The following is a 121589-nucleotide window of genomic DNA, read 5'->3' as shown; positions in this document are numbered from 1 at the left end:
ACAGCAGATTTAACAGCAAGATGAAGGGTCATGAGGGAAAGTGGGCCTTGAAGGAGCGTACCGCTTAACCTTGACCTTGGGACTGCATTTCTCTAAATGTTTGTGTGTCCAGCTACAGCTGCTCTGCTCGCCACTTCAGAGAATGTTTACATTTCAGGAGAGGTCTTTATCTCCCCCCAGGCCTAGAGTCCCTATATGTGAGTTTACACAGTTAGGACACGCACACACACATGCACATGCCCACACGACATGACTCAGAGCAATAGTCCCATGCCCTGAGTTAGGGCTGAGTGCTGTCTTATACTCACCTATCAAAGCTACAATGTGGGTTTGTTGCTTAAAACACTATAGAAGCACATCCTATCTGAATGGGAATAAGATAAAATGGAATAAAAGATTTTAAGTACACCATAAATGAAAATTATGGATATTTTATATGTGATCAAATGTGCTGGGATTATTTATCTTGTTCAGAATATCTTTTGTGCACATGCACAGCATAATTGTTATAAGGAGCTTAATTACAACAGCTTTACTGTCTCTATATAGGCCAGATCAGGATAGTGTCGATGATGTAACCTTATGGGAGAAAATCTATACATATACATACATATATATATATAATGTCCACTCAACTTCATAGAGATTGCATAGTTGATTTCTTGTGAAACCCCCCCCCACCCAAAACACATAAGTGCTTGTGAGTGTCTGTCATGTAATTTCTCTGGAAACCAATCAATCGAGGACATCATCTCCATTTGTAGGGCAATTGAAAAAAATGCCCTATTAATCTCAGTACCAGGCAGAGGCGCCTGCTACCACAGGGGTTGCCCACTCTCCTTAGAATGGACATGCAAATAAATAGAGGAGTCATTAGAAAAAATAAAGTTAAAGGAACAGTTCTGAAATGCTCATGTTCTACTAAATCAGATGATACACTGTGTAAACAACAATATTTAGAAATTGCCTTTACATGGAAAATGGTTTTCATTGACTTTTTTAGGTTGACTAAACAACATTGGCAAACAGGTGGGAATTTTATTGCTGCACCAGTCATATGTGAAGAAAGAAGAAGCAAATACTACAAATAGAAAGTATGTTTTCGAATTTTATTTATTTACCTTATGTGTCATGTATAGTCTTTCAAGTATTAGGTCTGTTGGTTTCTGTGTGAGAGAAATGGCTGAGCATTATTCCGATCCGTCAAATAAGCGGACATCACTGATTCATTTTACAAAAATACCTTAAGTGAGTTGTTTTTATTTCCCTTTTTACAATAAGAAAATGTGAAAATGGTTTTAAAACTCTTTACCCCAGCAGATGTCTGTCTGTTGTCCCAGTAGTGAGGGTAGCTATTTATTGTCTCCTAGACACATCCATCTTGATAGGACATTCTGCTAAGATATGGATCCACAGGGTGTCTTCCATGCCGTTCCTGTTTGCTGTCAAGAGTTCGAGTGAGAGAGTCAACTCTTCACCAGTGCTCCCAACATGCACATGATATCTACACAGTGGGAGGTGTTTCAAACAGTAATGTGCCTTGTTCAAATAGCACCAATTCACAACAAATGTCATCTCAAGTAAGGTCAAATTCATATCCAGTTTAATAGCATCCAAGTTGATTCTGTTCAATACAGTTCATTTCAGTATAAGCCAGACATATTTTCAGATTTTGATCCAGATACACATAGAATGTGACTTAGATTAACTTAGATTTTTATTTTATTTTATGTTTAAATCTGTTTTGATGTATTTCATCTTGATGAGATTTGAGGTGCATTTTGCCAAAAGCTGCTTTTTAAATAAAGTTACCTCACCTTGCTTTAAGTCCAGACTTAATACAGCACAGTCAAATTCAGTTAATCAAATAAAAATTAGTTGACTGCATTGACCAATTGCTTTTGCAGCAATACTTCCTCCCGAGTAAGGATGTGCCAACAGTATTCTGTATAAAACATGGTATTCTGCAGGATTAAAAGTAATATTACATCCTAAAAAGACTAATGATTATAAAACTGTTAGTCATCTTGACACTTTTTACCTTAGGATATTATCTCACAAATCAAATATTTATCTCGCTGATGAGCCAGTTTGTTATTCAAGTGTGAGATAGAAAAAAGACCACCAACATGCATTTGTTTTCACAGATACACTTACAAATCTGGGACTCTTTTCACACACACACACACACACGCACACGCACGCACACATGCAAAGATACAAAGTTGTAACAAAAGCCAAGCAACCTGTCAGTGATAAGATAAAAACACAGCAGCTAATTCTCAGACAAAAAACAACTTAGCTAATTGTGAGTTGTAATCTTTTCCCTGCATTTTACTTTTACACTTAGTTTGATAGAAGTGGTCTTCCCCACACTATAAACAAGGGTCATAATGGTGCAGATTTGTTTTAATCAGTACACAAGTAGAATGCTTAAGTCATTAAGGGTTATTCCCCATACATCGTGTACTGGTTTTGGCTTAGACTCAATTTGTGATGTAGCTGTTCTTTGTCTGATGCTCAAATATCCTGCAGACGCAAATGCATCACAGTGGAAAGGCGCACACCGCCTTGATTAGGCTGATGAGCTTCACCTGTGGGCGTGTCCTGCAAAACAATGACAGAGAATTGAGGAAACCAAGTAGAGAAAAATAAAGAAACATTTAATTTAATAGATAAACTACAGGAAGATTCAGAAGCTAAAAATATAAAAATTTTAATTAGGTTTTTTAGGAAAACAAAATTGATTTACAAAATATAATTACCAATAATACATCTAAAAAATAAGACATTTTATTTAATAGACAATCACACCAGTAGGTGAGGGTAATGCATACTGTACATTTCTTGCCAACTGACAAAGTAATCAAGAAGAAGAGGAAGAAGAAGGAGAACACAGTTTGATGTAGAACCAAAGGTTTTACCCTGACGGAAACCCATAAAAATAGAACAGAAAACTTTGGACTGGACTTGGCTGAGCTGCTGGGGCAACCAGATGTGAAACTGCTTCCTGGAGGACTGAGTCAAAGGAGGTCCAGGTAAGCTAACCATACAATTGTTCTCATGCCTCCCACACAGAAGAGATTGGGATAAGTGTAATGTTTAAGTCTATTGGTGTTTCTCTGCTCTTACTGGCCCTTAACAAATTGTAAAACAATTATTAGAATATTTGGTAAATTGTTAAGGGCATGCATGCTCAACCAGACAAATATTTTTACATGAGTGTTGGGATTGTAGCTAAATCAACCAGCTCTGATTGGATTAGTGTTTTAATCCAATATAATACTTACAGGTAAGTCTTAGCATCTTGTTGTCTTCAATAAGCTTGTGCCATTTTATTAACATCATTCAATTTGCATTTAAATACAAAGGAACGATTTAAGTTCACATACTCCAGAATTTCACAATCCGTTTCTATTCAATCCAGCTGGAAACTGATTCTGTTCCTTTATGGACAGAATTTTGAAAATTTCATCTTGATTTGACTGATCACTGGGACTTATTTGACATCTTCAAGATTTAATATTAAATACAAAATATAGCATTAAATGCTTACCAAAATATCCTCAACTCAAGTTCAGCAATACACCTTTTTGATTTGTCTGGTTTCTCAGGACTTTTTTCTTACTTTTCGCTGCACTAAATAGCCTTGCATGTTCTGCTCCTCTCATTTTTCAAAAGATATTTTAATATTTCTATTGTATATGTTTGCTCGTTTTAAGGTATTTATTCACAATTTGTCCAAATGTGGAACAAAAAAGTTCTTTTGGCTTTAGTGGCCTATAGAATAGTATAAAGACAGGAAATAGGGATGAGAAGGAAGGCGAAGACTTGCAGCAAATTGCCAGAGACTAGGAATCAAACCCAGGACATCTACATAGTGGACTACAGCCTCAGGTGCTAAACAACTGAATCACCCAATGGCCCAGAACAAAATTATTTTATTTTTTTTACAACGGTAACAACTCCCTCAGATTTTTGACGATACTTTTAAATATTAACTATAAAAAACCTTCTCTAAGTCAATGTAATGACAATAAGAGATGTCATCTTTGAAGACCGTGGGTGGACGGATAAATCTGTTAGAAATAGTACAGTGCTTTTTCACGTGGCATAAATGCAACTTGCAGTCGGTCTGCCATAAAACATCAGAAGAAGAATATTTATGTGGGGAGTCGAGGTGCAACTACAAGTTTTGCTGTGACACTTTAGTGGGGCAGGTACAAAATAAAATGACTGAACATGCTGGCTCCTGACACTTTCTGTTGTTCTATTGCTGCACAATGTTGTTCATGAGAAACGCGAGACTGAAATGAACTCAAGATGTTTCTCACAATTTTCCCCTACATTTTCAACATTTTAGCTCTGTGATTACTATGTAACTTCCACTGACCCGTAACAAACTGTAAACAAATACCGAAAACCCTCTTGCTTACGTTCCTCCTGGTATTGCATTGAATATCTAAAGTTTTTGTTCCATTTAACTTTTTTTCATGACCTTCATTCACTGGCCTTTCAACTGACTAACCCAGAATCCTGAAGATGTGAAGTAAAAAGATAAAAAAGAAAAAAACAAAACAACAACCCACAAACATAAACCAGTATGGATCCAAAAAACATCAACTGGTGAGATATTGAGTGTTTTTCCTCCTCGAGGGCATGCCTCGATCAAAGTGATTCATCGCAAAGGGCCAGTACTAACTGTGCGGGACGCGACGGAGGTCCATCTCAGACGATGGTTTTATTGATGGCATCAAGTCACACGTTGGCCTCTGTGGAGGTGCTACGCTGGCTGCTTCACCACGGTGCCTGGACACAGAAACCAATGGAGTAAAAGATGACGGAGGGGGAGGTGGGAGTATACCGGCTCACAGAAAGGCTAGTGTTTTTCCAAAAACAACATGCAGACACCTGCATTTAGGGAGATCAATACCTTGCCACAAGCAGCAGAGAGAGCCTTCGGAGAATAGCCTTTATTGATTTATGGTTGTTGTTAATAGAAAGGCAGTTGTTTCTGGTATTTTTCCCTGAAGTTGGTTCTTGTTTGTGTTTCGAAGACAAATTGTAGCAATCCAATAAGTGGTCATAACCTTTTCTGTCGCACTATAGTCTATATACAAGGTGACATATCACAGTTTTCTTCTTTCAGTAAGGCTAAAATGGGTAAAAAAAAAATATGCTTAGGAAATTCAAAGCATAAACTATTGTAATCTAAAACCTTTGAGAACATGCTTACATGTAATTAAGGCAATTGCCCTGTATCTTCTTTTTTTTTCTTTGCGGCCATAACACGCATGAGAAGTCAGCTTGCTGTCCCAAAATGTGATGGCCCCATACTGCTGCCTCTAGACATATTGACCTGCTGTGATGACACACTGTCTCTGAAGGCAGAGAGGGGTCAGGAGGAGCTGTTCCCTCACTACCCTGAGGTTCAGTTATCCGATGGACTCGGTTATTGATCTCCCAGCAGTTACAGAGCTCCCTGCTGAATATTCCTATACTGTAGAAGAGCAGCGAAAGTCTCAGGCTTCCCACTGCTCATATGTGCTGTACAGTAAGGTTTATCTACCAGGGTATCCTGCACACTTGTCGCAGTGATGCTCAGTCGACATTTTAATATGATCACGTTATTTGTTTCCAGCTGTTAATAGATTACGTGTGATGACTGATCAGAAATTTTGTTTAGACAAGGCCTTCCAGTGCCTTCGGTTTTTTGCATAAGTCTTCCTTAGATTTAATCTGTGACATTCTCTTCTAAACTATGTCTTAGAGGTAGTGTAGATTACACATTAGATCTTGTGGCCTAAGGTTGGACTAGGAGCACACTTCTACGCCAAAGCCATTTTCTGAAATAATCAAAAACATGACTAAAGATAGTCGGCTGAACGACATCTTTATGGAAAGTGTGTGCCAAAAGCTAGAGGCATGTGTTGAAATGGCAATGTATAGATGTAGTCTACTCTAGAAGGCTATAAGAGACAGCCAGTATTGACACTGAAATTATACTTTCTTCCATGATTCTCCCCAGACATGTTTGAAATAAACTCCTCCTTTGGTCCAATAAGTCTGCCCTCGCTTTTCTCTGGAACATTTTTACATACACAACTTCAAAGTTGACCAAACCTCCATTAATACATGTTGGTTCTGCTACAATGCCTTGCAAAAAGTATTCTTATTGTTTGAACTCAATCACATTTTGTCATATTACGACCACAAGCTTCAGTGTTTTCAATTTGGTTTTTATATGATTGTGAAAAACAAAATATTTCATGAATGAAAGATGGAAGAAAGATTATGCAAATTAGAATTTTAATGTTTGGGATCCATCAGTATTCAGGTTCCCTCAGTCAATACGTAAATACTTGCATGTAGAACCGTAACTGCAAGAAAAGCAAAAGTTTGTCCTTATATCTATCAGATTTGCACATTTAGAGACTGACATTTTTGTCTATTTTTTATTTGCAAATTAGCTCATGACTATAATCAATTCTCAATTGAATTTATGTCTGTAGCATTAGTCTTCTGCATTGAAATTGTGTTTTGCACTCAGTTAAAAATTTTTCAACTTTATTTTTTGTCTCTTCTGACCACAATACCTTCACACATTTACTGTGTCCCCTGCTGAGTTGGAAACTGCTTCATGTGGCCTTCTCTCAACAATGGCATTCTACTTTCTGATTGTCTACATAAAATGTGAGCACAGAAGTTATTGTTATAACATAAAAAAATGTAAAACATAAAGGTCAAATAATTGGGCTTGTTCTAGCACAAGTATGTTTGTATTTAAAGGTACGCTGTTAACTGTATAACTATTGCAATGTCTTTACACTGTACCTCATGTTAAAGCATAAATAAATTTTGGGGAAAAAAAATATAAAGGTCAAGAATACCTTTGCAAAGCACATTAGTAGTCTACTTTTATTCAGAAAAGAACTGGGAGCTGATAAGCTGGTTAGCAGTGGTAAGAGAATTATAATTTCTAGTCATGACAGAGAAGTTTAAATTCTTGTCATGGCAAAGTTGATACAAATGCTCCAATTAATACAGAAGGTTATGACCAAGATTTTGAAGAATGGGATTGTCTAAATTTGTTCCACATGCAGGAACTTTAATAAGACTTTTCTTCCTGCCTTCCTGCAGCCTGTACCTGAAATTCCCACAGACAGGAGCAAGAACAAAAAAGAGAGACTGGTGTCTTATCAGGTCCACTGATGAGATAACTGGAGGTCATTTTTCAGAGACCTAGCTTTCATACTACAGCAGACCATGATGCACTCTGCCTTGTGTCCCAAAGGCAGGGTTGAAACGTTTTCTTTATTAGTCACATCATATAAACTCTGTTGGACTGCTTTATAGTGGAAATGCTATAATTTCCCCTGGTCTTGATTAACTTTTGTACAGAACTCAAGCTGAAACAATTGTACTTTTAGATGACATTGAATCCTTTGACACAGATGTGAATACATTGTTAAAATTAAATCCTGATTAGTGTGGGTTGTGATTAAAGATCTTCAACCAAGATGTCATTGTATCTTTGAGAAACTGTGTTTTCAATAAACCAAGAGGGATGATTGCTTTGGATAATCATTTCTCTCAAGTGTCCTGGCCTTTGGGCTAAAAATTGCTGGAAGTCATAAATTTACATGTCACAAAAAATCCCCACAACTTACAGTAACATAATCTGGTACAGATTCATGTTGGGTTTCTAAACACAACTATTTATCTACATGTTCTGTAACTTTGTGGTTCATTAGGATTCTTGCCTTCTCTTTCTCTTTGTCATGCTATGGTCTAAATTATACAGTCAGTTTACTTTCGATTTTTAATTTTCTTCCACAAATAGCCCATTGTTAAAAACATAGCCATAGCTATAAACATCTTCACAACACTTTTATAAGGTACAGTTTAAAAATAATGGCATTTTATTGCCAAAATGAAGCTCAGAAGTTACTGTTTAGGTCAACTTTTAGTACAAAACTCTTTGTAGTTCTTTGTGTAATAACACCAAATGACTCGTCTTTTTTTCTTAGGAGGAAATTGTGGGATGTTTGAAGAAAAACGTGATAATGATATTTGCACTGCTGTGAACACTATATGAGGTTTATTTGAGGAAGAAAACAAACATTCATAGTTGTTTATGTATAATATGGAAACCGCTCGAATGGAAATGTTTATTTTTTTATCCAAAGACAAAGAAATAGCGAAGAAGAAAGAAGTGTTTGCTCCAGAATTGACCCCACCCAGCTCGACTGAAATGTGCATCTAGCCAATAGGAAAATGCTAAAAATCTTCTGGAGAGCAAAATGTAACTAGAGAAAAATGACTAGATTATTTAGGCAAAATGGAAAGAGGTACAGGACATTTAGAAAATAACTTTTGGATGATACTTTTTAGACAGCAATTATTTACGTAAATACTGAGGCTTCACACGTATACATGATTTTCTCGGATTATCTTACAAGTTGGACTCAAACAGGAAAGATTGCAAACAATGGACACAACATAAAAACAAGATTTATAGACTTTGAGTCAGACTTATACAACCACTGGACAGTTTTCATCTAACATAACTATGTAGCTTGAGAAAACTTGTATACGGAATAGTATATTCTATTAGTCTGTGCAATCTTTTTTGTCCCATGAATAATTTCAGTTAAGCAAAAATCAAAACGTGTCCACGGGAGCTACAACCTAAAGATCAGGTAAAGTTCTTTGTATTGAGCTTTCTTTGCAGGGAAGTTCATACTTTAAGTGTTTTACCCACAGAATTAAGAAAAACTACATCTTGGAGGCAGGTCTCTAAATTCATAAAATATTAGTTATTAATCAAACAAATCTGTCATCATATGTAATTTAGAGATTGCTGCATATTTTACTTGTCACATTTTTGTTCATTATTTTGTAATTTAACAAATTATACAATATAAAGTTTTGTCTTGTTTTCATACCATTACTTTCCAGAGACTGCAGATGGAAGTCAAGCAATGGTTAAATTAGGCACATGGGAATAAATGCTCATGTTAACTGATGTGTGCTATGTTTTTTAAATTATTACAAAAGATTTCAGCCAACTCTGAAATAGTTTTGCAGTACGCCCTGGTGGTTCCTTCCTGGTGTCCAAAACTGCACAGCAAGCATTTTTACTTCATATGTTGACATGAATACAGCTCACTGGGTTCTGCTCTGCTCTTTGAGACATGCCGGTTCTCACCCTTTCAACACTGCCCCATCCCTGTCTGCCTCCCCCAGAGGACGCTCAGTGGCCTCCCGTTCTCCTCCCACTCTTCCCTCAGGATTCTGGCCAGAAATGGTGCTGAAAGACTGAATGGTCTGCTCTCCCATGTCAGGCTTTTTTTTTTTTTCCTTTTTTTGTTGTTGTCATGGCTGGAGGTGAAAGCGGCTGCCGTGCGCAGATACATATTTCACATCACTGTGACGCATGTCTTTGTTGATATGCTGGACATCTTTACACGAACCAGAAAATGTGTTATCTGATGAAAGACTCTGCTAGCTCCATACTGACCAGCACAAGAAGCCTCAGGCCAGGTATAAACATCACCCCTGGGAATGTGCTGGTAAAAGTGTAATACTTTATTTTAGTCTTCCGGCTAAAACAATATTAGCATTTGGCTTCTTAAGTCGATTTCTCAGATGAACTGCCGATTGAAGCCCACATTCTCATTTATTTTTTGTAGCATATACTGATTTTTGTAGACATAGTATCTTAGCAGGCTGCCCGAGGAGTTTCAAAAGGGGGGTTCATGTCACTAATGAAAGACAAAAGATGCAAAAGTTTGACTTTTCAAGCAGATGTTTGCGACTTCTGCACAAGATGGATTTGATTCTCTGAAAACCCTCTTTGTGCAAGGCGCTCATCCATCTGTGGTGATCTGTGTTTCAGTACATCTTAATAAAGATACCGTCCTCCCTCGTTTTTCTACCCCGAGGAATGCTCTTGTTCTTGCTCTTTTCTCCTTCGTCATACGGGGCAGCCAGACTGTGATTTGTTTAGGTTTAAGCTTTAAGGTTGGCTGAGGCCATGACTCATCATTACTCTGAGATGGCTTGTTTTCAATTTGCTTTCAATGAGAGTAAAAAAAAAAAAGAAAAAAAAAAGTTGAGTCACCAGATATGAGATAAACACTGGTTTATTTGTAAAGACTGGTTTATTTCTGCATTTGTGGATAAAAGACTTGATTTTTATTTATTTTTTTATGTTCTATCAGTTCTGGAATGGCAAAATGTATACACTCATAATCCAAATAAATGGAATGTTTCATTCATTATCCAGGCCTTTTTGGTCATTAAGCGTTCATTTATTTTCTTTCTGACACATCACCAGACGATCCATTGCTGACCATGATAACTGAAGCAGTGGCCAAAGGTTCCAGCTCCTCCCTTTGAAAGGCTGACCCGTTCTTAAAATGTTTAAAGAGCCTGTTGCATCATCGGTTCTCGTCCACACATGCATGTTTGGGTGAATCTTAGGGGGACAAAAAAGGGGGCGGGCTGCGATGCATCATGTGTTTAAGCAGTGGATGGTTACACAGGGTTAATGGCTGGTCCTCTCTGTGGGCTGTACTGGCTCTCAAAGAGAGGATAAGGCTGGTGGTGTGGGGGCATCTGCAGAGCAGGGGTCACATCACTCACATCAAAGCAGGCAGGGAGTCTGGGTCATCGTGTTTGGCCATGGGGCGGTGGAGAGAGCGGAGGGGCGCACGGAGGGGTTGGGGGCAGGATCACAGGGAGGATCAGAGATGAAGAGGCAGAGACAGAGAAATAGAAGTGCAAAAACAAAGGAATGGGGAGGATAACATGGAGGGATGGCACAAAATTGAGCTGTTTTCAAGGTTCATGTAAACATTTTAACTTCATGTGTGACCTTTTGTTCAATTCTTCATGTCTAAAGCCTTCTGTATTAACATGTCTGTACTATTCCAGTGTGATGTTTAAATACATGGAGGACCAATTTATATGGAGTTTTGGTCCTCCGTATAAATACACTATATTATGATGTATTTGTTTTTTCCATTAACAAGTTTCACACAGTAAGGTTATGAAGAATGGATTTCCTCTACAGAATCTGGCAAAATAAAAATGTTTTATTTGAAAAGCATGTTAAGGGAGGGAAACAAAAAGTTAATTTTTCTTTGATTGGGACAATGACATCACAACAGGCTTGAGAATTTTAATGATCAGCTGGTGTTGAGGATAGATTTCTGCAGCATTCGAGCATGTTAAGTGTTGTGAGCTGGAGCCAGTGTTTGACTCCAGTGACCCTTGCATCATGACAGATACTGTCTGGTTTCTGTGCATACTTACAATTCTTAAAGTACGTGCATGCTTGTCACACATTAAATATTCAGTTACAGCTCTTTTTTTTAGGTCCTAAAAGGTCATCTTACATGATTGCCCTCCATTTAGCTCTATCCTTCCTTCCATCAACTCTAACCAGCTTTCCTGTCAATGCTGAAGGCAAGCATCCCCAAACAGCCAGCACAATGTTTCATGGTTGGGCTGGAGTGTGGGGTTCACATAGTATTTTGAATATAAGCCAAAAAGTTACATTTTGGGCTCATATGGCTATTATTTTTTTTTTACTGTTTTTTTCCCAATGATTTTCACCTGTTGCTCTGATTAGTTTTGCGTCAATTGATTTATAAGCGCTGTTATCACAGCAGATCAAATCAGAATAATTCTATGCTACCTCTTGTTGTTATCGTTTATGGGACCACTATAACCACATTTCCTTACAGTAAGATAAAGGCAGATTCTGGAAAATACCTCGATGGACATCCCCAAACAAATCCTCAGTAAAAAATATACCAGGTGACTTAATGCCTGTGTATAGCTGCAGACATCAGATTTACATATTACATATTCAACAGGCTAAACATATCTAGCTTATTATCCAAATTTGTTGGAGATATTTAATTTGTAGTATAAAACAAGTAAACAATTTCTTAATTCTTCAATAAAATGTTGTGTATCACTTGAGAGGTTTCCCCTTTCAATAAAACGACTATAGAAAGCAGTAGAGTAAAATAAAAATAAAACTCCTCCAAAGTGCTTTAAATTTTTACATTTATTGCAGGTATTTTGCTATTTACATGCTTATTTACAAAGTTAGGCATGTCCTCATTTGTTCAGTCTTGGGTACTTCTTGACAGCTGTATAGTAAAGTCCTATGATCTATATGAGTATGATTAGAAAATTCTGTACAATCATAAAAACTGGACTATAAAAAAATAAACTGGGCCAACCATCTTTAAACCTGGCAAAGAAGGCAGATTTGCAGAGTTACAAAAATAAATACTATTGACAGAAAATGCTATTAACTACAAGCACTTGAGATTTAGCCTTCCCCCAAATGACAAAAAGAAAAAAACCCAAAAACTCTCAAACATACTCATCACAAATATGAAACAGATTTTTGCTGTATGTCAAGGTCAGGTTCAACTTCTATTTTTCATCTTTGACTGTCTAAAGAAAATTTCCTGATGTTGGATGTGAAATATTTCAGAAAACACAATTACCTGGTACAACATGGGTCTGTATAAACACACAATATCCAGTCAGAGAATCAGAAATCTTAATGTTATCCACACTATGTTGTTGTTGGCCATCACATACAAAAAAGAAGATAAATGCTAATCTAAATGCATGTGTAGCTGCTGGCATTTGATTTAAAATATTTCAACAGTATTATGTCCTGAAATCAAAGCAAATTTTTAATGGAAAGCTCTAAGGAACTAAACTGCCTTTGAAGAAGAGCTTATAGTATTAAGATTTTTTTTTTTTAATTCGATAGGATTTATCCTTGTAAAATTTAATCTTAATCCAAATGGGATTCTAAAAACTTTTTTTAATTTTTCATAAAATTAGTTGGGGTACTGGATTTTCCAAAGCTAGCATATTTAGAGGCTACTATTGTTTTCATAATGGGCAAAACTGACTTCATGCTACATTTGCAAGTGAGCGGTCACTGTCAATGAAAATGATGGAATTAATGTTTTGCTTCTTATATTGGGAATCAATGTCTTTAGCACAATTAGCATTACAAAGACAGCAGTTTCCTTGAATACGCCTAAGAAAATTTCAACCCATTTGTTTTAATCCATTCAGCTTTTCTGTTATCTACTGAAAGTCTTGTTGTTTTCCATCCTGAAAAAATAATCAAATATTTTCTTAGATGTTTTTGCTTTTTCTGATGTAATCTTTAAACTCCTCACCGATGCAAAATGTTGCATATCAAGTTTATGCCTTCTTCATACAGTAACGGCTTCATTGTGTGCATCATTGCATCTCAACATAAGGGCCATCTTATCAACTGACTCATAGCTATTTATTATTAAGAGCGGCAATTTGTTGTGATACAAGCCATCATTCAGAAACAAATCTGGTGTTTCAAAATGTGAGAAGTCTAAACCCTTCATTCATTTAATAAAAATGTATTGTTTAAAATTTTTTAAAGGGCTAGTTCAAAAGTTTTATCGTGGCGGTGAAAGGTTGATATAGTATGCATAGAATGCATATCGTTTACATATTTACTGCACTGGACAGTTTGACACAATCATATAAAAATCATACTCCACTAACGCTGCAATGGCAGTCCTAAGATTGAAGTAGCTCAATGATACCTAGGAAAAGAAAATGGCTGAATATTGGGATAATTACTGGAGCAAAAAATAAACTAAAAAGAAACCCTAATTTAATCTAATTTCATGCACAAAAAATAGGTGCCTCGATATAGCTTTTTCTGGAATTTGTTGGGAGAGAGTTGGCATGATATTGACATGCCTATCAAATCTTGAATGCACTCAGCAGCAATAGGTGCGGTAAAGGCCTCTGCGATGAACTTTTTTTCATTGCAGAAACAGCTACTGGTTATTTCATTGGGATTTTCCGAATAAAAAAAGTTGTGCATAATTGTGAACAGGAAAAGATACATGGCATCATTTAAAAATTCAACTTCTATAAATTACATGGACAGATGGAAGAAAACCCTTAACATGCCTGTCAGGTTTCAAGCAGGGTTGTGATAAGCAATGTCCCCAGATTTAAAAAAACGTCTGGAACGTTGTTCAATTTATCATCAAAACTATGGCACAACTGCAAACTCACAAAGGCATGTCCGTCAAACTAAATCAACAGGCCTGACAGGGAGATCAAGGGATACAGGATGGCTAAAGGGAGTTGACTATCCCTTTAACCAACTCAAGGACAGCTAATGAGGCCCACGGTTTAGCTTTGAGAATCTGACATGTGGATTCTTCAAATATGGCCCTTATGGAAGAGTTGCAAGAAAGTCATTGGTGAAAGAAAACCACAAGAAGTCCTGATGGCGTGTTCCTGTTTGCACAAGACATGTAGGAGATACATGTGAGGTGCACACATACACATAGGTGAGGTGGAAAACTGATCACCCTAACATCAGTTCATGGGGGCCGGGGGAAACTGTTAGCCTGGAAATCGTTAACCTACAAAAAACCAACAATGTATCCCATTGTTGATCCTTAAATTAAAGATCACACTACTAGAAATCTGACCACTTCAAGTATTCCATGTTTATTTCAAAACATGTAAAATCAAATAATGAAACTACATTTGGCTTTTCTTTTTTTAATAAAAAAATATGATGCCTTCTCCTTGAAGATCGAATTTAATTGATTAAGCTGTTTAGTCAATTAGATTTAGTCTGAGTGTTCATGTGTCAGATTTATATATGTAAAGCATTTTGAAAGCCATGCATCATTTTTATGACACTTTCACACTTATGCACTACTTTTCGCTGGGCTATTTCATAAAATCCCAATAAATACACTGAAGTGAATTGTGAAAATATTTAAGAGGTATGTATATGTTTTCAAGCTATTGTCTCATAAACCTAATAAAATTGATTTGAGGTATTTGACTTGAATGTAAATAAATGAATCTACCTATAAGCAAATAAAACCAACTTTCTGATTTAAGGAAAAACCACATTGACCAAAGAGCCACAACAAAACTGACAATAAGCCCTGTCTGTAGTTTTCCTTTTTTTACAACATAAATTTGCTACAAAAATGTCATAGACACTATCTGGTCAGGAAAATGTGAGAAAGGACAAACATTCAGGAAATACAACAGCTTTCTGCTGTCATTCAAAACAAAACGCTGCAGAAAAACACCTTTAACCTGGAGCATCCTGTTCAAGCATCTGAAGCATTTCTGCTCTGTTCAGTGTCAGCTTCCTCTGCACTTGAGCAGGCTTCATGAGTGTCCTGGTCCAGCACAATGTTTTTGTGTTCATGTTGCTTCTTTATAAGTGCAGATTCTGCTAAAAAGACCTACTTGATAAGATACCCACTTATCTCAATGTAAATCACCCAACGAATATCAACTTTCCTCAATGAAGAAAGAATGTTCCTTTTAAGATTAACTGCAACAAGTCCTTGGAAATATAAATATAACTGACCCAATGTTGCTTTATTTGGTCCATTTTCTTTTGTTTCCTCTTCAATGTATGCAATTGTTCGATTCTTAGCTGTTCTCACTCCACTCTGGCATGATGCTTACACTATGTACAGAGTGATACTGGTGTGGCGATAGAGTGCGTGGTATGCCGTGTGCATAGAGGTACTCGTTTCCCTGTAAGCCAGCTGTCGGTGACTGGATCCCAGCTCCAGGACTGCACTGGCGGCCCAGAGTCTGGTGGGCCATGGAGCTCTGGTACATCGCTGCATGGTGGCCCTCACCCAGCTGTGGAGAGCCGTGTCCACCCACCCCTCCTAGTCTGGACACCAGAGACCCTGAGGTGAAGTGAGCGGAAAAATGCTGATAGGGGAGCCTCTCCATCGGCTGCATGGTGGTGACAGAACAACTGCCATAAGGAGAGACGCTGGCCCACGTGTTGCAGCTGATGTCCTCCAAACTGGGAACAGGTTCTGCACCTTGTGTGGAGCTGGCATACATACAGGCCTGCCGCTGGCTGGACTCGCTGCGGTAGGCCCCGCTGGCAAGACTGAGGCTCTGGTGGTAGCCAACGGGACGATAGTAGTGGTCCTCCTCGCTGGAAGAACTTTCCAGGTATGGCTTCTTATAGCCGTGTTCGCCTGAATGACAGTCATCATCCCCTGCTGGTGAAATTAAAGAAGCAAACAACTTTGTTATTCAAGAAGGGCCTTCCACAGAAACAAAATATCTTCCTTAATGTTGAATAATAAACACTGACCTTAATTGAGGCTTAAGCAAGACACTCCAGGCTTTTAATTTCTTTCTTTCTTTCTCTCTTTCTCTCTCTCTCTCTCTCTCTCTCTCTCTCTTTCTTTCTGTGAACTCCTGGATGAGCCTTATGCATGCTCTTTCAGTAAGGTAGGCTGATCACTACTGGGAAGGCTCACCACTGTTCCATGTCTTCTCCATTTATGGATTATTACTCTCACTGTGGCATACTCAGTGATTACAAAGATTTTTTTTTTTAACCCTTTCCAGTTTGATGGATGCCATTGTGTTTCTTATAGTGGGAGAATGATTACTTTGTGGTTTGGTTTGCAGATAGAGCACCAGGTTAATTTGCAGTTATATAATTACCGGTAACTAAGAGGTTTTTTTAGAAAATCAAATGTTAGAAATGACACCTTGAAGTTTGTGACAATGTGCAAAAAGTTCATGGGGTATGCAGGCTTTTAGGAGGTTTTGAATACTTCTGAATTGACTTAAGATAGGCTGTTTAATTGTCAGGGCTTTTAAAGATACCTGGAACTGTAACAATTGGATATCTCCTTTATGTATCCTGGTGTAGCACAATAGATAAAACCCCTGAATGTTTTAGTGTAATCCCTGCATGGCTCATATCACCGCACAGTCTCATACCTTTTCTCTTGATGCAGTAATCTTGTCCGTGCTCATGTGGAAGTGGGTAGGAGCCAGACTGAGGCAGCAAGTCCTGGGAGGTGCTTGTGACCCCGTTTTCACACTGGGAGTACTGGGAGCTCAGGGTGCTGGGCGTGGCCATGCCCTGGACGTCCCCGCTGAACGGACTGTGGCTGGAGCCGACCCTCTGTCGCACCGTGCTACGAGGCACAACTGGGTACTCTTTGGTGCTGGGTGTGTGTGCACAGAAAATTTATTAGTAATTATCTGTATGTGCCAAACAGGCTCAGTAAAACACTTCAACTGAAAGGTTAAATCCACTAGATGATTAGTTTGAAAATGACACTCTAGAAACACAGAGCTGCTTCTGTGAGGGGAAAAAAAAAACCCTTCTAATAATACATGATTTTTATCAGAATAATTCACAGAATTCATTGTTGCATCATTGCGCTGCTTTTTGGTTCTTTGATTTTTGGTGTAGCATTGATTGAAAAAGTGACCTGGTTTTTCAATAAGCTCTCTTTAGAGTAACCAGAAGCAGACGTGCAATGCTTACAGCAGACAAAGGCTGAGCAAATTCATGTAAGACTGATAATGGCTGACATTCTTATCACTTTTTGGATTTGCAGTTATTGCACACTTACTTAAAGTAACATATTTTCACATAAAAATACAAAGATTTTTTTTATTATTCTCCCTTTTTTCTTCTTGCTTATATTGAGCTAAAATCTATCTCAGTGTGCCATAACTCAATAAAGCATTCATGGCGACGGAGGTGGGATTACAACACCTTCTGGAAAAAGACAAACAACTTTCCAAGTTTTGTCTGATTTGGGACTTCTCCACTTGGAAAACCCTTCAGTTTCTCCCCAAAACCAGGGTGATGGGGGTTTCTCAAAACCAGATTTTCCCCTTTGAAAAAGTGTTTCTCCGCACAGCACGGACTCCAGCTCCATCCCTCATCTGGACTGAATAATAGAGAGCAAAGTGGCCGCGTATACCGCCTTGGCTGCCTGACCGAGCGATATTCACCAGTACAACACACAAACACACACGCCTACACACACACAGACACAAAAGCAGTTCAGTTAAAAGAACAAAAAAAAAAAATCTCTGTGGAAGAGGGATGTTACAGTCTTGTTTCAGAGGTTCTGCCAGATCAGTCATAAAGGTCTTCACCATGAAAGCTGGCTAATGATCAAGAACTACACTTACATCACTGAAAATAACACTCACTGAAAGTTACACTTATTACTGGCTTGGAAGTCGGTGACTGAAGGATTAAAGTGGGGCTTGTTAAGTGACATTCTGATTCCGGCTGAACTAAAGTCACATTTATCTGTTCATTTGACATCATTCTGCATGTGTAAGAATTTCCAAATATTAAAGATCAAGGATTTTCAAGGGAACTTCTTTTTAAATCGAACAAAATAGCATCCCGGCTGCAGCTACCTTTGCATTCTGGTCATCCGGTGTAATTCCATGTCATCGCTTCCACGAAAGCCTTTTGCAAACGGGTTGTTCTCAATCTTTAGTTGTGTGATCTGAAACCGCAAACAGATTTTGCATTAATAATAAAAATAATAAAATAAGAGTCTCAGGTCTCATTATAGAAGTCAAAGCCGAATTTATAACAAATTGACGTGATTTTTAGAAATGCAACTTTGCAGTAGATTCCAGACTTCAACTTGAGCTGTAAATTTGCAATTTAGCTTTGCTCCTTTAAATTCTCCTCCTATTGTTGCACCAAGTTCATCTCATCGTCCCCTGTGTGGCTTGTGAATTTCTCCCAAAAAATTGTTTTTCTAATGCTATACTCTTGAAGGCCAGATTTATGAGTTGTTGGGCCGCTGACAGATTTTCCCGTCAGAACTTTGGATCTCTGCAGAGTTACTGTTTCTCTGGTCCTCTTTTTGCCCAGCTTGTCTAATGGACAGCCATGTCTTGGTAAAGTTTTGCAGTTGTGGTCTGTCTGGTGTTTTTTGTACCGGAGTTTAAATTATGTTCAGCACAACTGTGTTCTATAACTAGGTGACTTCTGGGTTGGATTGTCTTTATTTTTTGGGTATAATCATAATTAAAAACCAGGTTTTTCTTTCACAAATTTGTTATAATGTGAAAAAAATCTGAAATGGTTTAAGAGATTTAAATTCTTGGTGGATGTTACTAACATTTCAGAAGCAATCAAGGAGAGATAAACGGCAGTTTCAGAAAGATGGTCTGGAGGTCCTATAAGCCTTTAGTTCAATATAGCTATATCTCAACAGGTCATATTTTAATTGCATGACTTAATCCATAATGCCGAACATTGTTTTGAAAAAGCTTTAGAAATCCAAATATTTAAAATACCTTCTAGCAGGAATGTCTTGCTCGGTAACCAAAAAAGATGCAAACTTATTTTAAAATATAAATCAAAACTCTGCAGGCTTAAAGCAGAATGTCGGGATATCCCTGTCATGGTTTCTTGCAGGTAATGAGTTGGTGGTTCTGGTGTATTTCCAGCTTTCTGACAGGACTGGAGGTTTGTATGCATGTTGGCCAACACCTACTCTGAACCTTGTAAAATCCGTCATGTGACACTTTACTAGCTGGTTGTTAATTAATGCAGGCAGACAGGCAGATGATTTATGTATTCTTTTATGATTTTCAAACTAAAGAGTAAAAAGTTTGCAATTTCCTTTGCTTTCCTCTTGATTAATGCAGATAAACTCACCGTGACAATATTATTTTATTAGAAAAATTTTCAATATTTTCGATAAATTTTAACCCTATGCAGAGGACTAGAAAAAAATCTAATTAAACTCAAGATAATCATACATGGTAAAGTTAAAAAAAATGTAGTTTTATAGCATAAATTTCTAAGCTTTGCTTATTAAAACAGTCGTTGCTTTATGTCAGATGCTAATTTAGCCAAAAACGGTAATAAAATGTCTGCAACAGCTGCAATAAATTCTTCTATGCATGAACAAAAAATATTACCTAAGAAAACTGTTTGGAAAAATGGTTTAATTGCAGAAAAGTCTAGAAATTGGACATTGTTTTATTAACTAAATGTCCAACAGGTGAATTGGAGACGCGCCTGCAGCGCTTAATGCTGCTGCAGATGTTTAAACGTTTGATTAGACCGTTGTGGTAAAACACGCGGAAATCAAAAATGCTTGTTTTTTTTTTTTTTTTTTCTCTCTGCATGTCTGGAAAGAGCCTCAATAATTAGCCCCGGGGTTACGATCCCAGCTCTCCCAATAACGTGCTTAAAAATAATGAATGGTTTCTACAGAGAGCTGGTCATTTTGGGCTTCCTGTTCCCAGAGGCGCAGAGGCTCCTGATTGGCTGCAGGGACGCTATGCGTGTTCTCTCCCTTTCGCCATTATTCCCCAAACAAGAACCATATAGAGGCCCTCATGGCTAAAATGATGCTTACCAGACGTTGTTTACAGATATTTACACCGCAAAGACTTTCTTTCCCCCCAGAAAATCTGGACAAAGTAGACGTTCAGCTTTACATTCTGGCCTGAAAAGAAATGTATTTATTTATGCCTAGTGTGTCACCATTTAGCCATATTTTTCCAAATAGTTGATATAAGGAAAACAATAGATTGTTCCAGTTTTTCTTTAGTTTATAAACCCTGAAATAAGTGCACAACTAGAGGTCTATTTACAAATTAAACAGAGGTTCAGGAAAGCAACCAAGAAAACTACAACGTTAAATGTTTTTGAAGTTGTAATTTTAGAAATAAAATAGAAGCGAGATATAAAGCCTAAAAGATCTACAATGCATTTTTTTTATTTTGTCGGACAATTAATTCTGCTTCACAATTTTACTTATTTTCTTTTAGTTTGAAGCAAGTTTTTCTAGACATGTATCATGTATCTTCTATAGGAGCCAACTTTTCCTCGCTAATGTGGAAGAGAAACTCATAATCTGAAAACATAAAAAAAATGTTTTGGGCTTCAAACGCCGAATAAACTGAAAAAAAGAGAAAAAAAACAAACATACCCAAATTATTGAAATAAAATGAAATCAAGCAAAATGACAAACAATCAAAATGAATGTAATCTTGAGTGGCGCATATTAAACAAATATAAAAAAAATATTGCATGTATACTATAATAACCCGCTAGAATATACAGAAAATAATGACAAACTTCACACAGCCTATTGAAAGTAATAATAATAATTAATAAAAGGCTGGCAGCAGGGAAATCTGTTTGAGATTTGTCCAGATCTTTTGCTGCTCGTCTTTCTCCACAAAGAGCTGCAACTTTTCTAAAAGTTGCTTGAGGTCATTTATCCTCCGATCGGCTTTCTGAAGTTCTTTCGTCGTCCGTCAGTGACTCGTTGTGATATCAGCAACTTTTTAGCTGGCGGTGAAACTTTCATTTTCTCTCTCTATCTGTGCGCAAACTCTGCGCGGCATGCTGCTAAGAATTTAGTCTAAACCTTTGCTGTTTGAAAACGCACGTTTTTAAAATCTCACGCTGATGAGAATCCTGCACATAACTTTGCACTCAAATCTGGGGTTTATTTTAATAATAATAATAATAATAATAATAATAATAATAATAATAATAATAATAATAATAATAATAAACAACTCTGCCGTTTGAAACACGTAAAAAAACATGAAGCAACTAAAAAGAGCTGTTTACTATATGAGAAACTGCAAATAAAGACGACACGAAAATATCCAAAAGGAGCACCTCTACCTTGTGGTTCTGGTAAGACGTGACCGCAATGAATGCTGTCTCCGGGAAAACGTGAGTACAGAAGGCCGTGTTTTTGGAGCCAAAGCCGTTATTTTCATCCGCTTTCACAATGTGAATCCTCGGCTGGTACTTGTGCATCGAGTTGAGAATGATCTGGAATAAAGAGAGGGTTGTATTTTACATTTTGCGTGACAACGTCTGGCTGTAGAACATCAATACTACTAAATAGTAAACAAGACTTGTTAACATGACGTCGGCCTTTTGCAAAGAAAAACGGATTTAAGTGATGGCTTAGTCAAAATGTTGGTGAAATTAAAAGTAGATGTAGGACAATCGTTACTAAAATCCCGTTCGTCACACTATCTTGGCTGAAATTGCCTTGATTACTCTTATTTTGTTGGTGTAATAGTTAACTTATTGCCTATGCAAGCCTTATGAACTGCACTTTGTTTTCTTGTCTGTAATTTAAAAACGTAACTTGTTGCAATGAATGAATACCTTTCTGGACCACAAATTCACAGAATAAAAATCTTTTTTTTTTTTTTTTTTTTGGTTTAAAATGGATAAAATAAATGAAAAGAACTAAAAAACTAAATGTAAATATAAAGCTTTTGTGGACAAATTGAATTGATAGGATGTAATACACACGAAACCGTTATCTTCTTTCAACAAGGACGTAACTAATTAATTTTATTCACACAGAATTTGAAATATAGCACGGATTAATGAATCGCTTTATCTTTAATAATAGTAGCAATAATAACGTGTCTTTATTGAAGTAGATAGGTTATTCTCAAGGATTCTATAACAGCATCTTCTCTCTTGTTCTAACCCAGTTAGTGCCCTGAAATGAGTCCGTTAGGATGGAGCTCATTTGAACTTGAGCATTGAACTTTTCCTTCAACACATCACTATTCAGTGGACCCCAAGCCAGACTTCTTTAACTAATCAGCGAGTCATGGTTATGAGTCCAGGAGAAAAGCTAATACTTCATAATCTGATCAAATTCCCTCAGATTTAAAAAGAAACTAGGGCATCCTCCTCCTTTCTCCACTCTTTCTGTATCTACAACGCTCCCCACCTTCCTGTGACCTGCAGGCATGTCGCCCAATTTCTTATCTTAAGGAATGTTTTTGTACCTGCCTTTCACAGCCAGCATGAGGGGAGACGAGGGCCTGCCCTGGCCTCCAGTAACAGTGGAAGCATCCTGCAGCATTCCACAAAGAAAATCCCCTCTGAGACAGACATGAGTCAGCTCAAAGGGGCTTTCACTGTGGATATTTGTCCATTGCAGAGTCCAATCTGATCTCGTTTCAGGGTGAAACATGCTATCTAGCGGGAAATGGTCAAACTCCTTCAAGTGACACCTGTGAGAGTAATTGCTTTGATCCTGCTCGCTTTCAGCTGAAGGAGTCATTAAATCTTCTTTACAGGGACAAAAACTGCACAAGACCTTCTGAGCACATATTTAAAAAAAAAAATAATAATAATTACGGGAAACAATTTCTGAATTTAATACTTATTTCTTCTCTTATCCATTCAGTCAATAGTTTAAAAAAAATCACTCCTGTTAAGATATTACAAGTCGCATCTCCTTTCCTGTGGAAAGAGCTGTGGTGTATTTGTGGACCACCCACTGGGACCCCAGCTCACGCCTCATCTCTGTGGCCTTCACTCACTGCACTGGTCCCTGTATCTTCACCCGCCCCCCCAGCCCCTCAGCCTCTGGATGATACTATTTAATGATAGTGAGGGATCACTTTAGGTCTCGTGCGTCTGCCCTTCGCTTTCAAGTACCTCGACATCAGAGAGTCCCCCCCACCCCACTCCCATCCCCACCCAAGCCTTGGGATCAGTGGACTTCGTGCACCAGCATCTATTGCTCATCACACACTGCCATTCAAACGTAAACAGTGCGGTCCTCACACTCCACCCGGCCGGCCCAAACATGTGTGGGAAGGCAGTGAGGCGAGCGCTGGAGATTAATAACCCCGAGAGGTATTCTGGGAGCCGAGAGGGAGATCAAAGGGGAAACGAGTCCAGCTTGGTATGAAACTTGAGACAAAAAAAAAAAAAAATGATATTTAGGAATTCAAACACTGAAATAGCATCATAGGAAAATTACTTGTGTGCAGTGAAACTGGAGAGCAGTGGTTTAAAAACTCTAACCCTACAGGGAAAGAGCTACTTCAAACTATGATTACTCCTGAAGAACACTGGTTCCATCAGTAAATCGCAGGTAACAGAGCAAGAAGAAGCATTTCTAATAAAATGCCTTCAGGCATTATGCAAAAGAACAGTTTCATTATTTAATGAAGCAGCATTTTGACATTGCAAACCCTGAATGTAATAACTTTATGCAGATCTTTGTGACATCTTTTATAAGACAATCGTAGTTGTGAAAAATCTCACAGGAATGAACATTTTAAGTAACATTTGTGCACTTCTTTGCATAGCTTTAATATTATTAAGAATATAATTTTGTGAAAAAAGGCATGCATACATTTTCATGACTGGAAACATCGTGGAAATATTATGTTGAGATTATGAAACTTTTGTTTTTCAACCTGCAATATTAAAAAGGATCTAAAAAAAATTTTATATAACTCTTATTTTAAAAAAACATAACATTTCCATCACTCTAAACATTTAAGGTTTTCTGGAAACAAAGACTTAAAATTGATGCAGTTCAGTTAATTTCTCTTCAAAGACGTCCTGTTGAGAGAAACAGCAATAACTACATTCAAACCATTTAGCATCATCAGACCCGGGCCTTCCTTGTTTTCCAAACAATGAGCTCAGCTCTGATCAGTCCACTGATAGTTATCTAATTTAAGAAACATTTCCAGAAAGAGAGAGGAAAACCCCCCTCAGCTTTAAGTCTGAACAGGTCTGTCCTGATCTATACATCAGGAATATGTTTTGGCTTCATGTGTCCCTGTAAGTAACTATAAAACATCTCTAAGCTATTTCCACCAGCTGGACCAACAATCTGACAGAGTGTGCGTTTTCTGGCAAGCCACCAGCATTTCAATGATGGATCCCATGGTGCTGAGAAAGCGGGCGAGTCAGGAACCACTGTGACCAATCAAGAAACACACTTTAACCCCCAAAAATGTTCGACACAACTCAATGAGCTCCAGTCTATGTTCTCCAGCTGGGTTTTGGCAGGGCAACAACATCTATAGAAACCACGTGGACAGACTCTGGCTTGTGGAAATATGATTTGTTTTGGTAACTGAAGGACTAAAAACAGTTTCGACTTAAAAACAGGTCTGAATGTTGGAAAACAGTGCCGTATGTGCGGTCAAATTCTATTATAGCACTAGAACGTGTTGTTGCATTTCAGTCATTATTTGCATCCGTTAATGGAACATTTAGAGAACAGCAGACGCAATGCAGAGCCTCTCACTTATGATTGGAACTACTTGAGAATTTTAATAAGTTTATTTAGTCTTCTGTTCTTTTTAATAGCAGCGATGCATCTTTTTACAGCCGTTCTTAGCACAGCCTGTTCCTGACAAAAATGTCCATAATTGAGTGACTACCAACAAGAGAGGTAATTAGGCCTCAGTCTACCCATCAACTCAACATTTCATGAAAATGTGCTGCCAGCTGCACACTTTGTTCATGAAGTAAAAGATGTTATTTTTGCTTTTATTGTAAGGGTAGGAGTGAATAAATTTCAAAGCCAGATGCAAGCAGTGAGGAAACATGGTACTCATTGTTTAGAGAAATTCTGGTTTAGTTATTGTTTTGTTCTTCTTGCTCTGAAAGTGCAAAGATATGCTTTAAAATTTCTAAATGTGAGAAGTCCTTGAATGAACTTGAAAAGGTCAAAAAATAATTTTCATACATTTTCTCTGTTTTTGCAATTAAATGGCACATACAACAACTTAAAAAAAAAGATTTGTTTTAAGACTAATGTAACTATAAAATGAAAACTTAGTATTTTAGGTCAAATTTAATTATAAATATACATAAAACTTTAAAATATTTTTACTTGTTTGGTAGTCACAAATAATAATCATAACTTTTGGTTTTATCTAGATAAAAATAAAATTAGATGACTTTTACTAAAAGTAAAATGAATTCTTTAAGTGCATTTATACGTATTTTCTTAAACATAAAAGATCCATAGAATTGCAGAAAAGGCAAGAGAATGCGAGAATTATAAAATGGCAAAAAAGTGTAATTACTTCAAGAAAGATACTCTTCTAAAAATAGAGGATTTATAGAAGTTTTTTTGGTATAAAAATAAAATAGGATCAAGTAAAATTTGCATCGGTGTGGTCTAATAGCAAAATTAATCTTCGTTGGTCGATCTATTTTTGAAAATAATTAACCAATAATCAACCTAATATCATTATCATACATGTTGAATAAATAAAATGAAAGATTCTTTTTTTTCTTTCTTTTTACTTGGAATGGAAAATACCAAACGCAATAATAATACATTTATCATCAAATTTTGTACAAAACAATTACAGTCTTTTGGATTCCAAAACCCATATTCTGTCAGCTGCAGCAGCAGTGAAAACCTTCCGGTGACAAAACGACAATGCATTTGGATGAGTGCAACAACACCGCGACGCAAAAGCCCCATCCACAGAGGGCACATCCCTCTGCGCGTCTCCGCACACAGCTTTAGCAGAATGATATGGGCCCAGGCACCTACGTGTCCGAACGGGTCCAAGTGGTTGTTGGTCAGCTTCAGCTTCTGGAAGGAGACCAGCTGCCTCATCCAGTGCGCCCCCGTGGCCGGGGAGTCCGGATGAACGTAGAGCCTCCCGGGCATAGCGGGCTCTGCCTTCCCGGTCACAGACCTGACGCACAGGGACATCAACACATGCGCAACTGGTTAAGCAAGCGTGCAAGCAGTAGATGGGCAGCTGATGGACTGGAAAAGGTGATGCATGATTTGCATATTCTACAGACTGCCATCTGAAGTCAAAGCTTTTCATAAATTTAATTTAGAATTTTAAAATAAAGACCTAAAAATGGCGCGTTTAACATTTTTGAACAATTTCCGCATCTGTGCGCGCAACTTGGCTCAGCATTTTGCACTTTTCATTGTTAAATACTGCAAACATAAATTAAACGACCCCCGATATTCTGCAATGCATGGACATGTGCAGCAATTATTTCCACACTGTGTTTTGCTCAGCTCATTATCTACTGGCATGTGATTATCCTCTCAGAGTCTCGCCTCTTTTTTTTTTCTTTTTTTTTTTTTTTTAAAGGCATTGACCCAAACAAGGCGCTCCTGCCTTTAAGGTCGGAGATCACAAAGGGTAAAAACTAAACAGAACTTATCCAAAGGACCACTGCAACTGTAGGAAAAGTCACCAGTATGAACCTCTCTCAAAAGGGGTAAAAAAATAAATAAAATAAAATCAGCTCCAACTGAAACACGTCAGTCATGTTGACTGTAATTCTTGGCAACCATTAGAAAACAGGCAGGTCATAATTCTGCAGGAAATTATACGTTCGCTTCCGATTCTCGTCCATCAGGACAACATAAAAATTTCCTGCTGAAGTCCACTCCAGATAATGGGTCATGGGAGAAAAACGGTTCCCCCCCCCTAAAAGTTTCATGTGCATCCAGTTTACTTTCCTTATTTTGTTACCCACCATTTATTGTCGGCAAATTTGTATCGATGATCATCCGCAGGAACCACGTCCATCAGGAGAATGTACTTCGTTTTGGGGTTTAATCCAGTCACCTTAACCTTGAAGCTGGGGAACATTCTCCTGCGAAGAACAAACATCGACTTTTCTATGATTCTGGGCAAAACTGTGTCCCAAATGTGCACAAATAGTTAAGGCGGAAAAACAAATCTCTTTAAGTCAGTTTTGCCTTAATTAAGCCGCAAAAGTTTACGATGCAACTTTGAACGGTTAACCTTCTTTATGAGCGCATTTACAATTATGACGCACACTACCTCGCATGGAAGCAGATGAATTATATGAATGCTTTTATTTAGTTTGGAGAAGAAAGATGTGTTTTTTATTTTATTTTTATTTTTTATTTTTATTTTTTATTTGTTATTTTTTTTTTATTTAGGCATCTGGACGTTGTGTCTGAAGGAAACCACTTCACTGTACATGCATTTATTTGTTCTTTTTTAGTGAATTGTGGGATAGGCTGGGAGCTGCAATGCTGAAAGAGCGGACATCCTATGAACCATATATTTGCCTTTCTAGACTGAAATAAACCAACCGTTCGAGTTAAAGCAATATAATTTACGTAATAACGTTTGTACATTTGGATAGGTTTTAAACATTATTTTCACGTTTCTGAAATTATGTGTGTTTTGGCTAACAGACACCTAAATGACGTTAAAATAAACAGAAGGTCAACATGAAGTTAGAGATATTTTTTTTACATTGTTCTTTAGCTCTGTAATGAATAATCTGTTTAAAATTAATGTTTACAGAATTCTAGTCCTTTGTATTTAAATTAAAACATGTATATTTAGCTAAGCAGAAAAAAATAGCCAGTACTCCATGCTGAAATGAAACAGGTTAGGAGGAATATTTTTCATTGATTCTCATGAATGAGGCCAAAAATGCATTTTTCTTGCAATAAATGAACAATACAGCAAGAACGATGTGATAAATTTGTAAATTTATTAATTTGTACTGAAATCTGTCAACTGTAGATTCATAAATTACTTTACTAGATTTTGTCCAGCAGAATGTGATTTTCATAGCAAAGATTTTACAACGCAGCTAAATATTCCTGTTAGTATTGAATCAAACTGGTTAAACAATTCAATTCTGTTTTTAGGATAATTTTACTTAAACTAACAACTAGATTACTGAAACCTCTGAGGTTTTAACTGCTCTATTTTATATTACACTTTAGACACAACTAAGGTTCAGCTTGAAGTGAATCTTCATAATCAGCTGTTTGTAAATATTGTATTACAAATTTCTTCATTTTTGAATCTTTTTTCCATCATTTACATTGGAAACCTGCTTCACAACTGCAGTCATTAGGTGCCCAAAAACAAGTAATGGATGCAGAGGTTCCCCAACACAACAGATCTCTGCTGGGTCCTGGCTAGAGAGTCATAGCTGTTTTCAAAAAGATTGAGTTGTAAAACCTCTGTGAAACTTTAACATATTAATCTTATTTAAAGTCTTGCAAGGTGGCATGCAGAGCTAGCCCAAGTTATAAGGAAAACCATCAAGAGGCTCTCTAAATGCTTAAATTTTAAACCAGACCATAGATCTAAAATTTTAATGTTTGTTTATTAAGAATGTGAATAGCATTGAATTTGATTTGAGGGTTTCCAGTTAAATGACTTCAAATAGCTTAAAAGCTTAAATTTACTATTTAAAAGAATTGTCAGGGTTCTTTGTAAAAGTACAAATAACTTTCATTGTTGTTTTGACAAAGCCACAGTCTAGTGATACAAGTTTAATCTTTTCTTTGTGTTTGAACTCAGTTTGCTCACAAATCAGGAATTAATAAGCAACTAATAAACAGCAGTCTCTGACTGCTTTTAAGCTCAGCCAGTTAAACTCTGCCCTCTCTCTGATTCTACCAAGCCTGTTTTAAAACGCGGTTTGTTGGTAAAATCAAATCCTGCTGAAGGCCCTTTATAGCCTCAGGCCAGCCCTGGTGGCATGTAAGCATTTTCTCAACATGCACCTTGGAGTTAAATAGCTCAGTTTACTAGCAAATTGGATGCTAGTTGAAATTGGATTTAAACTAACTAAAACTCTTCTATTAATGTGCTTTGTAACGCTTTATCTCTGTTAACCAATACCTATAATGTGCCGGTCTTTGGGAACGGCTTCCTCAGAATTGAACAGCTGAGCCTTTATAGCAAGTTTGACGTTAGCATTAGCATTCATGCTAAAGCTAGGTTTCAACTTCTTAAGTCTCGTTTTATAAGGTGACATAGTGAATTTAATTTCCTAAAAACCATCACTAAGATGCACCACAAATCCCTCAAAGTAAACAGCTGGGCTTGTTTACTAATTTGACTTTAGCATTAGCACTAAAGTAAACTAGTTAAAGCCAGATGTGAACTTAAAGTCTTGCACACAAAACTACAAATCATATATAGTTTTTCAGCTTCGGTAAAATATGATTTACAACAAACATTGTAAATGTCTGCATGCAAACATTATACACTGCGAAAGAGTAAAGATTCACCATCTTAAAAATAACATGAAAAGTTAAATTTTAATCAATCTGTTTTAATTTTAATCTATTTAAGTTATGATTTGATAAGTTGCTTGAATAGTCTGAATTTAAAAACGATTGACCACTACATTTACACCTTGATTTTAATCCTTATCTTCATTTTCCTAGAGCAATACTTTTTACTGCATAGTTTAGCTTTGTATTTTATTCTAGCGTTGACTTTTTTGCTTGTTTGTTTTACAATGCTAAATCATTCTTAAACAACAGCTTACCGTTCATGTAAATATGGAATGACAATAAAGCAAACTGTTATGGTTGAATAAATTATAATTTTCATTGGTAGCATTTAAAAGCCATTTATTAGACATTATTTTTCACAAACTTGATTAAAAGTGCAATACTATAAAGGCTAAAATGTAATGCAGTTCAAAATTATTTTTGTAGCACAAGTCAAGAACAAAGCTGTGGACAAGGAGGAATTTAGACTTTCTTTTTAACAAAAGCAAACGTCAGATGCCAGACGGGGATGTATGAGGGATTTTTTTTTCTGCAGCTCTGATGGGAAAACGGTGATGTGACTTGGCTGTGGTGTAATGCAGTTACAATGAATTATTTATTTTAATCATTTGCAGAACACGTGTGAACCGTATGCCGCAGGGGAGGACACCAGTGGTCGGCAATCATATATGAATGTTCACACCACGCTTTGCGAGCTGTTTTGACTCGGATGCACTCCGGGCTTGACAGCGGTACACACTCATGCACAATGTGCCCCCCCTTCCACCACCCCTGCTTCATGTCATGCTGCAGCTCAAGAGCCGGGACACAGAAAAGTGTCTGCATGCAATTACAGCAGAGCTTGAAAAACAACATAACTTCCTTAAAACAGATCTTTATTCAAAAGAAAAAGAAAAAAGAAAACATTTTGCACCAGAGTTCAGTTTCTGAAGGATCTGTGTCTGGTGGTATTGCATTTCACAAAACAAAAAGGCCACCCAAGGTAAAAGTGTTTGATTATAGAGTGGTTTTTGCGAAACACTGACGCGTCAGCCAGATGTGCTGTTTTTTTTTTTTTTCCTATTTTCTCATGACTAAAAATACGATTTAAACACCTTAAAACTATCAATGACAGAAAAGCAGAACAAAACTACATTTGTAAGAGCTTTCAGATAGATGATCTTACCGTCCAGCTTTGGTTATGATCATCTCCGTGCCCACCTCGTGAAACTTGATCCACAGTTCCCTTTCGTGCAGGTAGACCTTTATGCCTTCCATTCCCTTTAAAATAAATACAATACTGCTTTTAAGCGTCTTCGATTGTTAACACACACTTCCCGCACAAAACGTTGAAGAGACCAAACATCGTGAAAATATGGTTGAATATTGACAACAAATAAGTAAACATGAATAGGTGCATGTGCATGTCTGAACGTGGATCAACCAAGCCTGACTTTTACCACTTTTGTTCAGGTTTAATTTGGTGGAGAATGTGTGAGCTGAGAACTTCTAACAGTACAATATTTTTAGGCTACATAAAAAACGTCTCATGTTGGCGGGATCACTTCTGGCACATTATGCGCACCATCCATGCGCATTTAAAGCTTAATGTGCAGGCAAAGGGTTTACTTTGGAAATCCTTGTCTGACAGGAGACTACTGACACGGAAAAAAGAAAAGTGTTTTATTGGCAGGCTTTGGACACAAGACATCCAATGTCGGTTTGTTTTGAAAATAGAATTTGTCTGCTGCAGAAGAGTAAAGTAAATACATCAGAGAGACAGATTTGCTCTCCAAATAATTCTTCATGCGTCTATTTCGAAAGTCCTATTTTTCAGTAAAAATTTAATTTTTATCGAATAGATTTCCGGTGAAATTTGACCACCTCAAATAGCCTTCCAACCACTGTTAGGCCTAAAAACCCCCCCCACAGTTACCTTTAATTTTAAAAACATTTTTGAAAGGGGCTATAACAGCGCACATAATAATTCATAAATATGGCAATATTGCATGCCAATTAATTGAAAAAAAATAATTTCTGCATTTTTTAATCATAATATCTGTACATATCAGGTTTCATCTATAAATAGGATTTCAGTTTTTACCTCTTAATGTCTATAGTCTTCAATATGTCACAAATTAAATCAGGTGAATGGTATTGAGAATTTATCGTTAATAACAACAACAACAAAAAAAAAACCAAAAAAAAAAAAAAATATTGGCAACAATTGCCCGCAAATCCAGCATTTTAATTTTACTATAAAATCAATGCGAATCTATCATACAGTACGGCACCAACACTCCTATAACATCTATAATACTGCAACAAATGAATGCAAATCTTGTTACATTTGCTTAGATTTTCCAGAAAGGAATCGGAATCATGGTGCAAATAGAACTGATCAGAAAGCTTTGAAAGAAAAAAAAAATCTGTCTCTACAACGAGACGCTGTCCTTCACCACGAAAAAACTGCTAAAAGAACGACGTTCACAACGTAGCTACTTTTATAAACGTGTATAATCTGTGTTTCAAATGTCGCATAACAACAAAGTACAACAAATTATTTGTCAGCGACTGGTTTGATGTAGCTATAAACTATAAACTCGTGTTTTTACTTATGCAGTTTGAAAGAATTAAATTGCAAAAAAAAAAACCCCAGCGAATCAAAAGTTCCCCTGATTGCATTGCTGAAAAAAGATAGAAAATTACGATAAATCTTACGATAATCTAAAACTCGATCACTTTGAGTAGCAAAGTGATCGAGCTCGATAGCAACCAAATGAGCTCAACGCTATATTTATTAATCGAATATAAGGTGTCAATCTTTAAAAACCCAAGTGTGAAGGGTCTGTAGCAATAAGACTGAGGCCAAAAAAATTTATAATAATAATAAAAAAAAAAAAAAAAAAAAAACAAACAAAAAAAAAACACACAAAAACGAGACGTACACTGACCTGCTGGATGTAAGTTGTCTGCGATGATGGGGATTTCCCCGAAGTCCCGTTCTGTTTCTCGGGTTTATTATCGTTCTGTAATTCCCTTGAATCCGAACCTCCCGGAGAGTTCTGGACGGCAAACGTCTCCTCCTGGTCCGCCATGACCGGAGCCCCGAAAAACTACACAGACCCAGCTGGAAGACCGATGGGAGACATGTAAGAGCGGAAGGACGCAGAGTGTTTCTCTCTTTATTAACAGATGTAAATAAAGACGCGTAACTGAATGTTAAAACAATTATTGTTAAATATATTTGTTGCTTTTGTAGTTTTTACCTATTCAGACGAATAGGTAAAAAGAGAACCTTTGGTTTTACGCAAACCATAAACATACTTTATTTAAATCACAGGATTTGCACTGAATGGCCCAGTCGGTCAAAATGCTACGTTTTATTTTGGAGAGCATGATGTACATTATTCATATTGTCCCCCAAAATCAGTGCACATAATTGATCGATTTACTCGTTTCACAGCCGGCAGCAAGATGCAAAATGAAATGCATGGGTTGATAGCTATACCTCTGCAACTATACGCTTGTATGCAACTAAGATGACAAAGCTGCCTGCCCAATCCGATCAGAGCAGAGTCTGCTTACCTAAAGGCAAAAATAAAAAACAAGCCAAAACAAAAATATAAAAAAACACGCTTTGGTCTGCGACCTGGGCAGACCACTCTAAAAACGTCCAAATGCTCCAGTCAGACAGTCCGGGCGTTTTGCGCGACGAGTCTCCCCATGAGTGCTCCCTTTTTTCGGTGATGTGTTTATTTCATCCAAGCGGAGCCTTGACGGAAGAGGACCAAACTACGAGACGCCGCTCACAGCCATGTAGAGGAATTTGCAGCCCCGTCCCGCTTTTGTGAGCTGAACCCGCCGATAACACTGAGCGCCGAGCTGCAGCCGAATCCCAGTGGAGCAGGTCCGACACCTCCTTCTTCTCCCTTCCTCTCTCCTCTCGCTCTCCTTTCTGCGCGATCGCTCTGAAACTCTCCACTGCGCATCAGTGACCAAACATTGTGAAGCGGAAATCTAGTCCGAGACGTGCAAGCAGCACTGAGGGGAGGAGGAAGAGGACGAGGAGGGGTATATGGAGGAGGAGGAGAGAGGTGATGTTCACTGAGCAGGAGTAGCTTTAGCTTGTATGACCAAAATAATGATTCTTTCAAGTTTTTCAGCCCAGGTCTTATTATTTTTTTCAATCTAATCCTCTAATTCATATTCAGAGATCATGTGTTGTTCTGGACAACAATCCTCACCAAATCTCCAAATACTGCTTACCAGCACAATCAGTCCAAATTTACGAGTGCAACGGTAAACATGAAGTTAATTTCAAGGAGGTGGGTTTTGTATTAATGAATGCATAAATATTGGGGTCATTTATGCGATTAAAAAAGACACAAAGATGATTGTTTTTCTACTGTCTGGGAATAAAAAGCGAGACGCAGTGAAGTGTAAATACTCAAGTAAAAAAAAAAAAAAAAAAAAAAAAAGCTAGGTGTATCTTCATGGGGGTCTGAGTTAAACATGAGATAGGATGTTAAACTGTAATTTACTCCCAACTAGGAGAAATGTTCCTTCCAAGAGATAATTTCATGGATAGAAAAAAAAATAAAATAAAATAAACCAACTACAGTGAACAGGAGCGGAGAATTTGGAACAATTAACCTGACATGCAGCAGAACTTCAGGTTAGTGTGGTGAGCCACAGAAGTTGTATTTGTTTTGCACTGCGGATCCCTATGAGAGCCACAGGTTTAAGCGTACACTGCATACCTTCTTGTGCTTAAAAAAAAAAATAAAAAAAAATAAAATAAAAAATCTAATCATTTTTTAATGACTAACTCCCGCAGGTTTTATTGTAGATAATTTAACTTAAAATGGTTGTCATCACGTGTTTCTTAATAAGTTTGCTCAATTGTTTGTTTTCGATGAACAGTCATCCTGTCAGGAACAGTAATAACCCGTCACATCTGGTGGAGCATTACGATATTCTGAAAAGCATAAATAAGAAAAAAAGTTTTAGAAACATTAAATGGAGATTAATTAATTATATTTGAACATTTATTTACTTGTAAATAAATAATATTTATTTATTTAGATTTTTCATTTTCACAAAATGCTAAATTTTATCCAGTCTTTGTTTAAAAGAATAAATGTTTTTGGCTGACAAGATTTTCTCCAACTTTTGGACACACGCACAACAAAAACCTAAACACACGTTTAAGAGCTCAAAAGTGTGTAGAACAGCATATTGTCCAACAACCTTAACCCATAGATACGTCAATAATACGCTCATCGGTAGAAGAAATTGTGCGTCATTACGCACTGTACCTGTGCGCTAACATCTCCTACACTGAGCCAGGAAAGAACAATAACTGGATAGTTTGAAAGCTGGACACATTTGCTGGATTCATGATTGAAGAAAAGAAAAAAAAATACTAGAAAAGAGAAAAACAAGTGTCTATTGGTCACAAATGAATATGTGCAACAATTATTTAAAGAATGGAACTGAGAGGTCACATTTGGAAAAAGTCAGATAAAGTTTAAGTAAGAAACGTCCCTCTAGGTTTGAACTAAAATAATCATTTATCTACTTTATCAGGTGTTCTGATATTGCGTCACTTAAATGATAGATTTGTATCTGCAATAACTAACTACATAAACAAACAAATAGCGAAATTCATTATGAAGATGCAGTATCTTGTCAGAAATATAGTCAGTTCTCAATGCAGCTTAGTGCTTTAAAAGCTAAAAAAAAAAGTTTCAAAAAAAAAAAATAAATAAATAAAAATTTAGACATCCACAAACACCAAACAGTAAAATTAAGACAAACAGCCACAACTCATACTAAAAGATGCAATGTGATGTTGGCGGGCTGCAGTGAGCATTGGGCTTTTTATTGAGAAACAAACGAACAGGAACTCACTCACACACACGCTCACACACACCACAAATAAAACAAACAGAAATGAATACACGTGTTTGCATTACAAGCCGTCAACCCACGTTTAGATTTCCATTACCGCGTCTTCACTGTGACTCGCATCCCTTCAAACTGTTACTGTAACAAGCTGGTTTTATGTCACAGGGTGAGCGTAAAAAGCAAGATTTTATTGAAATTTTGAACTGAGCATTTAATCTCGTAATCTGGGGAGAATAAAATGAAGTTTTACTGCAACGATCTATGAGATTTGGGAAACAAAGGTAATAAAGAAAATAAAAAAATTAGCCAAATTAAGATTTTTAAAAACATAAAACGGACATATTTTCTAAATTGTTTGTATTTTACTTTACCCCAGCGAAGAATATTGTAAAATCTGCCTGAGACAGTTGGTCAAGCAGCATTCTCTGCATGCATTGATGCCTGTTCCGCTCCGCTTTTGTGCAAATGTATAAATCTGCTATGTTTAACAATAGACACGTCTTTGAAATTCTGCTGATCACGCTCAATATGAGCTTCACTTAAAAAAAATCTTAGTTTTCAAGAAGAAAAACTAAAACAGCAACAACAAACACTAGCATGCAAGAACAATGCATGAGCCCTAAATGCCAGGTTGTATTGTTCTGTTGCTGACACCTATAATCCAGGATCATTTTAAACACCTCTCCTACCTCCTGGATTGAGTGTATGATCTGATGCTTCCTTTGGAAGTGTGGATCTGAGCTGACCGGTAGGTGAAGCGGGCTGGTGCGGCTAACCACCAGCGCAGCCAGGACCTCTGAATGAGGAGGAGGCTGCATCCACAGACCAAATTGTGAGACTTGTGGAGGAAGAAAAAAAAAAAGAAAAAAGATCTGCAGCCGCAGTTTGGCTCTCAGGGGCTGCGCCAGGAGGTGAGAGGAGAAAGACAGCAAATGTTGCATTGGGAACGTTTGGAAAGGGTAACAAATTAGATTTAAAGCGTACTTTATCATGATGTAACTCAGATGATGGCGATCTCACATAAATGTTTAGGATGTATTTAAAAGCATAAGGAAGAAAAGTTTGCGATGTGTGTTTACGTAAAACTTTCATGTCGGGATGTTTTCTGTAGCTAAAACGCTAGAGTCAAATAATGTGAGAAATATGAATTATAGAAGTCAATTTTAACATGCTGCAACTGGAAAGTATCTTTCTTTGATGCTAAAAACTCGCTGGGAAATATTTGAACAAAGCAGAATTTGACTTATAACTTTGTCTGCAGCAAAAACATGAGCGCCCGATGCGCAAAAGTTTGCGCACAAGCAAATCAACAACATAAATTGCTGTTTTTATATGTAAAACTGCAAAGTGATGCTGCTTTCACTAGTTTTGGTGATCGTTTAGGTTAGGCGCAAAGTCAGCCTCCAAAATCCGCTTTTCCTAAAATCCTCCTCCTGTTTTTTTTTTTTTTTTTTTTTTTTTTTTTACTGTCTTGGATTGTTGAAGCTCTTGCTAATCCACCCTGGTTTCACCCTCCATGGCCACACATGGGCCTGTGGTCTGACACCCGCCTCTTCTCCTTTTGGCCGTCTCATTATCCTCCAGGCTCCCTCCTCCATCCCCACTCCCGACCTCGTGAATGAGTTTACCCTTGTTCCACTAGTGGCCACCACGATAACATATCTTGGCCTTCCATGGCAACCCAATTAGACGGCGAGGGGTATCTGTGCTTCGTGCAAATGCGTGTGCACCAGTGCGCATATTCTTCTCAAGAGCTCCCACTTTTGCCGAGGAGGGCCGGAGGCTGAGAGCAGAGGTGACGGTGGGATGGTGGCGGTGAGCTTGGGGCTGACACATTTCTGCTAACAATCACATCACACACAGGGAGCCACATTCCGACTTCCTGGTTCCGCTATGCCTCCCTCCAATCCGCAGGTCCTGTCTCAGACTGCGCAGATGTCAGAGAAAACATTTTTTTGGCAAAAATAAATAAATAAATAAATAAATAAATAAATAAAATAACACGCATGGCAGGCTTTATTTGGCTCGAGCATAATTTTCCAAGTTTATAACAGCTGTTCATAATTTCATCCATAATTGGAAGAAGTGTTGATTAAGGGGCGATCGAAACTTCTCTTACACATCTGGATGTGGTTCACTTTGACATGTCGGCAAAGAAATGAGGCGTGAACTTAACTCCACTGCCATGTCGCGTAGTCTGCTGCCCTCTAGTGACGATTTAAATACCTCGCAATAAACATGTCGCAAATTCATGTCGAAACTTCTTAAAAAATCAACACGAATAAATACATAAAAACATTTCAGCAAAAATATATATAAATTTTTCTGCTTTCTGGCGCTCTACAAACTAAACATAAACACGACTTCACGGCTGTGTTATCAAAAGCTGCCACACTTAAATGAAACAAACAACAAAAATCAAACAAACAAACAAAAATCCCAGCAAACAAGCAAAAAAGACATTGAACAATTAAAACCTGTCAATTCATTGTAAACCTTTATAGCTGGAGTTCTTCATAACATTCTTAAAGCTACAGTCTTCCATAGCTACTGTCTTTTTTTTATTATACTTCCATGTGTATTTTGTAGTTGTCTTATCTGAGCTGCAGTTTGCTGTATGTATTTTACTCCATCAATTCTGCTGGCAGACCTGCATGTCTATTTAAACTAATCATATTTAAAATTTGACTTTGTGTCTCATGGAAAGAGTTATTTGTCCTTTTAAAGGATAAAAATACATCTGTTAAATTATTCAGATAAGGAAATGACAGTAAAATATGTTGTGAAAACTTTAGCAAACTTCTCTGTAATTGTAAAAAGGGATTAATGTAGCAGATGATTAATCTTTAAATTCAGTTTATTTTGCTTAGAAGGTTCCAATTCACAAGAAGGATTATCTGAACACATTTTTCAAGCCATTTGGTTTCAACTGTAACCTAATAACACAGAATACATTTTGGTTCGAATCAGACTAAATTCAGTCCAGTCAGTAGTCACTTTCTGATCCAATTAAACAAGTTCATTAATAAGTTTCAACCAAAACATCAGCAGATGTCCCAGATAAAAGAAAAAATTATGTCAAAAATTTATTAAACATGAAAACAAACTTGGTAAAACATTCTAAATCTTTGTAACTGAATGAAAACATTGATTATATTTTTAGATGTTTGAACTTGAACAGAAATCAGAATATAAGTAAATATAGAGCATCAAAATTACAATAACACTTAAAAACATATTTTGTTTTAAGTGAGAAAGATAGATTAAAAACTATCCACACTGTAATGCATCATTTAATAAAATTACAGGAAATACAAAATGTCGATTATGACATACTTTCAAAGTATTATCATTGTCTTTGCCTCATTGTTACAAATATCTTGTTTCATAACTTTTTCCATGCTAAAAATTGATTGGTTTTAAATGAAGAAATACAAAGAATGGTAAAACAATAATAATAAAAGAAAATTATGTGGATGAGACCAATATCTTACCAACACACACATATCGTTTGGATTTGTCTGTCCTGTTAAATCTTATGATATTTTTGTTGCACTCATATTCAAATATCAGTATTCTAGAAATGATTTCAGAATATAAGCACATGTTGAAGTTAAGTGAACGCACTCAAGGTCAAACAAAGATCTTGGTGCAATCAAAAGCAAAGTTTAAGCCACTCAATCACCTACGGAGCTGAGCCAGTGAGTCTGAGATCGCATGGTGTGGTCTGCTGTGACCACCGCCTCAGTGACAGACCTCCAGGGCCTGGTGGCCATCACGTCTCACCTCACCAAGGTCAACGCACCTACAACTCTGACATGTTCAAATTCACAAATTATGACCCTGAGCTTGGGGGTGGGGGGAAGTGATTTTTGTTTCTTTTGTTTCATTTGTCCCCACTGGTATGTTCTAAAGCGAGTTTGGACTCTGGAAATTGATCAAGTTCATAAAAAAGGTAAAAAATGTGAATAAATTTTCCTCCCAACCCCCAGTTAACAAGTCGCGCGGATAAAATACACAATGATCTTTAACTGTTTTCAGTTTTTGTTAATTTTGCAGCAGTTTTGTCCTATGCAGGATCCTTTGCAATGAACAAATAAGCGTACATGCAAGCCGCAAATGAAAATTGAGACTCTCTCCTGAAGAAGTGACGGTTCGGATCTTTCCACCAAAAGAGAAAAGAAAATGACTATATAGATAATTTGCTACAATAAACGGGTAAACGGCAAGGTTCCCAAAATTATATCATGGAAAAAGTGTAGAATGAAGCACATAAAAGTAGAATCATAGTTGCCTGCACATTAATTTAAAGACAGAAACAGCGGGATTGATTAAGTTTGAGAAGATCCTTTCTCATAAACTCACTTGTAGTTGCGAAATTGTGTTGTTCAAATGAAACAAGAGTCCAATTTAGAACAGTACTCAAAGATCTTTCAGTGAGATGTTGGAATGCATTTTTTTCTAATTATTTCAGGAACTACATACAGAAAAAAAAATCATATTTCTTTAAGCATAACTTACTCTAAAACAAAAAACAAAACCTTTTATTTAGTTTTACAGTAAGATAAAACAACATGCAGTGCTAGTATAGCACAGACATTTTAAAGTGTGTGGAAGGAAAAATAAAAATACTTCTAGATTCAAATTGTTGGCAGAAATGCTTATTGAAAGAGGATCTAACTAAAATTATTTCTTAAAAAAACTGAGTTGACCAAACCCAAAGGAAATAAATAATAAAAAAATCAAATAAAATCCGTCAACACTTGAAGTTGTTCACTTGTCATCTAGTTGAGCATCTGGAGGATACCATAAAATTCAGAAGGATTTATTCAGCTAACATTTTGCTGCTGCAGAGCGGTGTTGTAGAAATTAATAACTCCTTTGTCAGCATGTTAGCCTTGATCATTCCCATATTATACCTGACAGGTTTATTGAAAAACCTGTTGAAAAGTTTAAAGCATATTCAAAAGTGCTGCAGCTCAATTTATAAATAAGTCATTTTTTTATAAAATGTATGATTTATTTTTTTTCTAGTTTGAACATCTATTTTATCTGTTGTCAAATTATATTTGGGGATTTTTCTTGGCTGAATAAAATAACCTCAGTGACAAGAAATAATCAATTCAGAGAGGAACCATTTTCTGCAATTGCTTCATTGAGCAACTACAGAAAAAAAACATATATTTATAAACACAAACATAACCATTTTTAATACTTACTAAACCTTTTAAGTCGTAGGTAAATTAGATTTACCTTAATTTAATAATCTTTCTCCTTAATTCAGAGAACAATAAGGGGAGGAATTATTAGAACATTTTGTTGCTTTCTGCATATCTTGTATTTACATAAAATTCATATTTATTACATAAACATAATTTAAAGATTTATGTACTTTAGTAACTCTGTTCAGTGAGACATTCAAGTGAGACACTATATAGATTAACTACACACAGGTTGATCTTTTCTAGGCTTTATTTCTATTAAAAATGATTGTCTTCTCATGAAAGGGTGATGAAAACATGAGACTTAAGACTAAAATATTAAATTGGACCAATAACAAACATTGCAGTGAGTATTGGCTTGATGAAAACTATGCTTAATATTTGCTTAAATGTTATCAAAAGCTCTAACGTTCTAATTTTCTAGATATTGAGTGTATATAAACTTCAGTATTTCTTCAGTATTCAGCAACAACTTTAAAAATGTCTCTTGGGTTGTTTAAAAAATAAAAATAAATCAGGCCAGCAGCTCATTTTAGTTTTAATTTGTGTAAAGATCAAAATATACAGTGTTTATTGGCTAACAGAGATCTTTTCAAGTCTTCAAATAGTCAGCAGTGACCCTGGTAGTCATCATCCAGGGCATTAAAAGTTCCCCACTGCCAGCTTAGTGGCTATCAAAACTGACCTTAATAAGTAGCTTTAGTTTGCACCCTTGGATTTATCCATATTGGATATGTTTGAAGAAGGATGTGGTAAAAGCAAATGTGCTCTATATCCATTTGGATTCTGCCATTTTTACCATAACCCACTGATTTCTATTCTGAAAGGTGCAAAAGAAATGTTTCTTTGGCTTTAGACTGGATGGCAAGTTGCCTTAAATATGTTTACATGCAGATTTCTGTATGGTTTTGTTTACAGTACAAAAATTTTTGATTACATGTCAGTTTATGTACAATGAAATAAGTACTTAAGATACAGTTGAAAAACATTGGGATCTAAAAAATGTGGGTTTTATTTGTTTCACGTGAATCCTGATATATTTGATATCAGAGATGAGTGGCAACTCTGTTTTATGAGTCACATTTGTTCCAACTAAGCAAATTTCTCCAGAAACTGTATAAAAATAAGAACAACAGTTTCTTCAAACTGCTCAACATCAAATTAGACCAATAAAGTCTATTCTTCCAAAAGAGACAGAAAAGCAAGATTACAGTTTGCAAACGCATTCAGCGAGGCAAAAACATACAAGTCATGTGGTCTGATGAAACTAAAATTGAAGTGTTTACCCATAAGGACCTTCAATACAGATTAATTTAAAAAAAGGGGGAATCTTGCAAACCTGTGAAGTACAGAGGTGGTAGCATCATGCTGTGTGGGTGTCTTGCTGCATAATGGACTATAGCAGGAGTTTTTGAAGTGTGGGAGAGCAAATAGACAACTGTGCTGCCTACCAACTACATTACTGCTTTCATTTCTGTAAACTTTAATCAGTTTCAATTTGTTGTTGCCATACTTTATGCTTCATTCATACATGCTTCACTGATGTTGTAGGGTTTATCTGCTTTAGCTTTGTGTAGGACCACATGATGCGATTCATGAGTTGCCTTGTCATTAACAAAGCTAAAATTGTGAACTACTTTCTGCTGTGACCACAGTTAATTTAGTCTTCTGTAAAGCAAAACCTCCCGGGGCTTTGCAGACAAAACTGTGGCAGTGGAGCATCTTCAGATCCAATCCATGAAAATCCCAAATTTAAATAATGGTGATATATATATGTATGTATATACCCACACTGTACAATATAAGTAAAACTGTTTTATATCTAATATACCCCTTCACACCTCTACCTATGAATTTAATCTCCTTTTATCATAAATCTTTTTACTTGCCTCTTGCAGAACAGCAGACCTGTATTGTTGGCTTCACAGCTAGGTTTATTATAGAGTAATGTTGGTGCAATCTGTTAGACTCAGTAAAATTAATCAAAACGGCTCATTTTACTTGCCCCGTTTGATTTTAGAACATGCATGCAAGGTGAGACGGCTAAGTTTGTCACATGATGCTGATCCAGCTGAGCTGCATTCCTCATGTTGAATACCAGGCTGAATGTGGAGGAACACTGCAACAAGCAAGAACATGGTGGAGTGACACCTGGTAAAACAAAGAAAAATAAGTGCCAGAGGGATGTAACTAGAAGCAAGTTTGGAAGGGCAGGGCTCCTCTGCTCAAGTAAAACCTAAAAAAAAAAACCTAAAAGCAAATCACAGGTTGTCTTTACACCTGGTTGCAGATGGTGGTTATCAGCTTTCTTTGCTACATGCTTTGTGCAAACCTCGGGGAAGGACTGCAAAAGACAGTTTTTATGCATCACTTAGTGCTGTGCCTGCACAAAATATGTAGTTTTTAATATTTGCTTTTCAACGGACAGGGATTTTTAAGTCATATTTGTTTGCAATATGGAGCAATAATGTGCAGCAAACCTGAAAATGTTTTTGACAGGTTCTATGATCTAGTCCAACAGACAGCAGAGTTCTAAAACGTATTTATAGTTTATATTTTTAATTTTTACATAGAAAAGTATTAGATCAAAGAAGCTGTTTTGTGGAGGCATCTTTAACCTAAAATATAACTTGGTAACTTTTGTATGTCTTGACACTCCTTTATTACCCATTCCTTGCTGCGAAATACCTCAAGCTTAGTCAAAGTAGAGCAAACATCCCTGAAGATCACTTTCAGGGTTCGCCACACATTCTTGATTCTATTTAGGTCTGGAATTTGACTGGGCCAATCCAACATGTATATACTTTGATATAAACCATTTTGTTGGAGCTCTGACTGAATATTTAGGCTCATGTACTGTTGAACTGTGTCCTGTAAATCTTCCTCCCCAGAAACGTCATATTCTAGAGGGGTTTTTTCCACACTTGCTGTCTCCATAACATGGTTTGCAGCAAACTGAAAAAGGGATTCTTACGTCATTTTAAACAGAGACTTTCTTTTTACCATTCCTTTGAAAGTCCAGATTTAAAAGTTTATTGGGTGTTTTCCTAAAATATTTTCCCACCTAAACATGTGGATCTTTGCAGCTCCTCCAGAGTTACCATGTCACAGATTAATGATCTTATTGGCTGGCTAGTGAGTGTAGGATGGCTAAGTTTGCAGTTGTCTTTCCATTTATAGATTTTGGATTGAAAGTTGCTGAATGAATCCTTTGCCTTAAAACTACTCCACAACTTTATTTCTGACTCGTAATTGTTCACACTGCATTTGATTTAAGGGTATCAGAGTGAAAGAGGTGCAATACAAACGCATTTCACACTTGTTAAATGTTTTTAGAAAATAAACTGAAAAAACCCTGAAAACCATGTTTCTTTTTTCTTTCCATTTAAAAATTATGAACTATTTAGTGAAAATGTTTCACCTAAAATTTCTACTAAATTCAGTGAAGTTGGAGGCAAAATGTGGAAAAGTTCAGAGGTATGAATACTTCTGTAAGGCAGACGAACAGCTTATAATTAATCTGTGTCTTAAATATGTTTTCTAAAGATTTCACCTGTTTTTGCTCATTGAGAGATTGTAGAGTAAGAAATTCCTGGTTGCTATAAGATTAATTTGGCAAAATCTGAGCTGTAGTTTTTCTCTCCCTGAATTTTATACAATCTCTTCACTGGTTTGTGGTGACATAAAGAGGAGGACTCCCAGGGCTCTATTCATATAATAACATTACGTTGCCAAATACGTGTAGCTACCTTGTCTGCCCTCTGGTAAAGGATATAATTAATTGCAAATGAGTCTAATTTAAGAACTAGTTTCTTTAGTGAAGTTTTAAACCATTCTGGTTAAGGCTCAGAATTTTTGTAAAACAGTTCAAGGTGTGAAGATGGTGCATAATACAAGTTAAATGGTGTGTTCATTTGTAAGACTGATCAGTTAGTTTTATGCTAAAGGTCTGCCAGTTGTGAAAGATGCAACCATTTTTTTTTTTTTTTATGTCTGCTGTGATGCAAAAGTAGAGACGAATCCAACAAATTCTTCAATGGGGACAATAATGCACATTTTATTTATTCCATAAAAAGAGAAAAGATATTTTTTGAGTCATCAAATGCCTGAATGAAACTAAAAGTTTTCTACATTTGTTTTTGCTGCACCTTCTGATGGTCTTAGGAAAGACCCATCTTCATTCAGCACAACATAACTTCATGCCTATCATTGAGGGTGGGCTGCCGTGTCACTCATTAGAGAGTCAACATGTTCAGATGTATTTCTATGGGTCATAATTGGTGGATTTATTCAGTAAATGTCTGACTACGTGTGCCCTGAATTCACTTGCATGTTTACTGGTGTGTGTCTGTCTGTGCTTGTGGCGAGTCCTCCTTCTAATCTGCCAGGCGGTGGTTGTATATGACGTGCTGCTGATGTTTGAGACTATTAGGTCTGTGTGGGGAGAGTTGGCTGTCCTCTTCTGTTCCGCGCAGCTCATTTAAATCTCCATCTTACCGTGGAGATTAAACATCCTCTCTTTGAGAAGGATTCTGTGGCTCCACTTGGGCTTCTATTTACGAATCCAGAATGAGTGAAAGGCATGTAAAGAACCCATTTAGTAGAAGAAAACAAAGCCACATTGGGTTTGCATGTGCAAAATATGCATCAGGCCTCACACGGCACACAGTACCACACATGTGGTCTGTTTCCCTCCATCCATCTGGTAATCTGCTTTTAGAGTTTTACAGATGACAGGTATGCACATTGATGAAAAATAGTCTCTTAAGTAATCACAATCACTGAAAGATTTTTTTTTTTTAAAGCTATAATAGTAAAGTAATAATTCAATTGTGGTCTTGACTTTAATTTAGTGGAGTTTATTGGAAGCATGCAATTTGAGATTGTATTTGGATTTACTGGTGGTTTTTAAGTTTTTTTTTGTAAACATCCTGTGAACCTTGTTCAAAGAAATGTCCAAAAATGAAGACATGTCAGAAACCAGAAGCATTGGATTTGAGGTTTAGTAAGCCCAAAGTGACACACAATTTCATTCAAACAAAACCTGTTTCCTGAAAAAGTATTTCCTTAATTTATTTTCTTTTTTTTTTGTCTTTCATTTTTCAGATCAAAGAACAAATTTGAACATCAGACAAAAATAACCCAAGTAAATATAGGCAGTCATTTCCCACGATCTATGTGGAATTTCTTTTTCAATATTATTCAATATCTGCTGTCCAATTTAGATAAATTAAATATTATCTATTGTTTCTAACTATCTAATGGTGATGGTGAGGCTAATTCTGATTTTTTTTTTCTCAAAAGAGTTATGCACTTTAAAAAAATGAAGAAATTTAGCATTTTCAATAATGGTACAAAGAATAAATTATTTCACATGTTTAAAATTTTGATTTTGAAACAGCCCTTCAAGCTCCAATCAACAAGATCAAACATTCAAGCAAGCAAGCAAACAGAAAAGCTCCAAACGACTTAATGAGAGACAAAAAACTAAGGAGATGCAACTTTTCTACATTAAACACATTTGTTAAAACAAAAAAATATCCTTCTGGGAGGTGTGAGTATTATGTGGGTGTGTTAAAATGAGATGAATAAAAAAACAAAACAACAAACAAACAAAAAAAAGTTTTATCTGTCAAAAAGAAGAACTAAAAATCCCATCCACTTCTGAATTATGTTCTTACATTAGGTGAACCTCTGATGAAGGATAAGTGGGTCTTGGAGTTTAAGAGGTTGTCACATTAGGCCAAGTGGAAAAAAGATTTGGTTTTTACGCCAGACTTCATTTCAGAGCTGGAACTTCGAGCACTAAATGTGTCCAAAAGAATCATTGCATTGCACATATGTGGAAAAAAAAACAACCCAGTTCACCTAAAATGAATGAACTTTTTAACAAACAGCAAACAAGCAGCTGATGAGAACATGGGATTTGGTGGCTAAGTGATGACAGATATCTCCTCAATAAACAAAAATGACTTATATTGTGAAATAAATGTATGAACCCATAAAAGTGCTCTGGAGCTCTAAAATATTCTGGCCCCCTCATTTAAAATAGTTCTGAGGAGGTAATTCAACAACACAGCAAAAGAACTGCAGAGTACAGTCTGTAACATGCTGAAAAGAAATTTGACCACAAACTCTTGCACTTTTATGTTGTGTAGCAAGCCGTAACACACCCCAGCAGCTCCAGGGCAGCACAGTGTGACAGGCTGACGCTGACAGAACTGAAGACTTTCACTGAGAGAGGTGGATGATGGTGAGCTACAAAAGCCTCAGAGCAATGTAACTCTATCTTCTGAGGTGATGTCTTGATCTAGTTCTCTTCAACTTCAAGCCATGCTTGTTTGTTCTCTTACAGTAAACATTAATGCCTGTAAAAGTCACAGTTTCATTCCAGAACTTCAATGTTTCAATGTTTCAACTGTGATGTTTTTTCTTCTAAATATTACCGTCCAAATTATAAATTTGTTCAACTCTTTTAAGTTACCCACTGATTCCAAATTTTCCTAAATCATTGTGGGCAATGAGTGTACACATGATGAATTACCAACTTTTTAACTACTTTTTAAAATTGCTGTGCAAAATAGAATTGCAAAACCTCCTGTCTCTGTATGCAAGGAGTGACAGACTCCTTAAAGATTTGTTGCTGTGTCTGCATTGACAGCTGGTTCTGCAAATTATTAAAATAAAAAGATGGAGTACAAATACTTTTTCACAGCAGTATATCTTCAAGCAGGAAATGGAAGTGATCAAAGCCTCAGGGTTGTTAGTGGTCATGGGCATTCAGAACTCTCTGCTCTATGAAAATGAGGTCTATAAATAAAATGCAGCACAGTACAATCTTATTTTAAAAAAGTAAGATACTGTGTATAACCCTCCAGCTCCATGGTTTCTGGTAGAAGCTCAAAGCTTGTGAGGTGAGCGCTGACTCTACACTTCAAGCACATTTTCTTTTAAAAGCACAAATAAGTATTTCGTATTCAAAACCCAAAACAAGCTGTTTGATCTATTGATCTCGACCAGGCTAGGGTGAAAATGCCTTCATAACATCAGTCTTTTGTAAAAGGAATAGTCGACACTATTTGGAAGCTAGATTCTGTTCAACATTTTATTTTGTAGTTCACTTGGATAGTAAAGCTATCTATTTTCATTTACTTCCAATTAACCAGGAAGAATATTTAGCTTTCTGTAGGTAATCATCTCAGCACATTTGGCACAGTTTGATAACCAACTTAAACAAAAAGCTACTAGTTTTTGGACATGTCATTTCATTAGATACTGAGAACTCGTACAATATGTGCCATACAGTACGCTAAACTGCTATAGAAATTATGTGTTGTGAAACTAAAGCAGCAATTACCAAAAAGTGGAGGAATTTCACATTAAGCTATGCAGTCACAGTTTTTGCTATGATAGAGTTAAGTCCGTAGATGTCAAATGGTCAGAGTGATTCCATCTTCCTTCTGATGAGTTCAGTTAATTATTTGAGCAGATTTGACAATTTCTAGTATTAAAAACTTAAAACAAGATGCAGATTTCATATTCTACCTGTACGTGGCTTCCAGGATCTGCTGTTGAGAAGCATCCCTATATCATGATGCTGCCATAGTATTGATTCTCAATGAGAATGGTGTGTTTGTGGTGATGTGTAGTGCTTGGTGTTGTACCACACATAGCATCCTGTCTGATGGCCACAATGCTCCAATTTGGTCTCATCAGACCAAAGAACTTTCTTCCATTTGGTCATGAAGTCTCTCATGTGCCTTTTGACAGATGCTAATCAAGCCTTGATGTGAGTTTTTATTTCAACAGTGGTGGTTTCGTCATTGCCGCTCTCCCATGAAGGCTTGAGTGGTGAAGAACCTGCCCAACAGTTGTTCTGTGCAGAGTTTCTTCTGAATTCACTGAAGCTTTTTTGCTCCTTCATAGGCATCCTGGTGTCCTCTCTCACTTGTCTCCTTCTTGTTTGGTCCCTCAGTTTGTGAGGAAGGGTTTATTTTTCTATTTTTCTTCCATTTCTTGATGATGAATTGAAATTAACTCTGAGCCCTCGAGAGTATTTATCCATCCCCTGACTTTCAGCTTTCAGTAATTTTTTTTTTTCTCTGATTTGCTCTAATTTTATTCAGGAATACTCAACCAGACCTGCCAGACACAGGTGTCTTTTTACCACAATCACTTGAGACACCCACCAATTGGCTGGATCTGTTGGATTACGTCAATCACTTTAAAGGAGGTGAATATTTACAGTACTTATTTACTTACTACTACCGTAATTACATATTTTTTATTCAGTTGACACCCTTTTTTTTGTTTTTTTCTTTGACATAAAAGATTTTTCTTTTTTGTCCAAAAGCCCAAATTATGTTGATCATGATTTGCAAAAGCAATAAAAAGGATAAAACATCAATGGAGCTGAATACTTTTTACAGACACTGATAATTAGTTTTCATCTGCAAGCAAAAAGTTATTTGGTTTGGCAAACTTGCACTTAAAATTATTTTCATTCAATCAAGATATTTTGATCTTATAGAAAGACAGATATCTCTCAAAGGTTAATTAAACACTGTAAAGTTGCATCATTTTTGTGAAAGAAATTATCTGTTTTATTTTTATTTATACCCTCTTAAATATTAGTATTTATTGGATCCATAACAATCTATCTCTTCCTATTGATGACCAGCTTTAATCTTTTTTTTCCTGGTATTTTGAAGATCTTTGGTTATGCGCTGATTGAACTCCTTGCCATTATGATAATCTTTTGCTTTTGCCATAGATTTCCTATCAATTGCAAGTCAGAACTTTGGCTGGGCTACTCCACAATGTCAATACTATTGTCCTACAACTTTACTGCAGTCAGAAGAAACTTTTGTTAGTAAATTAAATAACTTGAAACCTAACTCTAAAAAGGGTTATAAGTATTTTTATTTTATTTAACTGTAAATGCTTTTGAACAAAAGCTGACATCTATATGTTTTACCCTGGTGGTCCTTTGCTCTGAAAAGTGCAGGAATTGTTTACATTTTCAGCAGAAGCAAATTAAATATGACCTAAACAAATTCAAATTTAACCTGATAGCAAACTATTAAGTTAGAGATTTTACATGTGCATGATGCCACCATATTCAACATGTCCTGAATTTTTTTCTTTCCTGTATTGGATGCTTCAAGTAAAGCTTTATCCGTTTATTATTTTATCAAAAAATGTATTCATGAATCCAAGTCCTCATATCATAATTCAGATCCACACACACGTACATACACACGCACACACCCTTCTGCACCCAAAAATCAATCAATTTCTTTGAGCACTTTGAGTTATGTCTTGTTTTGGTTTAGTTTTTAAATGAAACTAAATCATTGTCATTTTAATTGGATGGTGTACTCAAACTTTAACTCCTTTTGTAATAATGTTTATTGGACACTAGAGTGCACTACATGCAAGTGAAAGGGTCCACTGGCATGCAGAGTTGGAAACAGAACTTCCATACAAAAAAGCAAAAGCTCTGAAGCACCAACATGTAAGAAATCCTGAATCATATTTGTGCTGTTTATTTCTTTTATTTAATTTTTTTTTATTTGCTCCATGAGCCAGGTCTCTTAGCTCCTCCACTCTATTATCTTTATTGTGATTCTGCAAAACACATATTGAGTTCATGATTTACATTTCATCTCTGGTTTGAAAGTGTCCATTCCAGACCCCTTTGAAATCAAAATGGAAACTTGGGGTGTTTATAGACAAGCAAAATAAGAATAATCTTTAAAATTAAAATTGTTCAGTGTACTTAATGTTCCTAAAAGTTAAACACATTTTGAATGTGTAACTGGAAGAGTGCCCATCCTGTGTTACATATATTCTCCAGACATTGTATGACATATTTGTCCAAAATAAAAGATTTGTTTAAGCTCACAACCAATACCTTATAGCCTTGCAAAGCTTTTTAAAAAAACATATTTTCATGAGCGTGTGAGAACTCCTTCCCAGGCGGTGTCGGCATAAATTGAAGCTAACACCTTTTCTTTGTTGTGCTTTGCATGGTGAAAATTGCCCTCCGGTTTTATAAACTTACCTTTCCTGTTGGATGACAGATGAACACAGGGGCAGATCATTCCAAAGTGGCAGCTGAAAAAACATAATTCAAGAACTTGAAACCAAATGCATATTTAAAACTGAGCTCTTGTTACACTTGGTTACTTTTTTTTTTTACCTTGTAACTATAGCAATACTAGTCAAACAAAGTCTTGCAATAAGCATAAATTCATTCTAAACAACTCTGATGAATAAAACTTTACCAGAAAAAAAATCACTACTCAAAAGAACAATAAATATGAGTTTGCACAACAACTGTCGCAATGTTTAGGACATCAGCAACTCAACATCTATGAGGGGGGAAAAAATGCATTTTTAAGAGATTTCGAAGGATCAATAGTCAGTGTAATCTTTATGTTGAAAGTCAGGTTATTCCAGATGCTAAATGCCACAAAAAAGACTGTCAGTAGGCACCATTATGTCTGAATAACATGAGGAAACATATTGTAGTATTTTTCTTGAATAATGTGATAATGCTATATACTGTACATGTTTCAGCCTCTTGTTCTCCAAGTTGTTTGTCAGGGGATGACATCCAGGACAGGTGAAGTTCATCCAAAGGGTTGAAGTTTATAGAGACTTGATTTGTTATTTTTATATTGATAACATCAAACGGACTGAAAATAAAGTTTCATGTCAATTCTAGTATTTTAAAGACAAAATAGGAAAAATACAAATATATGCACTGCAATAGGTAATGTATGTATTTGTTGTAACAGCATATAGTATTTCTATGACAATGTATGGTATTACTGGAACACTAGTTTCTGCTATAAATGACAGTAAATGTCAGAAGTATAACAAACCTTGTGCTAAAGCAAAAGTGTCACTTTAACATAGACTGTAGGTTTGTTTCTGCATCTGCAAAATTTATGGTTAAAATAAAATGTTTGTTCTTCATTCAGTGAAGAATACCCAGAAATTGCATTCAAGTAGTGTTATTCACAATAAAATTACTCAATTAGAAATAAAAAGTATGGAGTTGTAAAAGTACTCCCGAAGTAATTTTCCCCAAAAAGTTACTCAGGTAAGTGTAACAGGTCTCTACTCACCTCTGCTGTTTGTTTACTTCCTTCCCCAAACCATTAGGATAAGTTAAAAAAGTTGCCAATTAGTTCAGAAGCCTTGATCAGCATCAGGTTTGCATGCATTTTTCTACTTACAATAACTTACTGTAAATTGATTAAATATGCACTTACAAAATAAAATAACTAAAGTGTTGGATAGTACAGCTTTGGTAAAGCGTTTCTTTTCCATTCGTCTGTTCTTTTACACTGCAGCAGTTTTGGAAGGCTTGTTTAATTTAGAGAGCGTCATCTCATTAATATCTGATAGATATTCAACTAATAAATATCTACCAAAATATTAACATTTTTTTGACTGATGAAATGCCCTGCTGCTGAAATGTGCTATACAAATAAAATTTGATTTGATTTTATAGAATAGTCTCTTCTTGAGCACAACGGTCTTTCTTGCAGATATAAACATTTACTTAAGAGATTACAAGAGACAATTTTAGGAATTAAGTTATAGCTTTGGATTTAAAGGTACGCCAACATTATTGTTCTACTTTTGTTACACCTTAATGACAACAAATCCCAGATAAGTTAAGTAGATGACTACATTTAAGTAACCTGAGCCATTATTACATAAATCTGCTGGAAAAAATGTAAAGTAGAGGTGTCCAAAGTTCAGTCTGTACACCATTTTTGGCTTCTGGAGAGATTTTGTGCACACACTGACCCCTATTTAAGGGAGAGCCTACGAGCGAATTCTTGTGCCAAAGCAAAATTGTTACTGGTCTATTAAATTCATACAGTATAAAAGGCAAGGAAACATAATAAAGTATTCATCTTTTAATAGCCATGCGTTTTCCTTTTGCTTTAATTTCATAGGCACAATATCAACCAAGTATCTGTGAGAAGCAGGCCTGGCTTCATCCATTCTGCACGCGGATTTGTATTCATTGCACCCCTGCTGCTAGCTATAGTAAATGTTTCCAAGACAGAATAACAAAAATTCTGTTATTACATTTAGTAACAGAGATGATACCACACAAAAAGGCTCAACACAATTTTTCAACAAAAACCCTTGCATTTTGTGGCTCTACAATGATTTACAAAGCTCTTTTCTGAGATAAAAAAAAAAAATGGATTTGCTTCACTAAAGTATAGTATTACTAAAGTAATTTTTTGTTGAGCAGTTTTAAAATAATACTACTAATCTTTAAAAATTTTAACTTAAAAATCCTATTTTAAGGGAGCTTGACAATTTTGGCCCATGTGGCAAAAGGTTTGGACACCGATGACATGACGTATCATCTACAAATGTTATTAGGCTCACTTTTAATCTTACAAAAATTGACAACATTGGGCTCATGCTGCGAGGAGGGGCAGGGACTTGCAACGGGAGGTCATGGAGCCGCAGGCCCACCCTGGCTGGAGATGAACTCTTGGATTGCATGGGAACCCTGAAAAGAGAAGTGATTTTCTTTTACTGCCACTAGATGACGCCGCTGCACAAAAAGCAACGTTATCGAAAAGATTTTAACTTCAACAAATAAATAAATAAAAGAAAAATGGAGCCATGTTCTTCACAGCAGAAGTTGTCATAATTTCCGGATGCAAAATAACATAAGAAAAAAATAATTCAATACATATCCAGCTTTAAAATGCAATGCATAACAGATTTCGTCTATTTATTAATGTACACAGAAGAAAAGGGATATGCTTCAATAATTTATATTCGTTTTCTTTATTGCAATAAAGAAAACGAAAAAGAAAAAAATCCTCGTTTTATAGCATAACTCCTTGCAGTGATGATTGCGATACAAAATGTGTGATTAGGCTGTTATACTACTTGATAAGCAGCTAAATTAACTTTATTCCAGTGTGTTTGTAGGCTGTTTCAGACTCATTCAGGATTTCTTTATTAGTCATTAGCAAACATAATAGAGGTTGCAATAGACCTGTGACCGAGTCAAATATCCTTATCACCCGATCCTTGCCTCCTCAGTGAGCTCTCATCCAGGTTTGTCCTTTGGTCTGTTGGTTAATAAAAGTTCCTTCAGCCGCAGCCACCTCTAGGGGGCGTCGCCATTTACAGACGCATTGTCGCCTTCCGTGCAATAAAATGGAAGATACGCTCATGCAAGGCGCCAGGTGAGCAATAAGACGGACCAATTCAGACGGTTCGTATCGCGTTTACACCTATCCACCCGCGCCAGCCCTGCTACACATTAACCAGGCGATACACAAATGAAGATATGATGTTGATAAACTCCTGACTTTAAGGTGCAATAGAGGAGCAGTAATCAGGGAGAGCCGCTTTTTTTGTGTTTTACTGCCGTCAGAAAGTAATAGCTTCTTCAGTATGAGATGACACCTTGTCAGCGAGGCTTGTCGTGCTGTTGCTGTTCAGCAAAGTGCATTGATTTTGTTTTATTCAATTTTAGGAGAGGGGAAAAAAGGACCCATTTTATTTTTGCATAACTTCCCGCCTCCTCTCCCCCATTTTTCCCTACAGTGAAATTGACTTCCATCGTTAATTTCCATATCCTGATCTATGGATAGATCCCTGTAGCAGTAGACTAATAAACGCTCTGGCGATCCCCAGGTACTCATCTCTGGAATGATTTTTTATTTTTTATTTTGGGCGCATCTCAACTTGATTCTTCGCACGCAACTTAATGTTACTTTTAAATTAGCTCACGCTTTCTCCATCAAGATTTCATAATTTAAATAAGGCAAGATTTTAAATAAAAAGCTGCGACTTTTCTCCCAAAGGCGAGGCGCACACACTGCAAAAACAGCATTTCAATATTTTTTTATTGAAACTTTCAAGAACACAATGTCGATGATGTAAACTAGACATAACCTCAATACAACGTAACCCACAGACAACTTAAGGAACACACACACAAAAGAAAAAAAAACACAGAGAGAAAACCTTCATATTTTCGATTATGCGGCACTTTTTTTGAAAAAAAGAGACATTTTTCTTAAAAAAAATAAACAAGAGAGAAATAAATTCACTTTTGTCACACTTCAACGAGACTTCTTAAAGACAAAAAAAGAAGAAAAAAAGTGTTTTATTTTCAAGCCATTGGTGCAGTGCGTTGTCGCTTTTCCATTCGCTTTAAACAGTAGCACTTCACACACAAGGACAGCTGAAAATACAATGGCACATTAGTGTGAATAACTATCTCTCTGTGAGGATGTTTTTTTAAGGGGTTGGAATATGAAGTCCGTGTTTTAAAGGGAAATATAAATGCAGATAGGGTAATAGTCCACAAACTGTCTTTACACAGGTATATCAACAATAAATTAAGAACAGATCCCTAGAAACAAACTACTCCGTTGTATTTACACGCAATAACAATATCAAATAATTACATAAATATTTTATATATCCCTATTTACATCAATGATCAATACTACCATTCATTTTTTTCTTCCTCAATATTTACTTAAAATTTCTGCTTCTTAGTGAAAGTGAGCGCAGCATGCTCTTCTTTCAGTAGACCTTTCCCAGCTGAAATAATTAGAAGAAACTCATTTTAAATTCCTAATCTAATTAAAGAAGAAGAAAAAGTAAGGGAAATTATTTCATTTAAAAAAAATCGGATTTTAATTTTCGAGGGCATGCATCAATCGCTCAATCTATGAATTCATAGCGTACGAGAAAATACAGCAGTCTTTTTATATATTAAAAAAAAGTAGGTCAAAACGGTCGTGAATAAGTCAATTCAATTCAGAGTGCATATATATTTTTTAAAGACTTACAGGAGACAGGACACAGCAGCAACTTCTCCGTAATCTGTATAATTCACACCCATGCCAGCGTTTCAGTTTCAATACTTGTACGGTATTCAAATGACAGAAAATAGGAAAAATAAGAGTAGCTTAAATTAACGAAAACTGGAAAAAAAAAGCCGAATAGATAGAAATATACATTTTAGATGTGTAATAAACAAAGTGCATTTCAGAAACTAAAAGCTTTTAGTTTTTGTTGTTTTTTTTTTCTTTCTTTTTCTATTAAAAACCTGCATGAGTCTTCATCACCGTCATGACGGTTCAAGTTTCCTGACAGCAACCAAAGGAGCAGCAGGTGGGCTGTGGGTGTGGGTGGGTTAAGGGGATCCGCTCCTGGGCCTGTCCTGACTGGACTCCAGTCCGCTCACCAGGCGCTGGATGCTTTGCAGCTCGTTGGCAGCGTCCTTCCCCGCGCAGGCCTTCGGTGACGCGGAAGGTATCCCAGAGGAGTGGCTGGTCACCTCCGAGGTGGAGTCCAGGGTGACCGCGGGGCTGGCCGGAACCAGCCCGTCCGCTTTCAGCTCGGGCCCACCACCGCCTCCTGCGCCGGTAGGCATGGGGGGCACGGCGGTGGTGAGCAGCGTGCTGTCCGGCACCGTCATGGGGAGGGAGTAAGGGCTGTACCTGAGGCGGGGGCGCACCGCGTTCAGAAACGGGTGTCGGTGCACCGAGGACGAATGTGACCGGCTTCACTGTCGCTGCTGACAAAAAATACATGCAGACATGGCGAGGCCCTGTGGATAAACCGAGGAACTTTGTGTCAAACAAGAAAGCTATAGAAGAGATGGATCCAAAGAAAATATGTGCCAATTATTCTTCTTATTTGCTGAAAACCGTCTAGTTTTCTTAAATCCTCTCCATGCGAAACAACATCCTGCAGCAAATACCTGCTTTTAGCTTCCACGTAAACAGATTTTTCCTTGTTTGCGTTACGCATTTGTAATGCACATAATAATAATAAAAAATCTCAGCCCATTCTCCGGGATTCCATAAGCTGAAGCTATCGCGATTGTTTGACAAGGAATGGGAGAAAGACGCATTTATTGCCCTTTAAACGATGATATTTCCTTTTCCCAACTGATGAGTCATTTTAATGCACTATTTCCCAGCTCCAATGCCGAGAATTAATAAGCATATACATGCATATGTCTTCCATAGTCTAATAAAAAAAGAAAAGAAAATCAAAAATAAAAGCTCTGACCAAAATATGCCAACAAAAAGTTTTCTAAGTCAGTCCTTTCAAGCAGAGAAAAAGGCTAAAACTTTCCTGAAGTTACACATCCAACAAAAAATTGCTGTCAGATTCTTTCCTTGCAGTTTAGGCAAACAGGAGGCGGGTACGGTCGCCATGCAGTGTGATTGGAAAATTTGCTGTCCTAGGCCATGAGATATTTCACCTGTTGCACAGCTGATCTGATTGAAATTAATAAGTGGCTGATAAATCATTTTTAATAGAATTTTTGTAATGAATACATAGAATTATTGGTTAGAATTTGTGGAACAAACATAACATAAAATGTTAATAATAATAATAATAATAATAATAATAATAATAATAATAATAATAATAATAATAATAATAATAATAATATGTGAAAGACTAAATAGAATCACTGCACTCATGGATCAAACAGTATCAAATGTAATCTGATATGTTTTAGCTGCTGCAAAAATCCTCGAGTTAAACTAGAAGTGTTAAACTGTCTAACACGCCACTATTGGCCTCCATGGATGACGGTCTGCTGAACTGCAGGGGAAAAACGTCCCAAGTTCCCAATCAAAGAAAATATGTTTTACCTGTGATGCCAGGACATGCTGCTGCAGGTGAAAGGGCAGGCCCGGTGCCCCTGTCAAGCTCTGTGGAGGGGATGCCATACTGGTTGTGTCCATGGTGCTCACCCCTCCCGAAGACACCGCTGCTAGTAACGGTCCCATTCCAGCAGCCATGTTCGAGAACGCGCCCCCCATGTTGAACTGACCGGGGTGCAAGAGGAACGGATGTGCGCTCCCTAGATGATTGAAAAACTGTTGTCCTGTCAGGCCCGGCGGAAATCCAAAGTTATGCAAGTGGTTGTGGCCCATGTGCGCGCTGTCAGTTTGAACAGTCAAAGGCATGAAGCTGTCTTTGCTTATCGACCTACATTCGTCTGTTTTGGACTGGTCCAGACTCGGACTCTTGAGTTCTTCCCCAGAACGCGTGGTGCTGGAGATGACGGTGATGGGACTCTGCCGAGAGTCCGCCTGACTTTTTTCAGTTCTCCTGCCTGTGGAGTCGCTGCTACTGAAGGGATGTCCCTTAGCCGGGCTGGCCTCGTGATCCTTTCCGTCCCCCGTGGTGGTGGAGATCTTATTGGAGTCCGGACCGTCTTTATGGTTGCCATCCTTGCTCTCATCGTCACTGTCCTCCTCGCTGTCACAGAAATCTGCAGGAGAATGAGCAGATTGTTACGTTACTGCTGACTCAGCAAAGGGCAATGGGGCACTTCCACAAAGTTTGTGATGGACAACCACCTGAAGCTCAGTGCTAATCGTTGGAGCAGCACACCAACACCAAAAGCCAGAACACAATTTCAGGAGTTTTATTTGGTATGCTATGCTGTCCTGTAGCAAAAAGTGGAAGCTTAGATACAATAATCATGAAAAAGCTTGATCAAGTTTTTTAGGAAAAAAAGACTTAGTTTAACTTTACTTGTTATTGCTGTCATGAACTGTTAGACCATGTTTTTTTTTTTATTATTTCTGATGATTTAGTACATATTTTTGAAATGCTAACTAGATTTAACATTCCTAATTTTAAAATACAAACACAGTCTGTTTTTTTTTATTTATTTATATGTATAATCATTTAATTATGTTCATATTTAACTTAGGTTATTTTAAACAACCAGACTTGCTTAGTTATGAAACAGTTTTTAAAATTATTTTTGCTAAGATACTGTGTATCTTAATAATATCCATCACTATATAAACTAGTGATGGATATTAAAACATGAACTGAAGGGCAAAACTAAAATGACCATAAATAAATAAATAAATAAATAAATCAGGCCAATACTAATTCCTGGTTTCCTTTAAGATCAGTCCTACTGATTCTGATGTTAACTCCAAAGAACCATAACACACACACACACACAAAAAAAATCTTCTTTGATAAAAGTAAATTCTGAATCAAAAAATTAAATGGCAACAAGAATTTTCCCTTTTAACCATCAAAGTACCTCAATCTTTACCTGGTTTTGTTAATAAAGTAAAAGAAACATTACTGCTTTCGAAGTTGTTGTAAAATGAAAATGGTGGAACTTATTAGATTTGATACATTTTTAAGGGAATGGGATTGGTCAAATTATTAAGTATTTGATATGAAAAGTCGATCAGAATTATAAGTGGATAATTATCTCTGGGCTGGTTCATTTCTAGTAGCAAATTATTGTTCCTCTCTTTATTTCATAATTATAAAAATATGCTTTACACTTAGAGCTGTCTGTCCCCCACCACAAGGAAAAGAATATTTATCAGTGAACACACCATTATGCACTGAATATAAAGCTATTTGTAATGAGGTTAAATAAGTTTTTTAAATGGAATTTTGCAGAATAGCCTAAAGTCAATTGAAACACGTCATTTGATATAATTTATTTATTTTTTCTGATGATCATTATACATTTCCAATAAACAGATAAAAACTTATCTGTTGCAAGCACAAACCAACTTAATTATAATCAGCTCATGGTCACTAATTAAGACAAGGCAATAGTAAACAGTATAAATCTTTCTATATTGCTAATTTTATGGCTTGTGACGAGAGCTGTGAGTAGCGGTGGGGCCTACCTTTCAGGTGTGGGGGGCCCACTGTGGACACGGCGGGGGATGAGGCCTGGCCGAAACACTTAAAGGAAGCCTGCTCGCCGGAGGAGTCATCCGAAGCACCGTTTTCCTTTTTCTGCTGCTCCTCGTAGGATCGCATAGACTGCAGAGCCAGCTGTTTCCTGCGCACAAGTGTCCAGGTTATTACAGGTGGCGCCGGTCACACGGCTCTCACTCAGAAGCAGCTTCAGGATAAACCCCACAGATCCAGAGGAAACTTGTTTGGGCAAATATTACTTTCCCGGTGTTACAAAGGTTAAGACGTTCAGAATTAGCGTTTAAAATGAAAGTGAGACAAGACGGGGACTCCCCGGGGGGTTAATATGGAAGCTTAGACGCATGGTTTAATCCACCATGATCCCCCTCTCTCTTTCAGTGTAAGGCGTCTTTGCCCCCCCCCCCCTTCCCCTCCCCCTCTCTTTTTGATTAATGTATATTTCCCCTCCTGGCTTACCTTTTTTCCCGCCTCCCATTGCCGGTGTCACGGAATCCTTTGGCAAATGGGTTATGGTCGATTTTCAACTGGGTTATCTGAAAGAAGCAAAGCCGTGGTTAACATAGAAAACAAAGCGACCCCTTTAATAAATCAACACCAGACAGAATACACGATTGGCCGAAGGCATAAGCGTACTTTGGGACTGCTTACAGTTCCCCTTCTTACCTGGGGGGGAGGGGGTGCAGGAGAAACTGAATTTACACCTGATTAGCATTTGTTAAGGGAAACCTTTGTGGTTTAAAAGTTATATGAAAGGACCAATCATTTACATTCATTTAGCGATAATTTAATAGGTTTTGCTGCTTGTGTCTGAGCTTGGATTTTTTTTTTTTTTATGCACACCGTAAGTGTTTGTAAATAGATCAGCTGCTAAAACCGCGTTGTTCAAACTTCTATGCAGTGGAATGTAGAATTCAATAAATAAATAAATAAATAACAAAAAAAAAGTAGTACTTAGGACGACATAAAACCTTGGCGGCTTTTGCAGGAAAAAAAGGAAAGGAAACGTATATATAAGGACATGCGGGCGTAAAAGCGCACAAAATGCACGGTCTGGCCCTCTTTCCCCCTTCTCCGTGTGTTTGTAGCTTTTATGAAAAATTATTCCCCCGCAGCTATTGGTTAAAGGAGGTCACAGATGCGGTGCCAAAAGGTTTTCCAACAATTCACAAGACTGCTGAGATGATATGCTGGTTGGTTTTGCGCTGCGTGTTTTTTTGAGAATAAAATGTTACCAGTGCAGCACGGTCTGTCAAAAGTGCCTCTCCCTTTTCTTCTCCCCCACTGAAGTCCCCCCTTTCTTCTTTTTCGTCATTTCCAACCCCCTGCTCTGTTAGCTCTGCACACACACACACACACACACACACACGCACACAAGCACGCACGCGCGCGCACACACACGCACACACACTCGCTTAAATACGCTAACAGAGCGAGAAAAAGGCTGAGCCACAGCCAAATCCTTTCCACGTGATTAAATAAATGAAAGGTAACCTGTATATAACATTCCTCAGAATTATTACTTTCCTGCCACAAACTGCACCCCTCCACGCTACATTTTCCCCCCACCCACCACACACACACGCACACACATATGCGCACAACTTCAGTCACGGCTCTCTGCATCAAACAAATCTGTCGTCTTCCATATTTTATGACAACAAAGCGAGAAAGAAAGCTCGTCTGACAAGCACTGGATAATCGGAAGACACACTTTAATAATCTGATCGGGACTGTACAACGATAACTGAATAACAAAATAAAAAAAATAAAAAATTAAGAAAACCTGCTGATCTGACCTTGTCATTTTGGTAAGCAGTCACGGCGATGAAGTCCGTTTCGGGGAACACGTAGGTCCTGAAAGTGCTATACGGGAGCTTGAGGATGTCGTTGGCCCTCACGATGTGGAAACGAGGCTGATATTTGTGCATGGAATTAAGTATGGTCTGCAAAAACAAAAATAACACACACAGGCACGCACGCGCACACACACATACACACACGCACAGACACACAAGCACACACATAGTGAGGAGAATCTGTGCATGAGAAGTCCAATGTAAATTGAGCAAAATCTCAGTTTTGCGGAAATAAAAAGAATGAGCGCACTCCGTGAAAATAAGGACTTGAAAAGTGATTCCTTTCGAAGCCCGACATATTCAGTGAAATTCTATTTTTAAAAAAATACAAATTAATAAAATATTAACATAAAATATTACAAATCATGAAAATGTTAAGGCATGTAAAAAAAAAGTTAGCATGTTTTTTTATGCATTCTAAAACTCGCGCAATTTTTTAAAAAAGAGTATTTTGATAAATAGTAAAAATTGACATACATTAGTTGAACTTACAAATCCATGCTTGTCGGAGATGTTGTTTGTCAGCTTGAGCTTGTGGAAGTTCACCACTTTCGACATCCACTGTTCACCCGTGGCGGGGCTGTCCGGGTGGATGTACATCCTCTTTGGCATCTCGGGGTCGGCCTTCCCGGCCACCATCCAGCGGGAGTTGTGGAACTTGTACCTGCAGTCGTCAGCTGCGACGATGTCCATCAAGAGGATATACTTGGCCTTCTTGTCCAGACCAGTGCATCTCACTTTGAACGGAGGAAACATCCGTCTGGAAATAAATAAATATATTAGAAATATATATATGTATGTATATATAGGCCTATATCTAATCACAGACACTAGATTTCATTTTTGCACGTAGCTTTCTTTAAATTTTGCAAGTCTAACCCAAATCTATCAGCGCAAAAAAGTCCTGTGCTGTCATAACTCTTAATGAATTCATCCTTTCTCAAAGCAAAACAGAATTTTAAATACTGAAAGAATGTTGCTTTGATTTTTATTGTCTCTTCAGGCCTACACACACGTAGAAACACAAAGCTTTTGCACGACGACGAAGAAAATTCTGCTGGAGTTTGACTCACAAAAAAACATAAGCATTCAAATGAAGAGTTGTGCAAGATATTGTGCAGACAGAATGCAGTTTTTTATAAATTAAACTGAAAATGATTGCACATAAATTCTATCGGAGTCCCGTGCATGTATATATTTTTAATACATATTTGCTATTATGAATAAAGTTTTTAGTGAGCAAACTAAAAATCTCCCACTTCATTCATAAATTAAGATGCTGTTTTACCAGGGACCAAAGCGAACGTTGAAGCTAATCATTTGGAGACTTAATTGTCTGAAATTGGTGAAAACAATCTAAAGGTCGTGATTGCATGTCATTAGTGTGGCAATTACAACAGTTTGAATTCTGTAACAAAAAACAAAAAAAAACAAACAAAAAAAAAGAGATTAGGGCGCGCTGTGTAAAAGAATTGCAGATTACATCTTTAAAATATCGTGAGAAATATGAGTTTTAATAATAATAATAATAATAATTAATAATAATTTTGCACCTTCCAGATTTAGTGATCACCATCTCCGTGCCTTTTTTGTGGAAGAGTTCCCAGAGCTCCTTGGCTTCCAGGTGAACTTTGGGGTCGTCCTCCACCTCCTCCTCGGGCTCCAGAGTCTTCAGAGGCCTTAGGTGCGCGGCCGCGGCTTGGTGCCCTAGCGAGGAGAAGTGCAGGCCGGTGTCAGCAGCTCCCATCAGCTGGTCCATAATCGGCTTCCCCAGGGCGCCCGGCAGAGACAGGGAACCGCTGGGAGGGAGCGCCAGGGCCGGGAAGAAAGGCGGCTGGTGACCCAACATCGCGCTCATGGCAAATTCCGGACCCCGGTGAGGTATAAACGGATGATATGCCATACTTGATCCCTGTATGACTGGATCTCTCATCAGGAAGTTCATCCAAGTGCAGGCAGCAAATAGGGTTGGTACGGAGAAGGGCAATATTTCTTGAAATGTCGTACTTTGAGTGATAGGAGCAGCAAGTTGAACCAAAAATATATATATGTAGATTTATATATATATTAAAAAATTAAAGATGTAGGAAATAAGAACTCCTCCTTCAGCAAGACGCCGACAAACATCCACAATTTGTGACGAGCTTCGGGTAAAATCTCTGCTGTCCTTTTGTTAAGTTTGGATCAAAAGTCCGCAAAGCAAAACAGCAAAAGTGATCTCCATTAATCTTCAGGAGTGCTGCGACGCCGATTTTCTCCGCAGGCTGACGCGCATCGGGACACCTCTCTGCTCCTTTTCGGACATTAAGTTCGAATCAAACCAACAGGGGTGAGTCTCTTAATTGACCGAGGCGCATTCTTTCTCCTTTCTTCCTCCGCTGCTGTTTACAATATCGGCATTCCTGTTAAAATGGGCTCCTTCTTATTGGCTTCAGTCCTGCAGCGAGAGCGCGACGTGTTGAAATATTTCGATAGCGCCGAATAATCCCCCCCCTCTTGCCTTCACTCGCTCCGGACATGCACCCTCACACACACGCACACACACATTCGCTTTATTCCTGCGCTCTCCTTTGGCGCACACACACTTTTCAGGAGAGAAAGACGTGTGCAGAGAGACAGGAGTCCGACGGAGAGAGAGAGAGCGAGCGAGAGAAAGGAGGTAAGGTCCCAGCTCCGTGATTTTCCTAGCGCCTCTGTGGCCCATAGGGCTTCATACAGTGTGGATGTGTTGTGCCTTACAACCAGCAGCGCTCCGTTTGATTGGCTCTTTGACGCTTTCGGACCAATTGGGTGGCTGCGTGGGCGTGGTTTTGACAGGTCGGGTGGAGGGGACAGACTTTCAGACTTATAAAAAGGTGTTTGGAACTCGGGGAAAAAAGAGGGGCTTCGCCGTGAAACGCCAACCCCCTGGCTCGGTCGGGTGTTGTGTGAATATGTCAACATCGTTAGCTGCAGAAGCTGCGCGATCGGCCGGTCTGTGAGAGTCGAAACCGGCAGAGCGGCTCTGTGAGGCGGGGAGATGTTACCGATCTGCTGCGCTGCTGACTGCGTGCTGACTCCCACTCTGTTCTGCTCCCTTGTGTGTTAAACAATAAGAAAACAGATCTGTGCTTGTTTTTGCAAGATTTGGTAACCTACATTAAAATTCCCTGTAGTATTTCTCCTCTGGAAATCAGACATAAATGTGCTATTTGTATTTATTTATTTATTTAATTATTAATAAAATAAAAAAAGAATCGCTTTACACTCCTAGCAATGGCTTGTTTGTTTTATATTTTAAATAACTTTGTATTTTTAAAAAATATTATCAGCTTATTTTTTTTTTTAAAGATATTTCATGCGCATTCATTTGCCTAATGTGATGATCTGTTTTTCTTTTCTTTTCATTTTCAAATTTTTCTTTTTATTTTCTAGTTTTAAATTTCCAACAACCTACATGTGCAGTTGACATTATTTTTTGTTTTGCAGAACTTGCTGAAATTTTACGCGTTATCCTGACTCGGAGCAGAGTTCAGGGATGTGTTTACTTGTGTTTCTAGACCATCAGTTATTCTTTAAAAACGTCAATTGTTTCGAGTTGCTCCAATCAATTGAGTGTTTAAATATAGCCTCGCTTTCCGGTTAGGACTGTCTCAGGGAAACAATTTCAGTCTCTCTGTGTGACAGGATGCTTGAGTGTATTTATTTATTATTTTTTTCATTTTATTTCAAAAGTTGGCCATATCTGTCATAATCTGTTTTTCATCCACTATGATATGTAATCCCATCACCATCTGGGTTGCAAGTCAGTCCTTTTTGGCCCTGGATACGGACTAAGCAGGATGTAATCTCTAATAAAAAGGACGTATCTTATTATCATTATTCCATGAAATAATATTGCCCTCGCAGCAAAGCGTTTGTCTGCAAAATGTAATTTTGCCACAAATTCACGAGGGAACTAGAGTGAAGCGGAAGGTGAGCCACCGAGGAAAAACACTGGTCATCAATTCTCAGTCTCTTGTCTGTCTCCGTGGATCCAGCCGTGGGTCTCAAAGTCCTCAGAGGGTGTGGAAGGTGGGTGAGTGGGGACCTGAGGGGTCTTCACAAGAAAACCGATAAAAAGGGACCATGATATCCTTTTTATGTGGTGGCTTTTTTTTTTTTTTTCTTTTTGCCGCATCCATTCTCACGTCAGCCATTAAACCGTGTGATGAACTTGTTGCACATAAAACAATAATGGAAGCCTATAAGTTTAGAGTTTGAACATGTCAGCAGCAGCCTCGGGGGTTAACTTGGGCGGCGATAACAGCTGAGCTACAGCTGAACCTCACACCAGTTGCTCTCAAAAAAAACAACCTTGTTTGGAGGAGTTCTGTGGGTTTGCGTTAATTCGAGTTCGGTCTGAGTCTGTTGAAGTAAAATGTAACCGTGCCTTCCTCTGCATAGACACGGTGCGTGTGCGCGCACGAAACCGAGCGCCGTGGATGCACGTACAGTATTCCCCAAGGCAGTCCTTGGGTGGGGTGGCAAGGGGATCTGGCATGTGCTGTGTGCTATTGATTTGTTACACAAAACAAATGCAACGCTGTTGAAAAGCTACAGCACCATCAGACTAAGTGGAAAAAAAAATCTCCAAACTGCAGCAGCTAAAGAGCCAGTAAACCTTCACATGACGTTACACCCTAACCCTAACCCCTTCTTTTTAGGTGAGTGGGGTCAGGGTTGTGTCAAATAGTGGGCTTTACCCTTCTTTAAACACTCTGCCCCATTAGAAGCACATTTCAATTTAGTGGAAGGTGTCATCAAATAGGAAGCTGTGTTGACACTCAGGCTCTCTTGAGCTGGCTTCATTAGCTAAGCAAGTAGGAGATGGTCAATACACTATATAAACTTTTACAGGGTTAGGGCTCCCAGGGACTTTGGAGAGGCTATAAAAAGGTCCGAGCTGACATGACTGATTGATGGAGCAAACTTTGTCAGCGCTTCCCTTTTTATGCATCCACTCAGATCATGCATATCAAAATCAAAGAAGAGGGGAGTAGATTTGACTGGACGGGGTCGGAAATTTCTCACTCTGTGTGCGTGGGTGCATTTCTAAAAGTACGGCGTGACAGCTCATGTTTTAAATCTGCCCTGTCCACATAAGTGGCAGGAGGTTGGTAACCTTTGGTGGTGCACAGATCTACAGATATGCTGCATTGTAAAGGAATTTGGGTGAAAAAGCCTTCCTCTGAATCTAATTCAAGCAATCTATGTGTGTAGTTGACATTATTTGAGTATGTAATTGTTTTATAAATGAAAAAAAGGAAATGCATTGAGGTGTTTGGTTGTGGGACTTTCATGCCCTGACTGCACACAACAGCCACACTGTGTATGTTCATTAAGCAAAGCTTCAAAGACATTCCTGGAATTGATCACGGAGCTGCAAGTGATGTAATGTATGCTGTCCTGTTTATTTGCAGATTGTTAATGATAAGCAAGGACAGACTTGGTGGCACCACTCCTGAATGGAGGAGATTGTCTGGTGAGACTCGTCAGCCCTAACAGGACGTGATAGGGAAAGGAAACATCACCAGATTAGTATATTCAGCGACTGTAATGACTGCAAACTTCGTTACGCACATCCCCGACGCAAAGCGTGGGAGGGGAGGATGTTCAATTGACAACATAATGACTTTCTAAATGCAAACCGTTTCCCTCAAAGATGTAGGTGGAGTGGCAATTGATCTGTTGAGACAATGCAGCTCCCAGAAAGATACAAACCATAAACTGCACTTTGCAGAATCGGGGCTGTTTTAGTCAATTGGCTTCAGAAACTATAAACTCTTTACCTGTCTGTGAAATGTCTCTGTCAGGCATTTGTAAGTCAATTCAACCCTTGCTCTCATCAATTCCTGCACTGGCTAGTTATGGCTATTGATGGAATACTATTTTAGTTAATTAGGGGATGTGCTTATTGATGGCAGCAGATTGACTGGAGATTGACAGGGAAAATGGTGCTGTGCTCACAGCTTTGAGACAGGTTTTTAACTTTAGGCCGTATCAGAAAGGACAGAAAATTAGGATGAAGCAGAAACTTTCTGCTTTTGATACTTCTAACTCAAGTATTCAAATAAAAAAATCTGAATTGCTTAGAAAAAGAATGACATCCATAAACAACATATAATTTTGCTTTGAATCTATGTGAAAGACCAGCTCATATAAATAGAAACTTAAAAACACTATTATGTATTTGCACTCAGCTTCTCTGAGTCAGTACTTTGGAGAATCACCTTTTGCTGCAAGTAGAGCTGAAAATCTTTTGAGGTATGTCTTGGCGCATCTAGAGACTGAAGTAATTGCTCACTCAATTTTCTAAATACTCTCAGGCTTAGCAACACACTGCATGGAGACGTTGTGTGAATACCACTTTTTAAGTTTGGCAACAAGTTCTCGGCTATATTTTGACTAGGCTATTCCAACTCTTGAATTTGCTTTTACCAAAACACCCTGGCTGTTTGTTTAGACTCCCTGCATAGATGAACCTCTGCCTCAGACTCGACTCTTTTGAGAGCCCGATAAGGTTTATTGAGCTCTGTCTCGATCACAGCATAATGCTGCCGCCACCATGTTCCACAGTGGGGGTGGTATTTTAAGATGGTCTTTATAAATTTTCCACCATATGCAGCATGCGCACCAAAAATATTAGTTTCTGCTTCACCAGATCAGAATGCATTCCTTCATGCCCCTTTATATAGTTTTCTTTCAACATTTTCTAACTATGATTTTAAATACAAATTCATGCGACTTATAACCTAACAAGGTAATTAGTTGGTAGTACATTTTGAAACTATCCATCATTGTCTTTCCATTGTGTAGTTATGTGATAATTTGGGATGCTTGTCAAATAAAGGAATCTCAGTAAAAATCCATTGATGTTTTTAATTGTTATGTGACAAAATCGAATGAATGCAGATAATTTAAACAAAAATGGCTGGTCAAAAAGTCCAAAGTTTAATTTTGCTTAAACACATCTTTACGTGACGTTCTTTGGCTAAAAGCCTACTGGAAGCTTAGTGATGATGCATAATTATTTTCAAACCAGCATGGAAAAAGAAATTCTGTTATTGCTTGCTTCTGCAGGGCAAAGTTCTCACAGCTGCACTTTTTTAACCAACAGGTCCAGTGGCATGCATCACCTGTAGAGCATAATGCGAGGGATTTGCCTGCTCAACGCAGTAAACAGCAGTCAGGCTTTCTCTGCAGCTATGCGATCAAGATACTCATGACAAAAGCCTCGGATGTGGACCATGTGTCAGAAGCTCTCTGCTCACTAACATGGGAGATAAGAATCTCCTCCCCCCTGCCTTCTACTTGGAGAGCCGATGAATCGGACTGGAACTGGTTTTGCATGCTAACAAGCAAACAATAGCAAATAGGAACCAGACAAATCCTCGGGTTATTTGTCATCAAGTTAGCGCAGTATAAATATGTCGCTGCAATGTTCATGAGAGGCATCTGTTGGAGGACTATTTGGAGCTTGAATCAAAAGTGTTTTGGTTTGCACTGTGCAGTGAGCAGAGAGGTGCCCTGATGTGGGTTTCTGCTGTCCCCCGCCATTGGCATCAACTCTTTTGCGCTGCTCCAACTTCGCAACCGCACAAAGTTCTAAGGTTTTGCCACTAAGTCCAACCTCAAGATGCAGATCTGTTTAAGGGTAGAGCAGCAGAAAAGCAGTGCATTCCTTCAATAAGAGGAATCTTGGACTAAAGGGGTTAGGGTGGCTTCTCTCTGGAGGTTAAGTGGGATAAGTGTGTGGCTCATGTCAACCTCACTACCCCCCAATAGTTTCTGGAAAATTTGCAATGGGGTCAGATTGGATTACTGTGTTTTGGTATTTACATGGAGACACAGGGCTTTGAAATGGAAAACCATAGGCGGAAAAGCAAGTGCCATGCAGTCTGGACAGTTTGGTAAAAGAAATCAGCATACATTTCGACTGACAGGATGGTTGAATACGTGTCTTTTATGTGTATCATGCGGCACAACCAGGCATTCCGTGTCAGGGGATGATGATTGAGGTAAATGGATCAAGTGCAATACAAACCCTTAAATTAAATCCATGGTAAGAACTGCGATAGACATTTAATAGGAAATGAGGAGGTTTCAGGCACCATGCTTATGCTCACAGACTGACCACATCATAGCTCTGTCTTTAGCCTCCAGCTCCTTAAGTGCACTTAAGGAATTTTGCAGCACAGTTACACTATCCATACTGCAGCACATCCCATCCCTACATGACCTTGTAAAAACTAACTTAGGTGTCAGTTTTCCTCCAGGTAACCTCAGGTCTACCTGGATCTGTGCCTCAGGTGGTGTGTCATTTTTCCTGTCGGACCTCATTGCAGACCTGCTGGGATAAGTTTTCAGGGTTATTTAGGGAAATATTCCCCGGGAACCACTCCCTGCAGGTGCTGTGTACAGGCCTGAGCCCATAATCCACCTTTTCAGTTTGGATTTGGCTTGACTCCACCAAAGTTGATCTTTTTTCTTTTTGTTTTACTCCATGTAGGTAGGCAGACAGAAGAATAAACAGCATTTGTTTTCTTTGAGACAAAGTTTTGCAATTATCTCTGTGAAAGGTAGCATTTACAAGCATCGTTTAATTTTGTTTTAAAGCGTCAGACCCCCAAAAGTTGGATGGCTACTTTTTATTTTACTTTCTTAACACAAAACATATTTATTTAACCCTTTTGACAGTTTATTATTTACATTTTCTTAAAGAAAAGAATTCTAAAAGAAATTACAAAAACATGCCAAAAATGATTACATATTTTAAAGTAATTAAAAACCACACATTTACTTAAGTCAATCGGCTCAACTAATCAGCACCAATAATATCTGTCGAAACCATCCAGACTTGACTATTTGCATGTAAATTGTCTATCACAATCTGTTTGGGTTGGTCTTCACGTTGTTTACTCCAAATTGTGTAATAAATAACAGTAAATAGAGTTTGGAGAAAAAAAGTGTTTTTCTCTGACTCACTGGTTTGGTTTGGAAGTTGTTTTCAGAGTAAAGTGTTTCAGGCAGGCTTGGTAAAGTTAGAGAGGAGGGGCAAACTGGTTTTGTTTACAAGCACACATGGGAAAATGTTACTTATTTATTGATTGTTTTTGCAGTTACAGCATACGCAAAATTACTTGTGCAATAATCCAAGCGGCAGAAATTATTAAACTAGAGAAACATTATATAAATGTGGATTTACATTGTTAATAATTTGAAATGTGCTATTTTAAAGTTCATTTAAAAGTGAACTCATTTTTGACCAGCAGAGCAGATTTAAAGTTTTAGGATATATATTCTGCGCGCTTTGCAAACGTAGCTGCCTTGTTTGATAATAATTTGGTCCGGCTTTGCCTTATTGACGGGGGTCTTATTTCTGAATGCAGCCGCCTTGGCCGCCCCATGTTCCCCAACTGATGTCTCTCTTTTTTTTTTTTTTGTCGACTACTTTTCCCCTTTCTTCTTTCTCTTCCCTGGAACTTGACCTCCCCGTTTCTGGGTGAATTAACTGTTTTGTCAGGAGCGAGAACAACATTTTCAAGAGTTATGCTGCGAGCCAGAGCGGCGGCAAAGTTGAGTGCGGTCAATTGAACCTCCACCCCCACTCCACCCCTCCTTCCCACATGCGTCTCAACTCAGTAAGTGCGAGCAGTGGACCCAATCAGTCACAACTTCAGAAAGAGCGGTGTGATGAATCGTTTTCAAAACGTGTTTTAATTTTTTTTTTTTTTTTTTTACTAATTTATTTACGTTTGAGAAATTCCTGTAAATAATTACATTTTTTAAAACATGTTGTCAAGCACAAACTTTTTAAAATATTTATTTATACTCGTTAACACATGGAATCAAAGAAGATCCTTAGCAGCTAAAATTCAGTCTGATTTCCAAAACCGCGTAGCCCCACCTAACTTTTTCCTAGGTAATTTATCAGGCAGTAATGCTTGAACACATAGAGGGCTGAGCTTTTTTGCTTTGTGGCGCTTACTTTTAGTCACTGTGTTATGCATCAACAGGCTTGTACACTCCAGGTGCAATAATCTGGTTTATATGCCATTTATTCTAAGAATGTGTTAAGTCTGACATAAAGTGTACCTTTTTAACCAACGGAAATAAATTAGATCCGCCGACGAGAAATAAAGTGAAACTTTCTTTTTTTTTTTTTTTTTCAATTATGTGTTTTTAAATGTGACCCGGCTCAGACAGCTTCAGAGCCACTTTCTTCCTTTTTTTTGTCTCTTTCCTTTTACAAGCTGTTTGCCCTTGCTGCTTTTTTTCATGTTGAAATTGGAAGGGTTTACTTGTGACATTTGAAATATGAGACTGGCCGTTTTTAAAGTCAAACAATACACCAGAAGCCACATGAGAATCAAAATGAGTAGGATGCGGTTTGAAGCCGCGCTTTTCATTTATTGAACTCCCTACAGATGTTTTGCATAAAGACGTTTTTGGAGTAATGAGGGGGAGTATTTGAACGTAAGATGAACCTGGGCGGCTTTAACTTATAGGATAGCCTCGATTAAGCTCGGAGACTGGATTCATGCCACTGTTGCAAAAAGGGGAAATAAATATATATTTGCAGGGTAGAAAATATGGCGTTGCCTCTCTTTAGTGGTTCTGAATGTTAGATTGATGATCCTTTGCGCTTATGTCCGCTTTCAAATAAATTTTGCGGCATTGTACATTACAGGTTGAAAAAATAAAAATAAAACGGTTGCAGATGTATGCATGTTCCGAGTTGTAATTTAAATATAACTGTTACAATTCAACTAATAAAATTATTGTGACAAATTCCATACATATTGCTTGGCTGGATCCATAATTCTAAGTATAAATTATGTAAGTATAACAGCTGAAAAACAATATTACAATTAAACTAAATTAGTTAATTTTTTATCACTTCGATCATCTGGTTTGTTTCAATTTTGAAAAGTAAACAAAATATAACAGTTGGTTTATGATGAAAACATACAATGTTGCCTGAAACGGTTTTAAACACGTTAATCTTTTCATCACCATTCTTGAAAATGTCTTTAGCATTTGGTGCAAAACAAAATAACATCTTATCTTATCTCAATTTAAATGTTGCTCCTTTGTAACAACTTATAATAATGAAGTTCTTGCTAGCTAAGTTTCATTTAGCTTTAGCCCTGTCATTTTCTCTTCCTGGCAAAATCTTCCTCAGAAGTATGGAATTTAGGATCCAAGCAAGCCTGACATTAGCATAAGCACAGCATGTCATGAATTTCTTTAAAGTTTGGTGCAAACTTCATGATTTATTCTAACAAGATTGCCTTTAAACCTTTTACCCAACAGGCAAAGTTAAAATCTGCAATTTGTTTGAAGCAACTTCTTCAGATAAATTAGCTAGCTAGAAAGTTTGACTTCAGCATTATCACAAAATAAGTTAAGGTTGGGCACAAAGTTTGCAACAAAGTTGCTTTGCTATTGGCTTAACTTTAGCAATAGAGCTGACGCTAACTAAAAAATATTGATCTGAAACAGAAATGTTCCTATGATAGTTCTTACATTTGACAAAGTTGATATCTAGACATACTACTACATACTGCCTGTATGATAGCAAATGAAAAAAATAACAGCTGACTAAGCCAACATTTTCTGTTAAAATTTTTATAAAAAGGTTTTAGATAGGCTTCTTTACCAACATAAAATAGGTAACATTAATTAAATGTATCCATTGCTGTACACTGTGTTTGAAATAAAATGCTTTGTTGAAATTCAAATTGCTTTCATTCATGGTCTAACATCTTAGAAGCTCTTTTTTACACCACACCTAGAAAAAGACACCACCACCATTCAAGTTTTTTTTTTTTCTTTCAGCAAAGTCACCCCTTTCTATTGATTGCTCGCGTTTCATTTTTGCACATCCTTGCTGAAACACAAACACCAAATTCATCCCAGTGGGCGTCTATGAAGACACCAGCCAACCAGGCAACGAACCAATTAAAATCCGATTAGGAAACATCTTAGTTTTCCAAGAGAGGGCAGTGAAAAAGCCTGTAACCTTTCCTCACTGAGGTCATTCACCTCATAAGATCCATTGCCTATAGTGAAGCTGCAGACCTTCACAAATGTTCCTGGCGACCGAATGTGGCCCCAGAGACCTCTGGCATACATGGGGGTTTAATTGGTCACTGTATTTACGAATAAGGTGGGATTCCAGTTAATTAGTGGCGAAGTGAATACAGCCCAACATTATATGATTCGCTCCCGCTCCCCTGGTTTGTTAGTGCGGATTTGGGGTGGATCAGCTTTTGTGTTTGACAAATGAGAAGTGAGTAGCGTGGTGCCGATGCACAGTGTCGTTTTGTGGACTGGCGACAGTCTCCTTTCATGGGAAAAACTTAAAGGAGGCCCGCGTTATCACAGGACCTCATTATCTCATGTCTGCAACCATCTTTTGGGAACAAGCTCTAATCAAGAATGGCACAGACCTACTTTGGAAAACTTTGGGATATAATACACCCCCTTTCACTTCCTCAATCTCTCTTACTCTCTCTCCCTAAAAACACACACACACACCTATGCTCACACTTTGTGTGAGTTAGGGTGCAAGACAATGTGGCAATGTGACCCTGACAGGCAGAGATCACCTTTGGGTATCAGTGCATGCAAAATAAGAGGGCAGAAAAGTAGCCTACATAAACATGAAAAGCTAGGGAATGTATCTAAAATGCAACATGTTTTAGTGACATTAATTGAAATATTTAAATGTCTGGAGTCATTCATTAGGTAAATCATACTGGACTGAATTGCCAATAGGTGCACTCACAAAAAACTTGTTTAAAACTAATTCCTATAAAATTCTTCACACACATATATATATAAACAGTAATTTGTAATCAGATTACTGGTCCTATTACAGACCATTAATCATTATACCTGGTCTGTATCTGGTGATGTCATACAGTCATTGAAATACACCAGAAACTTCAGTGACTGGCAAATACTGGCAAAGTGGTGCGCTGAAAAGTTCCAAACAATAAAACAAGCAAAAATAAATAATGTTCCAACTCTTTAATAAGTGTCCTGTTAAATTTTTATTTAAAAAAAAAAACAATTTTTAAATTTCTAATTATATGCACACTACAATTTATGGTGAGAAAATTAGATTTTTTTTTTTTAATTGGGCCATATGGCCTCATGGGTGCCTTAAGCAATGAAAGTGTGCATTCAGACCAGCTCTGTTTGGTCTGCTTTGATCTAACTGGTTCATTTGCATAGAAAGTCCAATTTGTCTGTAGAGGCGTGGATGCGTAATTGAACTCTGATGCAGACCAAAAAAACAAACTCTGTTCCTCCTAAAAACCTTGGTATTGGTTTCGTTGAAGCAAACTATAGAGCAAGGCATTCTGATTGGATACACCCAAAACAAACGCACGAGTCCAGTGTTGGTGGTGGTCTTTTACCAAAGACAAATGAGAAATCCGTCTCCATTTCCGTTTGCATTTTGTAAAGAAGGAAATTGCGCTCAGTTTCTTCTTTAAACGTTTTCATGCGGTTTTCTTTGGTGGTTCTTGATGCAATGCCACCACAGGAGAGGGGTTAAACAGGTGAAAGGGTTTGGTTTGTCTGACAGTGGACAAACCACTGTCAAAAAGTCTCCTGTGGAGTTTGAAAGCAAAGCACACCAACTAAAAATGTAACAAATATTGCAATTTTGATCCACAATCAAATTGAGTCAGGTGTGAAAACGCCTCCCCCCAGCCCTCAAATAAAGAGAAAGAAACAAGTGCCTTTCATGTTATAAGCAACTTTTATTGATGTCGGCATGGTGCTTAGTGAGTTGCACAGTGTAAGCCTTATAAAAAAAATGCTTGCTGTAAAAGGTAACCAGAAATTAAAGCCAAACTTGGTGACACAGTCACAGTTTAATCTTCTTTTCCACGTATTTATTTTTTTTTTTACATGGAGGTGCATTTGTACATTTGGTTGTGAGAGGTGAGGCTAAGAAGGAGGGGGAAAGGTCATGGAGCCATTCACAGAGGAAGCACTGGCTCCTGTGGTTCTGTAAATATACGCTGTAAGTGAACTTGGTCAACCTCTGCCTACCTATTTGAATGCAACTGTTCATTGTTTTTGAGACAAAAAAATAAAACAACAACAACAACAAAAACCACAACTCAGAATAATGGCTAAAAGTCCTGAAAATATAATCACTGCAATTAAGTACAAACTAAAGAGCATTGCCTGCAATGTCTCTAAGCATCACAGGCAGCATGGATACATTGGCCAACCTCTCCGCACACCTCAGTGCATGACAATGCTGACATTTCCTCCCTGGGGCTGTTCTCTCTCTATTTGCACAAGCCCGCAAAACGAGAGAGGAGGTGGTTCATTTACTTGGTCATAAACCATTTATTTACCTCCAGGTGAGTGTCGCGCAGAGTGCAGAGTAAAGATCGCAAGAGAGATTTACACCTGCCTCTGTGCTCAAATAGAGAAGCCAATAGCCTACAGAGATGGCCGCTGGAGCCAGCTTGTCTGGGGCTCTGCTTGACATCCCTCCCTCTCACCCCCATCCCTTTCTTTTTTTCTCCCACTGTGGATTAAACAACATCATAAAAAATGACCATCAGCGCGCATACTGCAAACAGATTACCCTCCTCGGCGCCCCGGCGCGCAAACTGCACGCTTTTAAGAGCGGAGACGCGTCCAGCGGGGCAACCCGTGTGCTGCCCGGCAGCAGCGCACGGGCATCATTCTGCACTCCGTTTCCCCGCACTTCTCCGGACCGTTTCCGGTCATGTAAATACTGATGAGCGTTTGATGTTGTTCGGCTGCGGACTGGAGAGACTCCTGGGTGGTGGCTGATGGACATTTGTAACCAGATAAGGAGCCATTTCGTCATGACAAGAGAGCTTTGGAATATATGACACCTTGTTTCAAGCGGATATTTGCAGATGTATATTATAGGACGCGCTTGTTGTTGTAAGGGATGTTAAATGTAAAACAGAGCTTGGAATGACATGACAATCTAACGCTTTGTAACATACACGCCCAGTTTTTTTTTGACCCCTGTTTTACCTGTTGCTCCGTTCCTCATCTTAACTGATGAGAGATGTCACCATACAGATAACCACAACTTTTACTTCAGCAGACATAGCTTAAGATACACTTAAAGATTTTGAAGTAAAAGTTCAATATGTTAAGTTTGAAAAATATATCAAATATCTCTCGCAAAAAAATATTATATAATAATAGACACTTTTGCAATCAGAATGTTGTAAATTTTCAAAGAAAAGCATTATAATATATAACCCTATAATTTTATATAATAATCATGGTCATTATAAATTCCTTTATGGCTTATACACCTCAGCCTGATATACACACTTCCTAAAGCAGTTATTTTTTAAGCTTCTCCACATTTTGGCACCACAAACTTCAACATAATTGAGATTTTTTTTGTGATACACCAATGCAACACACTGTATAACTGTGAAGTGAAAGAAAATTAGAGAAAAATGTATATCTCGACTGATTTTATTAGAATAATGAATCAATACGTTTTGATTTAAACCATTCTATTGTAAATCTGGCCACATATTCAGTGGGTCCAACCTGAAGGTGAAATCTCATCCAATCTCATCTTTAGCTCAATCTATATTCACATTAACTCTGACAAGAGTCCCATTCCTGGCTGAATGAAAACATCCCCGCAGCATGATGCCAACACCACCATGTTTTACAGTTTCCCATTTTCATATAACGGATTGAATAAACCTCCATTAGAAGTTCGAAGCTCGGGAAATTGCTTCATAACCTAATCATTGTTTAAAATTATCCGACCTGTTTGTATTAATTTGTCTTTATGATTCTTATGTTTTCTAAAAGAAGTCTAAAATTCAATTAAATTAAACTCAAGTGAACAATATGTGTTTATTAGGTGACTCCAGAAGAATTGGTGGCACTAATTTTATTTAGGGGTATCTCATTAAAGGCAGCTGAATGCAAGCACATACCAAACCTTTCAGATTTTTTAATTGTTTGGTAGAATAGAATTTACATTAATTGGTACATAAAACCCCACTAAAACACTTAGATTTTCAAAGCTGCAACGTGACTAAATTTGTAAAACCTCAAGCGTTGAATACTTTTGCAAGAGACTTTTACTTATCTCTGAAGTCAAATGTGGTTTCATAAGAACAAAGATTCTCTGCAGCAACCAGTGGAGTTCAAGTAAATTAAATGCTGTACATGAGAATGTGCTTAGTTGCATTCCACCAATGCATAGCTCCTACAGGTTTATCCAAAGGTGCGTCAGTAGGTCTCTTTGCAACCCTTTCAACTTTGTGAAAAACATTCATCACTTGAAAGCAGAAGACGTGTCATCATTAGTGTCATTAATTCATCACTCTGCTTTAATCAGATCTACATTTTTCATGTCCTGTTCCCAGGCTTTTTACTTTGTGCTTTCAGTTACCTTAAGGTTAACGACTGCCTTGCATGACCTGCAAATCAAAAATCCAGATAACATCAGTTAATCTATGCAGAAAGTCACTGTAAGAGTGAGAAAAGGCACAATCACAACATCTTGAACTTGTATTTGATAGAGAAAAATGAGATTTGAACACCAAGAAGTAGCAATAGAGGGCATAATTTGAAAGTACATTATTTTTGACAGCATGGCACAAATTAATGAAGTAGCTTCACACAAGCAGGTGGGTCAAACAGTGCCCAAAGAATTTTTACAGAAGTCAAACCAGTATCAGTCTAACTCAAACAAGAAACATCCTTTTCAATAATTTATATCTTCTGTTCAGGCTGCATTGGTGGTGTTTGTGCTGAAAAGTAAAAGTTTCAAAGTTGGAGATAATTCAAACTAGTTCATTTCAATTGACTTATGTTGCACCAATTCACAGCAATCAGTGTCTGAAGGCATTTTGCAAAACAAACTCATTGGGAACAGTACATATCCAGTAGTACAACATCAAATTAAAGAAATCCTACAGATTCAAAGTTAAAATATGTACATTCTCAATTGATCCCACAACAGAAATGCACCTGAAGTCTGCCCAGGAAAGCCAAAGCTCTCTGATCAGCCCCAAGTTCAGGATCCAACCTTGCCTTTGCAGATACAGAGTGCAGTGAGAGCTGCAGCTATAAACTAGTTGTTTGTTTTGCTGATAACGTTGCTTCTCAATAACCCAGTAGCACACAAAATGTGGCAATATTTTGTTTTTTGTTAGTCATTTGTTTTGAATTTTGAATATTTTGAAAAAATATTTAGATATTTTGCAAACTTGTGCTTCATTTTTTGAAAGCATATAATGGATCAAATCACATTTTATGGAATAGTTTTAAAATAGTAAGGATTGTAGCAATCACCAATCCAACTATGTTTTCCAAAATTGACATTCTCTACTGGGGTGTAACATCATTTCTAGCTCCAGTTCCTAGGATTGAACCAAAACCTCTGAGCTCTGGAAGTTACAACAAAATTCTATAAAAAGAACAAAAAAAATAATCCTCCAGGATTATTGGAGTCAAAAATGATCACAGATGTTTTTTATGTGAAGTGACCCATGTTAATCAAGCAACACAGACTCAGATCCATGGTCAATCAATGCACTATATAATTAAATAATTTTATCTTTTTTTTTTGGTAAACCATAATGTTCATATATTTAGATGCTTTAAAGAAACAGAGATGTGAGTTGGAGTTTTAGTTAAGTTTTGGTGAGAGGAGTAGAAAGTCTCCCAATTTAAATACTAAATGTTTATCGCCACATACAATATTTAGATAATTCTGCAGACATCAACATTAAATTGGAAGTCAGCCTCAACCTTTCAACCCTAAGCACACAAATCTTTAATCCCTAATTTTCTTTCTCTCTTTCCTTTACACAAAATTTGCAACTGTGCAAATTTTGCACAGTGGCTTTCCTTTACGGGTCACTTTGCTGACCACAGCAGTGGGAATGATGTCTTGGCAGTCCTGCAAGTGGATTTCATGCCTTTCTGGTGGAAATAGTCTTTCTCAATGTGACACAGGCAGCACAGACATTTTCCTCTGGTTTGCTGCAATTTAAATGCTATCAGCAATCTCATGCTCAACTGATTTAGAATTAACTTCCGTTTTAGTCATTTGTTTTGGATGTATTTAATTTGTTTCCAGACTCTTTCATTTTTGTTTTTTTTCTTACTTTTTGTCGGTAAAATATCTGACTCAGTGATAAAAAAAAAAGCATGTTATAATTGTACTTCTTTTTCATGTGACAAGATATAAAATGACTATTTGGAGTTTTGTGGCTATCAGATGTTTCAAATATTTCTTTTTAAAGAGACAAGAAATAAAATGGCAGATGGGAGCTTGGTGGCTAAGACACATTTCAAATCAGCTGTAGGTCACAAGTCAGGGAGTAATATCTTCAAATTACATCTGAAGTTTACAAAACCCCAAATGACATGTTAACGCGAATTACATCTTGGAGAACAGTTGATTTCAAATGAGGTTAGCCAGCAGAAGACCTGCTCTCAAATTATATCCTTCATCGGTTGTTATGTATTTTCCAAAATCTGTGGAAAATGTTCAGTTGAGTATAACTTAGGGTCGTCTAAACTTAGGCGGGAGAGATAACACATTTTTATCAGTCCTTTAAAGCAATCAATGGAATCATTTTGCAGCAGCTATCCAAAGTAAACAGTGTCTGTTGTTGTTACATGATAAATAAGGGTTAATAGTTTTATGTCATAAATCTTGGCATCCAGGAAAAATTTTACTTCTTCCTCATTTAACTAACGTCTCATTCAATCGTTGAGCCACTCAGCCGTTCTTCTACTGAGATGAGATGCCGTGGAATTGGCAGCATATAAAAAAACCTGGAAATTATAAAAGGAAGTCTTCCATTCAATGAAGCCCATGAAGAAATGCAGAGAGAGAGAGAGAGAGAGAGAGAGTAGGAGAAACGGCAAGGGCAGACAGAAAGCGGTGATTTCCAAAATGGCTTGGCCATTGAATGACGATAGCCAGGCCTCTCCAGTGGTCTCTATTTCTCTATCACTGACGACCATAAACATTTAAAAAACCCTAACGCAATAATGGAGGCAAAGAAAATTACCAAATGTGATTTATTCGAGTTTGAACAAATCATTTATGATTTAAATTTGGAAAAGGAGATGTGGATGATAACTGAATTTCCTGTCCATGTGGGTGAGACTCGTGTCTCCATTTCGTTCATATTTGACATTATCTTGGACAAAAATAGTGCTTGCGGCTCCAATAATGTTGTCTAAGCAGACAGTCTTCTCGTTTTATTTCTACTGGTCCCATAAGCAGAGCATGTCCATCAAACATTCATGGATAGTTTTTAAATCTATTTCAGGCTGAAAGGTTATTGTGTTTATTAAGCCCACAAAAGTGTAACTTTTAGCCCCGGGTGAGAAGGCAATGTCCACCCTTATAAATTAGCTGCCCTAATTTCCAAGCCTGAAAATTCTATTTTTATGCTAAAATATTCATGCATGAATTTAAAAGTAGAAAGGACAAGCTTCCAGAATTGTCTCATTTATCAATCTTTGTAGTTATAGTATTATGATTTTGTGTTTTTGTTCTTCAAAGAATCCTTTTTAAAGTGTTTGCCACACACTTTGGGCCCTATAGGTAAAAAAAAAAAGACTCAACCTCTCTGCACACCTCAGTACATGACAATGTCGACAAATAATACCTGACAAAATTTTTTATGGGCTACAGCACCATGCATTACCTTATCAAATCAGCATAGTTTTGGTATATAGGCACTTTAAGCAAACTTTAAAGTTGACTATTTGCTTAAAAAAATCCTCAATTTGTTGCTAGTGTTTTTTTAATAATGATAATGATTTTTTTTCTTTGTAATTCAGATGACATTCGACCAACAAAACATAATAAAAGTACATCTTTCATATTTTCTAAGTGTAAATGCAATACCCTATTACCAAACATACAAACTCAAATACATGCAAAAACACCACTTGTTTGGCGTATTTGCACCAAACAACATATCCGTGCTGGATATTTTTGCTATTTTTATGTTTTAAACTGTTTTTCCATAGGTAGAAAAATCTTAAACACTTTTATACCTCTTTTAAAGTTTGACTTAAATTTAAAGATGACTATAAATAGCAACATCTGGGCAACCCTACATCAGTTTCTAAAGACATTTTTACCACATTTATAGATCCAAAGACATCTTTTAGTGTTTTGTTTTCTTTTCAACCACATATTAGCATCAGATGGAGAGTAAAATTGCGTGGTTGTGTTTTTTGCCTGAATTTTGCTTCGTCATTGCATATCACGCATTTTATTGTACGAATTGCTACATTTTCACACTAATGCTATTGTCACTTTTATTACATACAATAATTGTCATTTTCTTTATATTTTAAGATGAGTTTTTTGTTTGCTTAATTCCCCTTGATTTCTTCTATTTTCCTCTGCCTCTTGTCCAATATATTACTTAATGTAGTTACAGCCTGTCATGACTTTATTTCATTAAAGTTAAATGTATAACAGGGAGAATATCTGAATATGCCATAATTCCCCTCCTCTGAACTAATCTGTCTCTGATACTGCAAGGCCATCAGTTCCACTTCATTGTTTGCCTAATCTGCTATTGCAAAAAAAAAAAAGACAAATGAAATGATTAATTTAATATTCACTCATCAGATATGCTGCTTGCTTAGGAGGATTTTTTTTTTATATTTGTCAATATCAAATACAGACACATTGCGGTCTTTGTGCTATTTTAACAAAATATCCCACAAACAGGTAATGCATAATATATATTGCCAGATGTCTTTCTATATCCACTGTTAGTATTTCACTATTTTTCTTTATTTTAGAAAAATATAAATGTTTTTCTTGCATTTCTTTTGATACTCAGTATACGGTGGATCAAAATCAAAATACCTGTCCTACACATAAAAAGGAGTCAGTGAGCAGTCTACAGACTCTCTCAGCCGCCAAGGACTGGAAGATTTTTTTCAATAAATAATTCACCACTGATAGCCAGACCTAATGCCTACATGAACAAATCTCTCAGTTACAGCCATCTTGGGAGTAAGCCAGTCCGAGAGCGTACTTAATAAACACATACAGCGGCCTGGGATGGCTCCGGTTTCAGCAACGTCTTTCCAGAGGAAAAGTATTCAAAGACAGTTGGTGAAACGGCAGCGTTTCTGTGGGTGAAAGTTTAGGGGTCAGGTGTGGGGTTTTGCAGTAAGAGAGAGAGAGAGAGAGATCTTTTTGCGTCGTTATCACTGATGTCCAGGATTGATTTACTGTCTGTTTTAACAGGGTCTCTCATGTTTAAGTGTTGTTTTTAGATATGTTTGTGTCAGAAACTTTTATGATCTGGGATGATGTTCTGGAAATGGATATAGAAATTTGATACTTTAATAACCCGAATGAACAAATTAGTTCACATATAAACAGAGGCATTTCCCTCATATCTGTACCATGCACTGCACCAGAATGTTATCTCCTGTGTCCACATTTAGGAACGGTATTGAGTCGTTATTGCTGCCTTACAATGAACACGTGCTTGCTGAAACTTGAAACAGAAAGCAGTCACAACTACTCTCTAACCTGACTGTGCATGCACGTTTCACACAAATTTTTTAATGATATTGTAAAGTCACATAAAATGCGCAGTCGTGTGAGTTTTGGCTGTAAACGTGTGATGTATTGAATAATTCTACTTGATTTTTTTAATGACTTAAATGTTTCTTACTCAATAAAGAAAACATAACCCGTTGTACAGTGTCTGTAGCTGGATGGGGTTGTTGTTATTTATCATATCTGCATGCCTGCTACAAGACTCCTCTACATGAAATATTCAAAGTCCTGTGAAAATGGATCTGCTGATGTGAAATCTGTTTCTCTGCCTCTCTCCAACAAGATCCCAGTGGAGCAGATGTCAAAGAAGGATCCCAGTATCACATATCGGTTAGATGACCAAGGCAGGGCCCACATGACACGACAGCTAAAGCTCGCATCGTGAGGATATTGCAGAGGGATTCAGTGGACAACACCTGTACACTGATTTTCTTTACCATCTACAACTTGACCACCCAGTCGGGATTCATGCAAATTAAGCAAGGTAATTAAAATTCCTTCCATAAAAGCAAAATTGGGGTTTTAAATGTACGTTGATTGTACATTCACCTGTGTTTAATATTTATACATTTTTACGGTGAACTCCAAGGTAAGTAATTTTTACAGCTACACAGAATTTTGTTTGATTAATTCTCTGCTTTCAGCATCACTTTCCCAATTGTAGGCCTGTATGAGAACCAGTCTGTGCATTGGGACAGGGAACAATACAGAGATGTCACACAAACCCACGTTTACACCTAGAACAATGTAACAAGTGGAAAACACGCTATTTTATTCACCTACCCAGACTGTGGCTGTTATGTGCGCCCCTAAATATCTGCGTCACTCCACCTCATTCTCCTCCGAGCAGCACGGCACTGCACCCGGATTAAATGAAAAACAATTTGAGGAAGCGGGGAACAATCCTCGGCAGGCACCAGCGGGCTGCCATAAAACGAGGGGCTGCCTCTCCAGCTTTCCCCCTCATGCCTTCAGCTTTAACTCTATGGGCTGATGAAAGATCAATGGGCCGGCGGGACAGCCGCTGTCGTGGCTGCTGTCTGCCACTGCACCAGGAAGCGAGCCAATTACAAAACACAAGAAGGGTGGGGGAGTGGTGGGGAGTAATGAAAAAACTCTGAAGTCTTTGTGAATGCAAACTGAATGATTAGGGAGATTGTCTTGCATGTGTGTGGGTGTACGTGTGTGTTTTCTTGCTCTCCACATTTTTTTTAACTGCTGCCTTCCATACCTCACCCTCTTTAACACCCCCTTAACCCCGGCCGGCTCCCCTGGCCTCCAGCAGCCTGGTTCCAGATCTGCACCAGCTAACCAGCTTGGGAGCAAAGGAGTAGAGAGCGGGGTTGGGGGGGTGGGTGCTGGTGCAAATACGCAGCAGCAGACAAACAAATCATGCTAAATCTCTGCTGCCATGCCTGGCAGCTCTCTCAAAGCTGAGCTGGTGCCCTGCGAGGGAGGAGGCTGTGGCCATTTTCCCAGGGTAGGGGGTGAGGGCTGAGCGTGAGCATGAGGAGAAGGTCTGGTCCTCATACGGATCACAGACACCTCCGCCCCTCCTGGCAGGAATGCATACAGCGCCGGTGGGTGGAGAGAGACTAAAGAAAGGAGGAGGAAACATGCAGACATGAAGAGGGGAAATAAGAAGGGGAAGAAAAGGGAGGACAGGGAAAAGTGAGTGAATGAAGGACTTGGACAGAAGCAGAGAGAAAAGGCCTGCTTGAGGTAGGAGAGGGAGTGTACCTACACATGCAAAACACACCAATCACAACACTCTCACCAGCGTGGCTGAGAGTACCTCTAAGAGAGAGCATAGGAAAACAAACAAGACATTAAAGCTTCTTAGGCTCCTTAAATCCCATTCTTACCACTCAATTGGTTATCATTACCTCCAGTCAGTGCCAGACAAATGTAACCTGTCACTGATGACAAATGATGAGAGATCAGAAAACCAACAGTGACTGTGCAGCAATGAGGTGCTAAACTCACAGATGACAGATGCTTCATCAGTGTCTATTTTTTCGTCTTCTCATTTGAATTAAAAACAAAAATGATTCATCATCTTACAGCACAATGACTGTCCGTACTTCGGCCCACGAGAATGAGAAAAGATTCATAAAAGATAGTCAGTACGTATACTATTTTGTATACATTGAGTTAAGAAAAAATAGTGGATAGGAAAATAAGACTGTTTTAACATTTTTTTTTTTACATTTTAAATCTGAAAAGTGTGGCTTGCATTTGTACTTAACCCCCATGAGTCAATACTTTCTACAACCAATTTTCATTGAAGAAAATTGCGAACCTTTTCGGTATGTCTCGACCAGCTTTGCAAATGTTGAGAATAAATTTTTTACCTCTACATGTTTAAAAAATATCCTGTTAGGTCAAATTCAATGTCTGTGAACATGATTTTTTTCAAATCTTGTCTCAGATTCTCGTTTCGGCTTAGATTGAGACTTTTAATGGGTCATTCAAACACATGACTATGCATTGATCCACTACATTATAGCTATGGACGTATGTTCAGGTTCGTCTGGTTGGTAGGTGAGCGTCTATTCCAGTCATAAATCCTTTACAGCCTCTCTGACTCTCGCTCAGGATTGCTCTGTCCGGTTTCATCAAACTTCCCCTCAAATCTGGTGAGCTTCCCTGCCTGTACTAAAGAAAAACAGCCCCACATGTTTCACTGTGGGGGTGTTCTATTCAGGGTAATGTGCAGTGTTAGTTTTCTGTCACACACTGTGTTTTGGTTAAAGGCCAAAACATTCAATTTTAAGTGAATCTTTCCAGAGCACCTTCTTCTTTACCGTGTCACTTACATAGCTCATGGGAGACTGTTAGTGAGTGTTTTCAATCATTTTCTTTTAACAGTGCCTTTCTTCATAACGACACAGCTAATAATTTTCCTGCCAACAGATTTTTATTTATTTATTTATTTTTTTACCTGAGCGATGCTTCAGCTCCTCCAGAATTACCTTGAATGTCTTGACCACCCTATGATTTTAGGGATGTCTCAAGTCAGCCCGGTAAAAGCCATCCCCTTTCTCTATGCTTTGCTCCCTACAGAGGGTCTCCATACAATGGACTCTTGGCCATTGAGAAATGATTGCTTCTGGAGGCGTGGTCTATGTTGAGGTTTTAAATTTTACACAGTTGCTAACGTTTGCCTGTGACATAAGTGATGCATCAGTTCAATGCTAAGTAGCTCCCTGGAAATTGCCTGCGCTGTAAGCAACCTTCCTCCACTGCGAAGAGGGAAGGGCCAATCCGGACTAGACGACTGTTAATGTTATTTCAACATTTGGAAGGGTGACCAAAATGGACTGAATGGCTCTGTTCACTTCCTCTGCTGCCATTGCTAAAACTACAATTCTAAAGCAGATTAGAAAGTCGACATCATTGTCCTCAATTTCACCTTCTGTTTGCTAATTGACCAGGCCAAAAATTGACCAGAGACAATCCGAGTTATGGGGAGAAACCCAAATTGTGCTGTAAGTGAGAATTTTCTTTTCAGGCGGAGTTGCATAAGAAGGTAACGGACAGACTGTATTTTTTTTCTTTTGTTTTTTTTACTTATTAGTTAACTTCTGAAGGCAATTTTATTTATTTTATTTAGGAATACCCAGTTAAAGAGGTTTGAGTAAAAAGGCACATCACCATTTTCAAGTTTTATTTTTTGTTGTATGTGTTCATCTTTCACTTCAAAATGTGTATCTACTCTGTTGTTTTTTCAAAGAAAATCCCTATGAACTGCATTTAATTTAGTTGAAGGGGTAAAACATTCTGCAAGACACGCTGCATTTTTCCAGCACTACCTGTGGGAGAGAAATATTCATTTTCAGAGCTTGTAAAGATCTTAATGTGACATTCCTGCTCTAAGGGCTGCAAATGTTTTGTGGTCGTGTCAGTGTGAAGGAGCAGAGTTTAGCAGCTGGGGGGATTTGGAGTTTTGGGGGTTCATTTACAGTTCACACGGGAGCATTCCATGCAATCCTTACATTTTCATTCACCCCTGATCCTCTGTATCCTCCTTCACCCACTTTACGGCTCTTCCGGCTTTCTTTTTGAAATACAATCCTACTGTATTTCAGCTAAGAAAAACAATCTTTGACATACAATATATTCTGCTCAATGCCCAGGAGTTGTTCTGCCATAACAGATGTGAGCCACATTGGAATAAAAGTACTGTATCTTCTTCACACTTAATCTTAATTTCCCCAAAGTTTATTTCTATATGCTAATATAAAATAAAACTTCAGAGTCTTACAGAGCCATTATTCAACTACTGCAACAACATAGCAGCACAGTAATCCCTCTCTTGGTAATTCTATGATGTGACAAAGGAAGCAGTTTAGCTTGACAGGTGGACTGGTGCATGTATACTAGTGCTTTGTTACCAGAGAAGTGCACAGTGATATAAAATATAAATATTGGCATTGAAATTTTTGAAAATTACTGTGCAATTTGCTTCTGATGAGTTGCGTTTATTATGGTTATTCTGCATTAAACACCACATGCCTCATTTCAGAATAGAGTAGGGTAGAAATGATCTTTATTGTCCTCCTCAGAGACGAAATTCAGTGTACCCGCAGAAAAGCCGAAGGCAAGAAGAAGCATGTAAAATTACACAAAATAAAAACACTAAAATAGAAGTAATGATAACATAAAGGACTAAATTTACAGTACAAGAAAATACTGTGCAGTTATTAAAAAAAGCACACTCTGATTTAAAAAATGTGCAACTGGATAGGAAAAAGCAAAAATGTCCAAAATGTACATGTCGTATTTATGCAAAAAAAACAAACAATTTACAGTAATTGAAAAAAAAACATTCAACAACAACAACAAAAAAAGGATGTGAAAATGACAACAGAAATTTTGTTTGCAAATGGGAAAATAACAACAGATATGAACATTTATTGAATCTGTGTTTGTTTGGAGTAGTGATGGCTATAAAGTCAAGCAGCAACTGGGAGGAAGGATCTGTGACGACGCTCCGATGTGGACATAGGATGCAGCATTCTGTCACGGAAGGAGCTCTCCAGTTCAACAACAGATTCATGCATGTGATGAGTTACATTGTCCAACAGTGATGCTATTTATCACCTGCACTGGGAGAAGGGGCCATCCTAAAACATTTAGTGGCCCCAACAAATCCCTTGTCCAAACAAAATAATTTCACTCAAAAAACATTTAATTTCTGTCTATTTATTCAGTTGGAAAAAACATTCCTCTAATGAAACAAGATGGAAACCCATCCATGCCACAATTAGTTCAATTCTAGACCAATAGAAGAAATATCCCTTAAACCTCTTTTCTTTCAAATTTTGATATTTTTTTAAGCTGAAACAAGTTTTTATTTAGTGATTTCTGATCTTCCGTTGAACTTCATAAATCAGTCACGTACATTAGCACAAGTTCAGAGAACAGTAATAAGTGAAACGTTTGCAATGAAAGATGAACTTATTTCATGTGGCTTTTCACAATTTCTTTGCATGGATGTTAAAAATATGGATGGAATTACAAATGATAACATTTTGTCATGATGTAAACTGAGAAACCGAGATGGTAAGAAATAAAAAAAAATTTTGGTTAAATAGATTTTTTTTTGCAAATTAACTTAAAATATAAAATTACTGATTAATGTTAAGCATCATAATTTAACATTTATGCAGAATACTTTTTATTTTTAAGCAAATGAAAAATTGTTAAATATCATTGCGTGTAAGCAAAACAAAACTGACAGTGTTGGCACTATTGTTTCACACAATTTTGAGCTTTAAATGCTAAAAAAACATGATGTATTTGTCCAGTGTAGATTCTATTCATTTATTTCTTCAGAAATTCTAAGTACTAAAAAAAAAGGTTCATATATTCACTTCCCCTCTTCCCAACTGAGATTGAATTCTTCCGTTTGTAAATTTAATTCACACATTTTTTTTAGACTCTGCAGAGTTTAAGTGGAACTCTTACTTGCATCCAGTTCTTTGTTTTTCCCATGGCAGCGAAAAGGTCCTCAGCTCAGCTTCCAGTGCTTGGCTGAACAAAATGGCAGCGACGAGAAGTTATTGCTAACATATGTAACCTGGAGACTGTGTGCGTATAGCCTATCAAACTGCATCCCACTTCCTATCAGCACCCCCAGATGGATCTCCACCTTCATTAATGCAGGCCCACGGCTAGAGAATGCCTCCCTATGTTAGCATGGGATGCGAACATCTGGTTTATCTGGAATGTCGTGGGTCTCCTTTCTCCTTCCCCTGAACTTTTCGGGTGTCCAAAAGAAAAGGAGTAACCTAACTCACATTTTACCCTCTTCATAGTAAAGGAAGTGAAGCTGATGTTGTGGCGAAGGACATCAAAGAACTTAGACGTCATTCATGAGCTTGCAGAGGGCAGATTCTGGTCAATGGCGAGGATTTGTCATCTAATAGCCCCTCTGGGGGGAATTTAGGTCTAATTTCAGAGGTGCTGAAAGTAGGATTTTTCTGGAGCTTGCCTTGTCCACAGGTCCTATTTGTTTCATGTATTTTTTTTTCTACAACAGAAGCTGAAGGCATTAATCCTGTGCAAAAAAATAAACATTTCTCTTAAATTTTCAAACTTTCCACAGACTTTGGAAGGTGAGTGTTTGTTGGCCACCTTTTTGCCCATAATTAGAGGACAGAGAGGCATGACTATTTGGAAAGTAAGTACAAACAAATTCATTGTGATGAAGCGCTAAAAGGCACCAACATTCAAATCAGTTGTTTTTCATACTGATCTCTACTTAACAAGAAACTTTCCAAGAAGAAATACAATGGAAAATAAACATAAAACTCCCCTGGGTGAATTTAAGAGGACATCAGTGCAGTTCCTGGTAGTTCCTTTTATCCTGGTACATTTATAATCCAAGTTAGAACTTTTAACTGGGAAAGACCCAGACCTTAGACCCAGTTTACATTCATGGTCAAGCATTCTACCCAGTGGGATTTGCTAGCTGATGTGGTCAGTGATAAGGCTAACTACTATTAGCAGTGTACGCTACAGCAAAGACCACAAACCTTAGCACTAAACAATTTCTGGATTTTATTTTAGAAGTATCACATTAGGTGGGACGGAACCTCAAATCTTGCTGAGCTTTTCACATTTTCATTTGTAAAACATTTTGAAAACTGTCCATCATTTCCCCTCTTTTCAGTTATCAAATACTTTGTGTTTATTTGGTATTGATTTAACTCATCAGATAGATCAAATTAAGACATTTTTACTGTTCGATCAAGAAATATTATGTGCACAGCGGCCATGTCAGACTTTGATTTTGGGACTGGTGTGAAACCTCTTACTTTGCAATTGCCACTAGGATCACAGACGTCTAATGACCTTTGAGTTAATGTTGCCAACTTCAACATTAACTGACTCTCTCTATATATGTATAGAGAAGGGGGCTTTTGAAAAAATTAAGAGACCTCTACATTGAACCCCATTGAAAACCTCATGGTTATTCCACCAAATATTGATTTCTGAACTCTTCCTGAAGTAAAACATTAGTATTGTTGTTTCTAAATGAATGTAAACTTGTTTTATTTGGATTAAATGCAGTTTTTAAATGAAGATGTTCATTATTGAAAGAGAGAGAAAAAAATCCATTCCCACATGCATGCATGTAAAAGCCATCTTGCAGACAACCTCATCAGATCTAGATTTCACCTCACATACACTGTGTCTAACCCACTGCTGATGTCACTCAGAAATATCCAGTTAAATCACACAGATGGTCAATATTAAAGAGAACTCAGGTTCACTTTAATATTGATGTTTCTCTGCTGTTGTCTCTCCATCAGCAATACATTTAATGGTCACATTAGGTGCTTATTCAGCACCAGTAAATGCAGGAGAAATGAGAGACACGGTGACTTCAGATGAGGCATTAGTGCTTTGTTTCTGAAGCAACTGTTCTTTAAATGACATACAAGTTAAGTTTAGATTAAATGTGCTGAATTAACTGACAGACACTGAACATCTTAGACGTTGTGAGTGCAAAGTGCTCCATTGAACATCAATATAAGCTCATGATGTGTAGGGCCTGTCAGCCATGAGGTTGTTTGGGGAAAAAAAATGTACATTTAATGGCTTGATCCATTGTGATTGGAGTGGCTAACTGATGATCTGGTTGTAGATTTCTGTCTCATGGCTGTCACTATGTCTCCTCCTCCCCTCCTGTAAGTGCTCCTGTTTATTCTACCTATACTTTTTTCACTTTGAGCCACTCCTCCTGTTTCTGACTTCACTCATTGCACTCCAGCAATCTATCCCCTTTCCTCTTATATTTTACTGAAAACATTCAGATCTGAAGTTCGTCTAATTGCCTGGCTGAAAACAGTTTTGTAGTAGAAACTGTTTGCCTTGGCTGTCAACCAACACTGAGCTCAAAGAACACCAGATTCAGGGGATTAAGGGGTGGAGGGGTGGGTACTGGTGCAGATGTGCTACCTAATTGTGGATTCCACCATGCGGAAACTATTCTTCTCAACCATTTCCAACCATCTGCAATAGGTGTCACTGCAAGGTTAAGCCAACTTCAAAATGCAAGTCCTGTTTCCATTTCTTGTTGCTCAATTGACTCTGCAGAGCTCTGTGCCCTAAGAAAAGAAACAGGAAAGAGAAAAAAGAAGTGTTGCAATCATGGGGATGGCTTACATTAGTTTGTGAGTGCCTTTGATATGAAAGTGAAAGAATGAATTTACGTGGAAAACACTGCATTATATTTGATAAAAAACAAAAAACAAAACATCATCACTGTTACTTTGTATATTAAGTATTTCAATCGTTCCTTTTACGTTAAACATTTCTTTATTGGTTTCATAGAAGAATAAAGTACAGGTATTAAATACTCTCAGATTTTCAACAAAATGAGAAGAATGTAAATTTTATTTAGTGATTTGTAATTGCTAAAAGCTATCTTGTCAAAATTAGCTATTCAATTCTTTTGAATTATAATGAAATATACTAGCTTTTAAATGTGAAGCTTGACAATTGTAAAACATTCACTACTTACGTTTGGTAGCAAAACCTACATAGAAGTCTGGATTTTTTTTTTTTTTAAGGGTTCAGTGAATTATGGTCTTTCAGTGTAAAGTGTGAGGTAGATATATTTTGGGGTGGTGTTTTATTAATAAATAATAAAATTTTATTTATTTAAATAAATTCACAGTTAAGCTGAATCAAAAACGTTCTTGATTCTTTTATCTTTCTGTATGTATTTTTTTGCACAGTCTCCTGCGCATGTGTAGGTTCTCTCAGGGTGCTCCTGCTTCCTGCTCCATCCAGAAATGACTGCCAGGGTAAGTGGCCTATCTGACTCACTGTTAGCATCAAGTGTGTCATGTAAATGGCTGTTTTTGAGTGTCTTCAGTGCTTGACTGGGAATCTGTCCAGGGTCGTCACTGGAGATAGACAAACACAACATGTCTACTGACTTGTGTGTAGATAATGGATGGATGGATAGTTAAGTATTTAGATTACTTAAATGGCCAGACTTTATATACGTATGTTTAGTTGTCATTTTGCTGTTGATGTTACATAATGTTTTAATCATAAATAAAAATGAATATACAGTCTAATAAACAAATGCAAGTTGTTGTAACAATTTTTTGGTAAATTCTCTTGTTTTAGGAGTAGAGATTTCAGATGATTAAAGCATGGCGTTTTTCTGAAGATAACGTCATTCATCACTTGGTGCCTTAAAAATAATGACAGTAGTTTCATGCTACAGCAAAGACTTTAAAACAACATAGGGGATTCTTGACATCTTTGTCGCAACACCACAACCTCAGTAAGCAAATAAGCAAGCTTTAAGAATTAGCAATGATTGCAGCTAAAAGTACAGCACAAATGAAACAATTAATCTATATAACGAATAGATGGCATTGGTTTAAGTTTCAAGCTGCACATAAATGCTTGTGAACAAATTTCTAGCTTTGTTTCTTTGATATTTTATTCTACACATCTTCACATACAAGAAAAAAAAGCTGACACTGTGATTAATATGTAAAAAATATAATAAAGATAATGCTGTAAAGTTTTCAGACATTTTCATACTGCTCCTAAACATTTATCATGTAGCTCTCCCCAGATCACAATACTTTTCTCATAAATGTGTGTGCGGGCTTCTGTGCAGTGCTGTAAAACAATGTTTATCACAAGATATTCTGTGGTTTTATGAGCATGATCTCATACTTAATTTTCATACTTCAAATAAAAATCCGTAGTTGGATATTGGACATGCTGTTAAGTGTCATATTACAACATTTGATCAAAGCAAAAAGGGTCTGCAGTTTTTGTACTTGTAGTTTGCCAGTAAAATGACACACCAGTGTATTCAGGCATCTTGATTAACATCTGCACTTCTGAATTTTTTGCTTCAGGTTTTATGTTTTGCTCCCTTTAATGTGCTGCGGTGTTTCATTCAACTGGAACATTTTTGTCATTTTTCCTGTTGCAACCAGAAACTTGACTGTTTTTTTTAATCTGGGTTTTATGCAATATGACAACACAAAATTGCATATGTTGTGAAGTTGAAATAAAAATAGACATATTCAGTTTTTCACTTAAAGAAAGATGCAAAGCGGTTATCAAATGTATGTGGATCCCTTTACTCCAATCCCCATAAATAAAATGCAGTCCAATCAAGTCCCTTCACAGCTGTGCTAATTAGTTAATGTTTGTGATTTAATTTCAAATCCATGGCAACAGATTCCAACATGACAGAACTTGAGCTCTTTGCATTTTGTTTCATATAAAAATGTAAAAGTAGTTAAGATGGTAGGGATTGATTCTTTTGCCACTGTCTGATCCATTCTTGTTCATAAGTGGGAGACTCCATGTCACATCTGTTTTTCTAATTAATGTATGCTTAATTTTAGAAGATATAAAAGAGACACTCAGGTAAAAGGCACATTGTTTTTGTGATTATGTCGATGTACTTGAATGAGTGTCACTGTGCAGTTCTATGCCCAAACAGCCACTGCAACATCTGTTTGTCATGTTATCACTTGAGCGCCTGCAGGAGCCACAGTACTAAGTGGAGACAGAGTCCTCTCTCCCACTCTCTCCGTCCACCCTTTCTCCTAATTACATTTGTTCATTAATCAATTTTCTGTCCACTTCTCTTTCTTGTTTATGTTCTTGCTCCAGTGGGCTTTTGCCTCATCCGACAAGCAGACAGTGACCTTTAAAGAGATGCCAGAAGACTCTGTGAGACAATGCTACCCCTTCACCCTTTCACCAAATACATGCGCGCGCTTGCATACACACATGCAGTCCAAGCCAGGCCCATCTTGGCCCCTCTGTTTCCCCTCAGGCCATCTCCTTCAGAGGCTAATGGAGTTAGCCTAATGTCTGCACAGCGCCAGTCATAAAACTGATTTGAGGCTAAAGGCTTGGTGCCGAGACCACCACTCTGCCTACAAAAAAGAGATGTGAGTGAGATGTTAAGAGAGAGCAAGTGTATCTTTAAAGGAAAAGAGGTTGGGGTGGGGGTGGCTGCAGCCTGGCGTAACTACAGCAACTGCAGACAATCTAATTGGTATTGACATCCTTGTCTTGGAGGAAATTTGACATCTAAGGGCAAATCTTTCTATTTAGTCGCCTGAATAGTCTCCAAGGCGGGGCCTGAGGAACACAATCATGCTGGAGCGTTGTTCTGGTTCTCATGTCTGGGCCGGCTCTACCACGCAGCAATCGATCCTAATCCGATCGGGGGAGGGGAGCAGGGTAAGAGCAATGGGAAGGGAAAAAAATGAAAATAAAATCATAAGCTCTGTTGGGGTAATATTTAACAAGAGGGAGTACAATTGGGCTCTGTTGGGGCGGCAGCCTGTAATGCACTTGTGCTGCTGTGGCATGGCTAATGTATAGAAAAGCCTGAGAGTAATGGCTCTTCAGCGAAGGTGGCCAGGCTTCAAAGAAATCTGCTTGCTTTAGCTAAAAGACAGCCGGCTCTGGCCGCCAAAGACCTTTATTCTGTTAGAGCATCAAACATTGTCCCCTCTCAGGACACACAGACACCCTGATTTTATTATCTTCACTCCCCTGAGAAACTCATTTCATCCCTCTTTTTGTTTGTGTGACTGACCATCAATGGGGAAGAGGGAAGTGCGGCTGTCCATCAAAACACACAGACTGCAATTTCTTGGGTCAAGGAGGAGTGAAGACCGTCTGCAGTGCTAGGGGTCTGTGATCGAAGTGACGGTTTGGTTTCTTAGAGTTTTTTAAAAGTGGATACATCATTTTAATGGGACAAGTTGTACTTCAGTCTTCAGAGTGTTTTATTTGAGACACAGGAGTTTTTTTTTCAGTGTTTTGCATTGGCTGCTGCAATAAATGATTTATAGATTTAGCACAAGGTTTTAGCTGTAAAACCCACTTCATACTTTCTAGAGGGCTTACCAATCGAGACGTCTCAATCAGTCAACTTTATTATTAATGCTGGAATATAAGTCTATGATTCTCATTAAAAACATCTTTATGGAAGACTGATCTCTCTTTCCAAGCATCCATTCTCTACTCCTGCTTTATTCTTCCAGGCTCACAAGGGACTTAGTGCTTAGTTGCATCACTTTATCAGTGGGTGAGAGCAAGGATGCACCATAAGAAATCACTTTTCTAGTTTGCTACAAATCATGTAGAAAACATAGCAAACAAGGCCCAAGCCTCCATGGGGCCCTAACCGAAATATTGTTTTGGGGCCTTCTAGTTCTGCTAACAATGTGGACTGGCAACAATCAGCAGTCCGATCATTCACACACCTGCTATAAACTTATTGCATCTCTGGCAGTGCTGTTTACATTATATACAGTACAGACCAAAAGTTTGGACACACCTTCTCATTGAATTCAATTAGAAAGTGTGTCCAAACTTTCGGTCTGTACTGTGAATGTATAATATAGGATACATTTATTGGCCAACTGATTTATCAACCAGTTGATTTCTCGGCGCTGATTTTCATAATTTTGGGGGATTGTGATCGGCCGATACTTACACGGGAAGCCCATCTTATCCCCTAATCTTATCTTCATCAGCAAAAGTTAAAAAATCTGTCTCTGTCCTTTTCTGATGTGCAGTGAGAGGTTTGACCGACCCACCAGGTCAGGTCTGCACCTTTCTAGTTAACAATATTCACCCCACTGTTGCCAACTCACCGAACAAGAGGAAGTTGATGTAAAATAATGTTTGTTTTAGCCGCAAAACGATTATGCTCAGAAGCAAAGAACATTTCTCCAACTACAGCATAGAGTAGCTCATCGATGTAGCAGCTAAGTAGCCTGACGTAAAAACATTTTGCTAGACAATGTCAAACGTTGAGAAGTTTTAATTATTGGTCTCAAATGTCATCAAACACGCTGTATTGAAGCCAAAAATACCTCAGAAATATACAGAGCCAAACATGAGAATCAACTCATTTAAAGTTTAAACTCATCTTCACACAAACACAAAGACGCTAGCATAAATGTTTGGCTGTTGAATTGGACCGTTCAAGCTAATTTTCTATTAGCAGCCTTACAAATCTTTTGCATTACATCACCAAGGCACATTAAAACAAACCTTTATCTTGGCTTTTTTCTATTCTTCATTGTTTCTTCCTCCCAGAAAGATAAGTCATTTTTTGAGACATTGTTTTGCTTACTTAACTTCTGACCGGAGCTTTGGACGTTTGAAAAGAAAGAAAGAAAAACATAATTTTCTTAATGCTTGCTTTGTTTTGTGGTTTCCATTGTAGAGCAGACAGAATGTCATACAATAAATTTATTTTATTGTATTTTTTAGTATTTTTTACGTTAGCAAAATGCATAGTGAATTTATTTTTCTTACCAGCTTCTTCCAATGAAATTTTTGGTTAAGGAAAGCAATGGTCTAGTTATGTTAATTGGTCAAGAGTTGATTCTCTTTGCAAGTTAACCAGTCAGGTAATTTGACAGATGAATTTTTTTCATTGCACACTGCAGCAAAGTAATCATAATTTTTTTTTGAAAAAAATGCTGCAATAAATAAATAGATACTATTTTCAACATGTAGTGATGTCAAATTTCAATGATTAAATTTCACATTTACATATTTTTCAGCAATAATATTGACACATTTATGTAACTATAGGTAATTTGTGTGATTGTACTTATTTGTATAAGTAAGGCCGTATTAAGGGTTAGATTGAAGACTGAAACAGAAACACTAAGTAGGTGTTAAGAGGTCATCTAAATTAGCCATTTGAAGGCAAAAAAAAATAAAAAATTGAAGTTGATTCACGAACAGTACAGACACACCAACGTGAGTTCAAGTGTGCACACCATTTATGCCAAGAAAAATGAATAACCTCAGTCATTTTTCATGTCTCTTTGGAGTCTAAGTTCATGTGTGCATCTGTAAAATGAAGAAGAGTGTGTCAGCATCAATGTAAGTATGTGATGAGGTTGCATTGAACTGATGGCTGCAGATATCACTCCCAGATACTTAAGTCATAAAAGTGGATCTGGGAGCCCTGCAGCTGTCCTGGCCCTGATGGTGCCTGATGTTATCACAGTTAAACAGTCACTGCTCTCTATCAGGAGAGAAGAGTACTGAGGCATTCCTGTATTTCTTGCCAGTGTCAGGCCTGTGGCTACTGCAGAGGCCGCGGCAAACTTATGTTGTTTGGTTACAGTTTGAGTGTGGCGCTCATGGCTGATATGTTATGTTTTACTATTGATTGTAGTTAGAAATTTGTTGCTTTTCCTTTTTTTTGTCCCCACCCAGACTCACCCTATTACACATGGGAATGAAACTTGTGCCTAAATGGATCACTATATGTTCTTTACTGTTGAGGAATCAAGATGTGCCAAAATCTCAAAAAGTTCAAATCAAAATAGTAAAGATTTCCAAATATGTGTGAAAGTAGTCATTCAGTGACTAGGATGCATTTATAAAATATATCAAAATGTTTTTTTGTCTTCACCTTCAGTTTATAATATGTGGTTTTGCATTTATTAAATTGTGGTTGAGTGAGTTGTAAGTACCTTGTTTAAGAGGTAAGCTTTTTTTCTCATACTTAATATGAAGAAAATAAACATAATGAATGTCAAGAGAGGTTAAAGAAAAGGCCTAATCAGAAAGAAAGGATTTGCTATAAATCTAATAAAGTTCTGATCAACTCATCTACGAAAATGCATATCTTTTTTTTTTAAGAGACAGATGGTGAACAAAGACTGTCAGAATGGTCTTTTGCAACAGGGGGTATTCAATGATTAGTAATCTGTGTTACAACCATCAGGCATGTAAAATAAAATTTAAAAAAGTAGTTTAGATATATAGCCACTGTCACCAGGAAGAAGTCAGGTTTGTCATGTAAAAATCCCAGTTAAGAAAAACATTTACAGCCACCCAAGGGTGATTAAAAAATGAGCTAAAGACTATTTGGTTGTGTATCTATCCGCTCAAAGTTTTTTGGCATTTTTGCAGCAGTGAAACAATTTTTTTAAATTATGGAACCTTTTATTTTGTCTTATACATGTTTTGGCATTATTCTTAATTATCAGAACTTTGACGTTCAGTGATATTCTTAGATTCTTACCTAATATTTTTTCTGCAATTTTTGAAAATTTTTAACAATCATGCTAATGTTAAATTAAATACACATTATAAGTGAAACAGTCATTAAAAATAACTACTTGGTGTTTAGTCTCATGATGTCTCAATTAAACACGAGTGTGTGTGCAGGAGACATATTCAGAAGCACAGATGGCCGCTCCAAGAGTGAAGCTGACTTGACAGGTTATGTCGTCATCATTCCTCATGTCTTCACTCACTCTTCCGATGCTTTTGTCTCTGACGAGTGGAATCGGGCAGAAGTTGGTCCAGAAGTCAAAGGTCTCATGACAGAGGCAACAAATTGTCCGAGGGGGTATCGGCACCTTCAGGGCCTCCATATGCCAGCAATTGTCTCTGGCCTGGATTAGTTTTTGGTATCTAGTTACAGACTTTTATTCCCGTGGAGTCAAGTTCAGCATGGCAATGAGGACCAGCAGTGCCGCTTAGAGCCCAGTGATTTATGTGTTGCTGAGTGAGAGCAGCAGGTTCAAGTCAGAGGTCTCTGGGCAGGGTAGCATGCCATATATGTTTGTCTGTGTGTTTGGATGTGCATATGAGAAAACATGTACAAGTCACTTCTCTTTACACACTTAAAGCTGCGTGTATGTCCAAAGAGCTGCAGCCAGGGCCAGACCCGAGGTACCGGCAGGAAGCCTCGCTCTGTTTGGCTTGGAGAGTATTCATTTGTTTGACTTTGAACATGCCTGGAGGGTTTTTGGTGATGTAAAAATAATGACTGACTCTGCAGGGAGGTGGGGTCATCTGAGTATGAGCTGAGCTGATTGGTCAAGTGGAGATGGTGAAGGATTGATGAATGACTTTTGATGACAAAATAACTTTGGGAAAAATCACCTCATATGGGTACATTTGTTGTGGCAATTTAAAAGCAACCTGTTGGACAACTTCCCAGCGCAATTAATCAAGCTGGTTTGGCTATCATTTGATATATTTATGCAAAGATGGAGAAATGCCATCTTTGAGAGATCTAATTACTCAGGGACATGAGGTCACTTCCTCCTGTTCCAACCACCTGCATATTTTCTTAACTTCCTTAAAAATATTGTGAAAAAACAACATATCTGTAATTCACTGGAAATATTTACTTAGTATATGATGGCAAAAAAGAGTTTTACATTTCCTTTAAGCAATGGCCTCAATCTATATGCATTAAATTGTTTTTTTAGAGGTATATATCAACCTTTGACTTTTTCTGCCACATTACAATCTCAAACTTCAATATCCCAATTGGTTGGAAAGAAATACATGGGCTTTAGTATTATTTTGGCATCAGTCACTTTACTCTGATACTTCTATATCCAAAAGCAACTAGAGAGAATGGAGTCAAAGCTGGAGAAAGCTCAGAATATCTGATGAGGTTCTTGCAATAGCATGGCAAAACTGCAGACTTACTAAGAAATGGTCATTTACTAAAATGAAAAGGCCAGGCAAGGAGAGATTTAATGCTAAAACAGACAAGAGGACCACGATATCCTTGAAGGAGCTGCAGAGCACCATCACAATCTTACAACCGGATCACATAAATATTTGTTTTGCACTCCCCAGGTTTCTCCTTAATGGGGAGGTGGCAAGATGTTTTGAAAGAAAATTAGCAAACTAATCATGCATGGGACACAGCAAACATGTCAAAAAATGTACTCTGGTCAGAAGAAAGACTTTTTGAGATTGCTGTAATTCAATGATGTACTGCAACCAAATTTGAAAAACATAAAGGAATATTAATAATAATTCAAGAGGTAGAATTAAAAACAAAACAATAATATTTTTCCTAAACCTGGTATTTAAGAAAACCTTAACAGTCTTAATACAAAGTAGATAGTAAGAAGCTGCTTCAACTGTACCAGCAATCAATGAAGGGGAGGTTAACACAGTCTGGCTTCATGCACCGCACGTTCTCCCCTATTGGTATTTATATTCCTTTGAAATATGATGTCCTAAAAATGGAGCCATATTTATTCTCGATGGTCCATTTTTGGATCCCTCGGATATTTCGAAAATGGGGCATCTGTCCCGTGGCCTGGTCAGCCATCTGGATAAGAGGGGACAAGAAGAAGATGTTAATGCACTTCATGATGAGAAAGGAGGATGACACCTTTGACCTTCCCTAGCCTTTGACCTCAGCCGGCAATAAGGAGCCGCTGATGTTATGGGTTTCCTATATCGAGCATATGCTGGCTACACCGATTCCCTAAAAGAAATTCTTCATTTCTGCACACTGTTTATTATAGCCGCACCCATTGTTGTAAACAGCCGGCTGTAAGAATATAGATATTTACTTCACAGGCTTTCTATTTGATTATAGAAAGAGAAATTGACAAGCATATTGGATATGTTGCCGCACCTTCTCACATCCAGCGTCAGATGCTTGCAGAGAACTGTTTGTAGATAGAGTGAGAATTGGGGTTTGTGGAGTTTCTCTCCATTTTCGCTTCAATTTTTTATTTTTTTGGATGCATTTTTTATTCAGCTGAGATTTTGCACTCTTATTTTCTCATCCTTGCAGAATTAACATTTCTGTACCACGGAGGCTGTGCACAGAGCTGTGTAACAGGATCGCGCCTTCAATCATTGGCAGCATTTCCAGGAACCACCGCTAGAGCGATAAAAAGAAAATCCCCTCTGTACTTCGTGTGCTTTCCCTTTGACAGCTGTGACAGTTTCAGTAGTCAGTGCATTGACATTTATATAGTGTTTCCCTTGGGGTAGAGCTCAAGAGCTCAAGGTGGTGTTTGGGAGAAATATGAACGTGGAGAGTTTATCCACTTACATATGTAGCTATGGTTTCGCCAAAAGTGGCATTGTAGCAATGACATATCATTGTTCCAAACTGAGATTCAATTAATAATTGGAGCACATCACCCTTGACCTTAAATCCCTGTCTAGTGTCCTCATGGATAGAAAGACTAAACATGTTGATTTGTACAGTACTTTCAAAATGTGTTTGCTCCCTTACATATTCTGTCTGCTTTGTCACAAGTATTTCACATGATGAAACAAATTTTGACATTTGACAATGATTACCAGGGTAAATACAGATACAGAAGCTAAGTAATTGATATGTTTCAGGCTGGAAAAGTTGAAAAGTCACTTCTAAACCTTTAAGACTCCAGCAAATTAAGGCTAGAGACATTAATCATTAATGATGAAAACATGAAACAGTGGTGAACCTTCCCAGGAGTGATCACCCAAAAAACATTACTTCAAGAGTTCACAAATGACTCACTGAATATGTCACAGAAGAATCCAGCATTACCAGTCTCACTTGCCCCAGTTGAGGACAGCACTCCGGATTCAACAATAAGAAAGAGAGACCAACCAAAATGGAGCAGTGGGGGAATTTCAAGGCCAAAGCAACTGATGACAAAAAGGTCACAAAGGCCCATTTCACATTTGGAAAAGATAAAAATATATAGTTGATTCCTGACACTTTTGAACAAAAATTAAGCTTTTGGAAATTATAGATCTCAGACAAAATGGCATAAAACCAACACTGCATTTTTCAGAAAAAAATAGTTTAGCACTACTCAAATACAATGGAAGAACTGGATGACTTACCTTTACTGATGGAACCATTAATTCTGTTCCTTGCCTTAAAATTTGGGAGGAGAATGGATATAAGTGGATCAACAAGTCAATCTTTGAATTGCTCCAAAAAGCACAGAATGACAGTTTTGGGGTGGCCATTCATCATGGTTGTATGAAAGCATCATTTGTATATGATAACATACATTGTTTGCTTTTTAAGAAACATTTGAATCCCACTTTTTGTACACAATTAAATTCAGAAACATCAACTGGTTGATCAAGCCTGATTTTACAGATTTTTCTAACACATTTCTTCAAAATTTTACATTAAGGATCATTTCTTTACACAAAAATAATTGACTGAAAAAGAGAGTTGCAGCTCAGCAGCCTGCTTGTTACATCAGCAGGATTTTGCCATAATTCTGGCAAACTATATGACCACTTATCTTGGCAGCATTCATAGGATTAATTTAAACTTGGTTTCCTGGCACTTGACTCCCTTTTTAGACGAACCCACACATTTTCAATAGTGTGGACATTGGAGTACTCGAGAAGGCTTGTCCACAACCTCAATGTTACCATGTTTTTCCATTCCCAAACATATTGTGGTGTGTGTTTCAGATCACTGAGCTCCTGGTATGAATCTTAGCTTCAACGGTTTGACTTTAATCTCTCACAGACCAAATGCTGTATGAAGAAACATTTACTGGTCAATTTAGACAAATATTAGGCTATTAAATATGCTTCTGATCAATACCTTAAGATCATTGAAGAATTTTTATGCTTTATGTAGACCTTTAACTGGTGAAAATGTGAAAAAGGAGCAAGAAACACACAAAAACGGTGCATGTGAATTATTAAAAACTGCGTTTAACTCTCAAATATGCAGTAGTTACTCTATGGCAAAAGTCACATTCAAAAAGTTCAAACAATTTTTTTTTACCTTAGGTACAATTAGAAATGGGCTGCTTGATTTATTTCTTTTTTTATGTCTCCTGACATATTTTGACAGATTTCAAAGAAAGAAGTCTCAGTCAACCAACAGCAGAAGTGTCTTCATTTCCTTCACACATCCACTTCCAGAACTGATACCTGGGCTGTCCGGGATTCACTTCCAGTCATCCGGTCAGTCCTCTGTGCTAAACATTGACCTTGTGACCTCTGCTCATGACCCCTGACCTGTGATGTTGACCCCTTGTACAGGGGGATGGGCTTCATGTATGTTTCAACTGGCCGTCTCCATTGACTACCTGCCAGGCACCTGCTCTGAGAAATGAAGCCAAGGCAAATGCCTCTCTTGGGAGCCTTTTGGACTCGGCAGACAAGGCCTGGCCTCAGCCCTGCATTTGAATAGGCTTTGAGTGGTCCTGGTAAACCAATCTCCCTAATTATCTATTGAAAGGACATTTTTTTTCCTTGCCTAGTCATTACCTTGATTTCAATTGCTGAAAAGTAACATGGAGAAACTAAAAAAAAGAGGGGAGGGAGAGGATGTGGGAGTAAATACATGCGCCCATACGTGCGCACACACCATTGCACACTTGTGAGACATCTAGAAAAGCAAAAGACTCAGCATTGTCCTGATTTCAATAAGGTTAATTGTAGGTCGGAGGGAGCAGCTTTTACACATAAATCCAGATTGCAGGAACAGGTCAAGGCTATCAAGAGGAATAAACATGAATAAACGGCTTTTAGCTACATTTTGCTGCATCAGTAATTGCTGTTAGGGCAGGCTGTTTTAGCACATGATTGGTTTGCCCCCAAATCATCATTCTTGTCAAGTAAATAGAGTGGCCTCAGTTTGAATATGAAGAATTGTTTTAACCGAGACCTACTTATTCTGGATATTAAGTAGTTTCACAATACATCTTGCTGTTTTTTTCTTTATAAAGGAATGCAAACAAAACTGACATTGATTTTAAAGTGATAAATACATATTATGTAATAAATATACCAGTGGAGCTGTGTTCTCCTCTGCTTACTTTACTTTGTAATTACAATAAGCGCAATGTATTGAATTTGAAATCCTTTCAAGATGCACAATTTTTTATTTTGGGCATTGTGATGTCATATGTTTTTATATATGACAACAAGGTTTTACATTTTGTGACGTGTCAATCTTGAAATTTGTTGCGACAATTTCATTTCAAATGACAGACTAACACACAGTAAAACAAATTTTTTAAAGGAATTCAATGTATTGTTTCTAATTTTTTACAAATAAAAATGTCAGGTGGCATGCCCATTTATTTTCAGCCCAATTATCTCTGATAACCCAAGATAACATCCTGTGGTACAAACCTATTGCTGAAGTCACGGAATTAAGAGTCCAACCATACCTAATTTAACATGAGTGTAAATCCAGCTGTTCTGCAAAGGTTCCAGATGTTTGTTAAGGACAATTAATTAACAAAAAGCACAATGAACATCAAGGACCATTGTAATTCTGGTGGCACTAGATCCACAGCTCAGCAGAGAGAACCTTTTCGTGGGACAATTGTTAATCAGAGTTCACTCTACAAATTTGGTGCTTTTGCAGGAATACTAAAAAGGAAGCCACTTTTGAAATAAAAACCATAGATTCCTTTTACAATTTGCTACGGGCCATGTGGGAGACGTAATTAAAATATGGAAGTAAATCTGAATGAAATGAAATTGCACGTCACCCTGAAAAAGCCAATCAGGTTGATGTGCAACATGGTGGTGGTAGCATCTCTTCTGGAGATGTTTTTCTTTTGCAGGCATAGAGAAGGTTACCAGAGTTGATGTGAACATTGATGGAGCTAAATACAGGGCAATCTTGGAAGAAAACACGTTCACCTGCTCTTCTGCATAAATCCCCCCAAATATACATTCGCATTTCTGCTTATAGCATGACTCAAAAAAAGTTCAAGGGGTATAGAAAATCTCCTAAAGCTCTAAAACTCTGACAAAATGCTGAGGTTTTAATTTACTCAGATGAACTGATGATGCTCAATGATGTTTTGTGTTAATTCTGTACTGAAACTAATGAAAGGTAAAAGACCTATTGAACTCATTGTGAACTTTTTTCTTATCGACTGTTCTTCCATTAAATTACTTGATCATCCAAACAAGCCACTTGGAAGAAGTCTTATCAAAAGTTCTTTTAAAAAATGAACATTGTTCCTGGGCTCCAGTTTCCCTAATTAAAGCTATCTACATGCTGTACTGCTGGGTCAAGAGCTTGGAGGGAGTCACTCAGGAGTGTGCTCTCCAGGGCTCTAGGGTTGTTCTCAGAAAGCTCTTGGGGCTTGCATGCAGTCGCTGTGTTGTGAACGAGATAAGAGGGGACAGAACTATCCTTTGAAACTAAATATAAGTTCTAACATGAAGCATTTGAAATTGATTAGTGTATTTTTCCTGCATCTTTTCTTTTCTTTTCTTTTTTTTTTTACATTAAGACAAACCTAAAAAGGTAAAGCAACATTGTGCATAGTTACACCTTTAAGAAGCAGAGAAAATATTGCAAATATGGTACTACATGGCTGATTTGTTTTTCTAAACTTTAAATCTTATAATCCAACTGAAAAAGAAGTTGAGCAAACAATAAAAGCATAAGCTAAATAATTGCAAAAATGTTATGTGCAGACTAAGTGCAGCAGCGGCAGGGGCTTTATTATTCCATTCTTTGAACTTCTCTGAATGACCGTCTATCTTAAGTTCTTTAATCTCCACCAGGCTGTCTGCTTCCAAAGCAGCGCCTCTAAATCTTCTCCCACCTTTGGACTCTGACTGGAACTTTAACTGTCTCGACTCTCTGATCTCAGAGCACACACACCAACAACAAACGGACCCACGCACACACACAAATAAAGGAGCTTAAATTCTCACATCTTACAATGTTCTACTTCATGAATGCAACCAGAAAACATTTTCAAAAATCCAATATTCTCCAGTGCTACAACAGATTAAAAATAATACTAATTGTTCTCATACAGAGGTTATTAAAAATAAACAATTTCTGTTTCAATGAAAAGTTTCTTTGAGATAAATACTTTTTATTTACCCCTTCATTTTAATTGAACCCCCCCCAACATATTTGTTAGAATATTTATTAGGAAAAATATATAAAAATTCAAAACATCTAACCAAGCATCTTTTCATGAATTGTCTCTGAGGTCCTGGAAATTATTGTTAGATTCTATGTGTTCAATCTCCTATTATCTCTGTTTTTCTGGATTAAAGGACAACGTTATAAGACTGAAGTTTTTTTTTTTCTTTTACCCTTTCATGCATGAATTATGATTCTGTCAGGATTTTTTTTCCCAATTTTTCTTTTTATTTTCTTAAGGCATAAAAATAGTAGGAAAATGTTTATTTATTTATTTTATTTTATCTTAGGTAATCAATTGTAATTTTCTCCAAATACATCCATCCATCCATCCATTTTCTGTTCACACTTGTCCCTAATGGGGTCGGGAGGGTTGCTGGTGCCTATCTCCAGCTAAGTTCTGGGTGAGAGGCAGGGTTCACCCTGGACAGGTCGCCAGTCTGTCGCAGAGCAACACAGAGACAGACAGGACACACAACCATTCACACACACACTCACACCTAGGGAGAATTTAGAGAGACCAATTAACCTGACAGTCATGTTTTTTGGACTGTGGGAGGAAGCCAGAGAACCCGGAGAGAACCCATGCATGCACAGGGAGAACATGCAAACTCTATGCAGAAAGACCCCGGGCCGGGAATCGAACCCAGAACCTTCTTGCTGCAAGGCAACAGCTCTACCAACTGCGCCACTGTGCAGCCCCTCTCCAAATACAAAGTTGCTATTTTAAAAAATGCATCAGTAGTATTGTTCTTTAGGGGTTATCTGATGTCACAATATTTTTTTTTTACCTGCAAGATTCATCTACCGTGGAAGGAGGGACCGGGTCAGATGGCATGCTTTTTTGTCTGTCAGCCATCTTGGAATTAATAAAAAGTTATTTCTTGCATTTGCAGCTGATTGCCGGTAGTTGATATTGTGTTTTATGATGCATTAGTGTCCACTTCAGTGGTCTGTGTGCATTTATAACATAAAAATCCACAAGAAGCACAGGAGAATGGCTTTTAGATAGCTGTCCACTGTGGTGACCACTGTGTACGAAAGGGTTAAAGGAAACATCCATGGCTGGCCAAAATATTTAAATAGCTGTTATGGAAGTGTGATCTGGTGTGAATTTTGGGACAAAATGTACAATTTGGCATAAGAAGAACACCATACCCACACTGAAACTTGGAGGTGACAGAATTATACTTTGGGGTTTTATTATAGAGTTAGGGTTTTTGTCGAGGTGAAAAAATTATGAACAGTTTGAAATACTTGAAGGTTTTGACCCAGTATGTTTAGGTGTTTGTTCAGTAGCAGACGTGGAAGGGAGTCAAGTTGATAATAAATGTCCTCATAATCTGATAGATGGAGATTTGCAAGCTGACAATGTGGCAAACTCATGTACTTTAATCAAAATGATTAACATATTGGTTGATAATAGTTGGTAATTGGTTGATAATTGATGATTGGTTGGCAGTGCACACTTATGGAACCAGACTAATGGATCTTTTTCTATTTTATTTTATTTTTTTTTCCACAAAAGGATTTAGTTCTCCTTCACAATTCCAGCAAACAGAAATGTCATATGGAACACAGGGAAAAATGTTCTTGAAACAAAGATGTTTCCCTATTCATAAGACTACAAGTCCTTTACAAGTGCCTACAACCATAGTTGATCCCATGTTACGTCTGACCTACAGGGTCAAGACTCATGACTTCCAGTAGAATAAGACTGTCAGGCCCCACTAGCTGGTTACAATGGTTAAAATAATGAAGCGGTGTCAGGATATGGTATTGTTCTCGGTAGCTGTGACTGTATTCACAGCCCCAGTGTGGCTTCTGTCAGGAATAATAATCACTGTGTAGTTCAGCCTCTTCTCCTCACACAAAGTTTGGACCCTCTGGGCTTCTGTCTTCAGCACATACACCATGCAGCAAAGCTCTGCCAATGACATCAAACATCTTAGGAAAGCTGGCTTTGCACATTCATTTCCCACTTATAGGCTTGGTTAACAAACATGTACGTTATCCTTCTTATTTGTTCGTACATTAAATGCTCACATACTCAGACATTCGTACATGGGAAGGATCGAGTAAACTCAGGATTAGATGCTTTACATCAGCATTCAGAAGTACTCCAATAAGCTTTCTGCAGACAGCAGCTCCTTAGACACTTCATTTATCTTCCAGAACAGGGACCACTTCAAGGGCCCTCAGAGGTGCCTGGCGCTGAGGTCATTGCTGGGGGTGGGTCTCTCTAAAGATTTAGGGCCATAAGAGAGGGATTAGGCAGCAGTGTAGCTATTATCATATTGGAGAGTAACAAAAGTCAAGTTTGTGCTACTTTTGTTTTATTCAGTCATGTTTTCAGGCTTTAAAGCACCCCTAAAATTGGATTAATTAAAGTTTCTTAGTTTTATTACAACTAAAGGGTCTACGAATCTTAAGCCCTGATTCAACATTTGAGATTAGTAATAGGAATTTTCTTAGAATATGTATTTTTTTCTTCTTACTAAAGAGATAGTTTTAGGAAGATAAATTATATTTAAAAAAATTGCACTAGACAGTAGGACAAATCGGGACAGCTGCAGTAAAAAGTAACAATATCAGCCCTGATTTAACAGAGGCAAAAGTTTCTGCCAGTCTCAGGTTTTCAGAAAGTTGGTTCCAGTGCTGAAGAGCATAAAACAAAAGTATTTCTTCCCCTTGTTTAGTTCTGGACCTGCAAACACTTTAACCTGAGGGGTGTCCATACTTGAACAGTGACTCTGAAATCTGGGACATTGACCATTCATTGCCAACGTGAACCAAAGATACCACTACAGCATTCTACTTCACTAAAAATAAAAGCATACATGATATTTTAGAGTAATATTTCATGTAAAATCTAAAATTTTGGTTTTGTTTCTAAGATTGTAGAAGAAATGTACTAGAATAGACTTTGTGTGGTTGTTGGAACTGAGTCATGGACTACTGTAAAGTGGTGATAGAATACTATAAAGTTATACATCATGAACATAGATATTGCCAGAAATGTTGTAATGCTCCATGGTCTGAGCAGCAGGAGCATATTAATTAGAAATGGCCAGAGAATTTAGCCTTGAGCAACCCCAATTATATTTGTTTGAATATATTAATAACCATTAAACATAATAAAACTCCCTTGGCATTCCATAAAAGATCTGAACCAGGATTAGCACAGTACCATACTTGACAACTTCCCTTGCTTTTTCAGTCTATCAATCAGGAAATTATCAACAATGTTGAATGCAGCTCTGAGATCCAGTAGAATCAAAACAAACTGTTTTACAGCGTTATTGTTAAAGTATTTGGAAGCAAAACTAAAAAAAAAAAAAAAAAACAACAACAAAAAGAACTATACCGGTAATTGTCACTCAAAGGAGGGTTGTCATCAGTATTAATCAGGCTCTGCTGCATTTGTTGTTATGGGAAGACAAATGTCAGTGTTCATGGCAATTTCATGGTGGGGATGGAAAAGCAGGCACTGCTTCACCCGACTGTAATCTCTCACGTGAAAGCTTTGAAACTGAGAGCTTCTATTAACATACAAAAAAGGCAAGATTGAGCAACTGACCAGACAGCTGGCAGTGCCACAAGTGTTCCTAGGTCAGTCAAATGCAATATCAAGTAGATGGTAGTCTTCTTGAATTACTTAGTCTCTTCATGTTTAGCTCAACCGGATGATGGATCTTCTTGCCCCCTCTCAAACGCTATTCACTATTCACATCCTTGATAAAAGTCAGAACAGGGAAACTCCCGTTACTTTGCTGAAATAATCTTATGAGACATAACATTATGACCACCAGTTAAATCATGTGTTGTTACTACTTTTGCTGAGTCTGACTTGTAAAAGACTGGAATCAACTAGGAGTTGCAAGGTGTATCGTGGTACATGGCATCAAGCATTAGCACCATATTCTGTAAGTTAAAAATGTGGAGCATCTGTTGATCGGACTTGTTTGCCCACAGATTCTCAATTGTGGACAAACAATTGAGAACTTGCCTCAAGTTTGTTGTCCCAGACATAGATTCAATGAAAGGGTCTGGAGTAGATCTTTTGTAAGAATCTGTAGGCAGGCGGTATATGTGCAATTAACTTTCACATCGTAGAACCCGATGTATCCAAGAAGACACATTAGGTCACCATAGTGCAATGTTTTTCAGAGGTCAGTGACGCACACATCACCATATATCCATGTGATATATAAAAATAATTTGATCACATCAGACCTTGTTCTTCAATGGCCTCATTTCCAAATTTTGCTGCTTTGTGGCTCTGTCATTGGTTCACAGTTCATATTATGTAATATTGTAAGATGCATTATGTATTCTGATACCTTTATATTGAAACCGTCTTTAACTTCGTTTGATCTGCAGTAGCCATTAGATAAAACCACTTGGGCCAACGCTTTACGCACCATGTTGGGGAATAAGCCTTGGCTCCCCATGAACCAGTTATTGGCCAACAGAGTTTTTTCCTTCAACCCTCAGGATAGGTAGATAAAATCTGGAAAACCCCACAAGATCTGCAGTTCTCCTGTGACTTAGCAATCACATTCACCTTTTCCTTCTTCAATACATGTTCAAGAAACCCCTTTTCCACACATAAAATAATTTAGCTGTAATTTCACATCGGTCATCTTTACTCTTTTCTTACAGAGTAGCTACATGGGTAGTTTAAAATAGCAATAAACATTTCATAACGCTGTCTTATGTTTGTTGGTGCTTTCATTATGTGTATGGATGAAGATGGAGCTGTGGGTTGAGTGATGACACTGGTGCTGCAATCTCACCGACATCTGCTTCTAATCTGCAACATGAAAAAGACACTCTAATGACCCCATACCTGCCCCTGAAGATCGTCTGCCTCTGTTCTGTTTCCTCCGCCTGATGCTGGTCACTCTCATTTCAACCCAAATCAAACAGCATATCGGGTTACATAAGATTTTTACTGCAACGTTACAATCAGACATACACGAGAGAGCGTTTGTGTGTGCAATTTATGTGCTCTTATTCTTTCACTAATCCCAGACAGCCTCGTGATGCAGAGCTTTGCGTTTGCTGTATCTGTTCGATTTTGCTTGTTTTTGACAAGCATTCAGGTCTAAAGCTTGGTGTTGATGGGCAGCCTATATTTCCATTTAACACTCCTGCAAGTCCAAGACAAAAATAAAATAAGTTGCAGAGAAGCACACAGGGGGAGTAGAATATATGGGTTGGTGAAGTTTGTGGTGGAGGTGGGGACTTTCCAGACAAAAATTACCTCACAAGAGGAAAGTATTTGTTTTAGAGAAATTAAGAAAGAAACAGCTCTGGAGCCAAAAGCCCAACCCAAATGGATGAGAGATGTAAGGATGTGGGTGACTGAAACATGGCTGCAATTTGTTTTAACTGGCGATAGAAGTAAGCATGGTAGAGCTCTCAGGACTTGGTAGCTGTAAATCTTGCTCCTTGCAGGAGAACTGTTGGTTCATAACCTTTCTGTCTTGCCTCTCAGTCCCTCCTTCACTCCTCCCATGGGTATGTTTAACTGGGGAAACAGGTTTTTTTATACTTTATTTCACTTCCATGTCGATGGCAAACACCTTCTTGTTTTTTCTGTCCAACAGACACACATACACAAACACACACGCATTTGATTTGACTCTAATTTTGCAGGACCCTTGAACTGTGTCTGTCCAGGCCAGCTGCGGGAGGACAAGGACACAACACAGAGATACATTAGAGAAAATCACTTCCCCCTTTCAGCAAGAATTGCTCTAGGAAGTTGTGCAATTCTGCCGATATCTGTGCTCCCTCTATCTGACCATAAATGCTTTTATAATTGCATTATTCTATGGGCAGCTGGCATGTATATATTGCAGTGTTGCGACCTAAGCTTCTGCTTCCATTTGTGTCATAAAATTCAAAGCATGTTGCAAATGTAGCACAATATATATATTAAAATGTTAAGAAATAGTGTTCAAATACTTTGAATTCATTGTAAGAGTTTAGTCAGTGAGTTTGTATTAGGTCTATTTAATTGTGAAAGAATATAGCTGACAAGTTCAGAACATTTGAAAGGTTTTGAATTTCCAAAATATTTTGTCTGTATTAAGCTGATAAAAGTAAATGGTTGATGCAGCCACTGTCAAAGCATCTGTTTAAATGTGTAAATGATTAAATAAATCAGATACCATTTGCACTAAAATGAATTATTTAATTCTTTTGCATATTCTCTATCTGACTAAGGTGTCGGCTGTCCTATGTGCCCATGAGAGTCCAAGACAACATTAGAAATCAGAAATTACTAGGGAGCAAATATCACTGTTCACACATTTAAGACAAGCCCCAATGACATTTTTCTCTTCTCATGTCCCAAAACACAGTCTTACTAACTTAAAGTTTTTTACAAGTTTTTTTTTTCTTCATTTTTTACTTCACCTTCAATATTCCCTTTTACTGATTCTTTCCTCAGTGGAGCAGAGGCTGTAAAGTGTTGGTGCCTGCTGTTATATTTGCACTCAGGCCTATGAGTTGCACACTGCTGCGTTGCAAAGAGCTGAGTGCCTCTTGTGTAGGTCAGTACTCGGGGTTTACACAGGGGGCAAGGGTGTTAATGCTACATGCTTTAAAGAACAACAAGATGTCCTCACTTCAGGCCTAACAGGCACCCTGGGTAAAAGCTGGAACTAATCTGTGGTGTGTGTGTGTGTGTGTGTGTGCGTGCGCGTGTGTGTGAGAGCTCAGTGTAAAAGAGTTTCACAATGTGTGTAAAAAAACTAAAAAACATCACCGAAAGTGCCGCGTTGCATTTCTAATGAAGTAAAGTTCAAAGGTCATTTTGCCACTGTAAGTTCAAAAAGTAGTTGTGAGTGATAATTTATTAATCACTTTTAAATTCCAATTATTACATTTGCGTTGTTTTTGCCTCATTTCTCTCTTCTGCTCTGATGATACTGCTTAGATCAAAAATTAGCTTCAGGCTCACTAATTATTAATGCTTTGTCAGTGATCCATTGGAATTCTTGTTATGTCCAAACGATTTATTCTGTGTTTAAAGAGATTAAATGAAAGGAAGAGTTAATGGCAGCTATTGTTTTCATACATAATCTTCAGTATTACTGACATTATCTCAATGTAGCACACTGCAGACCTAAAGTTTTAATTCAAGGGAATAGCTTTTTCCAAAAAAGCATACTTTGAAAATATTCTTAGTCAGTCTTTTAGAATCAGCCATGGCAAGTTTTCATTCTATGCAGATGACACCCAAAATTTTCTTGTCTAAAAATTATTTATTTAAATCTTATATTTATTCTTAATTCCTTTATTCAAGCATAATTATTTTTGGATGATGGCAAAGTAAATATTAATGTCTTTGAATCCTTATATTTTTATCCACATTTATCAGGAGGCAAAAGTTTTGACATATTATTGAAATTATTAGGATGCTGATAGGTTCAACTTAATGCACATAGTTGAACATAGCTTATTAATGCTACATGTATATCACATTGGTATGTTTTAGCATAACAGACACTGTCCAAGATAAGTCACATCTAGATCAGAAAAACTTGGCTTAGGTCACTGCGTTGGTAATGAATGGAAACACATTTGTGTGCAGATCAATTTTTATAACCTTTGTGTGTTTATTAGATATTCTGAGGCAAATGCAATAAAGTGGCCAAAGCCAATATAGTATGCCATGAGGGGTGGTGGAACAGTTCCAAACAGTAATGTCACCTCTATGAACCAAGCACTAATACTATACACAAGCTGAGGGTTTGAATCAAAGTGGTGTTTTTATGAGTAACTATATTTGATTAAACCCACACAAGGCTGGAAATTACAAAATGCTCAGTTTTTAGGGTGATTATATGTTTTCCCTCTTTCTTTGCAGGGTTGTGAGCAGGCAGACACATATACTCACACTAGTTTACTCCAACCAAACGTACACACAAACACAGTCACACACGTTGTCCTCCCTTATGCAGCCAAGGGAAGTAATGAAAACAAATGGCAGAGTTCTTTTCCCACTGGGACCCAAGGAGGAACTTAGTCATCAAGCTAATTTTATTCTTGTCTGGCCCAGAGACTCCATTTCCTCTGGGTGTTTTTACAAACGCTGGGTTGCACCACACCATCGGCCAGTGATGGATATGAGGGCCTGATGGCCGGATGGCAGATGCTGGCCCTGTAACTCAAGCTCCAAACACTTGCCTCTGCGCCCTATGTTTCTCACTCAATGCAATGTTGAAGCTTGAGTTTGGATGCAAACAACTAACAAAATTTTGCTTTTGTTTCTCAGACCAAAACCTATTTCAGACAAACAGAACGTGCTTCCACTGGAACCACCATAATCTTATCAGAGTAAAAGATAAGAATACAATCACCAATGATTAATATAAAGTACAAGCTAGAAAATTTTTAGAAATAACATGCAACATTGTACACTTTTGTGTATGTTTTCTGTTGGGACAAAAGTGTCATCAAGTCATATTGCAAACAATAATAATACTGTAACACGATTTAGGAATCATGTTACAGTGCCAGATTCTTGAGTAGCAGCTTCAGTACTAAGAGCTCCTGTTTCTGATACAGTGAGTGTGTTAGCCTTGCGAAAAGATGGTCATTACGTACAGCTAAGTGTTATAATCTTAACCTTTTTAACTAAATATATCAAAGTGACACAAATATATATTTTTATATTTACACCTCAAGAACTTTATACCGTTTTGAGACATCACAAACTTCAGGATTTTATGTGATAGACCAACACAACATGTCTTTGGAGCCTCGGGCTTTCTTCAGGTATTGCCCTGCATTAGCTCCATGTTTCCGTTCACTGCTGAAGAGAAGCATCCTTAGATCATGATATTGCCTTTACCACCGTTTTCCATTGGGATGGATTTAGAAGAATGTTTTTATTTTTTTTTCTCGCCTCTAGAGTGTCTTTCTTTGGGCTCTAGTGTCCCTTATATGAAAGTAGGCTGACAGGAAAGGGGGAAGAAGAGGGGGGAAGGCATGCAGCAAATGTTGCCGGGTCCAGGAATCGAACTCGTGACGGCCACGTCAAGGACTCAAGGCCTCCAAATGTGGGTTGCGCTATTCCCTACGCCACCACAGCACGCCCTAGAAAAATGTTTTTTGATGGAAATTCTTACTCTTTCTCAACACATGTCTCTGAAAAAAAGTCAACTGAAAGATAAACCATTTATAACACATTTTCTTATCCCAAATCTCCAAGTGTCCCCAAAAATATTGAGGTTGGTTATTTTAATATGATAAAATGGGGAACTGACTCCATATATTAAGGGGCCAATCTATTTAAGGAAATAAAATACATAATTCTGTATATTAAAAAAAAAAGAAAAAGATAGGCATTCAATATTTGCGGGAAAATGAGAACAACTTCTGTGTTTATGAAAAATGAGTGAAGTTTCTTTCATTTCTTCTTTAAAATATAATGTTTGCTCGCATATGTTACAATCTGTTTTCCTCAGTTTCAGGCATAACAGATTGTTCCACTTTCTCTAAAAAGCTATACCAAACATTTCTCAGATCAATAATGAATGCTAAAGACAAATTTTTCCCGAAGTTGTTGCTCAAGAGGGATGTGGAATGTCACAATGGCTCATTGGGTTTGCTGGATTAGTTGGATCAGTATAACATCTTTCCATCCTTGCTCACACCATAATCCCATTCTGTGACATGCACGCAGCTGGAAGCTGAAGACACTTGGGACGAAGCGAAAAAAAAGCCAAATGGCCTCCTGTTTCAACTCCTCTTTTACCAGCTTGAAGCCTTCATTCCAATGCACCCTGCATGGATTATTCAGTGTCTGGATACCCTTTTAGTCCAGGCTGGGGCCAAAAAGAACCTTATTGTTGTTGATTTGTTAGTAAGCAGTAACTTTCAGGAGAGAAGGGAAACATTAAAAAGCAATTAATATATTGGAGTGCAATAGAAAAAAGGGAGCCGCCTTTGCCTCCAGAGGGACGAGTGATCTTTCCCGCACAACCTCAAAATGCAGAAAACATGAAAAAGAGAGCTTTTAGTGTGACTTCTGCTCATCCCCACGGACAGATGACTGATGGAGGAAAGCGAGGGACAAACAAAGGCAGTTTATGATCAGCATAATCAATGTGACATCAGCACAGCAGCATAATGTGCGGGGGTTGGAGTGGCGCGGGTTAGGAACACAACACTGTGATTACATCTTTGCCTGGAAGAAGTTTTTCTCAGGCTTTTACCACCCGTCAAGGAAGTCTTAACATCATGGCTGGATATCAGCGGCACCCAATTTAAAAGCAATCAAGCATGCATTTAAATTTTAACTTGACATGTTCTGTACATTTTGCTGTGGTTGTTGTAAAAATAAACCCTCTTTCTTCTTATTTGCCTGACATTTTTCAAAAAATGTGAAAAATAAATTGAGACTAAATGTATCTATAATTATTAAGAAAGCAAACGGAGAAGCTCTTTTCTTTCCATGTATGTAAACAAAAATGTCTAACATTTTATATATTGTATACATAGTACCAAACAATACCTTAAATATATTTAGCCATTCAGCTCAAAATATGACTGTCTTTGTAAAAATATAAACTTCACCAGTCTTTAAAGGTCTGCTTGAATCCATTTGCAGTGGCCTACCAAATGATGACTGAAAATGCTGAACAACAATCAGCAAAATAACATGAAAAATAAAATTACCACAATATATTTTCCCACAATGTCTCACAGTGCAGCATTATAAGTGGCATATTATCTAGTAAACCTTGTCCCACCGATGGGGAACGCATGAAGAAGCTTTCCTTATGAATAGAACCAGAGCATTACCTGCCCATATCTTGAATATGCCACAATCTCTGACCAAATGGCAGCCTGTGTTCACCTGAGAATGAGAAGAGATTAGCCCACTATGCAAACAAACACCATGTTTCCTGATCACTGTATAGATCAGCTTATTAACTATATATTTGTATTGTTTTTATGGCACAAATAACACACTAAACGAAAAGAAGACATTTTTCTTACACACATTTGTGTTCCTTCTTGAAATGTTTTGTGACCACCATCAGCCCTTCTGACATGCACACACAGGGCGAGATGTTTATGAAGCATGTTTTTTTTATCCATCCCTTTCAGTTCTCAACATTCACCAAGTCCAAGGATGAGGTGAGGAGAAGGGCATCACTTGTAGTCAGAACCACTCAAAACGGTGCATACTTCTGCCATGACAATAAAAGGAAGAGGAAATCAATTCTGGCTGTGATTGGCAGGGCTCATTAGAGAACAACCAAGGTAAATGCGTAAAGCAACAACTCTTCTGTGAAAAAAAAAATACACGCGCAAACACACCTACACACTGTAGGAAAGATGCAATTACCACTCTTGATCAAAACACCATGGTAACAGGACACATTGAGCTAAAAGTGGCACGTAAACTCCAAATAAAAAATTGAACTTCTATAAACCCATAATCACAAAATCTGTAAACAGATGAGACGAAAATTGACGGTTAGTAAATCTTTGTCAATACTGATTAAAATGGATCAAATACTGATTCAAGTGTAAACCATAAACCAGTACTTTGTAATGATTAACTACTTTCAGAGAAGCCTCGCCCCTTAATATGCCTTACTTTACCTCTTGGCTACTTGATGCTACATGTGGTAGGCCTGCTCTCCAGGGCGTGGGTGTCATGGTGGCTACATCATGGATTTTTCCTGCTAAAAAAAACACTGCTCATCTTGTATGAGGCCTGTAGGGTTTCATCTTTGCCTGGCACACTTTGAAGCACTTGATCCCCCATAATGTCTGCCATTTGGAGGCTTACTATATCACAAAGGAGGTCACAAGAGGGCAACATCTATGGCCGCTCTTCTTTCTACAATGTGTCTACTTTGGCCTGCATCCTCCCCGCCTTCCTTGCATCAGCAGATGAACAGGGAACAGTAATAGTAGATTGTCAGAAAACTGCAGTGAGTGAGAGGGGGCAGAGAGACAGACAGGGACAGCAGAGCTGAATCAATTAAGGCACATCAAATCAAGAATTCATGCACGCTGAATGTGACAAACATTGGCTGAGGCGGTTAAAACTGTCAGAGCCCTGATGGAGCTTACACCCTCCTTATCCTTTGTAGGACCATCATCATCAATATTATGTGTTGTTCTATCTCTCCTGCTCATCCTCTATTATCTGTGAAGACGATAAGTAACTTCTACTGAAATTATAGGCGTATAAAATTGGGTGTAATAATTGTTTATATGGAATCTCTAATGCATAAATATTGTGTAAAGTGTCCAGAACTCAGTATAAACAATACATCCCCCTATTTTGAAGTCTTTAAAGACTACACTAATAAATCCATATTTGACTACCTAAATTACAGGACTAAACCTTAAAAGGACAACTTATTGTAATAATTGTAATTAACATTTGTTGAAAAGTGAAGAAAACCATGAAGAACAGCTTGTAACAGCCAGTAATTTATCATACACATGGTGCATTATATTAGCAAATAGTAAAAGGTTGCACTTTTACAGACATGGCTGTAAATTTTGGTTTCGTTTCATGTCTCAAATATTGTCCATGTTGCATTCTAATTAGTATAAAAGATTCAAGTCTTGGTTTGACTAGTCCAGTACATGTTGCTCTGCATGAATAAAAAATACAGTAGACTATAAAAAACTAATTTGTGTAGGTTTGGTCAGTCAAAGGATTTTTTATTTTTGACTGAAAAAAAAACTTATCTGTTTCAAAGTCCAGATCCACTAAAAATTGTGAAATATCAAGCTACTAACAAACTTTAGCTTTGTTAGTAGCTACCAGTTAGCCACTTACATAATGTCCATTAACTTGTCTGTACGTAAGATCGTTTAAGGTGAATTTTTCAAAAGTGTGGGATGTTTTTTAACGCTTTTGTAACACTGTGCTCTTGGCTAAAATGAAAAGTCTTCATTAGCTGACTCTGTCAGCACAACAGGGAGACAGATAGATCTTGCTTCAAGAGATTGATTTCAGTTTGACAAAAAATATTATTTCAAATTAGCATTACACGATGATGCAAGCAAAAAATCTGACACTAAGTCTGCATTGCCTCCTTTTTATGCCAACAAGTGGTGCCAATCATTCATTCATTTTAGTCAGGTGTGAGGCAGCAGGAAAACATAAAACGTGATAAATTTGGTTCAGCAACACTGTATTGTAAAACATTTATATTCTCTTTTTTAAAAGAAATTATTTGGCACTAGTGGCTTTTATTCGAAATAATAAAGACATGCAGCAAGTGAACCAAGAATGGAAGCTGAACTTGGGATGACTATATTGAGGTCTATGGCCTCAGTATTTGAGTCACCCTCTCTTACTACTGTGCCACGTGACGCCGCTATGTATTACCATTTTAATCTAGAGTGGTTTTAAACTGTTCAAATATGCAACAAAAGGATGGCACATCTGAGTAGATGTTAGCTTTCTAGAATTTAGAAGATTCCTCTAAATTCTTCCAAGAATTTAGAGGAATCTTTAGAACTTCTTAGTCTGAAATGATCAGACTCAGAAGAAAGTCTGAGAATTTCTTCATTTTGCTACAAACTTACTGTGATATGAAATCTTCCTAATACATGTGAAGGAAATACTTGTGATAACTTTACACAACCACCCTATGAAAAATCCCCTTAACTATCCTTTTACTCTTGTATATTGGAGTCTGTATATTTTCTTGCACTTAACATGCAATATCTTAGGACTGTATGTATAAGAATTGGGATTATAAGCTACTATTTCTTCTTAAAGCAAGTTTTATAGCATTTCCCCCAGCCATTTTCTCTCACTGGAATGCGCAACACTGAATCATAAAAGCATGTAAAAGGAAAATTCTGGGTAAAAACGTAGGATACAATAAATCAGTCCAGGTGCTTAGATCTCAGGAAACTGCTGAACTTAAAGTATCGGCCATTCCACATCCCTCTTCCTCTCTTTCCTTCTCTCCAACCCCCAGTGCTTCTGTAACTGTGGATGTCGCTCGTGTCGGCGGCTATCCACGTAAACACATATAGACCACTTGATATGTTTGTCCGGGGGATTTGAGGGGTGATCGTTACCATGTTTTGAGAGAGGAACATCTGGTGGGGGGAAAAGGTTACAGTATAAGGATACCACCAGAGCCAGAGCTCTGAGGAGAATTCCTTCCATCAGATAAATCAAGCCAGCGAGTCATGGTAAAAAAGGAGGGGCAGCGAAGGGATGAGAGGATTGGAGGGAGGAGAGGGACATTAACTCAATCCTGCCTGAAAGAACCAGAGTGCTTTGTAAAAAATGGGCTTCTTTGTAATGGCCATCTTTCTTTCACTAAGCTGGTCTCACTCAACCTCTCTTTTAAGGATCCCAAATTACAAAAAATGGCTTTTGGCTTTTTGCCATGCAATCTCTATAAACACATTCTGCATGTGAGAATCTGAAATGCTTAAGCAAGAGACAAGATCTTTGGAATTTAACCTATTCTGGCATCCATTTTCACTTAGACCAGGTCATAAAAGCTTTTTTCCTTCTGGACCTCTGTCATTTGACAAGCAAAACTATGGAGTCTACTGGCCTGAAAAAAGTGGCCATGGTCATCCAAAATCTGATCAGCTTTGTATTTTGCTTTCTGTCAATCTGCACACAGTGATTGTTGCAAAGCATATTCATCCCTTACCTTCTCAGATTTCTACCTGCATAAATAGTTTCCACTGCACATAGTAAATTATGGATTTTATTCTCAAAGGAAAACTCACTGAGCTAGAATTATTTGAAGACTATAATGATACAAAGTCATGAGGAGCAGATACAAAAAAATTGATCAATAAGCATATCCGGCAAGAGAAGCTGTCTGATTGTTCCACTGGTTTTTAAACAGCTTTAAGCTTGCAGTTCAGTTGTTTGGCAGGTAGAATGTGACATGATTCTTTTTTTTTCAGCAGATGTCTTAATGAAAATGTTATTGATAACTTGCCAAGTCCCCAGGGTCAGTAATTAAAAAGTGATGAAAGTTTAATGAAAGCATTTGTTTGAGCAGCTATATGGTCCTTGTGCAAAGAAATCTGAACTCAACGGAAAACTGTTCTCACTGGTAATTCAACTGCACTCCTCTGAACACCTTGAAATACTTTGTCGTATGGTGAAAATGAGTTAAAAGTTAACTGTTCCTTTAACTTTTCAGTAAACAACCCTGTGGCATATTTAAAAAGGTACATACTTCATATACTGCGACAGACTGGCGACCT

At 37.6% G+C, this 121589-nt stretch overlaps 2 protein-coding genes and 1 long non-coding RNA gene across 9 annotated transcripts; 1 reads left to right on the top strand and 2 right to left on the bottom strand.

The window, feature by feature from the left end:
* The first annotated feature begins 2586 nt into the window (after positions 1-2586).
* LOC122819483 lies at positions 2587-105277 on the top strand. 4 transcript variants are annotated; one of them, XR_006368618.1, is made up of 7 exons: positions 2599-3038; positions 48985-49091; positions 71021-71138; positions 83403-83603; positions 92374-92442; positions 103275-103387; positions 103466-105277. It is a non-coding gene; the product is annotated as an uncharacterized LOC122819483 (long non-coding RNA). The 4 variants fall into 4 exon arrangements; XR_006368621.1 differs by lacking the exons at positions 48985-49091; positions 71021-71138 and having other exon boundaries at positions 2587-3038; positions 103466-105276; XR_006368620.1 differs by lacking the exon at positions 71021-71138 and having other exon boundaries at positions 103275-105276.
* tbx5a (T-box transcription factor 5a) lies at positions 12068-36430 on the bottom strand. Of its 3 annotated transcripts, none has more exons than XM_044096240.1 (9): positions 36326-36430; positions 32678-32853; positions 30910-31004; positions 27197-27316; positions 26241-26388; positions 21563-21715; positions 18307-18398; positions 16855-17084; positions 12068-16118 (listed from the first exon to the last, which is right to left on the bottom strand). In XM_044096240.1, exons 2-9 carry the CDS (start codon positions 32819-32821, stop codon positions 15523-15525), a joined length of 1578 nt encoding a protein of 525 aa, XP_043952175.1. In that variant the 5' UTR covers positions 32822-32853; positions 36326-36430; the 3' UTR covers positions 12068-15522. The 3 variants fall into 3 exon arrangements, with proteins under 3 accessions (XP_043952175.1, XP_043952176.1, XP_043952174.1); XM_044096241.1 differs by lacking the exon at positions 36326-36430 and adding an exon at positions 33312-33853 and having other exon boundaries at positions 12068-16115; XM_044096239.1 differs by lacking the exon at positions 36326-36430 and adding an exon at positions 33312-33847.
* tbx3a (T-box transcription factor 3a) lies at positions 54755-64134 on the bottom strand. Of its 2 annotated transcripts, XM_044096238.1 has the most exons (7): positions 63030-64134; positions 61969-62236; positions 61417-61563; positions 60077-60153; positions 59587-59744; positions 57556-58181; positions 54755-56492 (listed from the first exon to the last, which is right to left on the bottom strand). In XM_044096238.1, exons 1-7 carry the CDS (start codon positions 63419-63421, stop codon positions 56448-56450), a joined length of 1713 nt encoding a protein of 570 aa, XP_043952173.1. In that variant the 5' UTR covers positions 63422-64134; the 3' UTR covers positions 54755-56447. The 2 variants fall into 2 exon arrangements, with proteins under 2 accessions (XP_043952173.1, XP_043952172.1); XM_044096237.1 differs by lacking the exon at positions 54755-56492 and having other exon boundaries at positions 56519-58181; positions 61954-62236.
* Positions 105278-121589: the final 16312 nt, after the last annotated feature.

This window comes from Gambusia affinis, linkage group LG17 (genome assembly GCF_019740435.1).
Source record: "Gambusia affinis linkage group LG17, SWU_Gaff_1.0, whole genome shotgun sequence".
NCBI lineage: Eukaryota > Metazoa > Chordata > Actinopteri > Cyprinodontiformes > Poeciliidae > Gambusia > Gambusia affinis.
Note: the sequence above shows the minus strand (reverse complement) of the source record. Positions and strands in the feature narration are given on the sequence as shown.

Bases quoted from the DNA above. Each gene is read 5' to 3' on its own strand.
- tbx3a (XM_044096237.1), bottom strand. From the start codon at position 63,421: ATGAACTTCCTGATGAGAGATCCAGTCATACAGGGATCAAGTATGGCA. The intron at 62,237-63,029 runs GTGCAAAATTAT...ATTTATTTCCAG, and splicing joins GTGATCACTAAATCTGGAAG to ACGGATGTTTCCTCCGTTCA. The intron at 59,745-60,076 runs GTAAGCCAGGAG...ACTTGTGCGCAG, and splicing joins AATGGGAGGCGGGAAAAAAG to GAAACAGCTGGCTCTGCAGT.
- tbx5a (XM_044096240.1), bottom strand. From the start codon at position 32,821: ATGGCGGACCAGGAGGAGACGTTTGCCGTCCAGAACTCTCCGGGAGGT. The intron at 21,716-26,240 runs GTAGGTGCCTGG...TCTTTATTCCAG, and splicing joins ACTTGGACCCGTTCGGACAC to ATCATTCTCAACTCGATGCA. The intron at 16,119-16,854 runs GTATGAGACTGT...TAATTTCACCAG, and splicing joins TTACTGCATCAAGAGAAAAG to CAGGGGATGATGACTGTCAT.